At 42.6% G+C, this 144179-nt stretch overlaps 2 protein-coding genes and 1 long non-coding RNA gene across 11 annotated transcripts in view; 2 read left to right on the top strand and 1 right to left on the bottom strand.

Annotated features, from left to right (window-relative positions):
* Nucleotides 1–58035: 58035 nt before the first annotated feature.
* Nucleotides 58036–120970, top strand: CPSF6 (cleavage and polyadenylation specific factor 6). 7 transcript variants are annotated; one of them, XM_077833016.1, is made up of 12 exons: nt 58036–58175; nt 78977–79186; nt 85589–85692; nt 87033–87178; nt 88796–88969; nt 96926–97430; nt 98695–98787; nt 99808–99923; nt 100290–100443; nt 106493–106687; nt 106832–106849; nt 115640–120970. In XM_077833016.1, exons 1-10 carry the CDS (start codon nt 58116–58118, stop codon nt 106680–106682), a joined length of 1752 nt encoding a protein of 583 aa, XP_077689142.1. In that variant the 5' UTR covers nt 58036–58115; the 3' UTR covers nt 106683–106687; nt 106832–106849; nt 115640–120970. The 7 variants fall into 7 exon arrangements, with proteins under 7 accessions (XP_077689142.1, XP_077689151.1, XP_077689131.1 ...); XM_077833025.1 differs by having other exon boundaries at nt 106496–106687; nt 106832–120970; XM_077833005.1 differs by lacking the exon at nt 106832–106849.
* LOC144274336 (uncharacterized) lies at nt 63143–124629 on the bottom strand. 2 transcript variants are annotated; one of them, XR_013347862.1, is made up of 3 exons: nt 124537–124629; nt 68874–71299; nt 63143–67736 (listed from the first exon to the last, which is right to left on the bottom strand). It is a non-coding gene; the product is annotated as an uncharacterized LOC144274336 (long non-coding RNA). The 2 variants fall into 2 exon arrangements; XR_013347861.1 differs by having other exon boundaries at nt 71209–71299.
* A 12769-nt stretch (nt 124630–137398) lies between these two features.
* Nucleotides 137399–144179, top strand: part of LOC144274318 (lysozyme C, tracheal isozyme-like) — a 13796-nt gene continuing 7015 nt past the window's right edge. The window contains exons 1-5 of one of the 2 annotated variants that reach the window (XM_077833081.1): nt 137399–137508; nt 140960–141065; nt 141519–141622; nt 142580–142744; nt 143822–144179. The exon at nt 143822–144179 is cut by the window's right edge and continues 2890 nt beyond it. In XM_077833081.1, the coding sequence (XP_077689207.1) occupies nt 140998–141065; nt 141519–141622; nt 142580–142744; nt 143822–143928 (444 nt within the window). In that variant the 5' untranslated portion in view covers nt 137399–137508; nt 140960–140997 and the 3' untranslated portion in view covers nt 143929–144179. The remainder of the gene's footprint in view (nt 137509–140959; nt 141066–141518; nt 141623–142579; nt 142745–143821) is intronic. The other variant, XM_077833071.1, reaches the window with a different exon arrangement.

The following is a 144179-nucleotide window of genomic DNA, read 5'->3' as shown; positions in this document are numbered from 1 at the left end:
CTGCAGAATCTATAGCGTTACTGAAAGCACTCATTAATTGTTACTGTGGAGGGCAACAGAACTCGGGTTCAGTGACAAACACAGTGTAATAATTATAAATGCACAGCAAGCACCATGAAATTAATAGGTTCATTAACAGACAGTGTTATATTTATAAATGTATACAAATGTATACCAAAACTTCAGGGTCATGTAGAGTGCTGTCCACCACACCACATTACTGTGGCTGCCTGTTAAAGTGCTCTTTCTAATAGCCCTTGTGTTCAGCAGTCCAAAATAGGCAGACAGTCACTCCATCTCCGCCAGTACTGGGTTTACAATGGTGCCACGGCGCCGGGCCTACATTCAGAAGGGGCCCTGGCACCCAGACCATGGCCCCGCCCCTTCGCTCCATCCTGAGTCCCTGCTGCGCTTGGCTGCTTGCTCGTCTCTGCCTCTCCGCTCTTGCCCCCTGCTTGCTCCTCTCCGCTGCCTCTCTCCCCATGTGAGCGGTGGTTGGGGTTTCAAGAGGATGAGGCCAAGCAGGGGCCCACAAAAGATTAATCCAGCCCTGACCTCCACCCCAGTGGAAACATTTGCCTCGCAGATATTATTCAGGATAAAACAGGCTGCTATAACCATTGGGATAGTTTTTTCACTGAGATCCAGTCTTGTCAGTAAACAATGCCATTATCTGTTCAGTTTACCAAAAGCACATTCTTCTGCCATTCTACACTGGTAGCTGAATATTTCCTTGGTACTGTCAAAGTGACTGGTGTCCGGTTTCACGAGCCCAGGGAGCTGGGTCCCCCTAGACCACTATTTGCATTTCAACATTGTCGTTGGTAATCTGCTGGTCAGGAAATAATGTCTCTGCTTGTAGTTTTCTGAATAGTCCTGTGTTCTTAAATATGTGAGCATCATGCACCTTCTCTGACCAGCCAACACTGATGTCAGTGAAGCAACACTGATGCAGTGATCCACCAATGCTTGCAATACCTAGAAAAGTAGCCAGAGATGTACTTTGTGGCAAGGTGGGCTGGTGTCAAAATACGGATATGTGTGCGGTCTTTTGCCCCACCGCACTTTGAGAACCCCATTGCTGCAAATCTATCAGCTATGTTCTGCACATTACTAAGCTTTATGTCACGCATAGCAGGAGATGATTAATGGCCTTACACAGCTGCATGACCATGGTCCCCTCTGTAGATTTTTCCAACTCCAAAATGACTCCACTGACCGGTAGCAATCAGGCATTGTGCGATAGCGCAATTGTCACATGCTTCTCAGGTGTCAGTGCAGCTCTCATTCTGGTGTACTTGCGCTGGAGTATTGGGATGATTTCAGCACACAGATCCAGGACTGTGGCTTTTCACATCCGAAAGTTCTGCAGCCACTGCTCATCATTCCAAATCTGCATTTTGATGAGATCCTACCAGTCAGTGCTTGTTTCCCAGGCCAAGAAGTGGCACTCCACCACCTGCAGCTGCTCTATTAATGGCACTGACAACTTTGAATTGGTTTTGCTATGTCTCACAGTAATTTGTCTTCCATGAAATCATCATGTCTCCTGCTGCTCTGGTTCGTCCTATGGCTCTGCAAATACTGAAGGATCATTCATCCTGTGTTTGCAATGCTCAGGACAAGAGTCCAGAGCTGTGTGGGCATCATGATTCTCTCAGCTGTGGTGGATAGCAAGAAGTGCCATGTGGTTTTGTGGGATTTTTAAAAAAGGTGCAGAAATTATGGGCTATGGATGACATTATAGAATGGAGAAAGTTGCCTCATGGGAACTTGATCCCTTGCTCTCAGTCACACCTGTGTGACTCATTTCTGCCCCACCATGCATTGCCAAAGTCTCCTAAGACAGTGAACTAGACAATGGCAAATTGCACACTGGTTTCACAACCTCAGGGGTTCCCCTGGGAAAGGCAGATCAGCACTGCATGTTCCTAACGCTGTTGCAAGCATTGCAAAGCATTTTGGGGAGGGTCAAAGGTGTGAGTGGAGAGTGGAAGATTCTTTTGCAGGATACAAGAGGCCAAAAGGGGAAAGAGAAAGAGAGCAGAGAATGGGTTAACTCAGCACTGCAGCTAGCAAGCTCAGTCCAATGATAAGATGCTGGCCCCAGTCCAAGGTCATGGCACTAGATGAGAAGTTTATCTCTCACCCAGCCACAGCCAGCCATGAGAAAACCAGGGCTGCAGAGATGGAAAACACAGGTGAGATGACGAGGGGGGAGCAGAGCTTTGCGTCCCTGGAGCCGTTGTGTTTTGGGAAGGCGAAGAAGACCACAGAAAGCTGGTTTGGACTGGCACAAAGAGCACCAGGAACAGAGGTCATGGAATGGAACACCCTCAAAGGAACCCAGGACTTAAAACCCTCCTGAGAGCTGGAATAATTTGGAGATCACAGCGGACCCTGGACGACCTGTGCACACAGGACAGAACTCCCGTCCACCCTTCTCCCTCTTCTTCTTACGTTACACCCAGGCCTGGCCAGCCTCGGGTAGAGCATGTGTGAGTATGAAAGTGGGTTAGGGATTGGGGCACTAACGCTTTCTTCCTTCTTCTGAGTGACATGGGGAAAACCTCCCCTCCAAGCACTCCCCACTGTTATTTTATTATTTTATCAATAAAGCTTTAAAACTCAGTTGCTTGATGTGCTCCATCATCTTCCCCCCCAAAAATGATCCTGTGGCCTCAGCCTGATCACCTGATGCCTCAGGCAGATTGGTAACAGAAATCTGTTACACTGGGATATTTACCCATGGTGCACTGCACTGTGCATTGACACAAGCACTCCTGGTGAATATGTGCAGTGGCAACCCAAGGAGCAAATCATGCATATGCATGAGCGATATACTAATTGCAGTGGATTTATGCTGACTTAACTTGCATCGACCAAAATTTGTAGTGTATACATGATCTTAGTTTCTCCCAGTTTGTCTAATCCACACTTCCCAACTAGACTTTTTCCAGACACACTTCCTCCCCACTCCTGGTCAGAACAATTTCTATTGGACTCCTCCACCCTCTGCATCATTATTGGTAGTAGGCTGAGTGTTTTGAAACACTGGGATAGGCATTGTTATAGTGTGTAACACAGTGCTATGTATATCAGAAGTAAACCAGAAATTTGTAGTAGTGACATTACAAATGAGGCCTTCATATATAAATTTTATTGTGTTTAGTTAGAACTGTAAGATCGCGATTCCTACAGAGGACAGCTCACTTATTTACCCGATCAGTAGTGAGGTGGCACCAGTGTTGTTAGATGTTTAACTGCGTGTGTGTTCTCCCTGTGTGCTGCCCCAGCTCTGCGCAGACAGCCAGCACAGCAGACTTTGCGCAAACCACCCAATGACCACAAGATTCATTAAGGTACGAAGGCACCAGGCCAGGTTTATTGTCGACAAAGCACAGTAATAACACCTGGCAGACTCTATGAGGCTACTAAGACATGTATGCCCGTGACAATGGACGCAGCTCAGTGAATGGCAGGACTTTCCATTCCCCCCTCGGCTGGACCAAGACACTTTCTCAGAGATACCTCTTTATACCCTGATACAAACAAGTTATGTACTGCCCTGCTAACATAGTTAGTTACTGCACCTTGATGTGGCTAGTTATCACCCATCTCCTTGTACATGTTGGTTCAATCAAAATATCCTTATTCATCACACTGTTATTCTGACCTTATCTTTTAGAAGGGGATCAGTGTGTTCCTGTTATCCGTGGGGAATGTTTCTGGTACCGTCCTTGATATCAGGATGTTCTGGTACCACCCTCTGGAATGCATTGGCGCGAGCGCTCTGTGCCTAGCACGTCTTCGGAATGTGTGTTTCTGCAATACCTGCCTTGTGCTTGCCAGATTCTGTGACCTTGCAAGCCGACAGAGCCTGACCTTTGCTCAGAGCCTGGCTTTTGCTACCCTTGCTTTGTATCAGCAAAGCACTTGCCCACTATTTTCGTTCAGGCCTTAAGCCTCACACTAGGCCTCTAATACCAGGCCTTATGTTTCAGGCTCTCTTTCTGCTACACTTCTCTGGACTGGCTCCTAGCCTAAGCTTGTCTCCTCAGGTTCCTTATCTAATCTAATATCTACCCTGCCTCCTCCAGCTCCTTGTCCCACTCTCTTTGCCAAGTCCCATTTCTCCCCTCCCGCACCTGTACCTCAACAACTTGTGAGATCTGAGTCCGCTCTTCCTTTCACCCTCTTACTCCCAGTCTCCTTGTCCAGTCAGTCCCAGTGGCCATCTCCCCCTGCTTCTCACCCAATCTGAATTTTTCCCTTCCAACCATCTGACTCCCTGTTCCTGCCCATTTCCTTCAATGGTTCCCAGTTCCAGTCTCCCCTCCATTCAATTTAGATATCCATTTACACAAGTGGTTTGAAACTTCCATATTTGTTGCTGCTATAACATGATTAAGTGATACAAGTCATGGGAACATTTCTTTTAGAGCTTAACTTCTGAGGCTGTTTATTCACAAGCAATTTAGATATAGACCACACTGATTGTTTCTTTAACATCTTAAATCAGCAGTCATCTGTGGCCTCAAGGTAAGAAAAAGAAATATTTGCCAAAATTAAGCTTAAAATAATTCTTTATGTGAAGATCTCATAAGGATCTTACGGTTGATCCTCTGAGATTTTTCTTTCTTTGTCTTCACTTTTCAAAAATGTACAAGAATAAAATTCCTCAGTGGAACTACTGGTAGCTTCTCTTTTCAACTCCTTTCCTGCTGGAGAAAAATATCACCCTGGCTGAGTCATTAGTCAACACAGAGCACCAAAAGTAAAGCAGCACAACAAAACACTAAGTTCTACCCATCTGGAACATATCAGAGATTCAGTCAGAGGGAGGAGCATGGGTTAGAAAGTGTTTGACCTAAGTCAGGCTTCACCACCCAAAATTTAGAGGGCAAATCAGGCCTTCCATGACAGGAGTGTTTGAGGGACATTCTTATGATTAGGAGGCATGATCTACAAATTTGTGCAAATATTACTTTAACCCAGTAATGGCATAGCCAAAATCCTCAGTGGAAATGATTCCTCTTTGGGTAAGAAATTATCCACACCTGGAAATAGGAAGTGGTTTGTACATGGGACATCTGCTAGCCAGAATATACAGTAGGAGCATATGCTGGTTTTTCATTGTTAATAATGCATCCTTTTTCTTTTTTCTGGTCAGATAACATGGTTCCAGTTTGCTCTGTATTGTGCATTTATTGAGCACTCCTATGATTACTGTGCAAAAGATCTCAGCTATCTAAGTCTAGATAGAGCCTACTCTTAAAATGTCTTCATTTAAAAATAACTGATACTCTTTCTACTTGTGCTGACAACAAAACTTAAAGAATGAGCAATTTGTTACTCAATATGTAAATATTTTGTGGTACTAATAAAAATATTAAGAAATGCTCAATTGTTTTGCATTTATGCAATTGTTTTTCATTTATGCAATTTTCATTTATGCAATTGTTTTTCATTAATGCAATTTTCATTTATGCAATTTTCATTTACGCAACTGTTTTTCATTTATGCAATTTTCATTTATGCAATTGTTTTTCATTTATGCAAACAGGCTCTCAAGTTTAAAATTTTAAAAATAAAGAATTGCAATTATGTTGACTACTGTGTAATGTTGAACAATGAAGGGTTTTTTTCTTAATTTTTCTTCAAACTTAAATTTACAAAAAATAACTTGGATATCTTATTATTTTGCCAGTTAGAAAAATCATCTCATCATAAAATTTTCCACCATAATTCAACCCTCCAGCTCTGCCTTATGTGTGAGGGTGATGTCAATACACAAGTGGTACGTGCAGGGTGAGCTGTACCTCTGCCCTCTCTGTGTTCATCTGTGGGAATCCATTCCAAGTGACAGATGCAGTACCTGCACTTCTGTCAAGGTGGACTCCTGTGGCTCACCCCATTTTTAGACTGGGCTCCAGATTGCAGCCCCCCGTTTACCCACCATGTTTCCCTAGCAGGCTCAACTGGGTTTGGTGCTTACCAGAGATTTTCCTTTGAGAGCTGTGAGTGGTATGAAATACAGGACAACTTCTTCAAAACAGGTATGTTTTATTTATCCACAGGAATGTAGCGATCAGAGAGAAAGGGGTCGAAACAATTTAAGGCCTACGCCTGTATTGTCTTAACTGAAGCTTAGTACTTCCCTCAAGATAGAAGCCCATCTTATCTCAGGTACCCCGGCTTCTCAGAAGTGGGTTACAGTCTCCTCCTTTGCAAACCCTGCCTCCTCAGTTCCTTTCAGCTTCAGGATAGAGGCCTTTTAATCCATCCCAAACGCTGTTTCATTTTTCCCACTTAGTAGCCCCAGTGGGGCTGGAAATCCATCCAGTTTGTCAATCCGAGCAAGATGGGGCAATGGGGGGGGGAGGGAAGAACTGTATTGTTTAAATACCAGTGATTGGTTATCTGGAACCACTGACTTTGGGCTTGTATACATGGTGGGGAAATGCACCCTAAGGGGGGTGTGATTTCTAAAGCACACAAATGTGTTGTGCACTAACTGGCCTTTGTAGACCCTGCTGGTGTGAACTAAAAGTTCTACTATAGTGTGCATTAATGCAGCACTGTTTTAAAGCACGACGTTAAAGCACAGTAAGGAATTTTTAATGCACACCAGCAGGGTCTACATGGACCAGCTAGTGCACACCATGTTAGTGTTCTTTAGAAATCACACCCGCATAAGGTGCATTACCCCAATGTAGACAAGCCCTTTAATGCCTTCAGACATGCAATCCCACCTAAGACTGAACTTTTCCTTATATTTTAACAAGAAACACCACGTCCAGCAAACAGATGGAGGGACACATAAGAGCCACAAAAAATATTACAGATATTTCCCAAGTTCTTAACAATCAGTATGTTACTTAGTAATTGAGAAGTCTACCATGTATATTACTTACACCACATAACAGTAACTCTGAGATCTTTACTCAATAAGTTACACGTGTGTCAGTTTTAGTTGGAACAAGTAAAATACTATCTAAATAATAAAAAATCTAATATTAAAAGTCACAATACTGGCTTGAGAAAGGAAAAGAGCATTATTATTAATGCTGTTCAGGGCTGAACTTAATGGGAAATCCAACACTGAAACTTTGTTCTTTTGAATCTGTGTTCTGGTGGTAGCCTGTGTACGTGTGGGTCTGTTCAGGTCAATGGGAGTACTGCTTACGTGTCCAAAGCCAAAATAGGATGGTGTATGTCTTTGCATAGATATAATCACTCTAGTACCGTACACATAATACAAGATGACAGCCCAAAATTAAAAAGTATCCACCAAATGCTAGAATAATGCAGCAGTTCAATTAGTTATGAAAAGAGAAAGTGTTTAAGCACATACTGAAAATTCCATAGAGAAGAGTTCCATAGGATTTTAAAATAAAAGATGGCTTAACCCCATACCATACCAGAAACCAGCAACAACTCTGATACCATATGGAGCCACAGAGTGTTCTTATTCCATTAATAAATTTGGGTTATTTTAATCTCCAGGCTTCCATTGTCTAAGCATATTTCTGTCATGCCCTGGCTGGCTCACTAGCATTTGAAGAACTTACTGTAGCTAGATCAGTGGATCTCAAACTTTTGTACTGGTGACCCCTTTCACATAGCAAGCCTCTGAGTGCGACCCCCCCCCTTATAAATTAAAAACATTTTTTTATACATTTAACACCACTATAAATGCTGGAGGCAAAGCGGGGTTTGGGATGGACGCTGACGGCTCGCGACCCCCCAGCCCAGGGTAATGACCTCATGACCCCCTGAGAGGTCCCGACCCTCAGTTCTAGAACCCCTGAGCTAGATGGTTTTCTATCAGTGATGTGAAAATTTTTATCTGCACTTTAATAGTAAACCGATTCTTGAGGCAGATTATCTTTGTCTATGTCTCTCCATCCTGATAGTCTAAACACTATAATTTCTGTTGGGTTCTCCTACTCTCGCTCATTATGGACATGATGAAAAGCCCATTGAAGTCAATGGGAAAACTTTCATCAGGTCTTAATATTTATCCTGGAAGATGATCACTTGGAAAAACATCTGATATTAACCCCCAACTAAAATTAGCAAGATTCAGGCTTGTCCTGGTCTCTGCAGTATTAGTAAATATTGCAGCTCTTGGAGACAAATACAGTATTCAGATCCATTGAATAATTTCTGGATGTAGCCCAAATTCCTTAACCACCATAAGCAAGTACCTCCAATCAGTTCTGTCAAATGCTTTCTATATATCCAAGGAGACCACTAGCTCCATGCTGGCAATGGAGGGTGCAGTGAACCACAGTAATTCAGAATTTTCTTAAGCTTCATAATCAACATGCTATATGAGAGTGGTAGCACTTCGTTTCTAAATGAGGCTTTGAGCACCTTGAATAATAGCAATGCAAGTTGGGAGGCCAGCAATGTGTGTAAAACTCTGACCAGAAACCATTTGCTTCTCTTTTATTTAGTTATGGCATATATCTGTTCTATTCAAATGAAACATTTCAATCCATGAAATGAAAATCTTGAGGTTTTGTAATTATTTATATAAATGTTCACAAGGGCTGAACTACACATAAATTTCTTTGATTTGGTTTTATGAGTGGGTCAGAAAAATATTAATGAGCAGTGCTGACAACCTGATACAGAATTTCTCATCACAGGGTAGTTTTTGTTGTAGAAGACTTTTTATGGGTTGTTAGGTTGGCTTCACTTTTATATGTTTTGTGACTACAGGAATCCATGTTGGTTTCAAGGTGGAGTTTTTATGCCCACATAAGTTGTAAATTAATTTCCCCCACTCTTTTATTTCTTTTGGCGTTGTAAACAACTTCCAGTTAGAACTGGTTTTCCTAAGGGGTTTTTTAGAAGGGGCTTCCTGCCTTTTTTAAGGGGTTTCCTGGGCAAGTGTATAAAAGACTGCCCTGAACACGGCCTCGGGGCTGTCCACCTGGGTGGCAGCCAGGGACGGTCATGGGTCATGGGTCCTACCTGCAGGCATCTATCCACCATAGTGATAGGAGGGCTAGGAATTTTCCTTCAACAGCTTCCTCACCTGCAAGAAAGGGAAAAAGAGAAGATACGTCATCTGCCATTGTTCTCCTGGATACATCATCTGCTGTAGCCAGTGGTCCCGAAGGAGCATCAAGCGACTCCTTGGAGATCCTCTCCAAAGGCTTACCATTAGCCAGAGGATTGAGGTCCCAAGAAACTGCCATCGCTTCAATCCATGGAGAAGGGTTTTTTTTTAATATCTATCTGTTTATAGGGTTGAGTTTGGGGGTAATCACTGTATTGTGTCATTTTGCTGTTTATTCCCCTTCTTATCTGTCCCACCCTTTGTTATAAACCCTTCAATACACTTTATTTGATTTTATCTTTATTGCTTGACTCCTCATTATTTAGGGTGGGAGGGTCCTCTCTGCAGGAGAAAGGGGTCCTACCGGATGATAGCTGCTGAGCAGGGAGGCCAAACCTAGGGAGACAGGAAGCATAAGGGTCTCTTGTTTTAACACACACACTCCTCCTTTGCCTTTCAGTCCTTTCCCCCTCTAACAGGCTGGACCCAATTATACTGGTAGCTGTAATTAGATATTTCTATTTTAGGCTGAGTTTTAAGAATTGAGAAATGTTAGGCAACCAGTTTTTATGCAGAGTGTTCCGGCATTACTGTGAGAGGAGTGTTTGCAAAGTAGGTTATTAAGAAAATACAACCATAAATAGGAAGTAGTTAACATCACAGGGCTGGTCTACACACAATCTGAGCAACTATTTTAACAAAATTGGTTACCTTTAAAAAGTAAATGTGACTGGAACGTGAGATAGGCATACTCAAAGTGTGTGTAGACCAGCCCACAATAGGGATCTCAGCACTTGAATGACCACAGTTATCACCGCTCCTCCACGAAAGATCTGCTCCCCACAGGAACTTCTTAATCTCCTTCATGCTCATGTATCTTCCTCCAGGCATCTGAACTGGCTTACTATTAATGCCATAGAATCTTCAGGACCCAACGTTCCATCTGACAGCTTGCCTTTCCAGCTCTCTTTAAAAACCTTCAGATGCTGTTTAACCAGCAGGGAAAGGCAGAAAATATTATTCACATTCCCCCTCTTTTCTTCCCTTTCTATCTGTTCCTTCTTTTATTTAGTTATTTAATTTCTATCCTTGTTTTTCACTCTGGCTGCTAATGTAAGGGATACGAGAGTGGGGAAGATTTTCCTTAACTTTCAACAGGAGCCCATTGTAGGCACTTCCTCAGGGCAGGGACTACAGTAAAACAACCAAGTTTCATATTAAATTATGGTATGTCAACACTTTTCATTTAATGTTTTAAATATTAATAATGACTAATTATGAAGTTTTTTCCAATACAGATTTAGTAGTGGCAAATATGTGTGTGGCAATACGATTTATGATGCTGAACTGGCTAGATAGGAGTGCAAACGTTTTAAAAACTGATAACATTCAGAATTAAATTGTCCTGTCATCTATAATTTTGCTTCCACAGTTTTCCATCATTTTGATACAACAAAGTGTGATCTAACGTCAGGGGTGAAAGTAAGTCTAGGGACTTACCGGCACGGGGCTGGGCTAGAGCCGGCTCTGCCAGGGCGGAGCCTCAGGCGGAAGGGGCGGGGCTGGGGAGGGTCAGAGCTCTGGCAGCGGTTTAAAGGGCCCGGGGCGGTAGCGGAGGCAGGAACCCTGGGCCCTTTAAATCGTCCCCAGAGCCCCACTGCCGCTTCTCCAGGGCTCCAGCAGCAGGGCTCTGGGGACGGGGCTCTGGCTGCCACTACTGCCTCGGGCCCTTTAAATCGTCCCCGGAGCCTACCGGAGCCCTGGGGAAACGGCGGTGGGGCTCTGTGGATGATTTAAAGGGCCCGGGGCTCGGCTGCCACTACCACCCTGGGCCCTTTAAATTGCCGCCCCCAGCCCCGCCGCCGCTCCCCAGGTCTCTGGCAGCAATTTAAAGGGCTGGGGGCTCCAGCCGCTGCTGGGAGCCATAGGCCCTTTAAATTGCGCCTGGGGAAGCTGATCCACTCCGGTACAGTGCACCGGCTCTTGCCAGTACGCCATACTGGGGCATACTGGCTTACTTTCACCTCTGTCTAACGTCCTTCACAAACATAGCTTTGCAGCAGAAATCTAGATCTTTGGTTTAAATGTTAGAAGAGAAAGAAGGAACTCATGATTACGTTCCATCAGCCACATTTCAGCCTCTTCCTGTTCTGGGCTCAACCTATGACCTTTGCATTTGGGGTCAGTCATTTGGCTAAGAAATAGAAAAGATCCATTGCTCTCTTGAATGTTTTTTTATTTTGTCTTTGGTGGCATTAGTTTTTTGTTAAGAAGTTCAGAACAGCATTCCACTGAGACTGTGACAGTAACGCACTTTGGTCAGTCTGGTACCTATCAGATTTCTCTTTCAATTTATTATATTAGTTTAGTGCATTATTGTAAAGCCCCCTTGTTGTGTAAAATACAATCTACGTTTTGCCCAAATTCCTCCTCGTGCTCACTGCAAATTTCAATATATAATTACTGCAGATGTAGAGGACCACTATTCTGTATAAACACAAGCTAATTATCTTTACTTTTAAGACCGTTCACTGCCTAGCTTTGCCTTGCCTATCCTCTCTTATATACTATTACTGACCCGGGCCTTGCCAATAATGCCAGCTCATTGCCCACTAGTCTAGTTTTCCCTTAGGAATCTTTATGCTTTTTCTCATGCTGTCCCTATGCGTGTGAGTTTTTCCTTTAACTTTTTTTTCTTTCTTCACGTGTAGTATCTAGTGTGAACCTGAGAAATTAAATCTTTCTGGAGCAGAATAGCCAGGACAGAGTGTTTCATCCATTTCTTTAAACTGCTCATTTTGTGCTACATTGAGGGGGGATGATATTAGTATAAAAGAATGTTTCAACTTTCTTATCAAGTTCAAATCTTTCTTTCACTGTTTAATGATATAATTAATTACTAATCTTTTCTATTTTTCTTATATAGAGGACAAACAGTTCCTGAATGAAGCTGAAATTGAAAAACTGCTGAAAGGCCTAGAATAGGGACTTGAATTATCGTTGTGGCTATTTTTTTATGATGATCAGAACATCAATAATGTCTCATTTGCAGGGTCAACAGACTTAGTGTTCTGCTTTTCCGTTTCAGTACACAATTTCATTCAGTTGAGTTGCACTTTGAAGAATTCAAAGACAATGATTTTCTGCACAGTTGAGATGAGCACAAGTCCTCCCTATCTTGCTACTTAACAAATGTTTACATTTTATTTAGAAAAAATGGTTTTATTACATCAGTCAATTCACTTACTCGTTCCCTACCACTTCCTTCCACCCTACCCACGTTGAATCAGATAAATTATTACATTGATATTTGGTAATCACTGATCACCCATTTGCAACATTGACCAGTAGCTTTCACATTTTTACAGGTATGATGAAAAACAACCCTCGTGAATTCAAAATTGTGAAGACGGAAAAAGAAGACAAGCTAGGCAGCTTTACATAGAACCACACTGGGCTTGTCTTCACTAGACTTTACCAATTAACTTGAGGTACCTTTCACATTTATAAAAGCTAATATGGACATCCCCCATGCATTTCATGCAGGCCAGAAACATTTGTTTCTTACCCTAGACTGACTCTAGGGAAAATCTGATGGCCTGCCCACCTTCCAGAAGTATCTAGATTCTAGCAAGTCAAGCCACTCTAGCACATCACAACTCAATGCATTCCCTTCTCTTTGGTATCCATTGCCAGCTGGTTTTTATCTACTAGCCACACCTCTCTCCAATAACTAACAGTAGACTTTGTCATGCTTCTGTAATCTGTTTATTGTCACCTAATTTGTCTAAGAGGCATTATAAGAGCTTTGTTCACTTCCCTTTTAACTTTTTAGGATAATTAGTTTTAATTCACAGACTGAAAATGGAGTCTAATGCTTCAGTATAAAAAACTTTCAAATGCAGAAAGTATTTCAGAGTGACACAGATTTTTTTAAAAAATAGATAAAAGCTGGAAATACTAGAAAAAACCTGGGTGGGGAATCCCCCATTGGGCTGGGCTTTCAAGAGGAATAAAACATTCACAATGGGCTTTTCACATTCCTAGTTGATTGGTTTAATAGACCACATTGGATTTTCCATTTTTTTTAATAATGGGTGTTAAACCAAAATTTAAAACCTAATTTTAAAAAAGTTATATAATTTTATAGCCTACAGTGTATGCAGATAAGTTTTGTGTCTTTATTCTCATCTCCAAGGCATACTTTTTCCCAACCCTTTGGGTGCAATTCATTTTTTATTTCACACACAAAAGCAATTTTGTTAATAAAACACAAAGGCGAACACATAATAGTACAGTTATGTAAATAAAAGGACACATGGGCAATTAGGGTATGTGAAGCGGTTTTGAAATAGTTGTAAAGATATTTGTAAAACAGTTCAATCTTTTTACTCAGTAACAGTCACAGTATCTGCTTAGTATGTTAATGCTTGATCACACCTTAAAACTTTAAATGTTTGGCAGTGGATTGAAATAGAACCTTTATTGCTTGAGGCTGCTGATACAAAATAAATATTTTTGCAATGTTAATCAACTGGAATGTTCACAGCATACACTATCAATGGGCAATTTTTGGCCAAAAATAATAAGGCTTTATTTATTTATTTGCAGTGTTCCAGTGGAAAAAAACTTCACCTAAAAATATTTGATTGAAAATGTTTCTTTTAAAGAATACTTTTTTAAAAAGTGTCATGTAGCATTATTGTGATTAAAATAAAAAGTGTTGCTGATGAACTCTTATATTGGTGATTTTTTAAAATTAAAATAAAGGATTACATGTAAACCATTCATACTTTAGTATCTTTGTTTCCATAACTTGGAAGAAAGGATGAAGAAGCACAGAATTTTGATTTGGCTCGGTTGCTCTTTGACTTGAGGCCAGTTCTGATTACCATAGTGATGGAGAGCAGCAGTGGGAAGAAAGGAATCGGGATCTATTATTAAAAGTGGGGAATGACAAATCATGGGAAAGTACACAAAGAACGAAAGCTTTAAGAGAGGACAAAACTTACTTGGGAAAATAATGAAATGAAAAGCAGAAGAAGAGGAGGAAGAGAGGATCAACTAAGAAGATAAATGTCTGAAATAATTAGATAAGAAGAAAACTTACCCTGAAGATGTCCACTGATGATACTTAACTCAAATTTTCTGATTGTGGTTGGTGCATATCCTCCATCAGCACATCACAAATTAAATGTTTCCATGAATTTGCCCTTTTTTAAAATGCTTGCATCAAGTCCTGGGATTATATGTACAAAACTGGTTAATAAAGATAATATGAAACTGGAGACAGTACAATAGAAATTAACTAGTAATTCAAGGGTCCTTGGGTCTGATTCAACAAGTTATTTAGGTATTTAGCAAGGTGATGAGCATCTTCAAGTCTTATTCAAGAAAATAGGAGCTAAGGATGCTCAACAATGCACAGGATCAGGCCCTACAATTCGTGGATAAAACACATGAATAGTCCCATTGACTTAGACGAGAGTACACACGAGCTTAAAGTTACACAAGAAACTTGTTGAATTGGGGCCTTAGTAATTCAGTAGGGAAACTATGGGCCCAGGGCCAGCTCCAGGCACCAGCTTTCCAAGCAGGTGCTTGGGGCGGCATTTAGAATGGGGCGGCAGTCCGTGTCCCGCAGTGGCAATTCGGCGGCAGCTCCACCACTCTTGCGGTGGCAGCAATTCGGCGGTGACTGCTTGGGGCGGCAAAATTGGTAGAGCCACCCCTGTATGGGCCAAAGTCAGTCCTGGCATAACTAGGCACAAATGCCTTTTACTTACATAGGAGTTACCCACCTATGTATATGAAGCCCGATTTAATGCTAAATATATGTTCTTTGAAGATTGGATGTGGGATTCACTAAAACAGCATTACAAAGAGTGTAGAAAAGAAATATACTATTCCATAGTAAATACAAGAATAGAAGGGATCATGAACTTAAGAAATCAAAGTAGATTTTTATTTACATAGAGGAAATATTAATATTAGAGATGGGCCTGCACCAAAATCCAAGACCAGGACACACCAAATGTTATGGAGAAGGAGTTCTCAGAATCCAAGATCAGATCTGAATCTGAATTTCCTGTCTCATTCCCATCACTATGAAAGGACAAACCTAAACACCTGAATTTTGGTGGGGCTCAAAATATGAATCTTGTTCTCACCTTGAGGTAACTCAGTGCACAGACTAAACTATTGAGGGCAGCATTAGATGCACCCACATACATTGATTTTAAAAATAGGAAGAATATGCTGATCTCATCTGGAATACTGTGTGAAATTCAAAAGGAGAGGCATGGCATAAAGAACTTTTTAACTAACATTTTCCAGCACAAAACATTCCCTCCCCTACAGAATAGATATTGCCAGTTGTTTCTTGTCAGGACAGGCTTTGAACTGAACCAACAAGGAAACTGAATTACTTCACCGTTTTAAGTGTGAGATTGCTTTGGGGCAAAGAGTGGAATTTACATCAGTTCTATCACATCTTTTCTCTTTTGCTTGCATATGTAACCAAACACTGAAACCCAATTTTTTGCATAGTTTGTTTTAAGGAATGTTTTATCAGCGTTTCACATTTGTTCTGCTTAATGTTTGTGAAGAAATTAGATGCCAAATTAAAAAACAAAGTATCATATTGATCTGTTGTAGTAGCCTGTAGGCAAATGCTAAGTGCCCAAATGCATCTGAGGCCACGTCGACACTACAAACTTTGGCTGACAAAAGTTACATCAGCTTAAAGCTGCTGCAGTTAATATATCACTCATACGCATGCATCCTTGGCTTTTTGTGTCAGTGATGCGCGTACTCACCAGAACTGCTTGAGTCAATGCACAGTGTGGTGCACCATAGGTAGGTATCCCCATGTGCAAATCGAAACCATCCAGAGTTCTATCTTTTGGGATGTTTTGGCAATGTGTGGGGGCAGAAATGAGTCACACGGGGTGACTGGGAGCAAGGGGTCAAGTTTCTAAAACAAATTTTGAAAGAGAAATGTGTTAAAGAGACATAGAGGTAAACGGTAACTAGGAAAAAATACAACATGGTTTTACAAAAGGTAGATTGTGCCAGACCAACCTGAGCTCTTTCTTTGAGAAGGTAACTGATTTTTTAGACAAAGCAAATTCACGAGATCTAATCTAAGGATTTCAGTGAGGCATTTGATACAGTTCCACATGGGAAATTATTAGTCAAATTGGGGAAGATGGGGATTAATCTGAGACTTGAAAGGTAGATAAGGAACTGGTTAAAGGGGAGACTACAATGAGTCATACTGAAATGTGAACTGTCAAGCTGGAGGGAGGTTACTGGAGGAGTTCCTCAGGGCTCAATCTTGGGACCAACCTTATTTAACATGTCAATTAGTGACCTTGTCAGAAAAAGTGGGAGTATGCTAATAAAATTTGGAGATGACACAAAGTTGGGAGGTATTGCCAATACGGAGGAAGACCGGAAAATCATACAAGAAGATCTGGACGACGTTGAAAACTGGAGTAATAGAAATGGCATGAAATTTAATAGTGCAAAATCATGCACTTAGGGACTAACGACAAGAACTTTTGTTATAAACTGGGGACTTAATCAGAGGAGAAGCAACTGAGCAGAAAAAAGACCTGGGTCAACTGGTTGATCAGAGGATGACTATGAGCCACCAATGTGATACGGTTGTGAAAAGGCTAATGCAGTCCTATGATGCATCAGGAGAAGTATTTCCAGTAGAGACAGGGAAGTTTTAGTACCATTACACAAGATATTAGAGAGATCTCATCTGGAATACTGTGTGAAATTCTGATCTCCCATGTTTAAGCAAGATGAATTCAAATTGGAACAGAGAAGGGCTACTAGCATGATCAAATAATGGAAAACCTACCTTATAAGAGGAGACTCAAAGAGCTTGGCTTGTTAAGTCTAACCAAAGGAAGGCTGAGGGGAGATATGGTTGCTCTCTATAAATACATCCTAGAGATAAATACAATGGAGGATGAAGAGTTATTTAAGTTAAGCACCAATGTTGACACTAGAACAAACGGCTATAAACTGGCTATCAACAAGTTTCGGCTTGAAATTAGACAAAGGTTTCTGACCATCAGAGGAGTGAAAGTCTGGAACAGCCTTCCAGTGGGACAAAAACCCTAACTGGTTTCAAGATTGAGCTTGATAAGTTTATGGAGGGGAAGGTATGATGAGACTGCCTACAATTGTATATAGCTGATCTGCGACTGATAGTAGCAAATATCCCCCATGGGTGGTCATGGACACTAGATGGGGTGGGCTCTAAGTTACAACTGAGAATTCTTTCCCATGTGCCTGGCTGCTGGGTCTTGCCAAAATGCTCAGAGTCCAACTGACCTCCATATTTGGGGTTGGGAAGGAATTTTCCCAGGTCAAACTGGCCTGGGTTGTTTGGTTTTTTTCCCCCTTTTTCTGCTGCATGGGGCAGGGTCACGTACAGGTTTAAACTAGTGTAGATGGTGCATTCTCTGTAACTCAAAGTCTTTAAATCATGATTTGAGGACTTCAGTATCTCAGTCAGAGGTTATGGGTCTATTACAGGAGTAGGTGGATGATGTTGTGTGGCTTGCAATGTGCAGGAGGTCAAACTAGGTAAAGGCCTGTGCTACACTGAGGTGGGACATTTGACCAGCTGACTAAGAAAGAACAGGGACTCTGCCCTATTTAGATCTAAAGAATGCCTTTGTTCTCTGGTGAGTCCTTTGCATCCCTCCAGGGGGAATTCCTAGCCATACACTCATCAGCAATAACATAACCCTTCATAAATTATATATAAATGCTTCCTTAATTTACAGGATTAATAAATATTTTAATAGTGATTAATCAATACTTATACTGTTAGAATCCAGCCAATCAATTGGTTGTTTGTATTCTACTGATGTGCTTACAACCATCTGTACCACAGTACTCATGTCTATAACATGCTTATTATCATCTAATAATATATTAACTCTTGTGATACAGGCGGGCCAGGGAGCTGTGGGACAGTGCTAGAGGGGAAATATATAAGCTCAAGGCTAATTAAGGTGTGGTTCCCTGTAGACTAGGGAAGGTGGCTGCAGGTTAATTGGAGCACCTGCAGTCAATTAAGGCCCTGTTAGGAACCTAATAAAACCCAGTGCTTCAGGCAGACAAAGGAGAAGGAGGAGGAAGGAGAGAGGACTGGAGCTTGGAGGTGTGCTGTGAGACTTGGAAAATCAGAGAACTGAAGTAAGGGGGACCCTGTCCCAGTAGGGGAGGGAGACTCCCCTCTCCAGCATTTAAGGACTGCAGGTACCCCACCCAAGGGGGAAGAGGGTAAGAACCTGAAGGGGTTGAGAGGGGCTGGGGCTCAGAGTGAGGAGCAAACCCAGACCCCTCCCCTGCTTCCCTCCTTTACCACCTTCCTGGGCCACTAGCGGGGCCATAGATGCCCCAAGAACAGGGGCAATGGGTGGCATCTTAGCTCCCTGCCAAGAAAAGTGCAGGACTCACCAGACTAACATCAGCCATCTTGTCACATGCTGTATAAACTATGTGACCTTTAATATAAGTACTACTGAAATAAAAGAATTATAATAAGAAAAGGAGTACTTGTGGCACCTTAGAGACTAACAAATTTATTACAGCTACAGCTCACTTCATCACGAAAGCTTATGCTCTAATAAAATTGTTAGTCTCTAAGGTGCCACAAGTACTCCTTTTCTTTTTACTGATACAGACTAACACGGCTGCTACTCTGAAACCTAGAATTATAATAGTGACGTTAATATCTAAAATTTCCTGTGAACTCTAATATTGCGTGGCTCATTCACATAGTCGTATTCAGAAAACTACAAGCATGCAACATTCTTCCCCACACCACACACAGTGAATACATTTTTTATATATAAAGCTCATTTCCAGCTCTTCCAGGAATGCAGCTCCCTTTAAATTAGGACTTTCCTTTCAGCAATATGGAAGTGAAAGCTATTAAAAAAGAAAAATGGTTAAAGTCGTCAGAAAACTAGATGTGTAATGAACATAGCCTTGGGCAGTCTTATTAAGTTCCAGCAACATTTAGGACTGCCCAAGTTTATTTGATCTACTTCTTAACCCAAAATGGGTATTTTTGTACTCTTGCTTGATATTACACAGCCATTACTATATATATGTGAGTTCTTTCAACAAAAAGTTCTTATGTAAGAGCTAAGTAGTATTGTTTGTTTCTTGTTAGAAAATTCCATCCCTTTTCTTCACCATGACTTTCTTTTAATTTCCAAAAGCAGAAGAAGATAAAAATGTTCTCCCCACCTTTTGCTTGTGATCTCTCCCTTTGTGTCTGATCATCCTGGAACTGACTAGTCATAGCTCTGAAGAGTACATGGTATCCTTTATGACGATAGATTTTTAGTAGAAAAAAAATCTGAAAGTGGGGATGAGGCTGAACAATTTTGGGTATTTTCTTCCTTTTGGAAATCTGAGAGTAGGATGCATAAAGTAGTAGAGACTTCCAGAGCTCTTGGACTCTGAGGTGGATGTCAACATGGATAGATAATGAGACCCCGGCAGGGTGCTTAATTTTATTTATTTATTTGGAAGTTGAAAAAGGTGGGGTTTGTTCTGGTTTAGATTATAACGTGACCTAGGTTGGATTACAAAGGATTATATCAATGTCACTTGTTGAGGTGACAACTATATGTTCCATTGATTTGAACGATATCCACTAGTGGCTACTGTTTTTTCCTTTTTAATGAAATACAGATAAAATATAACATCAAACAAGATAACACTACCAATCGGACATGTCTCAGATGGAGGTCAGGATAAACTACCCGAACTGTTCTGCCAGATGAGGAGATTATTTTGCCTCTTTTGGGACATCCGTCAATAGTCACTCTCTGAACCTTGGTTTTCTGTTCATACATATCCACTTGTTTTTTTTCAGAGCAGTTCCTTCTGCAGTTGCCTGCTCAATCACTGAGGTGAGTTTGACACCCAGAGGGTTTGATTTCTAGTCCTAATGCTTTTCTCTCTGAGGGCATATGTTGGTTCTGTTTACCCAGGAGCACTGTCAGTGGCATTCTGGAGGTCCTCAAGAAACAAAGTCAGTGTCCTCCTTGGTTTTGGTTTCTGTTCCTCTTTTAGGTCTGCCTTTAATGGTGGTTATGATGTATGATGATAGCCAACCTCTTTGTTTGGAATTAAAGCAGATGGAGTTACGTCAGGAATGACCTTGACCCTGTATAATCACTAGCCCAACATATGTGGTTAGATATGGAAATGAAGCAGTGTGGTAATAAGCAGCTTGATGAAGAAGAAAAAATAAGTATACTAAATCTATGAGAAGTGATGCACTCAGATATTAAAAATGGTATTCCCTGAGGCCCCCAGGGGCACTGTGTGGTATGGAGGAGCAGATCCCTTGAGCTCCAGAGCCATTTGCTGATAGCCACTTCCATCCTAAGCTGCCTCTTGATTCCTGCACCCTCCCCAAACAAAGAATCAGGTACCACAAAACCTTTTACATGCCATTAAGTAGCTATTTGACCACTGCAGGCTCTCCAAGCGGCTGAAAGATGAGAACAGGCACCTCCCAAGCTCCTGAATGATACGGCTGACATCGAGGGAACTGAGTCTATGATGGCCCTGCTGAAAAGAGTTGCTGCAAACACTTTAGAAATCAAGACCATAATGGCCACTGTGCATTCCACTCTTATGTCAATTGATTCCTCTCTGCAATCACCAACAGGATGGCTGAAGCAAGATATAAGTAATGGAGGATCAGGTACAAGGCTCTCTGCCTAGGTGCAGAGAAGACTTAAAGACATCTTCTGTAAAATCTAAATGGGCGGACCTCAAGGGGAGGTCTTGTCATCATAATCTGAGAATTGAAGGGGTACCTGAAGGAGCAGAGCAAGGCAAAATCCTATAATTTGTCCCCCAGCTCCTTAGAAGGGCTTAGACTACCAGATGGTTTTGAGAACGAGGAGTACTTGTGGCACCTTAGAGACTAACAAATTTATTTGAGCATAAGCTTTCGTGGGCTAAAACTCATTTCATTGGATGCATGCAGTGGAAAATACAGTAGGAAGATAGATAGATAGATAGATAGAACATGAAAAAATGGGTGTTGCCATACACACTATAATGAGAGTGATCAATTAAGGGGAGTTTTGAGTTTCTGCTAGAAAAAGCACATAAGTCCATGGCTCAAGCCCCAAATGCCAAACCTCATGCATTGATTGTCAAGTTTCTGAGTCATTCTTAAGAGCAGAAATAATGCAGCTAACTCATGATTTAAAATGCTGTTGGGGGAACGCTATGTAATGAGAATTTTTCGGTGTTTAGCAAAAGTTGTGGTAGAAGAGAGAGCCTTTAGTAGGGATAGAGAACTTGCCAAGCAACCAGGGCTCAAATATTTCATTATGTTTCCAGCTTGGTTCCATGTCCAGATCGGTGAGGATGTGCATCCATTCCAAAAGCCGCAAGAAGCAGAAAGTCTTTTTAACTAGCCTGCAGAAAACTTTATTATTAATGATGTTTATTACAGACAGTAGAGTCTAAAGGGCCAGCCAAGAACGGGGCCCCAGTGTGCTAGACACTTTACAAACAGAGTAGTAGACTATCCCTGCCCTGAAGAGTTTATAATCTAAATAGACAAGACATCACAGGAGTAGAAATACAAGCAGAGTGAACAATATGATGAAATCATGCCATTAGTGCCAGGATTTTATTTATCTATTGGGGTGGGTTTAGGTAGGAGGGGATAACCTACATGGAAAGAAAAGGGAAGGGGGGTGAAGGGGAGGGCAGAAGAGGGGCAAGTGTGTAGTGAAGCTGAAGTCAAGAGACTGGAAAGGAGGGAGAAGGGTTGGCCATTTGCTACAATCAGCACAGGACCGAGAAAGTACAGTAAAAACTACAGAGAGTTCTCTGAATGTTTGAGTATTTGTTCTGCATTGTCAAATTCACTTCCCTTGAGATCAGTTGTTATGTCTGCCCTACTTGCAGATATGAAACTATCCAGTGACTGTGATAACTTTCTTTTCTGGGTTCTCTTCTGCTCCTAGTATAGCCTTTATTAGCTTTTGTGACATGTAATTCAGTTCTCTTCAGTGGCTGATTGTGAGGTGCCCCACTAGAGCAGTTAAGGGTAGGGTGAACACAAAATGAATATTCTGCCTAAGCTTCTCTATGTTCTAAGGCTAGGTGGCTGACCTCTATATATTCCTCCATACTGGAGCCTTCCCAGGTAGTCCTGGTCAACAGCCACAACTATTATTTGAAAGCAAACAAAACAAAACACACACCTCCCGATGGGCCAGGGAAGGATTTAAGTTCCCAGACCTACAAAATTACTGTTGTGCTTTTATCACAGCGCAGTTGTCAAACTGTTTCCAGCATGCTACTACCTCCCCATCTGGGTGAAAGTTGAATGTGTACTAAACACCCGATTCCCCCTGTGGGTTTTGTCTGTGTTTGGACAGTGCCTACCACAGTGGGCTCTGCTTGGCTCTTCTTGTTCTTCAATTGAGAACAAGAAGGTGCTTACAGTGGTGGCCGCACAAAGGGTGTGGACAGTCCTAGCTAAGAGGTACCAGCTTCATCCTCTCCTTCCTGCAGAGGTGCCTACGTGGGGCAACCCGGACTTCCACATTGGGAACAAACCTATAATTTTGAAGAATTTGCTGAGCAAGGGCAGCACACGGGTCTCCTAATTAGTCAGTGGTGAGAGCTTTGTCCCTTTTATGCTACAGCAGTGCTCCAACCTGCCCCCCTCAGCAGCATGGCATTACCTACAACTAAGACATTTACTAACATATCAGTTTGTCCCAGACTTACTAGGACGGTCAGAGGCCTCAAACTACTGGGAACTTTATAAATGCTTCATAAACTCCCCTGTCCACTATGTATGCTTATTAATAAAGAAAAACTCTGTTAGACTAGAGTACTTTGTGAAAGCCTGGGAAGGGGATTTATCACAGCCCTTGAAAGTATTCCCATGGCAGAGCATATTACACAATGTTACAAACGCTTCTGTTGCTCTCCGGCTATGCTACATACAACAAGAGATTTTATTCAAAATATATTGGATGCCATAAAGGTTGCACAAGATGAAGGCCTTTTCCTCGGTTTGCCGGTATTGTACTACAGACAATGGGACCCCTGCATATGCTATGGAACTGTCTAATGATCAGGCAGCTGTGAAAAAGAGAGAGATGACAGTTAAAATTGCACTTGATGTCAGCAGCCAAACCTCTGCTGAAAATTGTATCCTAGGATACTTACCTGGTAAACTGGGTTTAACTCCTCCACAAAGACTTTGGTTCTTGAGGGCTGCAACGATCACCAAGTCCGTTTTACAAAGATGAAGGAATAGGCTTATGCCCAGAGAAGCGCAGTGGCATTCAGACCTGTCTGAACCAGCAGCCAATGAAAGAATAGCTTCTCACTCTAGAGATCAGTTATATGACGTTTGGATACTGTTTCTAGGTACTGTATGTTTGGAGAAAAAAAAACACAACACCTTGAGACTGTTAGAAGAATGCCAGACCTCCATTTCACTTAACCCCCTCCCTGTCTAGTCCCTTCCTTATGTATTCCCTTCCTCCTCTTTTGTTATTGTAACCCCTGTCAAAGGGCATGCCTGTCCTGTAGCACCATCTGCTGGCCAAGGATCGCTCTGTTGAGGCCTACCTCTGTTTCCCCTTCACCCAGGGCCCCTCCAGAAGTTCACCCAGGCCAGATATTCAAAATATTGCCCCTTCTGGGGTCCAGTTTATTTAGCCCTGCACAAAGTCTTGAAAAAAAACCAACTCAAATTTCCAAAGTCTTCATCCCAGTTTCAGATGGACCCAGCTTCTCACCTGACGGTCAGAGTTCTAACACTAGGTTTCAGAGTAGCAGCCGTGTTAGTCTGTATCTGCAAAAAGAAAAGGAGTACTTGTGGCACCTTAGAGACTAACCAATTTATTTGAGCATAAGCTTTCGTGAGCTACAGCTCACTTCATCAGATGCATCCGATGAAGTGAGCTGTAGCTCACGAAAGCTTATGCTCAAATAAATTTGTTAGTTCTAACACTAGTGACTCTTCTGCTCCAGTTCCAATCTGGACCCAGCCCTTCCTCACTGAGGGTCTGTCTTCCTGCTCTCCCAACACTTCTTGCCCGGAATTTGGCCTTCTCCACAGGCCTTCTCTGCTGGTGCCTTCCCCCTGCTGACTCAGTGCCCCATAGGAGCCTTCCTAGACCCTGCAGTGTTTGTAGGCATCTGCCAACCAGCTGCACCTGTCTCCCCCTTCATAAGACCCAGGTACCTTCCCTTAAGCCCTAGTGGGCAGCGGGTGATCAGTCAGGTGCACTGAACCTCACTCCCTCTTAAAGGGGCCAGTCACCCTGTTGACACTCACACACTGATGTGCTATGTTTATGTAGTATCATATTGTCTTGTATTTATGCAGCTTTGATGAGTTGTAAAATTGCATAATTCTGTTGTAGATCCCATGAAGTGTACAATAATCAGGCATATATAAAAGCTGTAAGTCATCTTCTTTTGTACTTCTTATGGACTATTTCTTTATAAAAATCAGTACAAAATTAATTACACAGAAAATGCCTATACCTAGCTGCACTCATGGTTTTAATATGCTAATAAGAAGTTTGGGGCTAGGAATTAAGTAATAAATTAAAATCCAATTTGTGTTCCAAATCACTTAGAAACAAACCTGTACCGCACCTGTGTTTCACCTATATAGCTCTCCTGTACAGGGATGGGATTTAATATTGGGATAGGGTTGATGCATCCTGTGACTTTTCTGTCGTCATCTCAGTCACTATATGGTCATAATGTGATTAGCAATGAAAGTCCCAAAAATTGTTATAGCAGCTGCCTTTCAAAAAAAAGCTTGTAGTGGAAAAAGAAATAATCAGGGATACACGATTTTGACCATCTCATCCGCATGTACTCTACTGCACTTAACTCAATTTCTGTCTGGAGGCACACACAATATCCTCAGGGTCTTTCCATAGACTGTCAATTACGTTGCTTTCATTACGTTTTTTACAGGGCTGCCAGCAAAAATTACCCTGAAAGTCACCTGACTCTCAGTCTTGCTCTAATCTATGCCTCCTCTTGGTATGTGCTCTTTGGTTGCTGAATCACAGAGTGGGATATTGTAAATCCTGATATCACTGAAGAGAAGGCCAACCCTTTCCACCAGAATGCAGCCAACTGAGTTGAGAGTTGAGGGTACACAGCACCTTGCAAGATCAAGCTCTTGGAGCAGAAGGACCAGAGTTCTGTTTTGTTATATAACAATGAAGTCCTTTGTGGCCACAGATGTGTTACAGAAGCACATGTGCCATTGTAGATAGATGATGTCATTCTGTGTTTGAAGAGTTCGGAAGGCATGTATTTTGGTTTTGCCTTTCATTTATTTAGTTTATTTGCTGATTATAAAATAAACTATACAATATTTGTACTCAAATTCGGTTTGAAATTTCTGAGTTCTTGAGTTACTACCTGGATGTCTCTAGAACATGGGAACTCTTATTACTCAGTTTCTGTTGGATGTATAGCTAACCATATCCTTTTTTTAGATTAAAATATTTTGTCTGGTTTCAGTATCAGAGCAGATAAGAAGAGGAAAACAATACAATTATATATCGTATAATCAGAAAATAAACAAAACTATTAGGTGAACTACACAAATAATAGACAGGTTTCAGAGTAGCAGCCGTGTTAGTCTGTATTCGCAAAAAGAAAAGGAGTACTTGTGGCACCTTAGAGACTAACCAATTTATTTGAGCATGAACTTTCGTGAGCATCCGACGAAGTGAGCTGTAGCTCACGAAAGCTTATGCTCAAATGAATTTGTTAGTCTCTAAGGTGCCACAAGTCCTCCTTTTCTTTTTACAAATAATAGAAGTACTGGTTTCTTTTGTTTGTTATTTTGTGAATTATAGCACTTAAAATTGGACTATAGACAAAACTGGAACAATTAGCCACATTCCCACTAAGCAGAAAAAATATAAGTGAAAGTGTCCTCAGATTTTATCTTTTCCAGATTCTGCTCTGAAGGGAAACTTGAAAATATTAAGGCTGTATCTCATTCTTTCGTAGAAAGAGGTAGATATATTAATTTTTGTACATTACTAAAGTGAATTGTTAGCAACTCCATGGGTCAACAAAGAATTCAAGACTTTTTTCTTTGCATTGTATTGGCCATCTGAATTTGTGATATCATTCTGTTATATGATTGATTAAATGTTACCATGGTTGCGGGATGGGAGGGTGAGAATGATAAAAATAATATCACATAAATGATTAACCATTTGGAGTTTACACTGTGAGGAAAGGAAGTTTTATACTTGTCTTCTTAAGGGCCTTATACTGATTTAATTGCACACCCCAAGCTTGAAATGAAATTAATGAAAGTTGCAATGTGCAAAGAATGGAGGATGACTGTCCTAAAAAAATAAGCTTTATATTGCAATCAAGGGTTTGTCTACACAGCTATAGGCTAAGATGTGAATTTAAACTGAGATAGGTTTCAGAGTAGCAGCCGTGTTAGTCTGTATCAGCAAAAGGAAAAGGAGTACTTGTGGCACCTTAGAGACTAACAAATTTATTTGAGTATAAGCTTCATCATCCAATGAAGTGAGCTGTAGCTCACGAAAGCTTATGCTCAAATAAATTTGTTAGTCTCTAAGGTGCCACAAGTACTCCTTTTCTTTAAACTGAGATAGTTTATACCATTATAACTCCATCTTGACACTCTTAGTACATGATCGTTGGTTTATCTTATGTTACTTCGGAGCTGTTTAAACTACCCCTCCCTCAATCACTCTGAATAAAAGTGCCTATGGGGAGTTATACTGGTATAACTATATAAATTTAAATATACCAGTATAATTGGTAAACCTACCCCTTGTAGACTAGCCCTGGGAGATGTTGGTCAACAGGTTAATAAAATAAAAGATGGATTTGAACTTAAGTTTTCCTGGGTCTTTACTCAGGGTTAATACTTTTATAAGTCACTCTGTGCTTCTCTAGATTTAATTGATACAGAATTACAAAAGCCTTGAATGTAGAGCTGTTATTTTGACTTAAACTGTTTATAATCTACCAATAAATTTACCTAGTGAGGTGTGTTAATTGTATGAATTTTGCTGAGTAGAAAAATATATGTATATTTAGTACAGATATTTATTAAAGGTTGGAGTTTCATGTTCCATTCAAACTGAGAAAATTACATTATTTCCCACAGGTACAACTTTTTAGTTTCTGCAGGAAAAAAAAAAGGGCTATATTAAACTTTTGGCTTCTGTTTTCAGCAGCTGCTGCTATAATTGCCCCCAGTTTCCCAGGCTTACATTTTTCCAGGTGCTGAAACACTGCCATGGCTATGCCAAAATGTTTTCAATCATGCACGTGATTTTAGAGGCTGTGCTGAGGACCCTTTCAACATTCATCGCTCACTGTATTAATTAATTTAATTCTGAATACGTGACCAAAAAGGAAATATGTGGAGGAATTAGGTGCTGAGTGAATACACTAGTGAGAGAATGGGGTTTAGGGAGCTGTGTCTTCCCCCACCCTCCACAGCATCTGGGCAGGATTTCAAATTAATGTTCTATTCATCACTGGGGAGGGGGACTGGCTACCAGGATGGTCCGCACACCACAGCCTCAAGGCAATGCAGTCTGCTTAGGAGGTGTACGGTCACCTGAAGTGTGTGCTGATACCTGCAGCACGTGATAGGAAAGGCAGCACACTGCTCCATTGGGACATGATCCAATGCGCATTGAAATCAGTGGGATTTCTTTCCATTGACTTCAATGAGTTTTGGCTCAGAACCTACAAAGGAGCAGCAGTGTGCAACTCACAGCATTGGTGCAGTTTCATGCTTGACCTGTACCAGCAAGCTAGCTCTTGGACATAACATCTAGTTGGCATCATTTTGCTCCCCACCTGCAACACTTCTCCTATTCATGAGAGTAAACTTTTATCTAAATCCTAATGGCTATTAACGGCATAATAGAAGGTGTCATGAGATAAAAACGAATACAGCTTAAAACTTTGGACAGAGCTTTTCACCCCATCTAGAGTATACAGCATACATGTGAACATGCTAAGCATTTCATCCCAAACTCCAAAGCTAATGGAAAGCACATGCTGTGGCTTTGCCAAATTAACATAACAGATAAACCTAGTTTTGTATATGAGTATTTTATTATTCCGTTTTTTTGCTGAGTCTTGGCTTTGACTGTAGACAGAATGATACACAGATTAGTGCAAAGAAGAGTAATGTGTTTAGTTCTGGCCTTGGATAGAAAATCAAATCCTCATGGAATATTCATAAAAGATCTGGAGAAAGGGGTAAACAAGTGTGGTGGCAAAGTTTGCAGATGATACTAAACTGCTCAAGATAGTTAAGACCAAAGCAGACTGTGAAGAACTTCAGAAAGATCTCACAAAACTAAGTGATTGGGCAACAAAATGGCAAATGAAATGTGATGTGGATAGATGTAAAGTAATGCATATTGGAAAAAATAACCCCAACTATACATACAATATGATGGGGGCTAATTTAGCTACAACTAATCAGGAAAGAGATCTTGGAGTCATCGTGGATAGTTCTCTGAAGACGTCCACACAGTGTGCAGCGGCAGTCAAAAAAGCAAACGGGATGTTAGTAATCATTAAAAAAAGGATAGAGAATAAGATGGAGAATATCTTATTGCCCTTATATAAATCCATGGTACGCCCTCATCTTGAATACTGCGTACAGATGTGGTCTCCTCATCTCAAAAAAGATATACTGGTATTAGAAAAGGTTCAGAGAAGGGCAACTAAAATGATTAGGGGTTTGGAACGGGTCCCATATGAGGAGAGATTAAAGAGGCTAGGACTTTTCAGCTTGGAAAAGAGGAGACTAAGGGGGGATATGATAGAGGTATATAAAATCACCCTGATATCTGCTGGGAGAGCAATATAGCAGTGCACATACAATTTCCAGGAAGTTTTTGGAAAGGGTAGGGGACAATTTCCTGGTGCAAGTGCTGGAGGAACCAACTAGGGGCAGAGCTCTTCTTGACCTGCTGCTCACAAACCGGGAAGAATTAGTAGGGGAAGCTAAAGTAGATGGGAACCTGGGAGGCAGTGACCATGAGATGGTCGAGTTCAGGATCCTGACACAGGGAAGAAAGGAGAGCAGCAGAATACGGACCTGGACTTCAGAAAAGCAGACTTTGACTCCCTCTGGGAACTGATGGGCAGGATCCCCTGGGAGAATAACATGAGGGGGAAAGGAGTCCAGGAGAGCTGGCTGTATTTTAAAGAATCCTTATTGAGGTTACAGGGACAAACCATCCCGATGTGTAGAAAGAATAATAAATATGGCAGGCAACCAGCTTGGCTTAACAGTGAAATCCTTGCTGATCTTGAACACAAAAAAGAAGCTTACAAGAAGTGGAAGATTGGACAAATGACCAGGGAAGAGTATAAAAATATTGCTCGGGGATGCAGGAGTGAAATCAGGAAGGTCAAATCACACCTGGAGTTGCAGCTAGCAAGAGATGTTAAAAGTAACAAGAAGGGTTTCTTCAGGTATGTTAGCAACAAGAAGAAAGTCAAGGAATGCGTGGGCCCCCCCTTACTGAATGAGGGAGGCAACCTAGTGACAGAGGATATGGAAAAAGCTAATGTACTCAATGCTTTTTTTGCCTCTGTCTTCACAAACAAGGTCAGCTCCCAGACGGCTGCACTGGGCAGCACAGCATGGGGAGGAGGTGACCAGCCCTCTGTGGAGAAAGAAGTGGTTCGGGACTATTTAGAAAAGCTGGACGAGCACAAGTCCATGGGGCCGGATGCGCTGCATCAGAGAGTGCTAAAGGAGTTGGAGGATGTGATTGCAGAGCCATTGGTCATTCTCTTTGAAAACTCATGGCGATCCGGGGAAGTCCCGGACGACTGGAAAAAGACTAATGTAGTGCCCATCTTTAAAAAAGGGAAGGAAGAGGATCCTGGGAACTACAGGCCAGTCAGCCTCACCTCAGTCCCTGGAAAAATCATGGAGCAGGTCCTCAAGGAATCAATTCTGAAGCACTTAGAGGAGAGGAAAGTGATCAGGAACAGTCAGCATGGATTCACCAAGGGAAAGTCATGCCTGACTAATCTAATTGCCTTCTATGATGAGATAACTGGCTCTGTGGATGAGGGGAAAGCGGTGGACGTGTTGTTCCTTGACTTTAGCAAAGCTTTTGACACGGTCTCCCACAGTATTCTTGCCAGCAAGTTAAAGAAGTATGGGCTGGATGAATGGACTATAAGGTGGATAGAAAGTTGGCTAGATTGTCGGGCTCAACAGGTAGTGATCAATGGCTCCATGTCTAGTTGGCAGCCGGTATCAAGTGGAGTGCACCAAGGGTCGGTCCTTGGGCCGGTTTTGTTCAATATCTTCATAAATGATCTGAAGGATGGTGTGGATTGCACCCTCAGCAAGTTTGCAGATTACACTAAACTGGAAGGAGAGGTAGATACGCTGGAGGGTAGGGATAGGATACAGAGGGAGCTAGACAAATTAGAGGATTGGGCCAAAAGAAATCTGATGAGGTTCAACAAGGACAAGTGCAGAGTCCTGCACTTAGGTCGGAAGAATCCAATGCACCGCTATAGACTAGAGACCGAATGGCTCGGCAGCAGTTCTGTAGAAAAGGACCTGGGGGTTACAGTGGACGAGAAGCTGGATATGAGTCAACAGTGTGCCCTTGTTTGCCAAGAAGGCCAAAGGGTCATTGCCAGCAGATCGAGAGACGTGATTGTTCCCCTCTATTCGACATTGGTGAGGCCTCATCTGGAGTACTGTGTCCAGTTTTGGGCCCCACACTACAAGAAGGATGTGGAAAAATTGGAAAGAGCCAGCGGAGGGCAACAAAAATGATTCGGGGACTGGAACAAATGACTTATGAGGAGAGGCTGAGGAAACTGGGATTGTTTAGTCTGCGGAAGAGAAGAATGAGGAGGGATTTGATAGCTGCTTTCAACTACCTGAAAGGGGATTCCAAAGAGGATGGATCTAGACTGTTCTCAGTGGTAGCTGATGACAGAACAAGGAGTAATGGTCTCAAGTTGCAGTGGGGGAGGTTTAGGTTGGATATTAGGAAAAACTTTTCCACTAGGAGGGTGGTGAAACACTGGAATGCGTTACCTAGGGAGGTGGTGGAATTTCCTTCCTTAGATATTTTTAAGGTCAGGCTTGAAAAAGCCCTGGCTGCGATGATTTAGTTGGGGATTGGTCCTGCTTTGAGCAGGGGGTTGGACGAGATGACCTGCTGAGGTCCCTTCCAACCCTGATATTCTATGATTCTATGACTATAAAAATCATGAGTGGTGTGGAGAAAGTGAATAAGGAAAAGATATTTACTTGTTCCCATAATATAAGAACTAGGGGCCACCAAATGAAATTAATGGGCAGCAGGTTTAACACAAATAAAAGGAAGTTCTTCTTCACATAGTGCACAGTCAACCTGTGGAACTCCTTGCCTGAGGAGGTTGTGAAGGCTAGGACTATAACAGGATTCAAAAGAGAACTAGATAAATTCATGGAGGTTAAGTCCATTAATGGCTATTAGCCAGGATGGGTAAGGAATGGTGTCCCTAGCCTCTGTTTGTCAGAGGGTGGAGATGGATGGCAGGAGAGAGATCACTTGATCATTACCTGTTAGGTTCACTCCCTCTGGGGTACCTGGCATTGGCCAATGTGGTAGACAGGATACTGGGCTGGATGGACCTTTGGTCTGACCCAGTATGGCCGTTCTTATGTTCTTATGGAATGCAAGTCCTTTTTGTTAGGACAAATAGTATGTTTTATTCTGCTGCTGCTCTTTGGGACTCAACTCTGTGATTGCTTTTTATATCTAGCTTTTAATGTGTTAATATGGGGAGGCTAAATCCAGAAATACTTGCTCACACAAAACTCTCACTGAAATCAATGGGAGTTTTGACAGAATAAGGAATGAGTAAAGACGTCAGGATTTGGTTCATAAGGCTCAAGGTGAGAGCCTCACTCTTATCTCTGGCCTCTTGATGCTGTTTAAAAGGGCAAAAGCAGCATAAAAGGGCCCTGAAAGCTCCATAATTAAAAGGATTCCTCTGGTGTACACATTGTGAAAGACAGATGCAAAGCTGCCTTCTGATGACCCCTTTGCAAGCCTCAGCAGAGGGCACTTTGGGGGTGGGGCTGGAGGTGGGTGCAGCGGGGGGGTGTTAAGAATGGGGCTGCAGCGGTTCTGGGAATTGCTGCCCAGGGAGACTGCAGTAACTTAGACAGGTCCCCAGGGCTCCCTAAGTTATGCAGCACAGAATCTCACCCTATGAATTGTAAAACAAGTAAAGTCCAACTGTGAAAGATGCTGGTTGACAAATCCTAGAGATATATGGGCCAGATTCTCACTTACACCTTTACACTGTCAGTATAAAGGAGCCAAAGCACTAGTATAAAGCAACATTACTGTAACTGAGAATTCAGGTCACAGGACTTCAGACTACAGCATAACAATAAGAGCTGTCTCACATTGCCCCTAATGTAAAGCCCCAGCTACTGGAGTCATGAGATTATGTGACACTCTCAGCTTTCATTTAAAATAAAGTAAGTTTCTGGCCCTCATGGTTATAGAAAAAAGCCTGAAAATGTGAATCCTAAGGACTCAAAATCCAGAAGGCAAATAAATCTCATGATTTGTCAGGTCTGATTCAAGATTTTTGAAAGCTTGACGTTGGCAATACTTCTCAACCCTGACCTAGAGGTGAGTGTGTTGTTCAGTCTTTATGTTCTCCTTGATCTGTCTGTTGAGGATACCAATTAGTGTCAATAATGGTGATAGTTTTGTAATTGGGACACCTCTCCAATAAGAATTAGAATGAGACCCTCAACTCATTTAATGTACTATAAGTAAGAATACATTTTAGTCATGGGTATTTTTAGTAAAAGTCATGGACAGGTCACGGGCAGTAAACAAAAATTCATGGCCTGTGACCTGTCCATGACTTGTACTATATACCCCTGACTAAATCTGAGGGCAGAGGTGGCCCAGGGGTGCTGCAGGTGCTGGGCAGGGGAGGCCTGGGGGCACCATGGGTGATGAGGGGTGGGCAGCCCGGGACCCCTGCTGCTGCTACGGGGGAGTGGGGGTTGACGGGGCTGGCAGGCTTCCTACCTGGCTCCACACCTCCCTGGAAGTGGTGACATCCCACTCCCTCTGCTCATAGGTGGAGGCGTGGCTAGGCAGCATGCCTCCACCTTGAGCACCGCCTCCGCAGCTCCCATTGGCTGGGAACCGGGGTGATGCCTGCAGACAGAGGCAACGCACAAAGCCCCCGGCCATGCCTCCACCTAGGAGCTGAGGGATGTCGCCACTTCGGGGGAACCCCCCCGAGGTAAGTGCCGCCCAGAACCCTCACTCCCTCCCATGCCCCAACCCCCAGCCTTGAGCCCTACACCCAAACTGCTGCTGCTGCTTGGGGGAAGGGGGACAGTGGCACAAGACTGCCCCAGCAGCGGCCAGTGTGGCTGGCCCGGGGCTGCCTGCTCAAGCAACCCCCGGGCCAGCCGAAGGGCCGCTGTAGAAGTCACAGAGGTCCCAGAAAGTCACAGAATCTGTGACCTCCGTGACAAACTCGCAGCCTTAACTATAGGTCGTAATATAGCCATCTGATGATATGGGTTTCAGTCTGCCTTTGATTTTAGTCAGCTAGATATTGGGTAAAAGACGTTGTAGTTTATCATCAATCCTGTGATACATATTAGCTATTGGAACTCCATACAATGTGCTTTATGCTTTTTAACTGAAGTGTTTGTGATAATTTTAACTATTTTTTTAAATAGATTTGTAACTGTCTCAGACCTTAGAAAATGGACACAATACACAGATTTTTACAAAATACAATAGAAGAGATAAATGTGGTGGTTGGTGTCTGTTTTCCCCTACATGCACAGGGGATTTATGGTAGTTGCTGTGTATAACATTACTAAAAGTTCCTTCTGCACTGAGAAGTGTATGGACACCTTTGATTGTACAGGTACAGTATATAGTTGCCTACTCTTTATTTACACTAAATAATCACAGTTATGGAAGTATAAAAGTTATAGAAAAGTGAGTTAGAAATGAGAGAGAGACAGAAATGAGAATACACAGAAGATATATAAGCACATGTATGGCACGAATAAGCAGAAGAAAGAATGTTAGGTGTTCGGCTGTGTGTGTGTGTGTTCTCCCTGTGTCCTGCCCCAGCTTTGCGCAGACAGCCACACAGCAGACCTCGAGTGCACCACCTCATGACCACAAGATTCGTTAAGGTACGAAGGCACCAGGCCAGGTTTATTGTTGACAAAGCACAGTAATAGCACCTGGCAGACTTTACGAGGATACTAAAATGTGTATGCCCATGACAATGGACGGATCTCAGTGAATGGCGGGACTTTCCATTCCCCCCTCGGCTGGACCAAGATACTCCCTCTGAGTTACATCTTTATACCCTGATACAAACAAATTAGTACTGCCTCTGACATAGTTAGTTACTACCCCCTGACATGGCTAGTTATCACCCATCACCTTGTACATGTTGGTTCAATCAAAACATTTCTATTACGTACTGTCATCCTGACCTTATCTTTTAGGAGGGGTCAGTGTGTTCCTGTTATTCTAGGGGAATGCTTTTGTACCATCCTTGATATCAGGATGTTCTGGTACCACTTGATATCAGGATGTGTTTGCATGAATAATCTGTGCCTAGCACTTCTTAGGAATGTGTATTTCTGCAATATCAGCCCTGTTTTTGCCAGATTCTGTGAGCAAGTTCTGCCTCATACCAGGTCTCTGACACAAGCGCTTATGTCTCAGGCTCTCTTCCTATTACATTCCCCTGCTTTTTGTCTTTTTATGGGGAGGATATTTACCTGTCGAGGAAAAGCATAATGCATGGACTGAAGGTGGCCCAGTGGGCTAAACACTGTTATGTGGCCACCTTACTTTCCCATCCACACATTCTGCCCCATATGTCCCTTACTCTGCACATACCCTCATACGACTGATGGACAGATTTTATTTTCCAATTGTTTTTAGTCCCTTATAGTGGACCTGGGAATGTTAGGCCTAGGATCATGACAGAGGCGTAGTGTGTAGAGTTGTGCTTTGATAACCTATGGGTGACATGAGGAGGCCTTTATACTTAGTTGGTGGTTGGTGAGATGGGCTTTGGTCAGGATTATAATATACATATGTGTATATGTTTGTACCTTAAACATTTCTTACAGGACACACTTGGTTCAACACACCTCACAGAGTATCCAAGTATACAGATGTCCAACAGCCCTTACAAACTGTATAAGTACAAACATTTGCTTTTAAAACATTAATAAGCATTTGATTATTCCTTATAATGATTACTCATTACTATGGCAGTGTGGATAGCTAGTTCCATGCCCAAAGTAGGTGCAGTTGTTCCCTGGAGCTTGAGGAGGGAGAACTGGCCCCTTGCAGGAGGAAGAAAGTTAGCACCCTGGACAAAGCAGTGCTGGGCAGGATCAGGGAAGTGAGAGCGAGCTTCTGGCTGGCTGCTAAGACTGGCATGCTGAGGCCCTGAGATAAGGGCAAAGAAGATGCTGGGGCGGCGGGGGAATGGCCCAGGGAAGTAGACTGAGAGGTTGGAGGGGATGCAGCATGTGGCTGCCATCTATAGGTCTCTAGGCCAGGACCTGGGGTAGTGGAAGGGCCTGGGCCCCGCCCTCCCTCACCTTTGAGAAAGTGGCTGGCCCAGTGGACTGCAGTACTGTCCCCTAGAAGTGGGGAGCGCATAGTGTGGGCACAGATGGAAGGTTGGTTCCTGAAGAGGATGCCGTAGTTCTTGGAGCGACATGCGTCCAGGAGCAGAAGTGATGGTGGGTGAGACACCATTGGGAGTCAGTGTACTGACCTGTGGAGCTAATCTGCAAGATGTTCAGCAGGAGGCACTAGCATGGTGAGTCCTACCCCATCACAGAGATACACATATTTTCCGGTGAAATTTGAAAAGGGATGGACAGTTTCTGAAGGGGAGAAATGCAAGAAGGCTGAAAAGCTTATATGCAAATACATGTTTTCATACATTTTCCTAAGAAAACAGTTTGATCTGAAAAATCCAAATTTTCAAGGTTAAAATGTGGACATAATCTGGATGTTTGCCAGATGCCTAATCCTGTAAACATTGTGAAGGGTCTTTAGTCACACAAAGAGTCCCAATGACTTCTGAACTAATCACAGAATTAAGTATTTGCTGCATCAAGCTTTAATACACAATTCAAATGGTTTGGTTCATTTTGCTTAAATGATAGTGCCATCTAGTGTAATACCAGCATAAAACAATCCAGCAGTGTTACCAAATCCATTCTCCTCGATCTCATGTTCCAGCTAAGGACCTTTCTGCATTACACGTACAATTAAATCCAGCCAAGCATTTAGTTTCAGACAAAGCGTACTGAGTCATGTGTAGGTAGCCTGGACAATGCCTGTCATGCAGTCCAAAGAACGACAAAGATTAGTCAATAAGAGGAATCTTTTAAAAAATGTGAATGCAGTGGCCATGAAAAGCATCATATTGGCAGCCTGTGATGGGGTGCACGAGACCCACACTGGTGAACTACGGGTTAATGAGCAGCTCTGGGTCCAGAAGGCCCTGCCGAGTCACCCCTGCTGGGCATGCTCACATTGGAGGCTGAGCTCAAAAGGGAGCAGCTCAGTTCAGAGAAGGTGGACAGCGTAGTGGAGCAGTTGTGTGCTGCAAGCTTCTGCAGAGAAACTGCCAGGGCTCCACACGGCTGGGACCAGGTCCCACTGCCCAGCTGCTACAGGTCTGAGGGCCAGGACTGATAGGCTGTGACTGATAGAGGAAAATCCTCCAGAGCATGAACTCCAGGGGGAATCCAAATGCAGTCCAGTGGCGCCAGTGGAGGATCTGAAACCAGGTAGGAAATGGCCCAGGGAGCCGGCATGGGGGCAGCCACCAATCTGGCCGCACAGTTAAAATATTACTCACATGGCCCAGGGTCAGAACCCAGTGGAACAGGGGGGGCCTGGGTTCCCCTACCCCTGGTCATTGTCTCCTGCCATTGGGTGGTCTTGCCAGGTTCAGACTTCAGTTCCCTGACAGAGCCTTAAATTAAAACAATGAGGAGTCCGGTGGCACCTGAAAGACTAACAGATTTACTTGGGCATAAGCTTTTCTGGGTAAAAAACCCACTTCTTCATCTGTTAGTCTTTAAGGTGCCACCGGACTCCTTGTTGTTTTTGTGGATATAGACTAACACGGCTACCCCTCTGAGCCTTAAATTAAGGTGCCTCATCTATCTAGGGGACAGCCACCGCTCATGTAATCCTTGACCTCTTTGCTCACAGTTGCCAGCTGTGAGGCAGACATCCATCTGCTAGAAAACTGACCGAAATCACCAACTCTAGTAACATAGGTGACCAAACAGACATCAGATGGTAACAATTTATAGCCCTTGCCAATCTAGCCTTGATTAGAACTGTAGATCTGGAGGTGAAGGGCTCTGGAACCCATTACTTATCCCCTGAGTCACAGATTTCCTTAGTTATAAATAAAAACTGAACAAAATGATATAATAATGTATAGTAAAGACCATACTATCAATATAACATTTCTACTTAAATAAAATCTCCTCAGGGATAGTTCTGCACTCATCTGTTTTGAGTAGCTAGACAGTGCCAATATTATAATTTTGAACAGAGCATCAGAGGGGTAGCCATGTTAGTCTGTATCCACAAAAACAACGTGGAGTCTGGTGGCACCTTAAAGACTATCAGATTTATTTGGGCATAAGCTTCCATGGGTCAAAAACCCACTTTTTCAGATGCATGGAGTGAAAATAATAGATACAGGCATAGATATGTATTGGCACATGAAGAGAAGGGAGTTACCTTACAAGTGGAGAACCAATGTTGAAGGCCAATTTAGTCAGGGTGGATGTGGTCCACTCCCAATAATTGATGAGGAGGTGTCAATACCAAGAGAGGGAAAATTGCTTTTGTAGTGAGCCAGCCACTCCCAGTCTCTATTCAAGCCCAAATTGATGTTAAGTTTGCAAATGAATTGTAGCTCTGCAGTTTCTCTTTGAAGTCTGTTTTTGAAGTTTTTTTGTTGAAGAATGGCTACTTTTAAATCTGTTATTGAGTGTCCAGGGAGATTGAAGTGTTCTCCTACTGGCTTTTGTGTATTACCATTCCTGATGTCTGATTTGTGACCATTTATCCTTTTACAGAGAGACTGTCTGGTTTGGCCAATGTACATGGCAGAGGGCATTGCTGGCACATGATGGCATATATAACATTAGTAGATGTGCAGGTGAATGAGCCTCTGATGGTATGGCTGGTGTGGCTGGGTCCTATGATGGTATCGCTAGAGTAGATATGGGGACAGAGAAGGCAACAGGGTTTGTTACAGGGATTGGTTCCTAGGTTAGTGTTTCTGTGGTGTGGTGTGTAGTTGATGGTGAGTATCTGCTTCAGGTTGGGGGGCTGTCTGTAAGCAAGGATTGACCTGCCTCCCAAGGCCAGTGAGAGTGGGGGATTGTTTTCCAGGATACGTTGTAGATCATTGATGATGTGCTGGAGAAGTTTTAGCTGGGGGCTGTACGTGATGGCCAGTGGTGTTCTGTTATTTTCCTTTTTGAGGCCTGTCTTCTGTAGGTGTAGTAGTAGGTGACTTCTGAGTACCTGTCTTGCTCTGTCAATCTCTTTCCTCACTTCTCCAGGATCCCTGCCTGGCTCCTACACATAGGAGTAGCCAGAGGGCTCTGCACACTGCCCCGGCCCAAATGCCGGCTCTGCAGCTCCCATTGGCTGGGAACCACAGCCAATGGGAGCTACGGGGGCGGCACCTGTGGACGGGGCAGTGCGCAGAGCTGTCTGGCCATGCCTCCACATAGGAGCCAGAGAGGGGACATTCTGTTGCTTCCGGGAGCTGCTTGACGTAAGTGCCACCTGGAGCCTGCATCCCTGACCCCCTCCTGTGCCCCAACCACCTGCCCCAGCCCTGATCCCCCTCCTGCACTCCGAACCCATCAACCCCAGCCTGGAACCTCCTCCTGCACCCTAAATCCCTCATCCCCAGCCCCACATCAGAGCCCGCACCCCAGCCGGAGCTCTCCTGCTACTATGAATCAACCTCGCATTTCCTCTCATCTTCCTATGTAATCTCTAGTATCTACTCTTTCTCTTCCTCATCTAACGCTTCTGCTGCCAACTCTGCTTGGCCATCGTGAACCGAGCAGCATAGTTTCCGCCGCCAACTCTGCTCTCCCACTCTTGCTGCGCTACCGACCTTCTCCATGTTGTCTGTCCTGAGCTCCCGCCTCTGTGAAAGCTACAGAAGACAACCATTCCCTACTGTTTTTCAGCTATCGTGAACAGAGCAGCACTTCTTCCGCTGCCACTCTGCTCTCCTACGTTTTGCGCCCTTTTTCCAGGATTACCCATGCAGGCACCATAGCCATGAAGCCCGCTCAGATCTCCGCTGCAGTTTTGACCATTGTAAATACCTTGCGCATTATCCAGCAGTATGTGCAGTACCTGCAAAACCGGGGGAGAAAGCAATGACAACACGATTACGATAGTGATGAGGATATGGACACAGACGCTCCTAGAAGCACAGCATGTAGCGATTGGGAGATCATGGTGGTGTTGGGCCAGGTTCATGCTGTGGAACGCTGATTCTGGGCCCGGGAAACAAGCACAGACTGGTGGGACCGCATAGCGCTGCAGGTATGGGACGTTTCACCAACATCAATGTGGGATGGCCGGGAAAGGTGCATGACGCTGGCATCTTCAGGAACTCTGGTCTGTTTGAACAGCTGCAGGAAGGGAGTTACTTCCCAGACCAGAAAATTACTGTTGGGGATGTTGAAATGCCTATAGTTATCCTTGGGGACCCAGCCCACCCCTTAATGCCATGGCTCATGAAGCCGTACACAGGCAGCCTGGACAGTAGTAAGGAGCAGTTCAACTATAGGCTGAGCAAGTGCAGAATGCTAGTAGAATGTGCTTTTGGACATTTGAAAGCGCGCTGGTGGGTGGAGGAGGAGGGAAGGACAAGTCCAGAAACCTAATCAAAATTTAGGATATGCCAGCTTTCTGCTGCTTGTGCAATCCTCTGGGGTTGACTGTGTGGGTCCCCGTAGCCTTCCCCTCCCTCCCCCCAGTGTTCTTGGGCGTCTGGGTGAGGAGGTTATGGAACTTGGGGAGGAGGGAGGGTGGTTATACAGGGGCTGCAGCAGCAGTCTGTGGTCTTGCTGCCTTTCCCACATTAGATCCACCATACAGCGGAGCATGTCAGTTTGCTCCTCCATGAGCTTGACCATAGCATCCTGCCTGCTCTCATCGCGCACTTCCCACCTTTCTTCGTATTCATGTAACGCTTTAAGCGACTCCGCAATTGTTTGCCTCCATGCATTCAGCTGGGACCTATCAGTGCGGGAGGACTGCATGAGCTCGGCAAACATGTTGTCCTGAGTTCGTTTTTTCCACCTTCTAATCTGGACCAGCCTTTGGGACGGAGTAGATAGGGGCTGCATTGAAACATTTGCACCTGCTGTGGGAGGAGAAAAAGGGAAGGTAGTATTTTAAAAGATACATTTTAGAGAACAAAGGGGACACTCTTTCTCAGTGAAACAGGCAATTCATAGTACACAGCACATGTTCTTTCTGTACAAGGTCGCATTTTTCCTCTCATACTGAAGTGCCTGTCACTTTGGTGTGAGTAAGCCATCACACACGGCCAGGCAACAGAATTCAGCTTGCAGGCAGCCACAGTAAGCCCTAGGGGCACGTGGGATTCTGCTTCTTCCACATTCATTTCAATGCTTTCAAACTTCTGGGCCCCCTTTCCCATAGCAAGCAATGCCTGGTGGGTTTGCCATATAAAAGGAGGGCCTGCGGGCTCTCTGGGATGATCGCTTCACACAACACTCTCCCCCTCCCCGCACCCACCGCGTGGCTCTGATGAGGCTCTGAGCAGGGATGAGCCCTTTAAACTAAACGTGAACAGCCCAGCATGGCTGGGTTTCCCCCCCACCACATGGCTCCGATCAACCTCTCACTCACCAGAAGTGCCTTCTCCAGGGTCATGGTCCGGGAGCATGCCTTGGGAGTGGGGGTAGGCTATGGGCTCCAGCGTTAAGAATAGTTCCTGGCTAGGGGAGAAAACGGATTTCCCACTTGCCGCCTGTGCACTGTCCTTCTCCTCTTCTTCGTCCTCCAAAAACTCATCCTCCTCGCTCTGTCCTACTCCCCCCTTGCAGGTGTCCATGGACAGTGGTGGGGTGATGGTGGTGTCACTCCCCATAATTGCATGCAGCTCACAATAGAAGCGGCATGTATGGGGCTGTGACCCAGAGCGCCCGTTCACCTCCCTGGCTTTTTGGTACACTTGCCTGAGCTCCTTGATTTTTGTATGACACTGCTCTGTGTCCCTGGAGTAGCCTCTTTCCGTCATGGCTCTGGAGACTTTAGCGTACGTATTTGCGTTTCTTTCTTTGGAACGGAGTTCTGCCGTAACAGATTTGTCTCCCCAACATGCAATGAGATCCAGTACCTCCTGTTCAGACCATGCTGGAGCTCGTCTGCGAATCTGGGACTGCGTGGTCTCTTGTGATGGTGGACTCTGCATAGTCACCTGTGATGGTGTACTGTGCTGATGGTCACCTGTGCTGATGGTGACCCAACAGGAAATTCAAAAGTTCCCAGGGCTTTTACTGCCTACCTGGCTAGTGCATCAGAGTTGAGAGTGTTGTCCATTGCGGTCACAAGGGAGCATTCTGGGATAGCTCCCGGAGGCCAATAACGTCGAATTGCGTCCACAGTACCTGTAACCTGGAACTGCGATCTCAATTTTAGTGCTACTCCACTTGCCGAGGTGGAGTTCAGAAACTGGATTAAAGAGCCCTTTAAATCGAAAAAACGCGTTTGGTCACGTGGACGGAATCAGTTTTATTTCGAAGTAACTCGGCTAATTCCGAAATAACCGCGTACTGTAGACCAGGTCTTTGACTGATTTCTCTGATCACTTTGCTGTCCACATTTGCACTGCAAAGATACTGGTGGTTTATAGCTGGTTAATTATCTCTTCCCCACTCTTCTCACTAAATTGTAACTTTCTCTTTTTACTCTCGTATTGTAAATGAGTCCTCTGTTCATTTTACTGAGCAGTAAAATAAAGCTTAAAGAACCCCAAAGTTGTATAGGTCACTGTGAGGTCAATGAATAGACTATGAGATGAGACCATTGTGTCTCAGACTGGGAAGACTTCTTAAGAATTTCACATCACATCAGTCAGTTCAGTATGATGTTGGCTATCTTATTACATGATAAAAATTCTAGTATTAGAAGCCACTCTTCTCTTATAGCACTTTGTTCAGTTCTTATACATTGCACGTCTGAATAAAGCTGGATTTTTTTTTTTTTGCTAAGTATAGCAGCAGAACTTCTAAAATACATTTAGTCTGATACTGCATTGCTTGCACTCTCATTTAAATGAATGGCAATTTAAGATCCCTACAGGAGGATTATAATTAGGGCCCTACTAAATTCACGGTCCATTTTGGTCAATTTCATGGTCATAGGATTTTTAAAATCATAAATTTCATGATTTCAGCTATTTAAATCTGAAATTTCACGGTGTTGTAATTGTGGGGGTCCTGACCCAATTGGGTGGGGTCACAAGGGTTTTGGAGGGGTGTTTGTGGCACTGCTACCCTTACTTCTGTGCTGCTGTTGGTGACAGTGCTACCTTCAGAGCTGGGCAGCTGGAGAGCAGCAGCTGCTGGCCGGGAGCCCAGCTCTGAAGGCAGAGCCGCCACCAGCAGCAGCACAGAAGTAAGGATGGCCTGGTACGGTATTGCCACCCTTACCTCAGCACTGCTACTGATGAGGCGCTACCTTCAGAGCTGGGCTGCCAGAGAGTGGCAACTGTTGGCCGGGTGCCCAGAAGTAAGGGCAGCACAGAAGTAAGGGTGGCAATACCATGATTCCCCTAAAATAACCTTGTGACCACCCTGCAACTCTCTTTTGGGTCAGGACCCCCAATTTGAGAAACACTGGCCTCCCCTGTGAAATCTGTATAGTATAGAGTAAAAGCACACAAAAGACCAGATTTCATGGTCCATAACTCGTTTTTCATGGCTGTGAATTTGGTAGGGCCCTAATTATAATGTTGTTATGGAATAAATTGATCTTTGTGTGAGTGCAACTCCAATGAGTTACACAGAACTGAATTTGGCCTAAAGCATTTAGAAGAGGGACCTGTGGGTAAATGAAACTATCCTGTGGTAGTATTCAGTAATAATGTTGAGGCATATATTTCCAAGTAAGGACCTAACCTGGACCTCTTACCCATGTAAATAGTCCTACTGAGATCAATAAGTAAGGTCTGTAGGATCAGGCCGCAACGCTTAGAGATCCTTATGCTTAGAGTTTGAGGCAGAAAATATAATTTAATATATGTGCCAACAGATAGTGATGTTGATGTTCCTGCAGGGAGGGAATCTCTTGAAAGAGTTTTGCATGATCATTCTTCATTAGTTTCCATAGAAACATCCAGTGTAGATGTTTTCTTTGTGGTTGGCAAAACTGACATTTTCTGAAGGTGTTTTCCTGGTTTCTCTCATCTTTCTCATGTGCTCCTTTTTCCTTTATGTCTGGATCTTTTCTTCACTGCAAAATGACTGGCCAAGATACAAAAAAATCCTTAGTTTTGTCTTTTAATATATAGTATTACACTGCATTGCAGAGAAGGGAAGAAAGTAAGGTTACAATGGTATCCAGTACGTTGTGGTAACTCACTGTGAGAGAATTGTTTAAAGATAGTTATGTTCTGTCCTCCACAAAGTCAGAAGTACGCAGTTCTGGTTTTAGGTCTTTCATTATTATTGTACATCTGTTTAATTTATGTTCTTCTGCAATTTTCCATTACAAAATGTCAAAGAAACAAAATGATAACCTCACCTAAATAAGACATATATATATATATAGGTGTTAAAGAATTATTTTTCAACAAAATCTGTCCATTGCCCATGAAATATATTTGCTTTGTTCTGTATGATATAAAATGGCCACCACAGTCCTGATAAAATAATTTATTCCAATTTAAAAAAAAAACAACCCAGGATTACAATTGTGGATAGCTTTTCTGTCTTTTGGCTAAAATAAAGTTAAGGTTCAGATGAATATCTGATATATCCTCTATGTGTGACTTGTTGTACCATAAAAGAGAAGTAAATTTGATCTAGTAGGCCATTTCTGTCCCTTTTATCCTATATTTGCTCATTCTACTGTATCATGACTGTGTTGTATGTGGAATTAGCATGTGCTGTATATGATTTATATATACTTGGAACAGGCAGGTTCATGTTTACATCTCTGAATTGTTAAATTGTAGGATATTTTTTCATTATTTTCATTCATCCAGGAGTTCTTCCAAATACCTTCCAAGTGTCCCTTGGAATTTCTGCCATTTTAGCTTTAGTCTTGGCACCCTCAGCTTCAGACCATACTTCAGGCCAAAGAAGGATGGACACTGTTCTCTCCAGTACCAACTATCATCAGACTAGCGTGAGCAATAGAACAAGACCCAAAAAATTTCAAAAGTGTCCACTAATATGAGGTATCTGCATTTCTGGATGAGCATCTTGACCCTAATTTTCATAGGTCCAAAGCTCAAATGGCTCCCATTGTCTTCATCTGATGTTGTGGATATTCAACATTTCAGCAAATCAGGTCCTGGATGTCTCATGCTGGGCACCCAACATTAGTATACACTTTTGAAAATGATGGGTTAAAACTTCTCCTATTGTTTAAAATTTACCTACTTTATAAGGATGTTGTGACGATACATGAATGTATCATTCTAAAGTATGTAATCTCAGATTAAAAGTACTATAGATGTTCAAAGTAATAATGATTAATTAATTTCATGAATTGTCCATATTGCAAAACGAACTAGGACTGAAACTGATTCAGAATTAACCTAAGACCAGAAAGTAGCTACTAGCTATGTCTCAGTGCTAATTAGTCCTAAAATAACCAACTATCCCCTGATAAGAAAGTAAAACACCTGTCTTCCAATTAATAATTAAAAACACGAGTATAGAACATGAGTTCCATTTGGACAAATGAAGGTGGTTCTGAAGCATTCCAAGAGAATAGCCTTCAACAAAAAGAATTCATTATATAGCATATATCTTAATGAAAAACAAGATGGAGAGAGCAAGCTCATTATATAGGTTCTAAATTTATACACCATTTAGGGTTGGCCAAGACACTCACTTTTGCTGTCTTCAAAGAGAAACCCTCATACCGCAGCAAACTTAATAACTGAGGGTCCAATTGTGACCCACGGTGCCTGCCTAGGCAATGGACTAAGGGAGAGGGCAGTAAGATTTTTCCCTGTCATTGGGTGGGCCACCTGCATTCTGAGTCATAGTGCAGTGAGAGGTAGACATCAAAGGTGGCATGTGGGCCATGAAAGATAAATGGGGCACTGAGCGAGAGCTCAGGAGATTTTGGTTCTACTGCTGGTTCTGCTACTGACCTATTGCATGACCTTGGGAAGTCTCTGTGCCTGTGTTTCCTTTCCCACCCTTTGCCAGTCTTGTCTATGTAGATTAAAATCTCATTGTGGTAGGAACTATATGTCACTATGTGCATATACAGTGTGTAGCACAATAATGGTTCCAGCCTATAGGTACTCCCATAATACATAATATTATAGAGGGAGACAAGTGGGTGGCCATGGGAAGGAATGGATGGAGCCTTGACTCTGCCTTCCCCACATGCCAGTGAATTCAGCTGTACCAGGTAAAGGGCTGCGATAGTGAACCTCCCCCGGGAGCAAAAGAGAATCAGAAATCAAATTGTGACTCTCTGAATTCCAATGCTTATTACAAATGTTAATGTCTGAGCAAGAGCTTTTCCTTCCCAATCTCAGTTTTTAATTCTGCTTATCCATTGTGATGTAATTAGAGATGTGCCTAACCAAAATCCCATATAGCCAAACATTTCTGATATTTGGAGTTTCAAAATCGAGGTCTGAATGGGACTTATCTGTTATAAGTGACCATATGGGGGATGGCTCAGGTTACTAGAAGTAGGAAATGAAGTCTTTCACCTATAGGGGGCTAGTGCCAGTTAGACTAAGGTTAATAATGACCAAAAGTTACTAATACATCTGATGAGCAAGCACCTCAACCAGGTTATGAAGAGAAAGCAGAAAGCCTTCAAGGAATGGGAGATAGGATGGATCTAGGGCCAGCCTTAGACCAAATGGCACCCCAGGCGACGAGCGTCTTTGGCACCCTCCCCCTCCATTTGTTAAACTTTTGAATACCTTCTTTTTTTGCATTTGTAGCCTATTTCATTACTTTGATGCACGATTTGCATGCATGATTTATCCATGTCATATAAGACAATAAATTTGCATGATCTATATAAGCAAATAAAAATTTGTTTCCTTTAAGCTTATAGAAACTTTTTAATTTTTAGAATAACTGAAAAGTACTAACATCAAGAAATTGAACTGTGAACCAACATTGGGTGGACCAGTATTAAATAGTGTTACAGTCGCTGACAGCCTCAGAATGTTAACCCTGGTCCTTTAGTTCAAAAGGTGCTTTTCTTGCCTCTGTCCTCGCGAACTGAAGCACAGCGTCAGAGATCCAAAGACTGGCCAATGGCATTTTCAAGCGATAAAATAGCTAGAGATGTCAGTCTCTCGTTGGCTATCGTAGATTGAAGATATGTTTTAATGAGCCTGAGCTTCGAAAAGCTGCACTCACCATTCGTGATTGTGACCGGCAGCAGAATCCTCAAAGCTATCCACACATTAGGAAAAGTGTCCAAATGGAACAGAATCTATAGTCTAGAGAGTGGAAATGTTATTGTGGCAAATGCAAATAGTGAGGAGGGTTTCCTGGCCGGTACAATAATGAAAATGTCACACTTTTAGCATCAGAGGATCCTGAATGGATCCACAGTGAGATAGGAGTCCATCCACTTGATAGCAAGGAGGAGCCCTGAAACCCAGCCCTAATGAGGGCTGATTCAGTTACCCTCATTGAAATCAAGTAGTACCTTTAAAAATATTTGAGTAGAAGAGTGGGAAAATAAATAAGCATGAATGGGAAAGGCATTCTGTTCCCTTCAGGATTTTTCTGGCTGATAGCTGCCATAATAGCCATTGGAAGGCCCTGAAAGGGGTCATTGAAGAGGAAAGGAGGGAGATCTCCTTTCCTTTGGCCTGGGAAATAATAAGGTCTGGTTAATGAGGCTCTCAGAACCCCTGGTGATGTGTTGTTATATTCAAGATGAGGATTATATTCAGATTTGCTCCATTTCTAGCAGAACAGACTGGTGATTCAACCCACAAATCAATGGATCCCCGTGGATCTGTGAGAGGAAAGGAACTTTCATATAGAGGTCCCTGGCTTATACTCTGTGGCCAGCCTTCCTGCTTCTCCAAGGAGTTGTGCTACCAGGGGATCCTCTGACTGTTGCTGTACTTGAACCTCCTCGATGGGGTTGAGAGGATATTCCACAGTGGGCAGAAGAGGAATCCATGCAAGCTACTGCTTAGTTTTCAGCCGTCATTTGCTCTCACAGGGCAAACAAGTTTGGAGGAGGGAATATGCCATGTGGAACAGAACACCCCTTGCCCACCTTCTCCCTACCTGTGGAAATGGATTCCTTTGGAGAGTCTTCTATGGGGCTGAGGAGAATGGGAGAACACGTGGGGGAGCCACTTTTCTGCCCTTCCCTGACTAGATCCACAGGTTTCAGCTCCACTCCAAATATAGTGTGCACAGGGGCTCTGAATTTTTATCAGGTTCAGTGAAATATTTAACTTTTAAAACTTTCCTGACTAAAAATTGATGTCAAGTGATTGCTGATTAGCAACTAGGAACACCCAAGTTCTAGTCCAAAGGCAGGCCACTAACTGACTTTGTTGCCTTGGGAAAATCAGTTTATCTCTCTGGGCCTCAGTTTCCAACTCTAGAAAACATGACCTTAATACTTACCTGCACTACAGCGGTGTATGAGGATTAATTAGTCAATATGTGTGCAGCATTATCAATTTATGAAGAGCGACATGAGCATTAAGTATTATTTGTAATAAACCAGTTTCTGAGCTTCATATTAATTTCTTTAAAAATGGATGTAGTAACAAAAGATGGTTGCAAAAAATTGGTATATTTGGTTGTATCACACACATGCTATTAATGAGGCACATGATCTCATTGGTGTGTGCTGTGGAATAAAGACATCTGCAGTAAATTATTTGAAAAAGAGGCAGCAATCCCCCTGTTGGGGTAACAAATGCCTATAGGGCATGGTCTTATCTGGGGAAACAATGTAGGAAGACGTGCTCATGAGTCCCACGCTATTAAAAAAAGGGGCATGATAAGAAACAAGTGTGGAGGAGTCTGTCACAAGGAGACATATGTTGTATGATCCTCCAGGAAAATCATGAGAACAGTAGAACTAACTTTACAAGTTTTGTGTGTGAAAGAAGCATAGCGGAAGAGGGAAAAGGCCTACTCAGTCACACCAGTGTGCAACACACATCATCAAAATAGAGGGAGCCAAGGAGAAGCTGCTGAGGAGGTCAAGTTAAGATGGTCCACAGAGTTTCAGTGGTATGAGTCTTTATGTGCATATAAAAATGGTGCTGTTGGATACAGTTATGTGGGCTTGCCTAGCCTTACAGAAAAGGCTGTAAGTATATATTTTTAAAAAGTTACCATAGGGAAAATTACTCCAGCCAGGACAGATTACGCATTTTAGAGCTCACTATTCAAAGAGTTAAATTTAAGTGTAAGAGAGAAATAAAAATTATGAAATGCACAGACCGGTCAAAAAACTAAAATAACATACTTTGAAAGAATAAAATTACAGAGAATATATGTGCATTGCAGAAACTACAAAGAAGTACTAACAACAAACACCACCACCAGAAGTATGTGTTGGGAGGTGAGTGTGAAAGACTGTGTGTGTGTGTGAGAGAGAGAGAGATTGTGTGTGCTTGGGAAGTCTCTAAGAGACTGTGCGCTGTCTCTTTAAGGTAAAGCACTCACTCACCCAGCGTTCAGATTCAGACCCTCTCCTGCTCCGAGTCCTCCAGAGCTGGGCTATCCCATCTCCTTTGCTGGAGTACAGGGGCGGGGGGACACCCTGACATCAGCACTCCCCTCTCTGCAGGAGGGTTCCAGGAGCAGCAGGGACTCCAAGGCAGAGGGCAGAAGCAATGTGAAGCAGTGGTGAGGGAGGGGCACCTGAATACATGCTGTGGCTGGACGTGGGCGGCTCTGTTAATCAACTGCAGGGCACTACAAAACATTCCTGGGCAGCTGCCCCAGCGCGCAGCTTAGAGGGAACACAGCATAACATTTGTTGTTTTTCATAAAGCCCCAGCTCCTGGATACTTGCTGTTAACTCTCAGCTTTTTTTTTTTTTAAGCTTTTTTTAAGTTTTTCATTCTCATGATTGCAGAGAAAGTCTTGAAAATGTGAATCTAGTATTGTCAGTCACAAACATCTAAGAATTGTGAGTTTGGCCCTCCAGATTATGAAATTGTCTTAAAAATCATGCGATTTTTTAAATGTAATAATAAATTTTAAACAAATAAATAATAAATTGTGTGTTCTTTTTATTTGCCTTCTGTTTTTTGAGCTTTATGCTTTTCTTTGTAATCACAAGGGCTAGAAACTTGTTTTTTAATTGAAGTTGAGTCTTGCATAATCACACTTGTCTCCAGGAACATAGGGCTTTAACTAAGCAAGACTGATAATAAAATCATGAGAGCTGGCAATACCGGGAATCCTAATGCCTCAAAAACCAGAAGACAGAAGTACAAAGGCCCAGATCCTCTAAGGTATTTAGGCACCTAGTTCCTTCTGAAATCATTGGATTTAGGCACCTAAGTGCCTGTGAGGATCTGGGCCAAAATGTATTTTTTTTTAAATCTTATGTTATTTAACACAAACTCATGATTTTTTTGTATCTGATGTACGCTATGTTAGAATGGGAAAAAGTACTGAGAAGGGCAGCAAAAATGATGAGGGGTATGGAACAGTTTCCATACAAGGAGACATTAAAAAGACTGGGACTATTTAGCTTAGAAAAGAGACCACTAAGGTGATGGTATGGAGAACAGGGAAGTGTTATTTAGCCCTTCACATAAGAACTAGGGGTCACCCTATGAAATTAATAAGCATCAGATTTTAAACAAACATAAGGAAGTACTTCACACAATGTGGAACTCATTGCTGGAGATCTTGTGAAGGCCAAAAGTGTAACTGGGTTCAAAAAAGAATTAGTTAAATTCCTAGAGGATAGGTCCATCAATGGCTTAGCCAGGATAGTCGGCGAGGCAAATCCCATGCTCCAGGTGTCCCTGAATTTCCAACTGCCAGAAGCTGGGACTGGATGACTGGCGACGGGATGCATCTCTCAAAATTGCCCTGTTCTTTGCATTCCTTTGAAGCACCTGGATCATTGGTCTGATGCATGATGGCCATGCTTACGATTTTAGAATGCTGATCATGGGCAATTTTATTCCGTCACATGGAGGTTCTTGTACCAGGCCTCATCACCATAGTATCTGAGCACCATCCAGTAACACACTAAGCAATGACAGGTTTCAGGATAGCAGCCGTGTTAGTTTGTATTCGCAAAAAGAAAAGAGTACTTGTGGCACCTTAGAGACTAACAAATTTATTTGAGCATAAGCTTTCGTGAGCTACAGCTCACTTCATCGGATGCATTCAGTGGAAAATACAGTGAGGAGATTTATATATGTTGCCGGCACCCAGTGCCGAGAGGCTGAACAACAGCTTGAGTGGTTCGTTACCCGGTGTGCTGCACCCAATAATCACAACGGGGTGGAGAAGCAGAAAAGTTTATTTGAAGCTTCAAAAAGGTACAGGGAGATTTGAATCTCAAATCCTGTACAACAAAGCAGGAAGTTACACAGGCTTTTATACATCCTTTTTCCCAGCATACTTATCCAATAGCACGCTGCCCCAAGTATCCATATAGCCAGCCAATCCAGTTCCCAGCTAGTTCCCTGATTCTCTGTATCATTTGTTAAACTATACATAAAGCTGCTTTATTCAGCATTGTTCTTCCATATCTCCCCTGTTTGGCCTTGCTTAGTTTCAGGCAGTCTGACTCTGCAACATACTGTTGCAGATTCTCAGCATAACTGCTGTGTGTGCCTCCAGGCGGGGGGGCCAAGGACACTTGGGCCTAGCACGCAGAGCTGCTGCGAGTGCCTCCAGGCAGGAGGGGGGCCAAGGACACTGGGGCCTAGCGCGAGGGGGCTTCATCGACACTCGTGGTCTTCCATCCCCTCGAGTTACCCAGTGGCCATGCCCCAGTGTTCCCAACAACTCCCCCCTTTGAGAACACTCAACAGCCTTGGCTCTGAGTTTTCTCACTTGGGCTACTTATTTCTTTACAATATGACTTTGCATAAGCACTTTGTGATAGCCCTGAAGAGAATGACTTATTAACTTTTGCAAAAGGGCCCTGACACATGATACTGCACAGCATAATACCAGTAATACAAGCAATACAGGAAAGAGAATTTTCAATAGCAGGCTAAATAAACCACCAAGCCAAGACGACAAACCCCAGCCTGAAAACAAGGTTTGCAACCAATCGTTCTCTGGGGCAGTATAGGCAACCCGTGATCCGGCTCGGGCATGGGCCTCAGCCTGTACCACCTTTTCATAGATCTCATAACTGCTATCATTTACATATACACAACATCGGGGCCCGATGAGGGCACAAACCCCTCCTTGGGATGCCAAGAGATAGTCCAAAGCCAGCCTGTTTTGGAGGGAAAAGGTCCTGAGCTGCTGTACCTCTTTATTTAATGTTTTTACTGCTGACCCTAAATCACTAACCGAGTCCTCTAACTCTAAGGCCACTTTCTCAAGTACCATCTGCAGCCTTATAGTATAGCGGCCTATGCATGCCAGGGCTGGCCCGGTAAACAGTGGCGCTATTCCCAGTACAGAGCACCCTACCAGCTTCTCGGTTGTGAGGGGATTCTTCATATTGCCCTCCAATGCCTTAGTCAGTCGCCGCAGGGTTTTTTTCTCGTGACTCAACAGAGGTGTCTCGGGCATTTTTAATCTTTCCTTTGGGCAGTGTGGCAGTTATGGAAAGATGAGGAACTCCATGAGCTATATAACAGCTACCTGTCCAGTTGGCTGGCAGTACCTTGTAAGCCTTTCGGCCACATACAAAATAGTGACCCTGTAGGGCCCAGTAAGGACTATTTCTTAAGGGGATTTCTGGGATATTTAAGGCTGCTTTTCCAAACAGTTCATATGCCCCTAGGGGGGCATCCCATCCTCCTGATTGGGTACAAGTGGGGGCATTTCTAATTGTGCCATTCAAATTACACTCGCCATAGGGACCACTACAAACCCACCATTGGCTTGCTACATTGGAGATATTAACTGGACGGCAAGTTACATTTCCAAACCCCTTTTTTGTGGTAAGATTATTTGTAAGTGTTTCCCTAAAAGGGGAGGAACCATTACACCCACACTGTTGGCCTCCCCTGTTGGTTTTTATCCAATACCCGTCAGCCCACTGTGTAATAACACAGGAGCTCTTTCCCACAGGACGCCCATAGTGATCAGTTTGGTTTCGGGTAAAACATAACACTCCCTCAGCGAGTACTGCAACTGAATACTCCTGGTCCTGATAGGTGGCTTGCTGTAAAGAGGTCTTGTTCCAGAACGGTGAGTCCGTTCTTTCCTGCTCTTTGGTGGTGGCTAATTCTGCTAGGGTCAAGGGCAGCATATCAAGGGGCATTCCCGTTTTGGGGGATAGTGGAGTTGGAGCACACACCCAGCAATCAGTCTGGTTCGTTAAATTAGCAACATGGTGCGCAAGCGAAACAAAGGAGTTATGCTCCCGATATGCACAGTTTGGAAATACCAATACAGAGAATAACAATGTTACCCAATTAATTATCACCAGAGTCTTCCCAACCCAGGGTCTTTAGTACCTGGGTGGGCCCATTTTAGCATTAAGGTGCCCGCTATTTGTGTCTTTTAAACAGTAGCTTTAGCCCGAGATCGTCACTAGATGAGGAGTCAGCAGGTTGGACGGTCCACTGTCCTGCTGACGAGGGGGCGGTTACTGCCTTCAGACGAGAGTGATGGATCCAGTTCTTGTGTCCCTCGATCTTTGCCGCTGTATGGGAGACCAGCAGGACGGTATAGGGTCCTTTCCACCTTTCCTGGAGAGGCTCGTCTTTCCAGGTGCGAACAAGCACAGAGTCACCGGGCTGTAAGGAGTGGACGGGAGAGTCCAAGGGGAGAGGCTGGGAATCCTTGGTATACCTGTGAAGAGACAAGAGAACAGCAGACAGGGAACACATATACTGTGACAACAAAACCATTACCCAACTCCCATTCCCCTGACAGAACCGGAGTGCCATTCATAGGCCATGCCCTTCCAAACATAATTTCAAAGGGACTGAGCCCTAATCTACCCTTTGGGAGAACGCGGATACGGAGTAGGACGAGGGGCAAAGCATCAGGCCATCGCAGTGAGGCTTCTTGGCACACTTTTGAGAGATGCCGTTTAAGGGTCTGATTGGTACGCTCCACTACACCACTGGCTTGCGGTCTCCAGGGCGTATGGAGTTTCCAGGGGATCTGTAAGGCATGTGAGATGCTTTGAATGATTTTTGACATGAAGTGTGTCCCGTTGTCAGATTCCATCCACAGGGGGAGTCCAAAGCGAGGAATGATCTCCTTAACAAACTTGAGGGCCACTGTCCTGGCAGTGCAGTTACGGCATGGGAAGGCTTCCGGCCATCCGCTGAACCGATCCACTATAACAAGGAGATATTTGAACCCTTGGGTCCGGGGAAACTCAGTAAAGTCTATTTGCCACACTTGTCCGGGGCCCGGAGTGGGTTCTAGGGCAGCTGGTGGCACAGGATGTCCCGGTCGGGGGTTATTCTTTTGGCAGACTAAGCAGTCCGCTTGTACCTGGGCAGCCAGGGGTCGGAGTCCAGAAGTGATAAAGTATTTTCCCATTAGTTGGATAAGTGCTTCCCTGCCAGCATGAGTGGTTTGATGTAGTTTCTGCAGCACTGGCCGGATTAGGCCCTTTGGTAAGAGGACCTTCCCTTCTGAGGAATGGAGCCATCCCTCCTTTTCCCGGAGATTGAGTTTGTCAGTTAGCTGTCTCTCCTCCCCAGAGTACTGAGGAGTTGGAAGTTCCCCTACTGATGGGATAAGGGCATGCATATGGGCATTCTCAGCCTGAGGGGATGGCAGGGTGGCAGCATGCTTAGCCTCTCTATCTGCTCGGGCGTTACCTCTGGCCACATCTTGATCCTCCCTTTGATGGGCTTTACAGTGTACCACTGCCACTTCTGAGGGGAGTTGTACAGCTTCTAGGAGCCGGAGGATTTGGGGCCCGTACTTGACTGGGGAGCCTTGGGCTGTCAGCATTCCCCTTTGCTTCCATAGGCCAGCATGAGCATGCAGCACACCAAAAGCATACTTTGAATCAGTAAAAATGTTGACCCGCTTTCCTTTTGACAGTTCAAGTGCACGGGTCAGGGCTATTAGTTCGGCAAGCTGGGCAGAGGTCCCAGCAGGCAAACCTTCAGCTTCCACAGTGTCATGGAGGGTCACAACAGCATAACCCGCCCTCCTTTGCCCATCTATTACAGTACTGCTACCATCAGTGTACCACTCATAATCTGCATTTGGGAGGGGTACATCCTTTAAATCCGGACGGCTGGAGTACTGGGCATCTATGATCTCTAAACAGTCATGTTTCTGTTCCTCTGTTTCTGGCAAGAGGGTGGCTGGGTTAAGGGAGGGGCAAGGCTGTAAGGTGACTTCAGAGTTCTCTAACAGCTTAGCCTGGTACCGAGCAATCCGAGCCTGGGTGAGCCAAAGCCCTCCCTTTGCATCCAATAAGGCTCGGACCATATGGGGAGTATAGATTTGCATAACCCCTCCCAATGTTAGCTTCTCAGCTTCCTCAAGCAATAGGGCAGTAGCTGCGACCGCCCGTAAACATGCCGGCCAACCCTTTGCAACCTGATCCAATTGCTTAGAAAAATAAGCCACAGGACGCTTCCATGCTCCTAACAGCTGTGTAAGCACTCCTAGGGCCACCCCCCTTCGTTCATGTACATACAACTGAAACGGCTTAGAGAGATCCGGCAGGCCCAGAGCCGGGGCTTCCATCAATTTTCTTTTCAGGATTTTAAATGCCCTGTCAGCCTCTGGGGTCCAATAGAAGGGGTCATGATCTGCTCCTTTTACACAGTCGTACAGGGGTTTAGCCCACAGTCCAAACTCTGGGATCCATATCCTGCAAAAGCCTGCCATACCCAGAAATGCCCTGAGCCGCTTACGGTTACTTGGGGTAGGAACTTGACAGATAGATTCCTTTCTTTTTTTTCCACTTGAACGCTGACGCTCCCCTTGCCTTAGCTGTAACCTGATCCCTCTCCACCTCAGACAACAGGGTTCTCAGGAGGATATTACAGTCGTCTCAATCGGCTTGTGACTACTGAGGCACCCCTCAAAGACTGAAATAAACCTGCTTGCGTTCGTTGAGAATTCCCCAGCCTGTGTTTTAAAAGCTGCTAAGTCTATTGAATTGAATGGCACATGGGTGTAAACTTGCATAGTGGTAGCCTGACGTCCGTCTGCCCCTGGGCAAGCCACAACAGTCTCGGTAAGCAAAGGATAGAGTCCCACCGAGGGGGCAATCTCTGTAACCCGAGGCATCCTACCCTTATACGGTGGGAGTGTGGGGGCCGAAGGGGACACCGGCTCTGCCATTACAGTGGGGGTGGGGGTCTGGGGACTAACATTAGCTGCTACCGAACCAGTCGGAGTCAGATTACAGCGCTGTAAAATATCTGGTCGAGTACATAAAGTCAGAAACAAATGCGCATACATATGTTCATTCCATTTCCTTGTTCTCTGACAGAACAGGAGTAACTGAAGGATCGTGTTGTAATTAATTGACCCTCCTGGTGGCCACCACTCCTGGTCCTCTAGTTGATATTGAGGCCAGTCAACTGTACAGAATCGTTTTAATTGGCTCTTAGTCATCGGATCCGCACCAAATACCTTCCAGTTTGCTAGAATGCACTCTAGGGGCGTACACCGTGCCCTAACCTCTGAGCTCTGTCCCTGTCCCATACCTACAGGGTAACTCTGGGCGTCCCCAGGTTCCAACAGAGCATATAATCCGGATTTCAAAAGGTTCCTACCTTATCCAAGGGACCGGTTCTTCACCGTGGTCTGCAGCTGCTCCTCCCCCACGTCTAAGGGACCGGTTCTTCACCGCCGTCCACAACAGCTTCTCCACTATATGAGTGCGTTGCACCGTTGTGCCCTCCGGGGTCGATCAAATCACGTCTCCTCCGAGGCCCCCGATGAACTCACCGGTGCGCGCTGGGCGTCGGTTCTCGCCGCAATCCTTGACCTCCAGGAGGGGTCCGGGCAAGGCTAAATTGCAGCCTCGTCGCCCACCCAGGGACGCCAAAAGCTGTTGCCGGCACCCAGTGCCGAGAGGCTGAACAACAGCTTGAGTGGTTCGTTACCCGGTGTGCTGCACCCAATAATCACAACGGGGTGGAGAAGCAGAAAAGTTTATTTGAAGCTTCAAAAAGGTACAGGGAGATTTGAATCTCAAATCCTGTACAACAAAGCAGGAAGTTACACAGGCTTTTATACATCCTTTTTCCCAGCATACTTATCCAATAGCACGCTGCCCCAAGTATCCATATAGCCAGCCAATCCAGTTCCCAGCTAGTTCCCTGATTCTCTGTATCATTTGTTAAACTATACATAAAGCTGCTTTATTCAGCATTGTTCTTCCATATCTCCCCTGTTTGGCCTTGCTTAGTTTCAGGCAGTCTGACTCTGCAACATACTGTTGCAGATTCTCAGCATAACTGCTGTGTGTGCCTCCAGGCGGGGGGGGCCAAGGACACTTGGGCCTAGCACGCAGAGCTGCTGCGAGTGCCTCCAGGCAGGAGGGGGGCCAAGGACACTGGGGCCTAGCGCGAGGGGGCTTCATCGACACTCGTGGTCTTCCATCCCCTCGAGTTACCCAGTGGCCATGCCCCAGTGTTCCCAACATATACATAGAGAAGATGAAACAATGGGAGTTATCAATGAGACTAAAAGAAAAGGAGTCCTTGTGGCACCTTAGAGACTAACCAATTTATTTGAGCATGAGCTTTCGTGAGCTTTCAATGAGACTAATGTCTATCGCATTTGGTTCATTTGCTCTCTCATCTGCTTGCATACTCCCCCCCCCCCCGCCCATTTGTTTGACTGTAAGCACCATTAGCTTATGCTCAAATAAATTTGTTAGTCTCTAAGGTGCCACAAGTCCTCCTTTTCTTTTTGCGAATCCACATGGGCCCACCCTAATGCCCAGGGCTCCTTGCAGACACTGGGTCCTGCCTGCGCCCAACTAGTTCCAGGATTAGGACCTGAGATTCAAAGCCCTTTGGGGCAGGATCTGCCCCTGACTTGCAGTCTGGGAAGCCCCTCACCCCAAAGGGGCGCCAGGCTGGGGCCTGCGAGCACTGCAGTATGACGCTGAATTCTGGTTACAATGGTGGGTCCCCAATCCCGCCCCCAAGAGTGGGGGAGCCTGGTCAGAGAGCAAACCTCCAACCCGCGTCGGGAGAGGCTGCAAGGACCGCGGGTATCGCTGAGAGAAACTCCCCAGCCGGCCTGCGTGACACCCCCTCCCCCCTAGCCTAGGGCGGGCTCAGGCGCATCCTGTGGGGACAGCAGCAATAGCGGCTGCAGTAACCGGAAGTTCCTCGTCTCCTTCCGGAAGTGACGTTGGCTCCCCCTCCCCGGCGGCAGCTCTAGACCCGGGCGCGGCGGGCGGTGGAGGCGGCGACGGCGGCCCGAGGAGCGGGCGGGATCATGGCGGACGGTGTGGACCACATAGACATCTACGCCGATGTAGGCGAGGAGTTTAACCAGGTACGCGCGGGCGGGACCGATCCCTGCGCCGCCTGCAGGGCCGCGCGACGGGGAGGAGGAGGCGGCGCAGCCTCCGCCGCCATTGTTGGTGTAGGCGCCCGGCCGTGGGTTTCCCGCGGAACGCTAGGCCGCTAGCGCAGGCCGCATGCGCGGGGCCCGGCAGCAGGGGGCCGGGTCGGGGGGAGGGGAGGTCGCGCCGCTAGCTCCGAAGGGGGTAACGGGCCTCAGCTCGGAGAGCGAGAGCGGCCTGCACCGGGCATCTGCCACCGGCAGCCAGCCGACTCGCTCCCTCATGGCGCCGCCCCTCTCCGCCTTATGGGGGCGTGCGCAGGGGAGAGACCGTAACGCGCCCGGCAGCAACTCTCCCCCCCTATCTCCGTCTCCTCCGGGAGACCGTAACGCGCCCGGCAGCAACCCACACACCCTATTTCCGCCTGCCCCGAGAGACAGTAACACGCCCACCAGCAACCCCCACCCCCCATTTCCGCCTGCCCCGAGAGACCGTAAGGTGCCTGGCAGCAACCTCCGCCTCCCCCGAGAGATCGTAACCGGCAGCAACCCCCCCCCCCACGCCCCATCTCCTCCTCCCCCGAGAGATCGTAACATGCTGGGCAGCAACCCTTATCTCCGCCTCCCCCGAGAGACCGTAAGGCGCCGGGCAGCAACCCCCACCCCCCCATCTCCGCCTCCCCCGAGAGACTGTAACGCACCCACTAGCAACCCCACAACTCTGAGGGACTGTAATGCACCAGCAACAATGCTTCATCTCCTCCCCCCCCCCCCGACTGTAGCACACACACAGCAACTGTTCCATATTCCTAAAGAGAGAAAGAGACTGTATTATACACCCAGCAACAAATCCCCTCCCTCATCTCTATATCCCCCCCGAGACACTAACCCACACACAGCAACCGGAGTTGTGGGGCTCGGGCTTTGGCCCCCCTGCCTGGGGTGGTGGGGCTTGGGTGGCTCAGACTTCATCCCCCGCCCCCCCCGTGTGTTTAGTGTAGTTTTGTTTTGTTGTCAGAAGGGGGTCATGGTGCAATGAAGTTTGAGAACCCCTGCTCTAGAGCAGTACCCAACTCCTTTATCCCCATGGAAAGAGAGCAACTGTAACACAGATACAGAGCAAATGTCTGCTCTTATCCCCATAGAGAGAGGTTCTAACACACACATAAACACAGCAATACCTTCTGTATCGAGAGAGAGAGAGAGCAACTGCAACTAACACACACACACATACGCACCCTCCCCTGGCCTCTGGATATCCCCAGAAAGAGCAGTTTTAACACAAGCATAACAGACAGAGAGCAATGCCCCCATATTCCTGTAGAGCAGGGATTCCCAAACTTGGTTCTTGGCTTGTTCGGGGTAAGCCCCTGGCGGGCCACGAGACGCTTTGTTTACCTGAGCGTCTGCAGGTACGGCTGCTGGAAGCCCCCAGTGGCCGCGGTTTGCTGTTCCCGGCCAATGGGAGCTGTGGGAGCGGCCCCGGACCAGGCAACTGTTACCCGCAGCTCCCATTGACCGGGAACGGCGAACCGCAGCCGCTGGGGGCTGCGAGCGGCCGTAACTGCAGATGCTCGGGTAAACAAAGTGTCTTGCGGCCGCCAGGGGCTTACCCTGAACAAGCCGCAAACCAAGTTTGGGAACCCCTGCGAGTGTAGAGTGTTATAAAACACAGAGCACCAGCCCTCTGGGTTATTGAGAGAGGAACTGTAACACATACATGTAGTAACAATCCCTGTAGAGAGAGCAACTGTAACACACAGCACAATACCCCCCATCTCAATAAAGAGAGAGGCTGTAACAGACAGGAACACCCCGACCAACTCATAACCTGAGAGAGACTGTAATATCCACTTAGCAACAACTCCCATCTCCATATCCCCAGAGAGAGGGAGGAAGGGATGGACGGATGGACGGACGGACACAAACACACAGTAACAACTCATCCCCAGAGAGACTGTAACACATAGCACGATCTCTGCCATCTCCATGTTGGAAACCTCCTTATCCCTTGGAAGTCTGTAAAACACACGATTCCCACCAGCACCAAAGAGGGGATAGAGATACTGTAGCATATGCATGAAAATCCTTAATCTACAGATGGATAAAGAAACCATAAAGCAAGCACAATTTCTTGCCTTATCCAAGGCCTCATAGTAGGAGAGACTAAAATGTGGCAAATTTATCATCCAGAGAGAAGGAAACTAAAATATGCACTGCATTTTCTTGCACACTGCAAAAATTAATAAATAAATATTAGGAGAGAGACTTGAACTGAGCAAAATTTGTCCAGTGAGTCTCCAGAAGGTGAGAGTTGGACCAGTCCTGAGACATGTAGGGTTGTTAAAATATATACTCCTTTTGCCTCCTAATGATAGAGCTTTGTGGAAACACATCTACTTTTTTCCTGTTTTACAGCCAGTTGATTTTTAGTTATTTACTCTTTCTCCTTTTTCATTCATCTCAAAAAGTCTACTTGCCCTTACCAAAATTAATGTCCTGTTCTTATCAGGTTTGCTGTAACCTAGTTACCATCTGTGTTTACGTCAAATGGGCTCTGGCATTGTCCTAGGTCATCATACCCCAGATTGCATTGTTTCTGCCCCAGAGCGTGAGAAATTAAATAAAGCGGCCACCCTCCTGCAGGCACTTCCAGTCCTGCAGAGCTACTAATGCTCCGCAGTTGGCATTTGAGCACATCTTTTTTAGCAGGGGGAGGTTGATGTGTGTCAGAGAGGGAAATAAATAAAATGGGGGATGATGGGATGAGAGGGAGATAGGTGGTTGTGTTTGGGAAAAAGTTCTGTTTTATTTGGGTGGTGGATAGAAAAGGAACAGAAGAGTGATTATCACAAATGTTTATTTAAACATTTAGACATTTGCGATTTTTTTAAATTAATCAGTTAATCATTTTGGTGAGACTGCATGTTACATAGTGACATACCATAAAGTAAGCAGGCAATGGAGAGGACTGGTTTGTTCTCTTAGGCCTTGTCTACATGGAAAAGTTGCACAGATATAACATAAGGTGTGAATTTAAACTGATATAATGCAATTGGTGCAAACTTTTGTAGAAACACTCCAATTCCAGCATAAGAGTGCTTTCTTTGGTGTAGTTTAAGTTGGTTGGGAACTGGTTTAAACTAAGCTGAAATACTCCTACGCCAAAAAAAGTGTCCACGCAGTATTTGCACTTAGTTAACTAAGTCAATTTAATGAAACCAGTGCAAGTGTGTGTGTAGAGAAGCCCTCAAAATGGGAACACTGTGGCTACAAATATGGTGCAGATACCTACTTCCTTTTTGAAGCCATTGTTGCAAACATGGCTGCCAAAGAGAAGATGACTGAGAATATGCTGTCTCTTGCGATATGGCATTGTGATCCGGGGCTACCCAGTGCTGGGCATTCTCTAAAATCATTTTGGTTGTCAGGACAATGGCACCGAAGAATATTTGTTCAAGCTTCTTGTTTAGATATCAGTTTGCCATACCACTTTTGTTAGACTTTGTCTATAGTAGAAAGAGTTTGCCAGTATAGCCATATGGGTATAGCTATATCAGCAAACCTTCCTAGTGAAGATACAGCTCATACCAGCAAGAGTTCTTTTGCTGAGACTGCTTAGTCCAGTTCCCCAAACAAAATAAGCTATAACAGCAAAAGGACTTTTTTGTTGGTATAACTGCTTCTACAGTAGGCCTTTTGCCAGCATAGTTGAAATGTGGGACTCCCTCCCGCCCACCACTGATGTAGCTATGCTAACAAAACTTTTAAGGGTAGGCTAGGCATTAGTTTTGACTGTCATCTTTCTTTCTCTGGCAGATTATTTTACAGCAAGGAAGAAAAAAAGCTATTTTCCCAGTGGTTTTACCCTTGGTGATGGTGTTTCCAAATGTCTCTAGAAAAGCACTTGAAGTTTGTGACGTATATAACATTTCAGTGAAGAACTTCATAGAAAGCAGTCAAAACTTATCGAGCAGTTTCCACTGTGTGCCTCTGATCCCAATAAAGTGGCAAATGTCTAGAATCCCGTTTGATTTTATTCTGTTTTTTCTGGATAGTACATATCCTCTCCTGTTAGGAAAAGGTTACATACTTAATTACGTCCTACCTTTCTTTCTTAGCATCTAATTGAGTCAACAGTGCAGAATAAATGGACACAAATCAGATGTCAAGAATTATAACATTCATAAACCAGTCGGAGAACACTTCAATCTCTCTGGTCACGCAATCACAGACATGAAGGTCGCTATCTTAAAACAAAAAAACTTCAAATCCAGACTCCAGCGAGAAACTGCTGAATTGGAATTCATTTGCAAATTGGATACTATTAATTTAGGCTTAAATAGAGACTGGGAGTGGTTAAGTCATTATGCAAGGTAGTCTATTTCCTCTTGTTTTTTCCTACCCCCCCCCCCCCCCATGTTCTGGTTTAACTTGGATTTAAACTTGGAGAGTGGCCAGTTTGGATGAGCTATTACCAGCAGGAGAGTGAGTTTTTGTGTGTATGGGGGTGGGTTTTTGGAGGGGGGTGAGGGAGTGAGAGAACCTGGATTTGTGCAGGAAATGGCCTAACTTCATTATCATGCACATTGTGTAAAGAGTTGTCACTTTGGATGGGCTATCACCAGCAGGAGAGTGAATTTGTGTGGGGGGGTGGAGGGTGAGAAAACCTGGATTTGTGCTGGAAATGGCTTTTAGATAAGCTAATACCAGCAGGACAGTGGGGTGGGAGGAGGTATTGTTTCATATTCTCTGTGTATATATAAAGTCTGCTGCAGTTTCCACGGTATGCATCTGATGAAGTGAGCTGTAGCTCACGAAAGCTCATGCTCAAATAAATTCGTTAGTCTCTAAGGTGCCACAAGTCCTCCTTTTCTTTTTGCGAATACAGACTAACACGGCTGTTACTCTGAAACCAGTGCAGAAATAGACACTAGCTATAAACAAATCCTGCCAAATGAAAAGTATTAAAAAAACAAAACAACCTTCTCTGTAAAGACTGTGGTGTTTTTTTTTTTAATGTGGTAGTAATGCTGAAAATTTCTGCTGTGACTAATTAGATGTGGCTCTCAGGCTTCTGGCAAGTTGCCACGTGGCCCAGGTTGTCTGCTTTTCTCTTTGCTTCAAATATGCACACAAGCCATTGCTGTGCAATGGCTCATGTGCTTAGTAAATTTCAGAGATGTAGTGGGGTTCAGGTTGCTAACTCAAAGCTGACAAAGAAGGTCCCACCCACAGTGCACAACTCCTATAGCCAATTGATGATCCTGTTAAAGATCTGGTAAGCAGATGAAATTGAGATAATAAGGAGGTTCTCCCCAACAAAGTTTAGTTAACTTGTCTTATATTGACTACTTAGTATAAACACACTCCAGAACACTATGCCTTTCAATCGTTGTCTTTGTGTAATTTTCTCTAATCCCCATTTTTTTGGGCTTTGTTCATCTCATTACAACTTTTTAATTCATTCTTGTTCGCATTTTTTGACCTTGTCACAATGCTCATTTCACTTCCTCAGACTTTGCTTATTTTTATTACTTTTCAGACTGCTTTTCTTATAAGGTGGGCAGTGGTAGTAGAACAGTAATACTTTAAAATGGAAAGCTGCCAAGGAAAATACTGATCACCATCTTATTCACTTTTCCATTTCAGTTCTTCCAGATGTGAGGTACTTCTGATTATCCTTCTTACTTCTACTACAATAGTGCCTAGGTTGTCCTAATTGGGATTGTGACCTCATTGTGCTAGGTGCAGTAGAAATTTGTATGAGATGGTCTTTGACCCAAAAATTGTACAAGATCAGGGTGATGACTGGAAAATCCATTGCAGCCTCAAAGTTGTTAGCATTAGTCAGTTCTCCTCTGTAGCAAGCATTTTACACAGGAGCCAACTGCAAAGGGAACAGCTTGCTGTTATATAAAGTGCTATGCTGCTGCTGCCGTTGGTTTACATCACCCCGATGCTACAGGAGCCACTAGTTTAGGATGGGGAGCCGAGAAATCCTGAAAGGGTTTGCAAATCCATTCAGTAAAGGGCAACTCAACTTGGATATAAGTAATTTCATTACATACCTCTCATTTGTATCAGAGACATTCCAAAACAGGTCTTTTAAGACTTCTGTTATGGTGAGCCACTATCACTTTCCCTTGTCCTCAGCTTCAGGATTCCATACTGCTCCTCCCAATGCTGGTTGTCAAGTCTCCTCTTCTACCCTAGGCTGCTTCCATTCTACATATACACTACAGTACAACTGCCAAAATCCTTGTCCAGATTGAGAGAGACCTATCTTGAAGAGTTTTCTGTGGTGCAATGTGTTGGGCTATTTGGGAGTGAGAGTACCTATAAAACAGGGGACAACTGTGGTTGAGAGACAATCGGGCACTAAAAATCTAATCAGAGTTGCATATTTACTAAATAAAAGATATTTTACAATGCCAACTAACATATCTGGTAAACTTTGCTGTTGGTGTGAACATTGTTTAAGATTTTATTGCTAAGCTATGACTATGGTGGGCACATAGTAGTTCCTTTATGCTCTCAGTAGGTTAAATTCATTGTTGTTCTTATTCAGCTGACATTTTTCCAAAAGCTGAATTATGAAATTAAAGCAGGAAGTTGAGCTTCATCTTTAGGAGAGGAAGTTATGGTCCTTCCTATTGTAGAGATGAGATTTCCAGGTAAGTTGGAGAGCGTGAGATTGTCTTTGTGTTCTTTAGTGCCTCAAATTGGAGGAACTGCTAAGGGGAAAGGAAAGGGGAGAAAACCTCAGTAGTCTGTGTTCTCATTTTCTCTTTGACCTTGATTCTGCAGTGTCTGGGTTGGTGGATGCAGCAGGTCACTATCACAGTTTTTTCTACAGCAGAGCCTGGTGGCATATGTACCTTGTTTGCATTTTGTGTCTGAAAATATACTGATGACTCTAGTCTTCTAGAGAAGTAATTAGAAGATAAACTTGAAAACAAGAAATAGTTTTGAGACACACAGTTGAATAATAAAAGTAATTAGACAGGGTAGCCAACTTATGCTAACCATACAAGAGACTCCTATAGTGTTATGAAGTAGGTGTTGAGCCAGCTGGTATTTACATAGTCCCAGGCCCCTTGCAGTTATGTAGTCCATGGGAACATGAACTTTTTTAAAAGAAAAAACACCCTACTCTCTTCTGAAATCGGCTGTCTATCACGTGACAGCACACCATAGCTTTGCCTAACAACTTGCTGCAACTTTTTGGACTTCCTCCAGAGAGTACAGTGGAAACTGAAATAGAGAAAAAGAATGTGGTAAATTCTGTACACTTTTTAAGGATTTAGATTGGTTTACAGGTAAAGATGTTTGCTTTAATATTAAGATAAGGCTGTGTAAATCAAATATGGCTTATTGGAAAATAATTTCTTTGAATTTGGAGGGCAGTTCACCATGTTATTAAGGTTTTGCCCTTGCTTGTAAGGTCTTGGGCACAGACTGCCTGTTACTGAGTGTATGTATAGCACCTATCACAATGGGGCCTAAGTCCCTGTTGGGCCATCTAGAGTAGATGCTACCATAATACAAACAATAAGATGATGATCACATAAGCTCTTAGCTACATGTGGATTTTTCTTAGTTATTCCACTTGTACATTGTTTTTGGCCACTTTCTCAATTTTGTAATGTAATATTCTCCATTGTATACTGTGAGCTGAAACAGTTGGATGTGTGATGTAAACTGCAAGAACCTACAAGTTGTGCAGGATCCACAAAATCTTGTCCACCATCTTGGATGGTTCTCCTTGAGGAGGGAGTCATCGACTACTGTCTTTTAGTAGCATCAGTAGTTTTCTTTTGTTAAAGCTTGCTTGAGTGTAGGTACGCTAGTACGTGAAGCTGTTTCAGAAGCTTTAACATCTGAGGATTCATTCCCTCCCCTGAAAAAAGGTTGATGACACTGTATTGGTTGTACAGGACTATACAGATCTTTCTATTTGTGATCTTTTAGGACCTGCAAATCTTTTCAACAACACTGTGTGTGCATCAATAGTTTGTATACACAGCAGGATGAGTTAGAAGAAACAAAAACAATAGTGGAAACTTAAATATTTGCCTCTGTTCTCTCTCCCCCCCCCCCCCCCCCAAAAAAAAAAACCAAACAAACAAACTGCAGCACATTTTTTTATGGGGGGGTGTCACTTATTTGTGTGAATGATTTTTCTATTTCTATTATGCATTTTTCTGTTAACTTGGTGTATGACTATGGGTAACAAATGTGCACAAAAATAGTAAATCCCATAGCTCTTCATACAACCTACAGTAATTGGCCAGTGGTAATTCAAAAAAATCTGTAAAGACTGTCATCCAGCCGGCTCTTCCATGTGGATCCATAACAAAGTCCTTGTAATTCTGGATGGGCATAGGGGTCTGTCTGCATAAAGTAACTTGCAGCCTTGAGTCCTAAAATGAGACACATTGAGCAAGGGCATGTGAAATGGCAGGTTTAGAAAATATTAAATGAAATAATGTCTTGCTTGTTGTCCTGCATGGAGGCTAAACCACTCTGCCACGTCTACACAGGAGAACAGATTTTTCTTTGCCTGTCCAGCTCATTCTTGTTTTTGCCCTTATTTCTTCCTTCTCTGTTCAGTCAAGTGAATGTGGTGGTAAAGTCCTACTCTGGAAAATAAGTGGGGAGAGAAAAAGCTGTTTTGTTTGGAAAAAATGGAGAGGGGATGGTATGTTAAAAATGGTAAAGCAGGAAAAATTCCTAGATTTTGTCAAGCATTTCTTAGATTATTTTATTTAATATCTAAAATGTCCCAGTTATTATGTGAAATTAACATATAATTGAGTTGAAGGGAGAAGGATGGAATTTCATATCTCTGTTGCTACTGGTTTGGTGGGCTGAAATGTTTTCCACAAAACTGATTTAAGGGGGCAACATTGTGTTGATTTGTTGACTATTGGGGCAAGAAAATGTTAAAATTTTAATTTGACATTTTAGATTTTTGATGAGGAAAGGAAAAATGTGATATAGAGTTGCAGCATCTATATAACACTTTGTATTACATGCATAATTTGGCAGTTTTCGTGGTATTGGGTTACAATAACATGGGGATGCTCTAAAAATGAAAAGCAATTGATTGGCTTTATCATCCTGTCTGTCATGAAATACAGCAATCATGCCTTAGAGATGTGTTAGGGGTGAATGGGAATGCACTGAGACTACTCTAATTAATTTCAGTTCCAAGACCAAAGTGCTTAGGTGAACAACAGCTGTCACCTCTAGGACCATCTCTTCTGGAGTTCCAGGAGACTTAATTCTTCTTTCACCCTGTTTAACATGCAAAGTTCTTCTTTGAGTGATTGCACAGGTGTGTGTGGTCCCAGTGTACTGGAGCCCCGAGTTTTCTGCAGCAGTACCCATAGGGATGGCACATCTTCATGGCCCCTCCTGAAGCTGTATAAGTTGTTGCTGCCCCAACCCCCTCAGTTCCTTCTTGCTCCCAGTGGTCTGAGCTCCTGGGATAGTTTGCTGCACGATTCTTCTTCTGTGTAGTCAGTGAGTTTAGCTCTACCTTTTCTGTAAATAGAGAGACAAGGTGAGTGACATAATATTGAACCATCTTCTGTTTGTGAGAGAGACAAGCTTTAGTGGTTACTATCCAATAGTTGTTTCTTTTCTTTTGTTTTATTTTATTTGTTATTTTAGTAATTAGTCTTTGATTCTAGGGACTGGTGGCATGCAGTGCTCACTGGGCCTTTAGCACTGCCTGTTGTGTGGGTTGTCTGTCCTGATGGAGACCTCCACATGGGTTGTCTTTCGTGTCTCAGCAAGAGACACATTAAGAAAAGCAGTATCTGGCATTATTTCAAGAAAAGAATGCAGATTTCCAGAGATCTGCAACTCAGATTACTCATGGAGCAGGCGATGAGTGCTTTCTCAGCCTCCGAGCCCTCGACCACACACCCTGCCACCTGCCTGCAGTTTGCTACTGAGGCTGCAGTGATCTCTGGATTCAGATTTCTTTCCATGAAGAAAGAGGGTTGGTCTTGCTCTCCAGAGCTTCCCTGAAAGGAGATATGTAAGACAGGCTGGAGCTACTTGAAGTTGAAAAAAGACTCTTCTTCTTCAAAGGACATGGAACATAACTGGGACTGTTCAGGTACTCAAGGTAGGGTTGGCCATTGACCTGCCTCCCTGCATAGTACTGGGGAGAAGATGTTGGTGCTGTACCATCAACTCCACTCCTGTTCATGGAACAGCCATTGAGTCTAATACCAGTGGATTATGTTTTGGTGCCAACATTATTGATACCAATGACCCCACAAGCTTATGAGGCAGCAAACAGTTAGAAAAGGTAGGTAACCGTTTTTTCGAAGTCCTCCAGCACTTTGCCATCCCCTTCTAGGCACAGTTTGTCTAGAAAATGTTTTAGTCTGCCCCCAAAAGGAGAGCGCCAGTACCAGGAGTGGGATTGGTTATACAGCAAAGAAAGCATTGTGGACCGGTACCTACTGGCTTCCCATGCCTTATGCTTTCCTGCATTGGCATTTTTGGAACATGTATCCCTATCCCCCAGGTCTCAATCACTGGCCCAGTTGAAAGGAACATTGCCATACCATAAGCAAAGCAGCTTCCAGAGCCACTTTGGTTGAAAGCTGGACACTGAGCAGCTAGTGCTGCAGGAGGAATCAATGCAGGAAGAATGGGTTTTACCTCAGGAGGATCTATCAGCTCCTGTTGGCCTGTCTTCCTTCTCACTTGATGATTCAATGATTCTGGACTCCTCTTCTCTCGTTCCAGAAGATTTTAAGTCTTACATCACCAAGTCCCTTTTGAGGATTCCTTTAGTCATGCAAGTTGATCTAGTACAATTGAACACTCACAGGCTTTTGGACTTCCATGAGATGACTCCTTTGGGGAGGGATGCCCTCCCATTTAATGACGATCTTCTAGAACTGGAAAATGCTTTATGGTACATGCTAGCCTCCTTAGCTCCTACAGCTAAGTGTACAAATAAACATCATATACCAACAAGTTGGTTCAAGTGCTTTTATTCCCATCCAGCCCTAAATTCTCTTATAATTATGGCTGCCAATGAGAGAGCATGTCGGGAGATTTAAATCAGCTCCCAAAGAAAAAGAGCCCAAGAGATTTGATTAGTTTGAGAGTGAAATGTACTATACCTCTTCTCTCCAGATGCGTATAGCGAACTAACAGGCACTGTTAGCTGAATATGACTTTGTAAATAGGAGTTAATGTCCAGGTTTACTGGCAAACTACCAAAGGATGCAAGGGAGGACAAGACCTCACCCAGCCTGCTCCTGACATCATGGGCCCTTGTTCTAGGGCAGTGATTCCCAAACTGGGGTTCGCAAAATGTTACAGGGGATTCTTGGGTGGGAAAATTCCCTAATGGTGGATAGAGATGTCCCTAGGAACCCCGGACACCTTGGGGCCAGCAGCCCGGAGCTCCTAGACTTCCAAGAGCTAAGCAGATCAAAACAAGCATATCTATCACACTAAGGAGATTTAAACTTCAAGACTCCTTATAAAAAAAATGGAAAGGGAGGTGGATATTTTTTGCTGTTTTTAAAATTAAATAGGCAGCTACTATTGTTTTTAAAATTATGATTAAGAACAAGTTTAAGCTTTGTTGTAACATGAGTTGTTTGCCTGGACTGCTCAAGACCTGAATGCTTGTGTAGGAGGAACTATTTGGGTTGGCTTCTTAAATACCTTCATGCTGTTTCACATCTGATACTCCTTGATGAAACATAGGAGCCTTGTCTTACAACAGGCTTATTCAAACTGATACAAGCTACGAAATTGAGATCTTGGAAGAGTGTTGCCGTTTTCATAATGTAATAAAAATACTGTAATGATTAATAATAATAAATAGTGTGTAATAAGAGCAGTGATCTTGGAAATATAAAATTTATGTTTGTGACATGCTTATTTATACTCGGGTAAAGGAGAAAATATTTTTAAGAGGGGATTTGCGAGACTTGACATTTTAGTGAAAGGGGTTCACAGGTTGTTAAAGTTTGGGAACCACTGTTCTAGGGTGATGCCTTCTGCAATAACAATGAGACTCCCCTGGTTACATAGCCTTGGACATCCAACAAACTATAGAGAACCTTCTGTTTGATTTGGTGTTGCCTGAAAACAAGAACTGACAATGAAACTACTTTCATTTAAAGACTCTTGTGCTACCCTTTTTGTCAGTATAGACCCTCAACAGTAATATTGCTGTCAATTTTTATATGCAGTCTTGATATCCACCAAGGCAACATGATTTTTTGAGAGGGAAGCACAAACATCAGAGACAGAGGTCCTTCAACTTCACTTTGAGTCAGCCAGCTTATCCTCAGTCAGCTGTGTGGAAGCAGCCCATTTGAGGACAGATGCAATTGTCAGCGATCTTCCTCTCATCTCCTCACCCCCTCATTTAGGGAAAGATTGTCCCATTTTCTCAGTGCTGGGAAGCCATAATGAGCCAACTGGATCCTAAACACTACAAAATTGGGATATTCTATCTATTTCCTCTCCATCCACCTACCCTTTTCAGGGACTCATCTCACAAGTTACTGCTTCTTCAAAAAATGCAGGTTTTAGAGTGGTAGCCGTGTTAGTCTGTATCAACAAAAGTACTCCTCATTTTTTCAAAAAGTTCACACTCTGTTCACTTTAAGGGCCATACAAGAAGTTCCCCATCAACACTGGGGAAAGAAATTTTACTTATGATACTTTCTGATCCTCAAGTTGAAGAAAAGTTTGAGACCCATATTGTACTTTTGAAATCTCAAAAAGTTCATCGTGTACATGGTTTCCCTGGCATCAATCCTAGATCACAGTTACTGGTTTGCTTTCCTTGTTCTTCCATGCGATGATAGTGCCAAGTAATGGGAAGTTTCTGGGATCTGTAGTAGCAGGCCAACACTATCAATACACAGTACTTCCGTTTGGCCTGTCAGTGCCACATATGTGCACCAAGTTCATTGTAGTGGTGGTGGACTACTTGAGAACAGGAATGCACGTTTTCCCTTACCTAGGCAACTGTTAGTGTGAGGGAGATCTGAGCATCAGGTTCTCCACCACATTGTTTATCGTTTTGTCTCTTTGACTATGTGGGACTCAGCCTGGAAAAAAAGGAAAATCCAGATTAATCCTAACATAGAAAATAGAATTCATCTGAGCCCTTCTCAGTTCTATAGCTCACACCTCTCCTCCACAACGACAGTCAGCCCATTCAACTCAAGCAACTTCATTAGCTTTTCTATGGGATGTCCCATGCTAGACATTTGTAGGGCTGCTACTTGGTCCTCTGTGCATACCTTCATTCCTTATGCCATCATGACTGCTTCAAGATCTAAAGCAAATTTTGGGAAAACAGTATTGCAGTTCCTATTTAAATAGACTCTGCGCCGCACCTCCTAATGGTACTGCTGAGAGTCATCTGAGTGGAACACACGTGCATTCACTCAAAGAAGGAAAAAATGGTTACTTACCCATCTTGTAACCACTCTGCACCGGAATCCCGAGTCACCATATTCTGGTGCAAAGGAACTCTAGGGGATTGGGGCACCATTTCCCTTATATAGCCTTGAGAGGAGCCATGAAGATGTGCAGAGAGTGTGTCTCCTTGACAGGTACAGCTACAGAAAACTCTCTGGCTCTGACATATTGGGTGCACTCTCCTCTGTGGAATATGTATGTGCAACCACATCTCAAAGAACATCAGTTACAATATAGTGGAGTCACATCTTATGCAGGGATTAGGTTCTAAAGTCAGTGCATAAGGCAACAATGGCGTATAGTCAAAATGACCCTTGAAAATCTCTTAATTGCCCATAAAGTACAGTATACTGTACATGGTTTTGTGTATACGACCCAGTACAGTAATATGTATACAGTAATGTACAGTATAAATAAGTACATATGCAAAATATAATTTTACAGTACTGTATTTTTAATTACAGGGGTAATTACAGGGGGTCGTCAGGGCTTGATGTCAATCCAGGAGACGGCGGTGACGGAGAGCTTGGGTAACGGAGCGAGAGTAGTAGACGAAGTGGTTGGCTCTGGTTCAGCTCGAGAAGTTGATTGCGTAGGCTCATCTGCTGCTGGTCGTTTTTCCTTGAAAAACGTGGTGATCGGCAACTGTTGCTGTTGTCTCTTGAGCTGCTCAAACCTTTCTTGATACAGTCTCAAATAGTCCGTAATACTACATGTGATTTTGAGGCTTCATTCCACGGAGGGATGATATTCAGAAATTAAATCATTCAAGTGTTTCGCTGCCTGGAATACTTCAGCAAGTTTATAAAGATTCCAACTTGCTGGCTCTTCCTGTTCGTTGTCGTCGTCTTCTTCGTCTTCTGTAGGCGATTTTATCAGTTCCTCTAACTTTCGTTAGTCCATGTTTCTCTATGGCTCTCAATTAATTATTCAATTTCTTCCTCAAGGATGTCTACGAAGCCATCACCACCCACTTGCCTGGCCACCTGAACAATGCATTTCACTTCTTTGTCACTGGTTGGGAAACCCTTAAAATCATTCACACATTCTTTCCATAGGTTTCGCCAACATGCATTGACTATTTGAGGCTTGATTGTATACGCTGCCTGTTTAATATAAGTGATGCAATTGGCAATGTTGAAGGACTTCCAGCACTCCATCCCATTAAGATTGGGATCAGCATCTATAGCGCTACGTATCCATGAGAATGTAAGCCTCATGTACGTGGCCTTGAAACAGCGAATCACGCCTTGGTCGAGAGGTTGGAGGATGGAGATGGTATTGGTGGGGGAGAAAGACGTCTTCAGTATCGTTATGCGCAAAGTGGAGTGCCGCAAGGTGACCAGGAGCATTATCTATGATCAGCAACACTTTAAAGTCAAGTCCTTTCTCTTCGAGGTACCACTTGACCTCCGGAATGAAACACTTGTGGAACCAATCCAGAAATAATACTGCCGTCACCCAAGCCTTTTTATTTGATTGCCAGAACACAGGCAGGAGATTTTTTTCTTGCTTTTTAGGGCACGGGGATTTGCAGCCCTGTAGAGCAAGCCTGGATTTATTAAATGTCCAGCTGCATTGCCACAAAACAACACAGTCACACAGTATTTAGCTGCTTTGAAGCCAGGGGCTTGTCTTTCTGACTTTGAAATGTAAGTGCAGTTGGGCATTTTTTTCCAGAAGAGCCCAGTCTCGTCAGCATTAAAAACTTGTTCCGGAAGATAGCGCTTTTCTTCTTTGATTTTCTTTAGTTGTTCAGTGTACGCTTTTGCTGCCTTTTCATTGGCAGATGCAGCTTCACCAGTAGTCTGCATGTTTTTGAGGTTGAAGCAGTTCCTAAAACTGTTAAGCCAACCTTGGCTGGCTTTGAATTCCTTCTCATCAGAAGGCTGTCCCTCTTCTGCTGGAGGTTTGAACAGCGTGTAGAGGCTAAGAGCCTTTTCTTGTAACATGTTGCCATCGATAGGCACACATTTACAGTTCATGTCTTCCAGCCATTAGCGAAGACTAAAAAGGCATTAAACTTAAGTCTTATCATGCACCTGGCTCGTCACCGTAGCAGTTATTGGATGCCACGGTTGACGAATTTCTCTCTCTCGAATCTTGATAGCACAGATGCTAGATTTGTTGCAGCCATATTTACGCACCACATTGGAGACTGACATACCGTCTCTCAGTAAGTCCAACACAGCAAGTTTTTCCTCCAGCGTTGGAACGGATCGCTGTTTCTTCGGTTGAGCACCAGATGAAGTAGTTGGCTTGCGTTTAGGAGCCATGTTATATGAAAAATACGTGTCTTTAAACACTAGAATCACAGTCGGCGCGGCGAGATGCTCACACTGAGAGGCACGTGGAAACTGAGACCGACTGAGGGAACAGCAGATTCATGTCTCCCATCTCATGCTCGCTCCAGGGCATACACTTATTGAGTGGAATGGTGAGCAGAATTGCCCGCACTATTTCCAGGTATCTTGTTTTTCTTTTTCTCTTTTTTTTTTTTTTTTTTGTGCCAAGTGTGTATATTTGAATTTGCGTAAGTTAAATGATGCGACTCACCTGTACAGATAAGTAATCTTTTTTTCCTGGGGAAGATCTTGAGACAACACACAGATTCATATGCCAGTAATACATGGACAACACCATTATGTCAGATACAAAGAGTACCATCCCTTAGCTGTTTTAGGGTATATCTGCATAGCAAAAATTGTGCAAAGACCAGCCTACTAGATCTAGCTTGAATCTAGCTAGCACAGGTAATATAGCAGTGAAGGTAGTGCACTCTGGGCTTCAGTACATGTAGTACAAGCCTGGCATGGATCCTGGGTTTGTACTTGGCTTGTTAGCCCATTCAGAAGCTCATGTTGCTTCATCGCTATTGTTACCCACACTAGCTGGATTTAAGCTAGCTTGGGTAGGCTAGTCCATACACATCACTAGCTCAGGTATGTTTGTCAGCGTGCAGCTTTTGCTGTGTAGACATACCACTAGTGTCAGCGAAGAGCAGATGACTGATACTAAATGTGGGCAATACAGGGTGATGCTGGTGGAGAGAAGATAATGCTTCAAAGAACTCAGAACCACATTAACACCCTCCCTGGGGTGGGGCCAGCTGGAATCTTCATTGTTACTGGATGCCCAAATAAATATGGCTGCTGGAAAAGAGCTCTTCTGCCTGAAGCTGGCCAGGAGACTGCACCCCATGGTCTCAGTTTTGGACTAGGCCACAATGATCCATGCATTAATGACTTTCTGCATTTATTCTTGCAACACATTGTACGTGATTGTGGAGCACTGATGCATGTTGGTACCTCCTGTTCTCTGCCTGTGACACATAATCTAGTTTCCAGTGGGTTATAATATTTTGGTCTAATTTCAGTTGTGTTTAGTGTGCAGGTGCTGGGTAGCGTACGTGGCATGTTAAGTACAGGAGGTCCCTTCTGGCCTTAAACTCTTGACTCTCCGATTGTACCACATTGTCCAATTAGTTAAAAGTGAAACAGCTTACCTACTTAATAACATAGATTGCTTACAGCGTATCACCCCAATGTTCTGCTCATTTCACCGGCTACCCAGTGAACCGAGTCAAACTTGGGGTTACAGTACTGATCCTCAAAGCCTCTCATGACATTGGCATGAGCTGGTTTAAAAGCTGCTTCTCAGTAATTATAAACTTCCATGTCAGCTGCATTCCTCAGGAACTGTGGAACTACTAAAACATGTGAAGGCTTATAAATGCAGGTGACAGAACTGAAAGCTGCTGGCCTAGAAATGTGAAACTTGTTTCTGCAGGAATTTAAAATGATCTTGAACCCAATTTTCAGAACAAAGTGCAAAATTCACCACTTTGATTTAGCTTTCCTGCAATTTAAAATAGCAATCAGGAGGGAAAGAAACAGACTCTTTGACTTTTAGAATTTGTAAGACCGTTAATACTGTGGTGGTGCATGCAGCCTTCATATATTTACTGACTCAATATGTGGGTGAAGTAAATATTTAAAAACAAAAGTTAAGATACAACAGAATTTTACATAGTCGAAAGGGGTTTATGTGGGGGGGATCTTGTTGTAAAATACAGAACTTCGGGTAGATGGAGATTTGTTTTGCCAAGAGAATTTTGGAGGTTGATTTCACAAGGGAGAATATGGGTGTTTATAACTTGGTATTTTTAGTAGTTGTGCAACTGACTCCTTTACAGAACATCTGGAGTTTCCATAAACCATGAAATCCTGGACGCCCCATCATCTCAGGCATTGGCACCTTGACAGCAGGATTGTCTGGCTACGTAGGCTCCCTCCTCAGGGCCAACCTACCAGCACTCCTAGCTATCTTGGAGACACCACTGACTTCCTGAGGAAACTAGAATCCGTCAGTGATCTTCCTGAAAACACCATCCTGGCCACTGTGGATGTAGAAGCCCTCTACACCAACATTCCACACAAAGATGGACTACAAGCCATCAGGAACAGTATTCCCGATAATGTCATGGCAAACCTGGTGGCTGAACTTTGTGACTTTGTCCTCACCCATAACTATTTCACATTTGGGGACAATGTATACCTTCAAATCAGCGGCACTGCTATGGGTACCCGCATGGCCCCACAGTATGCCAACATTTTTATGGCTGACTTAGAACAATGCTTCCTCAGCTCTTGTCCCCTAATGCCCCTACTCTACTTGCGCTATATTGATGACATCTTCATCATCTGGACCCATGGAAAAGAAGCCCTTGAGGAATTCCACCATGATTTCAACAATTTCCATCCCACCATCAACCTCAGCTTGGACCAGTCCACACAAGAGATCCACTTCCTGGACACTACAGTGCTAATAAGCGATGGTCACACAAACACCACCCCATACCGGAAACCTACGGACTGCTATACTTATGTACATTCCTTTTAGCTTTCATCCAGACCACACCACACGATCCATTGTCTACAGCTAAGCTCTGCAGTTCAACTGCATTTGCTCCAACCCCTCAGACAGAGACAAACACCTACAAGATCTCTATCAAGCGTTCTTACAACTGCAATACCCACCTGCTGAAGTGAAGAAACAGATTGATAGAGCCAGAAGAGTACCCAGAAGTCACCTACTACAGGACAGGCCCAACAAAGAGAATAACAGAACGCCACTAGCCATCACCTTCAGCCTCCAACTGAAACCTCTCCAACGCATCATCAAGGATCTACGACCTATCCTGAAGGACGACCCATCACTCTCACAGATCTTGGGAGACAGGCCAGTCCTTGCTTACAGACAGCCCCGTAACCTGAAGCAAATACTCACCAGCAACCACACAACAAAACCACTAACCCAGGAACCTATCCTTTCAACAAAGCCCGTTGCCAACTGTGTCCACATATCTATTCAGGGGACACAATCATAGGGCCACACTATCAGCCACACAGAGGCTCATTCACCTGCACATCTACCAATGTGATCACATCTACCAATGCCATCATGTGCCAGCAATGCCATGTACATTGGCCAAACCGGACAGTCTTTACGTAAAAACACAAATCAGACGTGAAGAATTATAACATTCAAAAACCAGTCGGAGAACACTTCAATTTCTCTGGTCACTCAATTACAGACCTAAAAGTGGCAATATTACAACAAAAAGACTTCAAAAACAGACTCCAACGAGAGACTGCTGAATTGGAATTAATTTGCAAACTGGACACCATTAAATTAGTCTTGAATAAAGACTGGGAGTGGATATGTCATTACACAAAGTAAAACTATTTCCCCATGTTTGTTTTTCCCCTCTACTGTTCCTTACACGTTCTTGTCAACTGCTGGAAATGGCCCACCTTGATTATTGCTACAAAAGGTTTTTGTTTTTTTTTCCTCCTGTTGGTAATAGCTTGCCTTACCTGATCACTCTCGTTACAATGTGTATGGTAACACCCATTGTTTCATGTTCTCTGTGTATATGAAATCCCCCTACTGTATTTTTCACTGCATGCATCAGATGAAGTGAGCTGTAGCTCACGAAAGCTTATGCTCAAATAAATTTGTGAGTCTCTACGGTGCCACAAGTACTCCTTTTCTTTTTGAGAACATCTGGAAACACTCTCCTCTTATGAAGTGTATGTAACCAGCTTTTCCTGCCCTGTGGTCTGGAATCCTGAAGTGGGGGAAAGCATCATGGGGAGTGGTTTAAGGGGAACGGACGTGTTATGCGAGGGTATGAGGGGAGTTTGTTATGGCAGGGCCCTAAGGCAGTGGTCTAGTCCCTTTTAAAATAATAATAATTGTAGCACAGGTAATGCCAGTGTGTTGTCACTCTGATTTTGCAGGTGAGGGACCAGTAAGTCAGATGCTAACTTCATTTGCCAAGTTGTCCATTTATACGACTGTAAATGGAGATTAAAAAATGTAAATGGCTGCATCAAGAGGAGTCTTCAATTTAGATAAGATACTCTGGGTTAAATCTTTTCATAAATTTATTACTAGAGCTATAGCTAGGAATTTTTTTTAATATATGCTCGCTAATTGCAAAGAAGAGTATATTGCCCATTTTAATGTTAAAATGTCTAAACTTAAAGTTGACTGATAACGCAATTAAAAATGGATTTGGTTTTGCTCCTCTTACTCATTTCCCATTTCAGCTCCTATTGTGATGACACGGTGATACCAGAAAGTGGGATATAGCTGTCTTTGGAAACAGTGTTTCTCTTTTATATTAAGTAGGATCATTAGAGTATGAAGTTCTCCCTTCCTGACCCTGTATTCGAGAATCAGGGATCAAGTTTAAGATCCAATCTCTGAAAAATTTAGCTGCATGTTGTGTTCATTGCCAGGACTCTTGTAAAAGCTCAAACCACTTTCCATACCTGTTCCTTTTAATATAGGAAAATATTTACTTTTTTTTTTGCATAAGACCTGACGTTAACATGCTGCTATTTTGCTTACCAGCATCATAAATGTCAGCAACATTCTCAGAATAAGATTTGTGTTCTCTTGTTTGTCTCTATCAGTAGAACAAAATCATTGTAGGATTAAGCAGTAACTATAGGCTTTTTGTTAGTTTTCTGTCGGTTTGGTGGAATTTTTTTTAAAGTAGAAAGCAGAAGTCGTAACATTCAGATTTATATACATTCGAATGTAGATCAAATTGGGACGTAAACTGTTTCACAAGGGAGGGGATATACTGTTGCACTTCAGGTTCAAATGTGTCTGTCTTACCTCGTGTGATAATTCTCTGGGACATTTTAGAGCAGTATTTGTTTTGAATAAATATTAAAAGTATTTTAGGTAATATGTAATCTACAGCATATTTTTTTGTGTTTTAGGAAGCTGAATATGGTGGACATGATCAGATAGATTTGTATGATGACGTCATCTCTCCATCTGCAAATAATGGCGATGCCCCAGAGGACCGTGATTATATGGACTCTCTCCCACCATCAGTTGGAGATGACGTAGGTAAAGGAGCAGCACCAAATGTTGTCTATACGTATACTGGAAAGAGAATTGCATTGTACATTGGAAATCTTACTTGGGTAAGTGTTGGAATTCAGCTACACACATGCTTTTTTATTATGGGCAATCTTACACTGATCAAATAAACTTATTGTAGTTGACAGAATTTTACTAAAATATTTAACTTTTTGGCACATAATACAAGAAAAATAATTTATAGATTCATAGATACTAAGGTCAGAAGGGACCATTATGATCATTTAGTCCGACCTCCTGCACAACCCAGGCCACAGAATCTCACCCACCCACTCCTGCCAAAAACCTCTCACCTACGTCTGAGCTAATGAAGTCCTCAAATCATGGTTCAAAGACTTCAAGGAGCAGAGGATCCTCCAGCAAGTGACCCATGCCACAGAGGAAGGCGAAAAACAGAAAAATTGGAAGAGGCCCTAGAGGAAAATTCCTTCCCAACCCCAAATATGGCAATCAGCTAAACCCTGAGCATATGGGCAAGATTCACCAGCCAGATACCCAGGAAAGAATTTTCTGTAGTAACTCAGATCCCACCCCATCTAACATCCCAACACAGCCATGAGGCCTATTTACCATGAATATTTAAGGATCAATTAATTACCAAAATCCTGTTATCCCATTGTACCATCTCCTCCATAAACTTATCAAGTTTAATCTTAAAGCCAGATAGCTCTTTTGCCCCCACTGCTTCCCTTGGAAGGCTATTCCAAAACTTCACTCCTCCGATGGTTAGAAACCTTCATCTAATTTCAAGTCTAAACTTCCCAATGACCAGTTTATATCCATTTGTTCTTGTGTCCACATTGGTACTGAGCTTAAATAATTCCTCTCCCTCGCCGGTATTTATCCCTCTGATATATTTATAGAGAGCAATCATATCTCCCCTCAACCTTCTTTTAGTTAGGCTAAACAAGCCAAGCTCCTTGAGTCTCCTTTCATAAGACAAGTTTTCCATTCCTCGGATCATCCTAGTAGCCCTTCTCTGTACCTGTTTCAGTTTGAATTCATCCTTCTTAAACATGGGAGACCGGAACTGCACACAGTATTCCAGGTGAGGTCTCACCAGTGCCTTGTATAATGGTACTAAAACCTCCTTATCGCTACTGGAAATACCTCGCCTGACACATCCCAAGACCACATTAGCTTTTTTCATGGCAATATCACATTGGCGGCTCATAGTCATCCTGGGATCAACCAATACTCCAAGGTCCTTCTCCTCCTCCGTTACTTCTAATTGATGCGTCCCCAGCTTATAACTAAAATTCTTGTTGTTAATCCCTAAATGCATAACCTTACACTTCTCACTATTAAATTTCATCCTATTACTATTACTCTAGTTTACAAGGTCATCCAGATCCTCCTGTATGATATCCCGGTCCTTCTCTAAATTGGCAATACTTCCCAGCTTTGTATCATCCACAAACTTTATTAGCACTCCCACTTTTTGTGCCGAGTTCAGTAATAAAAAGATTAGATAAGATTGATCCCAAAACTGATCCCTGAGGAACTCCACTGGTAACCTCCCTCCAGCCTGACCGTTCACCTTCCAGTAGGACCCGCTGTAGTCTCCCTGTTAACCAATTCCTTATCCACCTTTCAATTTTCACATTGATCCCCATCTTTTCCAATTTAACTAATAATTCCCCATGTGGCACGGTATCAAACGCCTTACTGAAATCGAGATAAATTAGATCCACTGCGTTTCCTTTGTCTAAAATATCTGTTACTTTCTCAAAGAAGGAGATCAGGTTGGTTTGGCACGATCTACCTTTTTGTAAAACCATGTTGTATTTTGTCCCATTTACCATTGACCTCAATGTCCTTAACTATTTTCTCCTTCAAAATTTTTTCCAAGACCTTGCATACTACATATGTCAAACTAACAGGCCTGTAGTTACCTGGATCACATTTTTTTTTCCTTTTCTTAAAAATAGGAACTATGTTAGCAATTCTCCAATCATACGGTACAACCCCTGAGTTTACAGATTCATGAAAAATTCTTGCTAATGGGTTTGCAATTTCATGTGCCAATTCATTTAATATTCTTGGATGAAGATTTGCCTGCTCCACCCCAGCCCCCCTGCGCGCACGCAATTTAGTCCTATTAAGCTGTTCGAGTTTCTCTTCTACCTCAGATATGGAAATATCTACCTCTCATATCCTCATTCCCATTTGTCATGCTACCATTATCCCTAAGATCCTCTTTAGCCTTATTAAAGACTGAGGCAAAGTATTTGTTTAGATATTGGGCCATGCCTAGATTATCCTTGACCTCCACTCCATCCTCAGTGTTTAGCAGTCCCACTTCTTCTTTCTTCGTTTTCTTCTTATATATACGGCTATAGAACCTTTTTACTATTGGTTTTAATTCCCTTTGCAAGGTCCAACTCTACTTGACTTTTAGCCTGTCTGACTTTATCCCTACTTGTTCTGACCTCAATAAGGTAGCTTTCCTTGATGATCCCTCCCATCTTCCACTCCCTGTATGCTTTCTGCTTTTTCTTAATCAGCTCTCTGAGATGCTTGTTCATCCAGCTTGGTCTACAACTCCTGCCTATGATTTTTTTTTCCCCTTTCTTGGGATGCAGAATTCTGATTGCTTCTGCAGCTTTGATTTAAAGTAATCCCAGGCCTTCTCTGCCTTTAGATCCATAAATTCTTCAGTCCAATCCACTTCCCTAACTAATTCCTTAATTTCTGAAAGTCAGCCCTTTTGAAATCAGAAACCCTAGTCGAAGATTTATTTTTGTTAATCCTTCCGTTCAGTTTGAACTGAATTAGCTCATGACCACTTGAACCAAGATTATCCCCTACAGCCATTTCTTCTAGGAGGTCCTCACTACTCACCAAAACCAAATCTAAACTGGCATCCCCTCTAGTCAGTTCAGCAAATACTTGATGAAGGAATCCATCAGCTATCGTATCCAGGAAAATCTGAGCCCTATTATCATTACTAGCTCTTGTCCTCCAGTCTATATCTGGGAAGTTAAAGTCTCCCATGATCACACAATTCCCATTAGCATTTACTTCATTAAAAAGGGCTCTATCCAAATTAGATCCCGGAGGTCTATAGCACACCCCAAGCACTATCCCAGGAGAGACTCTAATAGTTTTCTTCCCAAATGTAATTTTTGCCCAGACGGACTCTGTCTTATCTATTCCATCGCTTCTTATTTCTTTACATTCTACCTCATCATTGATATACAATGCTACTCCACCACCTTTGCCTTTATTTCAGTCTTTCCTAAACAGCACATACCCCTCAATACCTGTAGTCCAGTCATGACTGCTATTCCACCATGTTTCTGTTATCCCTATAATATCTGGTTTCACTTCCTGCACCATTAGCTCTAGTTCCTCCATTTTGTTACCTAGGCTCCTCGCATTGGTGTACAAACATCTTAATTTTTGCTGTTTGGCCTCGCTCACATTCTTTACCCGATTAGGCACAGACATTCTTCTGCCAGTATCACCTATTAGACTGGTATGTATACTACCCTTCCTCCTTATGTCCATTCTCCTACCACGGCTGTATCCTTTCTTACTTCGTTTTCTTCCCTCTCAATGCTAAAATCCAGCGTGGAGATTACCTGGACATCTCCCCCAAATTCCTAGTTTAAAGCTCTCTTGATAAGTTGTGCCATCCTAGAAGTCTATTTCCTTCCCTACTCAGATGAAGTCCATCCCGAGAGAACTGTCCTCTGTCCATGAATGCCTCCTAGTGGCCATACATCCCCAAAGCCCTCCTTATAGCACCACTGCCTGAGCCATCTGTTCAGCATCATAATCTTGTCATACCTTTTGTTGCCCTTCTCTAGGAACAGGCAGAATCCCACTGAAGATCACCTGAGCCTCGATTTCCTTAAGCGTCTTCCCCAGCCTAACATAGTCTCCCTTAATACTTTCCAGCAAGATCTAGCTGTATCATTTGTTCCCACATGAAGGATAATTAGGGGATTCTTTCCTGCTCCCTTTTAGGATCCTTTTAAACCTCAGGTCTACATCGCGTATTTTAGCACCTGGAAGACAGCATACCCTTCTGTTCTCTGGATCAGCTCTTGTTACAGGCCTGTCTATTCTTCTCAGTAACGAGTCCCCGATCACATAGACCTGCCTTTTCCTGGTGACGGTGCTATTCCCTGTTCCCTCTGGCTGCAAGTTCTTTCCATTCCTATTCTCCCTTGTAATCCTCTTCAACCCATCCTGTATCCTTCTGGGGCTCATATTTGGTGTAGTCTCCATTGACTCTTCCCCTTTTGTATAGGACTAGCCTCTCTTCTCTTCTTCAGTGACTACCTGCTGAGCCCCTTTATTTTCCAGCTCTGTAAACCTGTTCTTGAGGTCTGTTTCTCCTTCACTAGCCCGTCTTTTCCTCTTCCTTTTAGTCACATGCTTCCACTGACCACTTTCCTCACCCAGTCCCCCCCATAGAATTCCTCAGTCCTACTTCCATCAGCAAACAGAGAAGCAGGTTTTCTGAGCATTTTAGTGAAAATCTTGGGGGAAGAATATAGTTTTGAGATGTTCATTAAAATGGAGGATATTTACAATATAAACGTTCAGTTGTGTCTTGTAGAATAAATTAAAGGTGAAAGGGGAAGCTTTCTGGGAAAACATGGTAAGTTTGCCACCCTATTAGGGCTTTGGGGAAACTCCGAAGAGAAGTAACAGAATAAATTTATTACTATCCTAGTGCCTTATGCCTATAAACTGATCTATTTTGAATAATCCATTGTTGAAGCTTTTACTTTTAAAAGAGAACTGTAATGTTCTTCGAGGTTTCTTTGAGAATTAATCCTCAAAGACTGTGACTTGCAGTGACTTCCCAGGCAAAACTGTTCCAAGCCTCTGTTTTAAGAGTATTTTCAGGTACTGCAGATCTAGGAACCAAAATACAACCAGGGAAATACATATTGTTGACTTTCAGTATGCTTTTTAAAAATAAAAATGTGTAAAATGCTAAATCAGTAGCTGAACTAATTAGCCTTTACTGTGACAGTTAATCTGAAAACCATTTTCTCACCCCCTTCCATGCAAAATTCTGAGTTCATGGTTGCTTCCTCTGCTAAAACCTATACTAGTACCAAACATGCAGGAAAATGCTTCATACTTTAAGTGTTTGATGTCGTTAAGTGTTGCAGTATCCTGATTTCAGGCACTTTCCAGGTAAGTAAAGTAAAGGAGATACTGATTTATCAGACACTTCATTTAAAAACTTATTTCTAGAGATTGGATTTTCAAAACACAGTGCTTCCATTGAAGTCAATTGCCAATTGGCCAATGCTGAATGTTTTGAAAGTCCATATGTAACTTTTAAATCTGTATCGTTACTACTGACATGGCATCTTAAACAGAACTATCTACAAAATTTTGTGTTTACCTTCTTAAGGATTGTCAAATTTCACTTTAAGTGACATGAGATTCAGCAATGTATACTCAAGCTGGTGTGGGTGGGGGGAATGGTATATAGGGAATTTTAAAACTTGCACACCCAGTTTCCCCTCTCTCCTGAAATTTAGGGGGGTTCTGGAGTTAAAGGTTTTCTTCTTATGCCAGCTCCTTTAGTACCAGTACATACTTATGATCAGGGTGAAAGTGTTTAACTTCAGAAATGGATAATGTTGGACTTAGATGTTTGCTTATAGCACAGTCAGATGTTGATGGATGTCACGTATCCATGGGCCACTGAAGTGGCTGATAAACTCTGCTTTTTTTTACTCTTTTTCTGTTTTTTTCCTCTGCCATCAGTAAGTAAAACAATACTACTAAGAATCTTGCTGTCTAAAGCTTAAAAAAACCAGCAGTTCATGGTTTGGGATTTTAGTAAATTAAATTTCACTTGGGCCAGTTTTGGCACTAGTGTAGAGCGCCGTGGATAAGGGGTACAAGCGTGCTAACACATCTGAAAGTAAAGCACACTATTGAAATGGTCTCGAAATTTGACCTTGTTCAGAGATGTAGGATTTTGGGCTAATAGAAACTGAGTAGTAATCTGTTTTAAATAGGAAAAAATTGCAATCTTTGAGGTATCAAACAAACAAAAGTGACTACTGAAATTGGTCAGATTAAGCGTTGCAGCCTTGAAAGTATGCTTTTGTTTTTCATAAAAACAAAACTTCTTCAAACATAGCTTTCTTTAAGATCGTGCATTATGTAGTAAGGGTAGTAATACATCATGTCAGGTGCTGTTAGTGCCATATGTGTTGTATTACACATCATTTGTCTGTTCATATATTTTAGCAATGATCTTTTTGAGAAGTAACTGTAAAGTATCACTTAAAATACTTGCTACAAACCACCACAGAAAACATCCAGTGAGATGTACTGGATCATTTTCACAATAAAGTAAAAAGCAATAGTACAAACATACAGGATTAGACTGCTGTATTCATAGTGAAAATTGGCATCTTAATGTGCTTTGACATTTGAATATAAAAATATTTTTGCAGTGGACAACAGATGAAGACTTAACTGAAGCAGTGCATTCACTGGGAGTAAATGATATTTTGGAGATAAAATTTTTTGAAAACCGTGCTAATGGCCAGTCAAAGGGGTAAGAATTTGTAATCCACGTTTTCTGCTGTTGGTCATTGATCTGCTACAGTGAGGGTGAGTGGTCCGTGTTTTCCGCAGCTAGCAATGAGATGTTTACTTTTGTTGGACAGCTAACTTCTAGCAAGGGTTTTGTACCCTATTGTTTCACATTGACTACTAATTCAATCGCAGAAATAAGCTATAAAGACAATACTATAGGTTTCACTACTCCCTGAATAGGATTGCGATATTGACATTCCTTATACATTCATTTTCCTAAATTTCAGACGGTTTACTCTTAATTTTTTTAACCCCTCATCAGTGTGAATGCCTTCTTATTCTGCCTTTTGTCAAATCCCTTTTTCAAAACTTGATTTGTTAGCCTTTTATTTCTCCATTTTTATTTTGCATAGCTCTGCCGCACTAGTGCCTCTCAGTCCCTACTAATAACACCTCTCAGAATCCAGTAAATGGTTTTTTGTTTACTATAAATTGTCAATTGTGTGAATTTTGTGATATGGACAAATGGACTATTTCAATTGTGATTTAAACTATATTTGATTTAAGGTCTTCATGAGTGCCAGATTAACCCCCCACCCCACCCCGCGCGGGAGGTGTGTGTGTGTGTGTGTGTGTGTGTATATTGGTTGGTTGGTTGGGCTCTTTTTGTGAGAAATAAACTAACATTCAGAATGCAGTTTTGATTCATTTATAATAGAAAAGAAGAATCAGTTGCCTTATGCCAGTTTTATCAAATACAGCTCAATGGTGGAAGATCACATCCTTCGGTAAAATATGGATTTTTTTTTTAAAAAAAAAAATCCTTTTAAGCTTGACTAAATTTGAATCAGCTTGTTATAGTCTAGTTTAGTTATCTAAAGCCTAAAATAAGTTTCCTTAAGAAATCCTAATTTGTAGAGGAGGAAATATTCATTCTTTACCTTTGAGCTGCTTTGAAAGTCTCTGTGAGAGAGACAACTTTTCTTAATCCATTTAAGTTTATCTCTGCAGTGATTCTTTCCTCAATGAGGCTTTTTAGTCACTAGAAATGTGTTCAAAAATTGGAAATTGAAGTAAAGGGTTATAATTTTGTGGACATGCCAGCTAAACGGGCATTTCAAATTGAATGGTGAGAAAATTGTAATTCTCATGTTCATATTTACATTTTATCATTCTTTTCTCATATCTTTAGAGTTTGCGTTATGATTTTTCAAGTATCTTTAAGACTGAATTAACCAAGTTTGTGGGGAGGTTTTTTGTCAAATGTTCTTTTGCTTGTCCTGTATTTATCCTTTCTCTGGAAGGTCATCAGATTTTTCTGGTGCAAGAAGTTGATGCAGCTTCTCCCCTTCTTTTTAGGTTTGCCCTTGTAGGTGTGGGATCTGAAGCATCCTCCAAAAAGTTGATGGATCTCTTGCCTAAAAGAGAACTGCATGGGCAAAATCCTGTTGTAACTCCATGCAATAAGCAGTTCCTGAGTCAGTTTGAAATGCAGTCAAGGAAAAGTAAGTTTTCTCTTCTTAGTTGCATCGTAACTTTAAAAAACAAAGGTCCATTTCAGGAAAGGTATTGCAGTGGGCATTCAGCCCATGATAATGTGCATGGCTCCAAATAGTTATGAAATGTTTACGGTTAGAGAAACTTGTCAAAAGATGTCTGGGGCTAATACCTTTATGGATCTTTTCCCTATAGTTCTTCGAAAAATACTATGTGCGTGAAAACATTCATACAACCATATTGAACAAAATGAATACATTAACAACTTGGACATTTGAAGACAAAATGGACTAGATTCTGATATCTGACTGAGCTCTGCTTGTTGCAGGACCTGGAATGAGATGGATGTCACTGCTCTGTCCTTCGCACAGCAGTTGGGCCATGGCATAGCTTTGAGCTGTCTGAGGGCTACTATAACTGGCTTCTGAATGCAGTGAACCCAAGGGTCTCTTCCATAGCATGAAATACTTCTTTGTTCTAGCCAAACCCCTTTCCTCAGCTGAACTCCCTATGATGGAAAATGGAAGGGAAGGAAGGTTTGATGTGCGGCTGGCTATGCCAGTCTGATCACACCAGGGGAATTCTTGAATAAGTGAGCTTTGCTGGGGCTTTGTTCTGGTGGACCAATGTAATGCAACCAGAGCAGGGGCCAGGATTTGACCCATTATATCCACTTCACTCCTTTTGAAAGGACGGAAATTATCAAGAAATAAAAACTGCACAATGGCAAACACATTTTTACATGTAACGAAATTATAAAAAATTATCAATGAACTTCTGATGTGAGTAAAAATATTAATGAACTTTTTTGTATTGTACTTTTTATTCAGATTCTATGCTTGGTTCCCTTCTCCACATGCAGGAAGAAAGGGAAAAAGGAACCAAGCATAGAGGCAGAATAAAAACAGGTATGATTCACTCCCTGGTCTTCTGGTCTGGACATGCCTCTCACTGGTGGCTGACAGCTCAAATTCACTTGTGGCTCTGGCCCAGAGAATGGCTTCTGTTTCCTCTTCTCCTTTATTATGTAGCAGCGAGTCCCTAAAAGAGTTAGTTCGGCAGGCGCCTCCATGTTTCCAGGCTTTCTCTCTCTCTCACCCTCACCCCCCCCCCCCTTCCCTTTTTATCTGTTTAATGGAGAGTGTAGATACCTATTGTAGAAGCAGCTAGACATAAGAATAGCACCATGTGATCATCCACTTCTTTGTCTGTGGACCTCTAGTTGTCTGCAGACCACATTTAGGAATCTTTGGTTTAGTGGCCTGAGCATGGGACAGATGGTTAAGAGATTGAAATACAGTTGCCAACTCCTTCTACTGATTTGCTGAAAGAATTTGGACTAGTCACTTAACTTCTCCATGACTCTGTTTCCCTAGCCCTTAAAATAGGGAGAAGGATGCTTTATAAAGCACTTTGAGAACGGTGCATGACAAGTTCTATATAAATACGAAGGGTTAGTACTCAGCATTGCTGCAGTAACTATTGAAGAGCACACAGCAATGCTACCCCCTCACCTCAAAAAAACCAAAACAAAAATGAACTCGCTCTGTCACGAATTGGGGGGGGAAAACCCCCCAAATCTTAATGTTATGGAATGATGATATACTTTTGCTTCCCCATTGCAGCTACACAATCAGGCCAGATGTCTGGAGAAGGTAAAGCCGGTCCTCCAGGAGGTGGCTCACGTGCAGCGTTTCCACCAAATAACAGAGGACGAGGCCGTTTTCCAGGTGGCATACCAGGTGGGGACAGATTTCCTGGACCTGCAGGACCAGGAGGACCACCACCTCCTTTCCCAGGTAAAGACACTAAAACTGGTGTTTAATTTCCGAGCTCACCACTTTAGTTTTTAATATAGCCAAATATTAATATAGCACACTTTCTAATTTGTTTTGGGAATTACGGAGACCCAGGGAATTGGACTTGTTTACAATATGTCTTTACTATGTCACCGGAATGTAGGATTCTATGGGAGCTCTGTGTCAGTGTTCAGCATAAGGAAATCCAACTTCTCTGGAGCCTGAAAACGCCCCTTTGATATCAGAAGTGGGAGCATGAGTATAAACAAACTTGATAACAATATTATAACAAAAATCATTAAAGTGATAATTTTGTTTAGTATCACAATGTATATTTTAAAACAATAGTTACACTGGCTCACCACTCTGAGCATGCTTGTCTTCGCTGATACGTTGAGTTCAAGATGTCCGGTTAGCCTAGTTTGAGTGAGAGCAATAATTGCAAAACAACACTCAAGCAGCAGAGTGATTGTATTAGCAGCACAGTGTAGCTGTGGTGTTCTTCGAGTGCTTGCTCATGTGCTTTCCATGTTAGGTGTGTGCACACTGCATGCACCATTGCCAGAGATTTTACCCTCAGTGGTATCCTTTAGGGCTGGCTCTAGTGCCCTCTGTAGCTGCACGCTTATATGCCAGTATAAGGGGCACTGCTGCCACGCACCCTCTGTCCCTTCTTACCACTTGTGACGGTTGCTGGAACGACTCCTCTTGCACCAGCAAGGCCGCCTTCCCTGTGATTTTTGGACTCTAACTTCTTTCTTAGTTATGATAATTCAGTGTGTGTATATATAGTTTTTGTAATTAGTGTTAGTGTACATAGCCTAAATAGATAGTTCCTGTCATCGATGGCCTTCTTTGCCCCAGGGGCTGGGCATGCCCCAGGCTTCAAGCCTTGTGCCTCCTGTGGCTAACCTATGCCTGTGAGTGACCTGTACTCCAGCTGCTTGAAGTGCTTGGGGGAGACTCATGTGAAAGACAGTTGCCAGATTTGTCAGGACTACTCTGCGCTAAAAAAGACAGAGACATTAGGCTATCCTCATGGAAGCCACTTTCAGACTAACCTCAGAGCAGAGTTGCTCCACTTCGGCGCTATGCACTTTGGCGTTGGTGCAAAACCCTCCCCCGAGCTCTTCCCAGGGGCATTCATCATCTCCAGTTCTGAGGAAGAAGGACTAAAAGCAACTCTCCGACAGAGGGCACTCGCCAGTGCAGAACAAATACAAGCAGGGAGAAGGTAGCACAGTGAGATCTGTGCTGGGCCACTCTTCCACTCCTGGGCCCGTGGTGGCACTGTCAACTCTGCCTAGAGTGTTGAGTCCAGTGCAGGACCTGACACCCAGAAGCCACCGTAGTACCAGTGATCTGACTGTTCCATTGTCCCAGGAGGGGTTCCAAGTGGCTAGGGACTTACTTTCGCTCCCAGTCCCTCGAACTCTAGGGGGATACCTATCAGCTCTGGTGACCAGAAGCAGGAGAGAACAAGGAGCATCAGGCTTCTGCCCAGCACCTTCTAGGGGTAAACTGTCCCTAATCCCGTCATCCCAATTACTTTCGGTCCACTGCTGGTCCCCAGAATTCTGGCACCGCGTGGAGGCAGAAGCGAGTACTGCTCCACCAGGGTCTCTGAGAGAAGACTCCTCTTCTGAGTCTAAAGAGGAGCCGTACGTCCAACCTAAAGCCAGTCACCGGTACCTAGCCTATGTGCCACCGGACTTTGGTGCTGGTCCCCCTGTTCGCACCTGGCCAGCAGGTCACTGGCCTATGCAATGGCCTTACTGGAACCCCTGGGGGTTTCCGTTGGTACCAGCTCCTCCCTCCCATTGCTCTTCGGTGGTTTCTGAGAGACGGGCTGCTGCTCCTTCCCACTTGGCACCGGACTCCGACTTTGGTACCGACATTCAGGAAATGGCTCCAGATGTAGTTGAGGAAGAGGAAGGAGCCCATCCTCCAGTGCAAGCCGCCGCCTCCTCCCCAGACAAGGTTGTCATGGGACCCCGTAGCCTGCTTCCGCATGATGATTTCAGGACCCATCAGGACCTTCTGAAGTGGGTAGCTGCAAACCTGGGTCTTGAAACTGAGCAGCTCAAAGAGACATCACACAACCTTATTGGTATCCTGGCTGCAGCAGCTCCCTTAAAGGTGGCCTTACCCATCAATGAATTGGTGATGGGACTGGTCAAGGTCCTGTTGCAAACTCCTTCTCTGCCCCCCACCTCAGAGGACAAAGTATTATGTGCCAGTGAGGGGGGTTCAGATACTTGTGTTTGCACTAGACTCCTGGTCCCTGGTGGTGTCTGCAGCAAATGAGAGGGACAGACAAGGCCATTCAAGTGCAACCCCCAAACAAAAAGATGCTAAGAGACTGAACCTTTTGGGAAGAGAGATTTATTTGACGGGTAAACTTTAACTACATATCTCCAATCAGCAAGCTTTGCTGGGGAGATACATTTATAATCTATGGGACTCCTTGGCTAAATTTAAGGAATCCGTGCCCCAAGATTCAAGGCAGGAGTTCACTGCTCTCATGGAGGAGGTTAGGAACATGGCCAGGACCTCTCTCCAGGTGGCTCTGGATGCTGCCGACTCTGCAGCCAGGACAATGGCCTCTGCTTGTCACTATCAGACATGGTTCTTGACTCCAGTCCTCCAAGCTTCCTCATGAGTCTATTCAAGACCTCCCATTCAAAAGCTTCTCTTTTCTGGGAGTTGTCTGACACGAGACTTCATCGCCTGAAAGACTCAAGGGCCACCCTGTGATCCTTAGGCCTTTGCTTTCTGTCAGCTTCCAAGGAGCACTTCAGGCCCCAGCAGCCACGTCAGTTCTCAGTGCCTCCAAGACAAGAGCCCTTTCAAAGAAAAGGGAGAGGTGAAAAACTCCAGTCCACCTTCAGCCTCTCACTTGGGTTTTCAGAGGTACTCCGGAGGGCCCAACCAAGCCTTTTAAAGGTGTGCCCGAGGGCGCTGTATCAGTCACCATTTCAGATCTGCTTCCCCTTTATTGTTTTTGGACCTCTGTCCCTCTTCAGCCTAGCATGGTCATACATAACATTGGACTCCTGGGTGCTGAGTACATGAGCAATTCCTCATCTAGGAGGTACAGTCCATCCTGCGAATGGGGGTTGTGAAGGAGGTTTCACAAGACTTGAGAGGGAAGGGGTTTTACTCCTGGTATTTCCTAATGCCAAAGGCCAAAGGGGACTTCTGGCCCATCTTGGACCTGCATCGCCTCAACAGATATCTCAAGAAACTGAGATTCTGCATGGTTTCCCTGGCCTCCATCATTCTCTCCCTGGATCCATATGGTTGGTACGTTGCCCTTGACTTAAAAGAAATGTGAAAGTATATGTTCATCTTCCATGTTCACAGAAGATTTATTAGGTTTATAGTGGGTCAACACCATTAATAATTGCCCTCCGGGTTTTCAAGAAGTGTATGGCGGTAGTAGCAGCCTTGTTCAGATGGCGAGGCCTCCAGGTCTACCCGAACCTCAACAACTGGCTAATCAAGGTTGCAGGCTCACTTACAGAACAGCATCAGTTTGGCCCGAGCCACCGAGCCTGCTGATAAATGAGCAGAGGTCAACTTTTGTCCTGGTTCCGAGAATAGAATTTATTGAGGCAGTTCTCGACTCAACCCAAGCCAGGGCCTTCCTGCCCAAACCTGATTCCAGACCATATCAGACCTGATACCCAGTGTCATGGTCCACCCAATCATGACTGCTCAGGCTTGCCTCAAGCTATTGGGACGCATGGCTGCATATACTTACTTGGTCCAGCACGCAAGGCTGCGCCTCAGATCCCTTCATATGTGGCTAGCATCAGTATGCTCCCCGAGCAGACACCACTTGGACTCAGTGCTCACGGTCCCTCTCGTGGTCCTCGCCTCCCTGGACTGGTGGAAATGGGTAATGTTGGGGGTGCCCTTTGTTACTCCTCAATAGTCGGTAGCTTTAGTCTTGGATGTGTCAGACCTAGGGTAGAGAGCCCACCACAACAACCTGAGAACTCAGGGCCTCTGGTCCCAAGAAGAACTCTCCCTGCATATAAACATCAGGGCGGTATGCTTAGCATGCCAAGTATTCCTTCCACAGATCTCAGATGAGCTGCTGCAAGTCCTGACAGATAGTACCGCAGCCACGTTCTGTATCAGTAAACAGGGAGGGGCCTGATCTTCGGCCCTGTGTCAGGAGGCCATCTGTTTGTGGGACTTCTGCACAAAGCACTCTATTAATCTCTAGGTGTCACATCTCCCTGGAGCCTGGAATGTACTGGCGGATCCCTTCAGCAGATCCTTTTTCTCTCACAAGTGATCCCTTCACCTAGAGATCATCAGGTTAATCTTCCAAAGATGGGAGCTCCCTAGGTGGACCTGTTCACTACCAGGTAGAACAGGAAGTGCCATCAGTTTTGTTCCCTGCCCAGGCACAGCCCCAGGATACCTCTCCGACATTTTCATAGAATCATAGAATGTCAGGGTTGGAAGGGACCTCAGGACGTCATCCAGTCCAACCCCCTGCTCAAAGCAGGACCGATCCCCAATTAAATCATCCCAGCCAGGGCTTTGTCCAGCCTGACCTTAAAAACTTTTAAGGAAGGAGATTCCACCACCTCCCTACGTAACGCATTCCAGTGTTTCACCACCCTCCTAGTGAAAAAGTTTTTCCTAATATCCAACTTAAATCTCCCCCACTGCAACTTGAGACCATTACTCCTTGTTCTGTCATCCGCTACCACTGAGAATAGTCTAGATCCATCCTCTTTGGAACCACCTTTCAGGTAGTTGAAAGCAGCTATCAAATCTCCCCTCATTCTTCTCTTCTGTAGACTAAACAATCCTAGTTCCCTCAGCCTCTCCTCATAAGTCATGTGTTCCAGTCCCCTAATAATTTTTGTTGCCCTCTGCTGGACTCTCTCCAATTTTTCCACATCCTTCTTGTAGTGTGGGGCCCAAAACTGGACACAGTACTCCAGATGAGGCCTCACCAATGTCGAATAGAGGGGAATGATCACGTCCCTCGATCTGCTGGCTATGCCCCTACTTATACATCCCAAAATGCCATTGGCCTTCTTGGCTACTAGGCCACACTGTTGACTCATATCCAGCTTCTCGTCCACTGTAACCCCTAGGTTCTTTTCTGCAGAACTGCTGCCTAGCCATTTGGTCCCTAGTCTGTAGCGGTGCCTGGGATTCTTCCTTCCTAAGTGCAGGACTCTGCACTTGTCCTTGTTGAACCTCATCTGATTTCTTTCGGCCCAGTCCTCCAATTTGTCTAGGTCCCTCTGTATCCTATCCCTCCCCTCCATCGTATCTACCCCTCCTCCCAGTTTAGTGTCGTCTGCAAACTTGCTGAGGGTGCAATCCACACCATCCTCCAGATCATTAATGAAGATATTGAACAAAACCGGCCCCAGGACCGACCCTTGGGGCACTCCACTTGATACTGGCTGCCAACTAGACATGGAGCCATTGATCACTACCCGTTGAGCCCGACAATCTAGCCAATTTTCTACCCACCTTATAGTCCATTCATCCAGCCCATACTTCTTTAACTTGCTGGCAAGAATACTGTGGGAGACCGTGTCAAAAGCTTTGCTAAAGTCAAGGAACAACACGTCCACTGCTTTCCCTTCATCCACAGAACCAGTTATCTCGTCATAGAAGGCAATTAGATTAGTCAGGCATGACTTTCCCTTGGTGAATCCATGCTGACTGTTCCTGATCACTTTCCTCTCCTCTAAGTGCTTCAGAATTGATTCCTTGAGGACCTGCTCCTTGATTTTTCCAGGGACTGAGGTGAGGCTGACTGGCCTGTAGTTTCCAGGATCCTCCTTCTTCCCTTTTTTTAAAGATGGGCACTACATTAGTCTTTTTCCAGTCGTCCGGGACTTCCCCGGATCGCCATGAGTTTTCAAAGAGAATGACCAATGGCTCTGCAATCACATCCACCAACTCCTTTAGCACTCTCAGATGCAGCGCGTCCGGCCCCATGGACTTGTGCACGTCCAGCTTTTCTAAATAATCCCGAACCACTTCTTTCTCCACAGAGGGCTGGTCACCTCCTCCCCATGCTGTGCTGCCCAGTGCAGTAGTCTGGGAGCTGACCTTGTTCTTGAAGACAAAGGCAAAAAAGCACTCAGTACATTAGCTTTTTCCATATCCTGTGGCCAGATCTACTTTATGCCTTTCCTCCGATCCCCATGGTTCACAAGGTCCTCCTAAAAATCAAACGGGACAAAGTGAGTATTATTCTGATAGTCTGGTGTGGTCACATCAGCACTGGTTTGGCGTGCTCCTGGATCTGTCGGTAGCAACTCCACTCTCACTCCCACTCCATCTGGACCTAATTTCAGAAAACCACGGATGGTTGCTTCATCCATACCTCACCTGCCTGCACCGAACTGCATGAATGCTGCATGGCTGAACCCAGAAGAACAGGCTTGCTTGGAACAGGTCCGGCAGATCTTGCTGGATAGTAGAAAGCCTTTCACCAGGGCTACCAACCTGGCCAAATGGATGCGCGTCTCCATTTGGTCTTCTCAGTGTGTGCTCTCTCCATCTCGATCTTCCCTCCAATCTGTCTTGGACTGTTTGTTCCACATAAAGGAGCAGGACCTGGCCCTCGCATCTATCAGGGTGAACTTAGCAGCCATCTCAGCCTTCCACCCTCCAGTGAACAGCAGGTCATCGTTCTCTCACAAAATGACAGTACTGTTTATCCAGGGGCTGGAGGGGCTCTATCCTCAGCCCTGAACCACCCCCCTCCATCCCCCTGGGACTTAAACCTGGTTCTGTCAAGACTCAGGCCCCCCCCCCCCCCCCCGTTTTGCTCTTTTAGCATCATGCCCCCTGCTACTTCTCTCTTGGAAGGTCGCCTTCCTGATGGCAATCACCTTGGCGAGAGGGATCTCTGAAATCAAGGCCTTTTACATTGGAACTGCCTTATGCGGTGTTCTTTAAGGACAAGGTCCAACTGCGCTCCCATCCAACCTTCCTACCAAAGGTAGCGTCTCAATTCCATAACAACCAAGCCATTTTCCTACCGGTCATCTTCCCGAAACTTCACAAGAACTCTGGGGAATGGCGGCTTCACTTGTTGGATATTAGATGTGTCCTCACTTTTTATGATGAGGGGACTAAACCCTTCTACAAGTCCACACAACTCTATTGCAATAGCAGAAAGAATGAGAGAGCTTCCTGTGTCAGCTCAGAGGATCTCATCCTGTATAACCACCTGTATTTGGGCTTGCTCTGGCCACCTTAACCGCTCACTCCACAAGAGCCCAGGCTTTGTAAGTAGCATTTCTCGTGCAGGTCCCAATCCAGGACATCTGCAGAGATGCAACCTGCTTGTCGATGCATACCTTTGTATCCCACTACACCATCACCCAACGGGCCTGAGATGATGATAGTTTCGGAACAGCAGTGTTGCAGTCAGTATGTCCGTGAACTCCGAGCCCACCTCCTTGGGTACTGTTTGTGAGTCATCTAACATGAAATGGACATGAGCGAGCACTAAAAAAAAAATGGTTACTAACCTTTCGTAACTGTTGTTCAGGATGTGTTGCTCATGTCCATTCCATGATCCACCCCCTTATCCCTCTGTTGGAGTTAACCTGCAAGACGGAACTCAGAGGGATGTGCTTGGTGGCACCCCTGATACCGACACACAAGCTCGTGACTTTTGAGGGCGTTTGAACGAGCCCACCGGATACCACTGAGGGAAAAATCTCCAGCAATGGTGTATGCGGCACATGCACACCTAACATGGAGTGGACATGAGCAACACATCTCGCAGTCAAGTACTTGTTTGAACTTTATCAAATGATGATTTGCTTTTTCCAAAGTTGGGAATGCATAATGTCTCATGCACATCAAAATTGTTCAGTGAGACTTGCAAAAATTTAGTTAAAATGATCTAATTATGGAAATAACTTTATTTTACCATTTTTCTTTCAGCTGGACAAACTCCACCACGTCCACCACTAGGTCCTCCAGGTCCCCCCGGACCACCAGGTCCTCCACCTCCTGGTCAAGTTCTTCCTCCTCCATTAGCTGGGCCTCCTAATCGTGGTGACCGTCCACCACCACCAGTTCTGTTTCCTGGACAACCCTTTGGTCAGCCTCCACTGGGTCCACTTCCTCCTGGTCCTCCACCTCCAGTTCCAGGCTATGGCCCCCCCCCAGGTCCACCACCACCACAGCAGGGTCCACCTCCGCCTCCCGGTCCTTTTCCCCCTCGTCCACCTGGTCCACTTGGGCCTCCCCTGACACTTGCTCCTCCTCCACATCTTCCTGGGCCACCTCCAGGTGCTCCCCCACCTGCTCCACACGTGAATCCAGCTTTCTTCCCCCCACCAGCCAATAGTGGCATACCTACTTCAGACAGTCGTGGTCCACCACCAACAGATCCATATGGCCGACCTCCACCTTATGACAGGGGTGACTATGGTCCACCTGGCAGGTGAGTGCTTTTAGTGTAGTGTACTTCGTAGCACATTTATTCCGTGTAGGAGACATCAGATTCTTTTTGGCTTTTAAGTAGCTTCTTTTCCACTTTCTTCACTAAAACATCTGTCAGTGTTTTTCTAGGTGTGGAAGCATCCTCAGATGCAGTGTCCATCTCGTCCTCTCTTTCCCCTCTTAAACTCAGACCTCTGTCTACCTTCACTTTTTGTAATTTTGGTGTCATTATTGACCTTCTCCAACATTTTCTATTTCTATCTGGCATTACCTCTGCAGTGGTTTATTTATGCTTTTGCCGCAGCTCTGCCTCTAGAAATCTTCACCTTCATCTTCTTTTACTCTATTTGGCAACTGTCTTCTCATGGCCTTTCCAAGTCCCACCCAGCTCTGCAGACTCCATGCTATGCAAAATGCTGCTGTCCTTTTTCTTAACATTTATATAGTGCAGTATTTGTAAGAACAGTATAGTACAAAGAACCATAACTGTATCGCCCTCATCTTCATGCAATGCCACTGGCCCCCATTCTTGTCAGGATCAGTATCCTTGTCACAAAAATCTTCCATGGATTTTCTCTGCCTCTTTACCTTTTTCTCTCCCACCTCCATCTGTTTATCTAGTACCAATCTTGCTATAGGTGGTGCAAATCCTTCTTTTCAACTCCTGCTATCTGGAATAGCCTTCATGATTCTCAAATCTTATCTGAAATATCTCTTCTCCTTTGCCAATACCCCTTAGTTTCTTTATACCTCCACTGTTGTTTGTTTATTCATTGTACTTGTGTTAAACTCTGTAAAGCATTTGGGGACAGTATGTAAAAAAGGCACCGTACAAAATGAAGTTTTATTGTATTTACATGTAGATCTTATGAGTTATATTGGTCGTGCTTCCAGTGTGAGGAAGACATGTGTATTCTGTCCTTTTAATATTTTTTTTTTCTGTTTCTGTTTGGACATTGGTTCTGGTTCTTCCCATTATGGAATTCAAAAGTAAAAATCAATTATTTATAAATGTAATGTTCATATAGAAATTGTATGGAAATTTAGAGCATTTGATATAATTACCTTTATATATAATCATAATAAACACCAGGTCTTTTCTGGTATCCAAGATTGAGGTTGTCCACAGTTTGTAGAAGGACGGGGGAGGAAAAGGGTGGGAGAACAGGACAGAACCACTGCACTTGCTGTCCAATATTTTCATTATAATAATTTCAAAATTACAATCCATAACTATTTAAATTGTCATTAATTATATATCATAGGCGTTTCACTGGAAATAACATGTCCATAAGAGAACAATTACATATTCCATTGTATTGGAGGCATACGAAAAATAATACTCAAAACGCAGGGAGGTATGAATTTTTAGACATTTCCTCTTATGCTAAACTGGCTATAGGATCTTGTTCCACTTCTTGCTCTTAAGAGGATAGCATTGCTTATCATTCTGCATTTTCTTTCTACCAGAATAACTAACACTATTTTAGTAATATTATCCAGCAGTGAGCCAGTTTAACAGTCTCATTAACATCATCCTACAGATACTCTGTATAACAGAGACTGGCTGATAGAACACTGCAGAATTGGATGGGAAATTTTTTATCCCCATTTTGTATAGGTTAATTTCCATTTCTATGGAAACCAAATACACGTGATCAATAAAATATTATTTACAGCATTCAGCGAGAATACTAGAATTCCCTTTTACTACCCTAAGTGTAAGCTTGACGCTTTCTCCTTAAAATTTCTTGTTAAATTGGAGCACCCTTGAACTTGATCAGAAAAATATTGGAAATTAAAGCAGAAATAAAAACTTTGAAATGTTATTCAGGAGGTGGAGCATTAATAGTGCTAGACCATATTTACTTCATCTGCTGCATAACTTAAAGTCCTGATGTGATAGATAGAGCAGGGGACTGGGAGCCAGGAATTTATAAGTTCTAATCCCATTTTTGATATAAATTCCATCTCTGACTGTGGGCAAATCACCGGAGTCCCCTGCCTCAGTTTCCCCATCTATACAATAGGGATAATACCTGCTGGTGTTATAGGGATGTTGTGAAGATTAGTTAAAATTTTGTAAAGCATTTTGAAGATGGAAAGCACAATATAACTGCTTCTAAATCTTCAGTATAAAAGGATGATCAAAGATAATTTAAGCACATTTACACAGCAGATGTTTTAATGGTATTGTACTTTTTTTGCCTGCAAGTTTTGTACCACAAAACTTTTTTTAAAACAAACAAACAAAAAAACCTGCTTTCTGTCCTGTTTGTCACTTTGCTTAAAGTTGCAGACTTGAGTTGTTGATAACTGCAATGCTATCTTCACAAGCTTTGGGTTACTTTTTTAAACTTTAGTTTTATTAATTGCAGAGAAATGGATGCTGCAAGAACACCTTTAAGTGAAGCAGAGTTTGAAGAAATCATGAATAGAAATAGGGCCATCTCAAGCAGTGCCATTTCAAGAGCTGTGTCAGATGCCAGTGCTGGTCAGTAAATCTTTAGTGTCCCTCCTGTTCCATCCCACTAAAAGCAATTTTATATAATTTCCCCAGGGAAATCTTGGAGATGTGAAGCCGCTACTTTTTCTTTCTTTCTTTTTTAAAAACATCAGAGTGCCGTCCTGATTGTAGATATTTCTTGTGACTGACTTGAACTGTGCTCAAATTAGATTTATATGGACACTTGCTGGGTACAAATATATACCATGTTTTTAATAGCTGGTCCACAGAAGTGGCTTCAATAGCTGTTGCAGAGAAGACCAGCTGTCAAAGGATAATAGTTTTACAGAGAGATTTTTATTACATTTTAATCTCTTTAATCCACTAACATCAAATTTACTTTCTTCTTTTCAGGGGACTATGGAAGTGCTATAGAGACCTTAGTAACTGCTATTTCCTTAATTAAACAATCCAAAGTATCTGCTGATGATCGTTGTAAAGTACTTATTAGCTCTCTGCAGGATTGCCTTCATGGAATTGAGTCCAAGTCTTATGGTTCTGGATCAAGGTAAAGCTTTCCTGTTTCATTCACTAGCTGCACTCTAAATAAACAAGACCTATAAAGGATAGGAGAAAGGTATTTTATCCTCATTTTGCAGATGGGGAACTGAGGCACAGAGTAATTAAGTGACTTGCGTAAAGTCACACAGGAAGTCTGTGGGAGAGCTAGAAATTGGTCCTAGATCTCCTGAAACCCAGTCAATTGTCCTAAACACAAGGCCATCTTTCCTCCCCAAACTGACCTCTGCAGCCTCATTTTAAATCTAATTTTAATTAGAATTATATTTCTTTACATGCTGCAATAATAGCATGTAAACATCAAAACAAAATTAATTACAAACTTGTGAGCAGATTGATATATCATGACTATGAATGTAGTTATTAAAATTACTCTTATTCTAAATTATACAAAATCCGTTTTCATTTTTATGATAGTTATCTGTATTCTTGTCTAGATAATTATGAATTTTTAATGCCAAGAAAATTGGATAATGTTCTTCTGTTATTATAATTGTGTTGAGGCTACTAAGAGAAGACATGAGGGAGAGAGGCAGTCAACTGCAGCGGCACAGGAGCCAGTAAACAGAACTGTAAACAGAGGCCTTTGAGTGGGAGTTTGTAAGGGGAGTTTGTGGGGAAGACTAAGAGAGCCAGGCAAAGGAACAGACAGGCTAGTGAAGGAAGTGTGTGGTGGTCTGGCAGTGTTTTGGTGCTCGTTGAGGGTTTGTTTTACTGTGCGTGGTGGTGTTTTGGTTTGGCTTGTTTCCCCCAGACTAACAGGACTTAGGTGAGATGGCTATGACAGATACAGAGGCAGCAGTGGTAGTGACCCAAGCAGTGGAGGACACAATGAAGATGACTTGATGTAGAAGCTGCGGCATGTACTTGATCCTGGAGGGGGTACCTGAAAAGAATTTCGTCTGCATGAAGTGCCGCCTGATAGAGCTGATGGAAGAGAAGATCAGAGGATTGGAGAGGCAGGAGGAAACTCTGGTTGAGTTTAGAAGGGGGTTCGAGCGGATGATGGAGCAAAGACATGAGGCGGCTGAAGGGAAAAGCTCAGACTTGCCGATGGAAGCAGGACCAAAGAACTGTGAGTGGAGACTGCTGGGTGAGGAAAGTGGACAGTGGAACCATGTGACTAAGAGAACCAGGCAGAGGAAAAGACAGGCTAGTGAAGGAGAAACCGAGCTCAGGAACAGGTTTGTGGAGTTGGAAAATGAAGAAGGGGCACAGCAGGTGGTCACTGAATGTGAGAGGGCAAGGAAGAAGAGAAGAGCAACTAGTCCTATAGGAAGAGGGCAATAGTCAATGGAGATAACATCAAATATGAACCCCTGGAGGATACGGGATGGGTTGCAGAAGATTGCAAGGGACAATAGGAATCGAGAGGACTTGCAGCCGGAGGGAACAGGGGATAGATTGGAGAATCTCACCATCGCCAGGAAAAGGCAGGTCTACGTGATTGGGGACTCGTTACTGAGAAGACTAGACAGGCCTGTAACAAGAGCTGATCCAGAGAACAGAAGAGTGTGCTGTCTGCTGGGTGCTAAGATACGGGATGTGGACCTGGGGCTGAAGAGGATCCTAACGGGAGCGGGAAAGAATCCACTGATTGTCCTTCTTGTGGGAACAAATGATACGGCTAGATTCTCGCGGGATCGTATCAAGGGAGACTATGCCAGGCTGGGAAAGACACTTAAGGAAATCGAGGCTCAGGTGATATTCAATGGGATTCTGCCTGTTCCTAGAGAAGGGCAACAAAGATGTGACAAGATTATGATGCTCAACAGATGGCTCAGGAAGTGGTGCTATAAGGAGGGCTTTGGGATGTATGGCCACTAGGAGGCATTTATGGATAGAGGACTGTTCTCTCGGGATGGACTTCACCTGAGTAAGGAGGGAAATAGACTTCTAGGATGGAGGATGGCACAACTTATCAAGAGAGCTTTAAACTAGGAATTTGGGGGAGATGGTTGGGAGATGTCCAGGTAATCGCCACGCTGGATTTTAACATTGAGAGGGAAGAAAACGAAGTAAGAAAGGATACAGCCGTGGTAGGAGAATGGACATAAGGAGGAAGGGTAGTATACATACCAGTCTAATAGGTGATACTGGCAGAAGAATGTCTGTGCCTAATCGGGTAAAGAATGTGAGCGAGGCCAAACAGCAAAAATTAAGATGTTTGTACACCAATGCGAGGAGCCTAGGTAACAAAATGGAGGAACTAGAGCTAATGGTGCAGGAAGTGAAACCAGATATTATAGGGATAACAGAAACATGGTGGAATAGCAGTCATGACTGGACTACAGGTATTGAGGGGTATGTGCTGTTTAGGAAAGACCGAAATAAAGGCAAAGGTGGTGGAGTAGCATTGTATATCAATGATGAGGTAGAATGTAAAGAAATAAGAAGTGATGGAATGGATAAGACAGAGTCCGTCTGGGCAAAAATTACATTTGGGAAGAAAACTATTAGAGTCTCCCCTGGGATAGTGCTTGGGGTGTGCTATAGACCTCCGGGATCTAATTTGGATAGAGCCCTTTTTAATGAAGTAAATGCTAATGGGAATTGTGTGATCATGGGAGACTTTAGCTTCCCAGATATAGACTGGAGGACAAGTGCTAGTAATAATAATAGGGCTCAGATTTTCCTGGGTGCGATAGCTGTTGGATTCCTTCACCAAGTAGTTGCTGAACCAACAAGGCGGGATGCCATTTTAGATTTGGTTTTGGTGAGTAGTGAGGACCTCCTAGAAGAAATGGTTGTAGGAGAGAACCTTGGTTGGAGCGATCATGAGCTAATTCAGTTCAAACTAAATAGAAGGATAAACAAAAATAGATCTGTGACGAGGGTTTTTGATTTCAAAAGAGCTAACTTTTTTAAAAAATTAAGAAAATTAGTTAGGGAAGTGGATTGGACTGAAGAACTTGTGGATCTAAAGGTGGAGGAGGCCTGGAATTACTTCAGGTCAAAGTTGCAGAAACTATCAGAAGCCTGCATCCCAAGAAAGGGGAAAAAATTCATAGGCAGGAGTTGTAGACCAAGTTGGATGAGCAAGCATCTCAGAGAGATGATTAAGAAAAAGTAGAAAGCCTACAATGAGCAGAAGATGGGAGGGATCAGCAAGGAAAGCTGCCTAATTGAGGTCAGAAGTGAGAGAGGCCAAAATCCATGTAGAGTTGGATCTTGCAAAGGGAACTAAAACAAATAGTAAAAGGTTCTATAGCCATATAAATAAGAAGAAAACAAAGAAAGAAGTGGGACCGCTAAACACTGAGAATGGAGTGGAGGTTAAGGATAATCTAGGCATGGCCCAATATCTAAACAAATACTTTTCCTCCATCTTTAGTTAGGAGCTTAGGGATAATGAAGGACAACAAATGGGAAGGAGGCTATGGAGGTAGATATTACCACATCCGAGTTAGAAGCCAAACTTGAACAGCTTAATGGGACTAACTTGGGGCGGGGGAGAGGGCAGATAATCATCATCCAAGAATATTGAAGGAACTGGCACATAAAATTGCAAGCCCATTAGCAAAAATTTTTAATGAATCTTAAACTCAGGGGTTGTACCATACGATTGGAGAATTGCTAACATAGTTCCTATTTTTAAGAAAGCGGGGGAAAAAAAAGTGATCCGGGTAACTACAGGCCTGTTAGTTTGACATATGTAGTGTGCAAGTTCTTGGAAAAAAAATATGAAGGAGAAAGTTAAGGACATTGAGGTCAATGGTAAATGGGACAAAATACAACATGGTTTTACAAAAGGTAGATCGTGCCAAACCAACCTGATCTCCTTCTTTGAGAAAGTAACAGATTTTTTAGACAAAGGAAACGCAGTGGATCTAATTTACCTCGATTTCAGTAAGGCATTCGATACGGTTCCACATGCAGAATTATTACGGAAATTGGAAAAGATGGGGATCAGTATGAAAATTGAAAGGTGGATAAGGAACTGGTTAAAGGAGAGACTACAATGGGTCACACTGAAAGGTGAACTGTCAGGTTGGAAGGAGGTTACTAGTGGAGTTCCTTAGGGATCGGTTTTGGGACCAATCTTATTTAATCTTTTTATTACTGACCTTGGCACAAAAAGAGGGAATGTGCTAATAAAGTTTGTGGATGACACAAAGCTGGGAGGTATTGCTAGTACAGAGAAGGACTGGGATATCATACAGGAAGATCTGGATGACCTTGTAAACTGGAGTAATAGGGATAGGATGGAATTTAATAGTGAAAAGAGCAAGGTCATGCATTTAGGGATTAATAACAAGAATTTTTGTTGTAAACTGGGGGCGCATCACTTGGAAGTAACAGAGGAGGAGATGGACCTTGGAGTATTAGTTGATCCCAGGATGACTATGAGCCGCCAATGTGATACTGCTGTGAAAAAAGCTAATGCAGTCTTGGGATGCATCAGGAGAGGTATTTCCAGTAGAGATAAGGAGGTGTTAGTACTGTTATACAAGGCACTGGTGAGATCTCACCTGGAATACTGTGTGCAGTTCTGGTCTCCCATGTTTAAGAAAGATGAATTCAAACTGAAACAGGTACAGAGAAGGACTACTAGGATGATCCGAGGAATGGAAAAACCTGTCTTATGAAAGGAGACTCAAAGAGCTTGGCTTGTTTAGCCTAACCAAGAGAAGGCTGAGCGGAGATACGATTGCTTTCTATAAATATATCAGAGGGATAAATACCAGGGAGGGAGAAGAATTATTTAAGCTCAGTACCAATGTGGACACAAGAACAAATGGATATAAACTGGCCGTCAGGAAGTTTAGACTTGAAATTAGATGAAGGTTTCTAACCATCAGAGGAGTAAAGTTCTGGAACAGCCTTCCAAGGGAAGCAGTGGGGGCAAAGACACCTCTGGCTTGAAGACTAAGCTTGATAAATTCATGGAAGGGACAATACAATGGGATAGCCTAACTTTGGCAATTAATTGATCTTCAACTATTAGCGGTAGAGATGCCCAATGGCCTGTGCTGGGATGTTAGATGGGGTGGGATCTGAGTTACTACAGAGAATTCTTTCCTGGGTGTCTGGCTGGTTAGTCTTGCCCATATGCTCAGGGTTTAACTGATCGCTATATTTGGGGTCAGGAAGGAATTTTTCCTCCGGGGCAGACTGGCAGAGGCCCTGGGGTTTTTCGCCTTTCTCTGCAGCGTGGGGCATAGGTCACTTGTTGGAGGATTCTCTGCACCATGGTCTTTAAACCATGATTTGAGGACTTCAGTAGCTCAGATATAGGTTAGGGGTTTGTTACAGGAGTGGGTGGGTGAGATTCTGGGGCCTGCGTTGTGCACGGGGTCGGACTGGACAATCGTAATGGTTCCTTCTGACCTTAAAGTCTATGATTCTATGATTGAAGTCCATCAGGCTTCACTCAATACTAACCGGAGATATTCATATTTCTTCTAGAATTAACTCCATATGGAGTTTGGACAGATATTCAGTTTGTAGTCAGTCCAGATACAGTACTAATAGTGTAATTTACTGATATTCATAGTCAAATTCAATACCACTGTCCCCACAAACTTTCAATACCTAAAATGGCTGCCACAGTTGCAGCAGCCATTTTAGGTTGGATGCATTCCCATGAGCAGCTGTCTTGTCATCGTCTCCTCAGTTTTCTCTACCTCTTCCTTTCTCCTTTCAGTCCCCAGTACTAGCGTATCTTCTCAAATGGTAAGACCAGGAAATAGATAATATTGTGCTGGGTCTGCTGCTGGAATCCTCAAAAGTGAAGAAGAAATGGGTTAATTTGGAAGAGTGGGAGCAGGGTACATATTCAGTATTCTCTGAATACCAAGTCTGCATGATTAAGTATTTGGTGGCTGCTTGAAATAAAAAAACAGATTCACCCCCTCTGTGCAGTATACGCACATGCATCTCTGTATCAAAACAAACATGTCTTTTTGTTTTGTTTTGTTCTCAACATTCTTGTTTGAGCATTTTCATTTTATTAAACAGGCAGAGCTTAACACATCTTAATTTTCTGGTGTTGTGTGTGTATTTTGAGTAAAAATTAATAAAGTAATTTCTTTTAGAAGACGTGAACGGTCAAGAGAGAGGGACCACAGCAGGTCAAGAGAAAAAAGCAGGCGTCACAAGTCCCGGAGCAGAGATCGCCATGATGACTATTACCGGGAAAGAAGCCGTGAACGAGAGAGACATCGTGATCGTGACAGAGATCGTGATCGAGAACGTGACAGAGAACGAGAGTATCGCCATCGTTAGAGAAGGTGGGCATTTCAGTTTTATGTTGTGTAGGGTTGATGGTTACTTGAATTAACAGTAACTACTTTGGCCTTGGGATTATTTATACAGTAAATGTGTACACTTAAGTATGGTCCAGCAGTATGTATTGAATCCTTTCCTTCTTGTAGAATCTGAAGAGAACTTTGGTAAGTAATGACAGGTAACTATCTTGACTTGACGTGGGTTTTTTCTTTTGCTAATTGCATGAATATGTAATTTCTGTGGCGTGGTGTTTATCTTCTCAGTTTTTATGGATGGGAGGATTAAATATGTTACTGAAAAGGCAGTAGTAAATCAGACTAATCAAAAGGAGTATGTTCTTTGCTTATCTAAACTCTGAAGATTAGGATACCCACAACTCTTAATCACATTTTGCAATGTCATTTAAAGATTTTAGAAATGTTTAAAATGCAATTATTTCATTGTAGGCAGTACTTGCATATATAAAATCCGAAGGCCTAAATCCTACAGAATAAGCTAAGTTTTTACACAGGTGAATTTTCTGTTGGTTGCAATGAAGGTTTTGCTCAAGTAAGGACTGAAAGAGGATATAGGGCTTTGTTATAAAATGTGACCTCTTAATATTTCCTGGTCCGTGAACTAAATTCAGGTGGTGTCCCCTTTCAGTTTTCTGTGCTGCAAAATTGGTGATAGAATTTCTGCCTATAATCTAAAGATTGGTGAACAAATGTACAACACTGGGAATGGGTGCTTTTTTTGGTTATTTTACACTCACTAAATGTTTCAGATAAACACAGTCCTTTTTATGGATTAAACTTTATTTAAAAAAAAAAAACAACCCACCACCAACCATGTAATTAGCTGTAGAGTAGCACTTTGGGTAGACACTTGAACTATGGCTAGCCACTGAAAAAATGTCAGTGTAAATAGTCATTGCATATATAACTTAGTTATATACACAGTTTGAGGATCTTGAATTGAAATTGCTTGATTTTGACAATTGAAACCAAAACCTCTCTGTCTCTGTCATTTGGAAGTCGTAATCTTTTCCTATCCTTGCGTATTTAGAACAGTTCTTTAATATACTGTGTTAAAAGTCACACGCAGAAGAAATGTCTCCTGACAATACTTTATTTTTACATTTACCTTACAAATTTGAGAAATGACGTTTTAATGTGGCATTTAGTCATAGAAATTCATTCAAAAGACATTAGTATAGTTGGAGCAAAACTATTTTGAGAATCATGAAAATCTTAGTAAGCCTTAAGTAAAAGGTGTTCTATCAGCCACTTAAAGTGAATGTCAGTTTTTCTTGGCATGGCTTGTAGCATTTCTATGCAGTAGGGACAGAAGTCTGACCTTAAAACATCTGATCCCACTTAATATTGGGACAATATGTATTGTCCTTGGTTCATGCATTCCTTAGTAGCTGATCCATATAGTAATGGCCTATGGAAGGGGAATCAAAGATGTAAAAGAGGCTGAAAAGAGGCAGCTGAAGTGAAGTTGGCAGTCATATACCTTAATTGTTTAAGTGACAGTGGCCAGTGTTTTACTTCATACTGTGTGCTATTTTAGTACAAACATTCCTGGAATTGTAGAAAAATTATTCACCGTGCTTCCTAAGCATAAAATGTCAGAACAAAAAGTTTCAAATTTACATGATTGAATGTGGTTTCTTTCATTAAAGTGGATTTTCCATAGTTACCACGAATTTGTTTTTAAATGTACAGTAGAACCTCAGAGTTATGAACACCTTGGGAATGGAGGTTGTTCGTAACTCTGAACAAAACATTGTAGTGGTTCTTCCAGTAATTTACAACTGAACATTGAGTTAATACAGTTTTGAAACTTTACTATGCAGAAAAAAAAGCCGCTTTCCCTTTATTTTTTTTAGTAGTTTTCGTTTAACACAATATTGTACTGTATTTGCTGCTGCTTCTTTTTTTTTTTTTTTTTTTTTTTTTTTGTGGCCTCTGCTGCTGTCTCTGGTACTTCTGTTTCCAAATAAAGTGTGAGGTTAACTGGTCAGTTTGTAACTCTCGTGTTCCTAACTTTGAGGTTCTGCTGTATTTAAGTACTACATGTAGATAGTATTGTATAGGAGGTAACCCAGTTGAGCTGAATGATGGTTGCTTTTCCAAGGCTTTCACTTCTTCAGGAGAAGATGAATAAATGTCATTAAATACTGTTAATTTGAAGTTCCATAAATTAAAATTAAGGTGGGAAGTTACTTTGGATGCACTTGATTATTGAAGCTTTATATTTTCATGTATTCAGACGAGGTGTCTGTATCGTGGAACTTCTATACGAAGTATAGATATATTTTCTCCCACAAAGTGTCTGAGGAAACATGGTTGCATTTAGTATTTACCATAACACTGTTTTGTTTTATTTATTTATATGCTCACACATTTTAAGCATGCTGTGTGAGATTATCTGAATTATTGTTTTATTCAACTCAGTACACGTGGGATTTTTACATATGCAACCTCCCTTTAAATTTGTGTGTTGTGCACCAGGACTTCCATTAGGATTAAGAGGAGTTGAGTAGATAAATTCCCCTTAATGAAGAGGAAAATAGACTGCAATAACTTTATTTAAAGGACAGATTTAGTGAATACATGCAAATGAGAAGTTGGTATTTTAAAAGATAACTTGTAAACAGTTTGTCTTGTTATTGTCCTATTAAAGAAGGCCAGGCCAATAAACTTTTTATAGTTTTTATACAGTACTTAATTTCAGTAATATTCTGGTGTGTGTTTCATTTTCACCAGGATATATGTTTTCATACTTCTTGGGGGGGGGGGTTACATTAGATTTGTTTATGAACAGTAACCAAAGGTTTCCAGTCACTTCTAAAATAATAGAAATACTGAGAGGAACATTTTTTCACCCTTTATGCCAGTGTTTTACCAGATAATGCGAGTTTCTGTGCCTAAAAGATATGAATGACAGTGGTTTTCCTCTCTTTATTCCCATGTAAATTTAGTAGTGCTGTGATACCCTACTTGCATATTTTAACAAAAATGTTAAACATGCTCATCTTAGAAGGGTTTTAAAAGTTCATTGTAAAGTTTTGTATGCTGTGAAACATTAATCAGTTTTTTATTACTCATTTTGTCATTTGTATCTACTTGCATTCATATAGCTGGATTAAATTTGAATAATTTAATAAATGTTTTATAAAATTTTATTGAAAAAAACCTCAAATGTACCATATCAAATTTTCACACTTCTGTTTGTACATTTAGTGATCAAAAACTAAGTTGTCGAGTTGACTTATACGCTTTCAGTTGGGCAGTTGGTCCTTATGTGCATTGCCAGTGTAATCTTGGCAAATAGTTATTTAATTTGAATGTTTTCCTGAAGTCTGTAACTTTTGCTAGAGTAGTGGTATAATTATTAATGTAAAAGTGCAGAACGGTGGTTGATTTTAAAAAAAAAAAAAGTACAACTTTCTGATGTAAAGTAATATTCTAGAAAATCAAGAACCTATGTGTTGTTAATCAGAGGAATCCGATTTAGAGGAGGAGTAACACCAAAATGAACATGTACAAACAGAAAAGTAATGTAACTTCATCAACATTAGCCCCTGATTTTTAGAAAGGTTTTAGTTTAACTGGTGGTTCAATTATGTATTTCAGCTATTACTGTCCCATCTTAATCTCACTGTCTGGATTTTAATAACTTCTGAATGTTACACATTATTTCATTTTATGTTTTTGTTATTGGGACAGCTGTTTTCTAATTGTATAATTTTTTTTGCACAATTAAACTGAATTTGGAATGAACTGCAAAGAGAAAAGTACACGAACATTGTAATATTCAATATGTATGTAGACTTTGTGCTCCATTTTTCATAACTTATTTCTCTTCCTGTTCTCATACCACTGTAAGCAAAATCCTTAAGCCTTCTAGTGTACTTCTGGAGTATACAGTTCAAAAATAAAGTATTTGTGTCCATCTGTGGTAAAATAATCTTGAGCAGGGGTTCTCAAACTACATCGTACCACGGCCCCCTTCTGACAACAAAAGTTACTGCATGACCCAGGAGGGGGACCAAAGCCTGAGTCTACCGCCACAGGCAGGGAGGCTAACGCCCAAAGGTTTTAGCCCTAGGCGGGGGCCTGTAACGTGAGCCCCATCACCCAGGGCTGAAGCCCTTGGGCTTTGGCTTTGTCCCTGGGTGATGGGGCTTGGGCTTCGGTCTTGGGCCCCAGCGAGTCTAATGCCAGCCCTGGCGACCCATTAAAAAGGGGTTGCGACCCACTTTGGGGTCCTGACCCACGGTTTGAGAACCGCTGATCTTGAGTATTAGTGTCGCTTATATTAAAAAAAAAAAAAAAATCACAAACTTGTCCTTTCTGTGTTTGTAGAAGAATATTGTACTTGATAATACATTGTTAAAGGTAGATTCCTGTTTTCCATGGAAAATAAAGTTGAATGCTCATAAGACTGACAACCACTTCACTTGTTAAATGTCAGATAAATGAGCCTGTTTTTGAGAACTTGCAATTAATGGAAATATGTTTTATTTTGCATATTGATTGTTCTTTAATTAAAGCTAATAACTATTAGCATATCTCAAACAATACAGTAGTACTGTTCAATGCCTAACTGTACTAAGCTTTTTGGCATTGTTTCAGTGATAGTTAATCTTGGAGATATTGCTACCATTTTTCTCAGATACACCTAGACTCTTATTTTAAAAAATATTGTACTTGGGGAAACATGATGTTAATTTGGAAACTGAAAAAGATGGCAACAGCTATAGAATGTGCAATATTATGTCTTTCTCTTTTTTTGTTATTCTATGAACATCAATAGGCCCTTTTTTGTGGAGCTAGCATTTCTCATAAGAGGTATCATACTTTTTGTACGTTTGGTTGAATTCATGAAACTCATTCTGGAGGACAGAGTGTAAAAGAGCAGCTGTACCTCAGTGGTATGCTCTGCCTTTTTTGCTGTATAAAATTTATTTTGTATTTGCGACTGCCTCTATCGTTTAAAAGTTTACAGTGCCTTTGCAGAATTTCTGCACTTTCATCATCTCCTTCGGGGGATGCTCTGATAAAATCCATGTTCAATTTTTTTTTTAAAAAAGCAAAACTAAAATCTTGCCTTCTAACTGTTTTCAAATGTATAATTTTGTATACTGTTTCTTAATCCTATTGGTATCTGATATCTTTTTTTGTCTGCACACATTACTGTAATTTTCCTGCCAATCTTATGTTGACTACTAATGGGCCTGGGATTCATTATATTTCCATCTTCCCTACACCTTGCATTCTCTCTTTTTCACTCAGTTGTACAGTCAATATCTATGACTGAAATTTGCATTGTGAAGCAGTTCCACAAGAAATGTATCTTTAAGGTGGCTGCTTTACATTTGAAAACTGTGAAAGGGTTGGCTGGATTCAGTATTGTTCAATGAATGAATAAATTGGGTTAGGTTTTTTCCTTTTGCTTACTGTGGTTTGAGAACTAAATTGTTTGTTTAAAAAATCCAACATATATTTCCCTTTTTATGTTTCTCTGTGGTAGTTTGCTCTGCCTTTCTGTGTCTCCCTCATACCTGAATGTGAAAGATACTTGCCTAACAGCTTTTTAATTTGTAAACTAAAACCTAGTTTCTTCTTTCCAAAGAGAGAAATTGCATTTTATTTTTTAATGAAACCTTATGAAATTTTTCTGTATTCTGTAAAAGGGTATATCTTTCAATATATTGATGTCATATTTTTAGTAGTCTGTTTTATTGTAGGTAAAACACTGCAACATTAAAAATCTAATTTGTTAGGCAAATTTGTTAGAAAATGCAAATCTCTCTGCTGAACACATTCATAAACTAAGTTACCAGTTACTTTCAAAGAACAGACAAGCTGGGATAGTAGAAAAGGTTTATAGTGACATGAAACTGGAGTTTGGGAATATATTTTCCTTTCATAATAGTTATTTTGTAGGGTGGGGATGGTTTTGGTGTTAACCTTAAAGTATACATTAAGGTTGAGCAAAGGTGTAAGGTAAGTACAGTAGTAATAGGTGAAGAAGCATATGTAAAAGGGTAGTGAAAGAATAATAGCATTTACACTAATGATAAACAGAACTGAATTCATAGAATTTCTTCTGGCTTAAATACAGAAGAGCAAATGAATTTAGAGTCATGGTTGAAACTGTTCTCTGCTCACCCTGTCGCATGTAAGTGTTACTGGAAAATATAACCTCACTTTTGGGAGGTATTTAATATTATGGACACTGGGTTGAGTTGGGGAATGAATTTCAGCCTTGAAACTGAATTTTTGTAAGATTTGACCTTTGTGTAATTACTTTTTTTTGTTTGTGTATAAAATAAGATAAAAGGAGAATTTTATTGCAGTACATGAACACGTTAGGAACTATTCGTATGTGGAATAAATCTGTATTTTACACACACAGCCCTCCCCCGCCCCAAATGTGAATATACTGTGATAGACTGTAATTGTTCCTTGAAATGGATAATTTGTTTAGGGTATTGCATTTATTTAAAGGGCATATGCACATAAAACCTTTTAAATATAATGATAGAAGTTCTCAGACTTTCGTTTCATAGCTGTTAAAATACTTATGTGGACATGCAGAAGTTTTTAAAAATATATGTATATATTTCAAGCTGCTACTGCAAGCTCCACAAAAAAAAAATAAAAAAAAAAATAAAAAAGGACCTGTTGATCCACGTTAAAAAAATGTGTATTAGAAAATGAAGATATCTTATTCTGTATATGAAAACCAAAAAAAGCCCCACACTGGCAATTTAAATATATATATATAATACCTTAAGAGGTGAGCAAAGTTCTTGAGATTAAGATATTTAAAATGTTAGGGAAAAAAATCAGTTTTTATTAACAGGAACACTGGAAAGCTCTTTACGGTATGGAAATAAGCAGTTCTTAGACAAGGAAAGAAGTGGTATTGCCAAAAGGTGTCGACAAAAAAGAAATTTCAATATGTAACCTTTTGCATTTTACCCTATTTATAAGCTGTTTTGTACTTCATTATTCTACTAAGTAGAACGTTGAAATGTTAATGCATACAGATTTATTTCCTACTGTAGGAAGTATTAAATCTAAGTTTGCTAATTAGCCAGAATATGTTGACAGTTGGTTGTTTTTTTTTTGAACGAGAATTTATAACTGTTTTGGGAATTTTAGTGTTTTATGTTTCGTAATTTGTAATTTAGCTTCAGTATAATCTTGACAGTCTCTTAAAATCTGCATAGAGCCCTAAATAAAAAAGTGGTGATCCGGTACAGGTTCTTCAAAAGTACCTGTGATTCTTTATGAACTCTAGAAAATCTAGCAAACTCTCCCATTGGGCTCAAACTTTTTATGCTAGTATTGTAAATCAAATTTATGCTTTTGGATCTGTTAACTGTCACTGTAGCAGTGCTGTGAAAGATCCACTATTCCTACATAGCATTGTACTGCAAGAGCAGCAAATTCTGACATGCAGTCTCACAGCTGTCATTTATTTATTTGCTCCTCTGAAACATTGAGATCCCTTGTTTGCATTAATAACTTGGCTTTCAATTGCAAATGTTTGTTTTGCATGCACGTGACACTTTAGTACTACTTTTGCTATTGAAAAATCAAGTTTTAAAAGCAGCTGTGGGGATCTGGTCTCTTTTGGAGGAGAGAATCCCCAAAGGAAGTCACTAGTCAATACATTTGTCACTTGATAGCAAAGTTCATGGATTTGAAAAGGTCTTCCAGGCACTAGTTCAAATTTCAGTGATTCTGCTATATGCAGACTGTAGCGTATAGATAATAACTTGTTTTTGTTTTTGTTTTTAAAAATTAAACACTACCAGTCATTGTGGGGGAAGGAAGGACAACTAATTAATTATTATCCATCCAACACAAGTTTGTCTCCTAATTATCTTGAACCATTTTAGTAGTACAAGAATCCTTATGACAGCTGTGCATTGGTGTGTGTTCATGAAATTGCTTCTCTAAATGTCTGGTTTTTTTAAATGACCGATTAATGTGTTGGGTTCTTTTAAGCAACTTGATTTAAATTCTCATGAAGTTGTTGAATGTGGAAATTGTGACCTACTGATAACGTACAGTTATCTAGTTGTTTTGTAATGGAATTTTAAATGAAGCATCAGTGAATGGAATTATACCATCCAAGTATTATGTGAACGCTACAATTATATTTAAATGGTTGTTCTGGTTCCTTTATTAGATAAATTGATTGCTGAAATAATTTAATCTAACTAGGACATAGGGTGTTTTGTTTTTTGTTTTGTTTTTTGTGTGGGGAAACCTGAATTCTCATCTGTATTGTATTTTTTTTTTAAACAAAGTGGGTTTTTGTAATTTTGTGACAGTACTTTTTAAAAAAAAAAAAAATCCGGAGCCCCTATTAATTTTAGTTTCCAAATTTTGTAACATTGGCATCAAGCTGATAAATTGCAGAAAATATTGTGCACTGTTAAATATATTACTAATCTGTAAAACACCCACTTCATTAAACATTTAGTGTAGTATTTAATTGTGAAAGAGCTAGTTTAGAATTGCTGTAAATGGGTGGGTAAAAATGTAAAGAACAAATCTGGTTTTGGCAGCATCATCCAAGTACTTACTGACTCTTGCAGTATGAATACTTCAGGATATGTTCTATATAAATGTTTCCATCATTCACCGAAACAGTAGCTATTTGTTTCTTGTGGTTTGGTATTTTAGTTAAATTGCATTTTTTTCAACTTTCTTGTACAACTATTAATATTTATTAAAAATAGATGTTCTAGAACAATTACTGTACACTTTGAGAATTCTCAGCCAAACAAGTAGCTACTGCTTCAATATCTTTTATTTGTGTTAGATTACATTATGGTGAAGTAGGTGCACGACTTGTGTATGTATAGTTAAGCCAACATTTTTCTGTGTATTATGGGGACTAGCAAAATCTACATCACAAATTTTGACACATTACAGCTGAAGGAAGAGGAACACCTTGCAAAGACAAGAAACATTCTTCATGGAAAGATGCTTATCCAGCGGTTTGCTTCTTGTGATTGAACTGAGCCTGTAAGGATTCATGGATAAAATGAACAGGAATAGATCTGAATAAAGCAAATCTGCATACATGGTAACCAGTAGCTATTTTACTTTTTTATGTTGCTTAACTGTTTTATTTGAGGGAAACCTGTGTGATTTAAAACTTCTAGCTTTTGCAACTTTATTACTGGTTATATACATTTGGCAATTATAATGTGCAAGCAATTGGAAAAAAGTCAAGTAAATCCTTGTTTTTATAGTAGTTTGTTCTTGTTAAAAATGTTCATATGATAATGTCTGTATACAGCACCACTTTGATTACAGTAGATGTAGTGTTGTAATAAACTCTTTAATGGGGCTGATGTGTAAAGCTGTTCAAGTTATTTGATGTTTACACCTCAGGGAAAGTCTTGTGTTCAGCAATATTTAAAGATAATGATTCTATGAAAACATTTATACTGTCTTTAAAAAGCATTGCAATAGAGTTTTTGCATATGCATCAACCTGATCTTGCGTTCAGTGACTTAAAAATACTAATGCCACTCTTTCACACTTGATTTTGATATACAAATAGGTGATTACACAAAGGCTTTAATAATTTGCTTTTCTAGCAGTTTTTACATAGATGGCCTGTGAATTTGCTGAAAGGCATGTAAAATTGTAAAAACTGCAGTTTGATTGACATAGTCTGTCATTGTTTTGGGGAGAGGAAATCCTAGGTTGATGATTGTAGTAAACTGAAAACTGTCTCCTACAACATGCAGCTGACTAAGATGCTACAGTTTACATTAGTTTCATTTAAACTGTTAATGTTGGGAAAATGCTGGCCTTTTTGAAATACAGCTGCAGTTGTTTACGGTTTTGTGTTTGTGTTTGTTTAGGTTTTTCCAAGGCCATAGGCAATCTGTACATAGCTGTATATTAGAAAAATGTGACCGATGAAACCAGTCATGATGTTTCCATTTTTTCAGATAATATGGATTCCAGTGGGCTTGGTATTTTCTTAACACTGGGGTTTATCCACATATCTGTGTAAAGGGGGGAAGGTACGCTTGTACATCCCATGTGCACTAGTGGGGAATGCTTTACTGCCTTAACAAAAAGTGAAATAGATTTAGTCATGAGGTTTTGCAAACTTGTCTAAAAACAATTTATTGGAAGTTGGAATTCGAACATTTTAATATCAGAGCTTGAACTAAAGAATTAAAGCAAATTTCAAATGACTAGAATTTGTTCTAAATTTTATGAAGGATATAAATTAGAACAATAGGAAGTGTGTATAACACTGAGCAAATTTACAGTTTGCTTTTCCAGACTGGTGTGGATGTTCATTCTTTAAAATACACTTTGAGTCCCTTTAATAGATTAGTCTGAGAAGTTTTCCACTTCTTCTTATACAGATAGCTTGCAGGGCATGTTTTAATGTTTTAAGCTAAGTTTCAAAACCTCAGTGGCTTCAAAAGGTAATCTTTAAAACAAATCATTGGTTTGTTTTATAACTTAATTTTATGTTAAGTATTAAGATCCTGTTCAGGAAAACACATGCTTACGTGCTTTATTGAACTGGGGCCTCTATCCTGTGCGACTGCAAAAGCTTTACATAACGCTGAGACTCTTAATTTAATTTTTGTCATCTACCATCACCCTAGATTTGCTGCAGCTAGGCTGATACTATTGGACTTGCCCACATGCCTCTGCACGTTTTTATTGCTTAAATTCTGTACCTCAGGTTCTCATGCATGGGATTATTGGTGTTTGTCCAACTACTTGCTTTTGAATTTCAGATGTTTGACCCTGTTTAAAAATGAAAACTGACTTTTAAAACGTTGTATAGTGAACATTGTATCAAACAAGTCACATGACTTTTCCCTGTTTTTGTGAATAGATGGTGGTTTTAACTAGTTTTGATGTAACTTCTTAGCTTTCTTGACAAACATTGTTTACTGTTACTTGTAATACATTTAAGGAAAGAAATAACCTGCATATACCTATTACATGGGAAATAGCTAATACCGAAGGGGCAGCAGGTAAGTAATGTATCCACATGGCTAGAAAGCTTAAACCCAGAAAAGAAGTATTTTTTAATTTCATGACTAAAATTAAAAAAAAATTAAGCAGGAACGAAGATTTGCTCAATTTAGTTATTTGAAACTGATGAATGATACTGTTACTCTTTCCACATTAGGTATCATTTCTTTCCGTTTCTCATCCTTCTGTAGAGACATCCATTGATAGCAATGGAGACACCAAAATATCCAATATAAGAGTTAAACTTTTAATAGAAATCTGTCTGGCTTGTTGGTAAGGTCCTAATAGATGAGGCCCCTAATTTCTATCTAGTCTCAATATGTATATAGTTTGAGTGGTTAGATAGTGCTCTGATGTGTCTTGTGATTAGATGGATTATCTTTTCATTGTGGGTTTACTTTTGTAAAATCTGTTTTGGTTTAAAGTGAAAAGATCATGTGTATATAAAAATAATCCAAAAACCCTTACAGACACCAAAAAGGAATATGTCCCCTTTTACGTTTCATGTGTGTAATTAGATCTGCAATGGAATTTGTATCATGCGTCAGTTTATTAAGCAGTACTGAAAATGTTCTGTGCTCTCTCAGGAGTTGTCAGTTTGTTAGTTTACCAGCAGGTGATGTTGCACCTGAATGATGCGTTGATTGCTATTGAAGCATTCTTTGGTATCCAATTGTATTTAATCTGCTTCTGTTTGTGAAAGGACAAAATAGTCTGTTAGGAAGTACTTCCTATTTTGTATGTGGGCATTCATAAGCAGCGTTTTAAATTAACATCATATGGCTCTTGTCCAAAGGATTAAACAATTACCTGAAATAATGGATTTTTTTTTTTAAAGCAACAAAAATAAGATTATAGTCAGGTTAGCTAAGAAAGTTAGTCTGCTTTCGAAAAAGGTGTTTTTACAGACCGAAAAACAGTGGAATATATTGGGGAAATATGCACCTTTTGTTCTCATTCCCTTTCTGTTCTTTAATGTGCCAACAACCTAAATTCAGATTGTATTACACAAGACAGGCATTTGTCAATTTTTTTTTTAAATTATATATAATTCGGCTCTCAAATGGCTATTGCATTTGTATGTGTAAGACAAAAGATACATTATTAAATTTAGGCTTTAACTTGATTATGAGTGGATATTCTGATTTAGTTTCTTTGTTGAGCGTATTGAGGTTTGTAGGTTTTTTTAATGCTGTATTTTTTTTCAATCTGATTATGCTTAGTTGCATACCCAAGTCCTTGTAAATGTTTTCCCTAGCTGCATGTGGTTAATTTAAATGTGTATATTTGTCATTTGTGTTTCTAGTAAAAATACATGGCATTCTTTTTAGAAATACCTTATTTCTTTTTTCCTTTCCTTACTCATACTTCTGTCAATGTACAATGTACTGACTTTTTTTAATGCTAATTTTATTTGTGGAATCTTAGGCCCCTTGCATAAATTTTTTATCACTGTTTTATGTAAACTAGGTTATGGCCTTAAAACCCTGGCTTTATGCTAGTTAAGGTACACTGTGTCATAGAGCATTATATAAAAAAATGTATGTTTAATATTTCATTTACACTTGAAAGACTTAAGACCCTAAATTCCTTTGCACTGAAATTCAGAAATAAAAACTTCATATTCTCATAGAAGAAAAATAGTGATCAGAATATACAGATTTTCCTGTAGCAGGCAGCATTCCTTATAATACGTGTCTCTTGACTTTGGAAAGAAACAGCATTAATTTTTAGGATGATCAAAATTATTCAGGTAGTAGGTGATATTATATGTCTTTTAGTGTAGTAAAATGATTTTAGCATACAAGGCAAGATTGAATGTGCATTATTCAGAACCTTTAATCTCCTACAATTTAGGGGGTTGTTTTTTACAGTGGGATAACTCCTGGTGAAAAGTTCCATATTAAAGATGCTATAATGTTTACAATATTGATAAAATGCTCTTTTTTTAAAAAAATAGGGATGGTCTAAAGGGTCATCTTAGATCCAGATCATTTTAGGCTCTGCTTAGAGGCTGAACGAAAGCTAAGTTTGTTTTTTTATGGAAATATCCATGGTCATATGTTCTCTCAGGATTTTTCCTGTGTTGGATCAGACATGATAAAGGGCCCCTCTAGGTTTTGAACCTTTTGAGGCCAGTTGAGATCTGGAGGTTTGAGTCCTTTCCTTACCCCGAGTTATTAAGTGTGGATATTTGTGTTCTGGTGTAGATCCAACTATGTTTTAAAGTTTTTCTACCCATCTTCTGAAACATAACTAGTTTTGTTACAGGTGCTAACCTGAAGGTAGTCAAATTTATAGTTTATCTCATTGAAATAAGGAGAAATTTAATTTGAAATTTCCCAACCAAACATGATGGTAAAATAGAATAATCTTAAATGTATAGAATTCATCATTAATAGAATTGTAATATAACCAATTAATAGAGCTTGTTGACACCACAGCCCCTTGTTTAGTGTATTTTGTGTAAAGAAGATTTTGAACTGTTCATGTTGTTGCCACATGTTATGTTATTAAATATATACATTCCCATGACATCCTATAAAGCTGAGAAAATAAGGGGTATGCATTCTGAATACAAGTGATGTCAAATTCAGTTTGCTTACTATTATTGATGTCTTGAAAAAAAAGAGGTAGTGTTTGAAAGGAGAATAAATTCCTTTTTGGGAAATTTACAAAGGGTAACTAGCACTGATGACTCCTTCAGCCTTATATGGTCTTCCTGTACTGTTGTTCTCCCTGATCTCCATTCTACACAAAGGTGCAATTGTTCAAGACATAATTTTAAAGTGTGACCTTGGAAATTTTTGTATTAATAGAAATGCAGAATTATTACATTGCAAATTGTAAACTGATCTAGTATCTGTATGAATGCCTGACTCAAAAAGGGTTTTTATGAATAGTAACAGCTTCCTAATACCAGCAGGCCAAAGAGTGTCATAAGGTATTGAGTTTCTGGAGTCCTAGATTTCTCAGCAAGGTAAGGTGCATTTCTGAATACATTTTCAATTAAGGCACCTAGGATTCTAAATTAACTTTAAGACTCATTCCTTTTTCATGTTATGCTTAGAATTTTGCATTAATTTTCATTTTTCACTGGTTTTCTTTAATTACCTTTCTTCCAGCCTTTAGAAGACTATTTAGCAATTTGCTGTCCAACCTTTTTGTTGGTCTTAAACTGCAATGCTAGTTTACCTTGTAATGAAGAAATAAAATTCAATTTTATTTAAAAAAAAAAAACCCTTTGTCATTTTTATTTCATCTAACATTCTTACAGCATTCCGCATGTCAGATTCTATCCAGCTGAGAGATTCAGACAAATATAAACAGTAATATTGTGTGTGGAAATTGACGAAATTCTTGTCTAGAAATATTTTTATTCCTTGGCCAACAGTTGCCCTTTTAATTTTGTCATCTTATTTTTAAAATAGCAAACACTTTTCTGCTCAACTTTGGAAGAATTAAAGTGAGAGAAACATTTATTAGCTTAAGTAGGACAATTTGATATTGGTAATTTCTAATACTGGAAAGCACCCATTTTCTCACCATTTAAAAAACCTGTGGTTCACTGCGTTTCAGACGATGAAGAAAGGAGAACTTCAAAGCAAGCTCTGCAAATCTTTGTCAGTGTGTTCATTTTCTTCCTTAAATTAGCGTACATTATTCAAAAGCAGAAATTGTGTGTGCCCTATACTGTAGTTTGGAGCAAAAATCTCTGCTACCTGGCATACTCGAAACAAACTAAACCCTATCCTTTGTAATGCTGAGGATCTGTTCACCAGTTTGTCAACCCAGGAAAGATTGAAAGGGGAAGAATTGCTGTTCCCTGTGTATAGTTTTTGCTGTTGGACAGTAAAGCTGTTATTAAAATTGAGATTGAGTCTATTGCTTGCAGTGGTTGCTCTGAAAGTGTTGTTTGACATGGTTCAATTAATATAGCACTGTCCTAAAGTTGCACTTTGCAGCATTGCCAACTTTCATGATTTTATGTTTAGTCTCATGATACCTGGTATTTTTTCTTAAAACCCCATCTCCTGCAGTCATATGTGAGAATCTCAGCTTTCGTTTAGAAAAAACAAAAATTCCAGCTCTCATGGTTGCAGAGAAAAGGTTAAAAATGTGACCTGAATGTACCCCAAAGGCTCAGAAGGCAAATAAAATGAGCTCCAAGGTTTTTTTTTTTTGTTTCGTTCTGATTGAATGCCTGAGGTTGGCAATACTGTGATGCCATGTACAGGAAAGAAACATTCAGAAACACATGAGTTACTTAACTTTATTCATGCTTACAGCTCCACATAGGTCATAATGAAATGAATGAACATAACCCTTCTGACTGCAGAGGTCCAACTATAATGGGTCATCTGGTCGCAAAAGCCAAATTGAAACATTCAAGCTAGCTCTGCTAGGAGTAGGCTTGTGCTACTTCTGTCTGATTTATATAAGAGAATCCAATAGGAGGCAAGCAGTTCAAGGAGGATGTTTCTCCTCCTAAGCTGCATCTAGAGAAACAATTAGTTTAAACCAGAAGTATCAAACATAAGGCCCAGAAGATCTTTTCCTCCCGTCTGCAGCTCCCTCCTCCTCTAAGGCATCCATCCTGCAGGTGCTACACTTCAAAAGGGCCAGAGCCTGGGAGGAGCAAGATTGCACCTGACTGGTCACAGTCAACTGAGCTCTCACCATATCTCAAACAGGAGATTCCTTCCCCACTTGTTGCCACTGTTGAGCCATGCAGCACCAGGCCCAGAAGAGCAATTGCCTCTCACTGCTGCTCTAAGCAGCTCAGCCTTAGGGAAGAGAGCTGCTTCCAGTGCTGTGTGAGGGAGGGTCTCTTCACCCCACATTTCCTATCCTCCTGCCCAACAGTTAATTCTCTCCCATTTAAACCAATCCTGTCCCCCAACCCTGCCATCAGTTCTGCCCCTGGTCCCAGCCTTGTCTCTGCAGCTTCTGGGGTTCTTCCCTCTTTGGTCTATTTTTGGAGTGGGTAAGGGGGCTGCAGCAGGTCTCTCCCCCTTCTCAGACCAGTGTTGCAGAGAGGGAGGGGGAAGCAGGGAAAGAATACATCCCTCCCATTGCTCACAAGAGCAGAGGAGGAGGAAGTGGAGCAGCTGCCCTGAGTTGCTGGGCTCTTTTTGCTCCCTCCTGCCATGAGCTTGATGTGAGCTCCTGTGGAGATGGAGAGCAGCGCTACCTCTGCAGCTGTCCTGATTTGGCTACTCTTTCCTAGGTAGAAGGCAAGTGGGGAAAGCAGCCAATGAGAGGGGGTTTTCCCTGAGGCAGTACTAAAAATGTGTGCCTCCGCAATGTGGCTGGCCGAGAAATTTTATTTCCTGGGTCTGTGAAGAAGAGCTGTATGGGGCTCAAAAGCTTGTCTGTCTCTCACCAATAGAAGTTGGTCCAATAAAAGATGCTACCTCACCCAATTTATTTCTCTAATCTATGGAATCCAACCAAAAGGGTAAATGGCCCTCACCACAGAATAAGTTTGACACCCCTGGTTTAAACCATGCATATTTAACCATCAGCATTGTCATGCATAGAGTACTGTGGAATGAAGTTCACACAGCAACATTGTGAGCATGAATTGCTGTATGATCACATTTGCAATCAGGAATTGCTAGTATTGATTAACAACAAAGGATGAACTGGACAAAGATTCCAAATAATACTTTAAACAGGGAAGGGAGGAGCCCTGTAGTTTCCTTGGGTCTTTTTTCAATGGTGCGCAGATAGGGCTTTAAGGTTTGGCATGGGACAGAAGGCAGCTGTTGCATGGCTGCTGTAAGATTAAAACTTCAGGCTTGACCCCTCACATAACTAATGTAGTTCAGAATCTGTTAATTTCACAGTTAAAAGCAGAATAATATCGTCAGCAGCTCTGGATTGACACCCACTTGGCTTCTGTAACTAAAATGCAGATATTTCTCTGATGCTGCCACACGGTGGAATTACTCAGACTATGAGGTCAGATAGGACCATCTTGATCATTTAGTCTGACTTTCTGCACGTTGCAGGCCACAGAACCTCACCCACCCACTCATGTAATAGACCCCTAACCTCTGATTGAGTTACTGAAGTCCTCAAACCATGATTTAAAGACTTCAAGTTACAGAGAATCCACCATTTACACTAGTTTAAATCTGCAAGTGACCTATCCCCATGCTGCTGAGGAAGGCAAAAAAAACCCAAAACAAACCCAGGGTCCCTATTAAACTGACCTGGGGCAAAATTCCTTCCCGACCCCAGATATAACAATCATTTGGACCCTGGGCATGTGGGCAAGACTCACCAGGTAGACACCTGGGAAAGAATTCTCTAGTAACTCAGAGCCTTCTCCATCTAGTGTTCCATCACCAGCCATTGGAGATACTGCTGCTTGCAGTTGCAGATCGGCTATATACCATAGTAGACAGTCTCATCATACCATCTGCTTCATAAATTTATCAAGCTTAGTCTTGAAGCCAGTTAGGTTTTTGCCCCCACTGCTCCCCTTAAAAAGCTGTTCCAGAGGGAATTGAGGGCCTTTCAGGCAAAAGCAGAATTGAGAGAGAAAGCTTCTTGTTTTCTGATTAATTAAAGCTTTGCTGGACATGAAGAAATTTAACTTTTACATTTCTGTGCTGAATCTCAGAGTTGGAATTATTACTAGGATATCACTGTACCAATTTAACCATACATTCCTTTATTTAATCTAAAGGCTGAATGGTATACAGTTGTGCTAAACATGTCTAAAAGCTTAATTAATAAACAGTTACTATATCCATAAAGTAACAAACATTGATAAGTATTTGATCGCTACTTACAAGAGGATTAGACCCAGGGGTGCTCAAACCCATGTTGGCTGGCTCCAGCTCGGTGAAGCAGGCACTAGTAATGAACTCTTTCAGAGTGTACACTTCTATACCTTTTAACAAAAAAGCATTGTCATTACCAATAGCTAAGAATCAGTTTGGGGAAGTTTAAGGCTGGACTTTTTTCTTCGGCCTGGAGTAGACAAGATTTACAACTAGGCTCCCTTTCTGCAAGGCTTTTTCCTCTTATCTTCCAAGTCCAGTTTTTACAATTAAGCCACATTCTACAACAGGGGTGGGCAAGCCCACATCTGGGTATGGAAATTGTGTGGCAGGCCATGAATGCTCAAGAAATTGGGGGTTGGGGTTCAGGAGGGGGTGAGGGCTCTGGCTTGGGTTGTAGGCTCTGGGGTGGGGTTGGGGTGCAGGAAGGTGCTCTGGGCTGGGACCTAGGGGTTTGAGGGTAGGAGGGGGGGGATTAGGGCTGGGGCAGGGGATAGGGGTACATGAGGGGGGTCAGGGCTGCAGGCTCCAGGCAGCGCTTACCTTAAGCAGCTCCCAGAAGCAGCGGCATGTTCCTCCTCCAGCTCCTATGCAGTGGCTCTGCGTACTGTCCTGTCTGCAGGCGCCGCCCCTGCGGCTCCCATTGGCCACGGTTCCAGGCTGATGGGAGCTGCGGGAGTGGCACTTGGGGCAGGGGCAGGATGCAGAGCCCCCTGGTTGCTCCTACGCATAGGAGCCAGAAGGGGGACATGCCATTGCTTCTGGGAGCCACATGGCGCCACGGCATGTACAGAGCGGGGCAAGACCCCACTCCTGAGCTGGAGTGCTGGAGCAGGGCAAGCCCTGGACCCTGCTTCCCAGCGGGAGCTTGAGGGCTGGATTAGAACATATGAAGGGCCGGATGCAGCCTCCCCGGGCCGCAGTTTGCCCACCCCTGTTCTACAAGGCCTTCCCACAACTGCTAACAGAATGTTCACTTCACACAAACGGCAAGGTGTATTTTTTTTTTAACCCAAGTTGTTTAACCCTTTATGTACCTATCTAAGCCTTTATTCACTTTTCTAGAAAAAAAGGGGACTCGGTGCAGAAAAGGAGGGCTTCAAGAGGGATGATGGGACCCTACTTCCTTTGAAAGTGAGAAAACTCCCTTACCCTGCTTTAGTAGTTCTCTTAGCAGCAATGGCTGTCAGAAGCTGGCTACTTTTGAAGACAGGATGCTGGAATAGATGAACCATTTACCAATATAGCAATTTATATGCTCTTGTGGAGATGACCTGTCACTCTGTTTTCTAACACAAATATAGAGTAGTGGCCCCCCGCAAAACCTCTGGCAGCCTGTTTGCAGAGGCAAAATCATCTCTCCTCCTCCTGATGACCTCTGTCAGCTTCAGTGAAACCACTTTGAACTCCCTCTTCCGGAGCAGCTCTCCTCCTGCCTCACTTGTCACTGGAAGAGCAGTGCAGGGAAGTCAGAGGGAGCTTCAAAACCCACTAAATAGAAGCAGGCCCTAGATTTTATCAGAAGTTCCCTTACCTGCACCCTCTGATGCATGTGAGGCTTAATTTTTTTCTAGGTGGTGTCCCTCAGGCTCCCAGCTGTTCCGTGGAGGTGGGGAGGAGGGGGAAAGAGTACTTGTGTTCCTCTGTCCACCTTCCCACAGAGCCTCTCAGGGCTGTTGCTATCAGAAGGGAACACGTGGTGTTTGAAGCAGTATTGCAGTTTGGCCTTATCCACCCCACAGGACGCAGGGAAACTGTGCAGAGGGCCAAGGCCTCAGCCTGCAAAAGGGAAGAAAAAAGTGGAAAATTAATCAAGGACCCCCAAATTGGATTGATCTCTGTTTGAAATAATTTAAAAGGATGAGTGCATGGACACTCATCAAGAGCCCTGCTCTGACAAAATGAATCCAGCCGTTTCTAGAGCGCACAACTCATGTGGGGTCTGTACAAAGCTGACAGTTCAATTTGTTTCTTGCAGGGTAAATGAAGATGTGGTTTCTGGCAGACCACTGGAAATGTTTTAATCAAGATTAAATGTTTGGTTTGTTTTTTTTAAAGAGATGCTTTAGCACAAGAACAATTATTGGGCTTGATGCAGGACTTATATAAGAAAGTCCAATGGCCTGTGTTATGCAAGAAGGCACACTGGACTATCACAATGGTCCCCTTTTGGCCTTTCATAGATTTTTTTTTTTTTTTTAAATCAGCTTGGCTTTGCAAATACCTTTCTCTTAATAGTCTATCCAAACTTTGGTATTAATAAAGTAGGTGGGTCTTACATTTTCTAAGGCATGATAAATTGTTTACTTTATTTCTCACACATATTTTGGCTACATAGAAGTTACCTGAAAACATAGCTAGGGAATTGTTTTTTTTTTTAATATATATTTATTTATTTAAGAAATCGTGTTCTGTGCTGTACAAGAATCAGCTACTGGGACAGTCTGCCAAGGAGTAGTAACAGTGTAGGAAACAGACACAGAACAATAAGCACTGGGGGAAGATAATTTTGTCAGACACTTGGACAGCTTGGAGGGATGGTTTCGGTGATAAAGGTATCAGAATGGCAACAGAGGGTTGGTAAGAGTGCCTGAGGTGGGAGATCAGGTTGGGAACAAGTTTTAACTGTCGGGATGGAAAGGAAAGGTCAGATGTCCAAAATGGGGAGAAGTATCATGATTTAATGACAGCCTGGAGAGGTAGTGAGGAGTTGTCAGAGAAGGTACAGACTGTAAACCTGAGAGATGAGGAGGATGGTTGAAGGAGGAAGAGTGGAGGGCTGAGGAGGAAAGAATAGAGTTCTCTTTCAATCAGGTTGAGTTGGAGCAGATACTGAGCCATAAAAATTCCCCCTACCACCTCCTTATACACAGCCTGGTGTGTGCCCGATTAGAAAAACAGCTCCATTAAGCAGGTGTTAATCCGGGTGCGTTTATATTGGTGCAGCAAAGGTTGAGCAGACCCAGACCTCCAGAATCTGTCCAAAGACATTTTTCCCAATATACTTACAGAAACTTTCTGCTGCTGTTGGAGTAAAGCTAAAGAGTAGTTGCAGACGGTTTCCAAATGTAGTTCTTCCCTTCACCCATTGATGGGAACTTGCTGCCATTTTATTTGCTGGTTCTGTTCATCACTGCTGAATAAGTCACAGGAAAACACTACATTCCTTACTGCTTCCCTTCAGACTGCATTCATTGCACGTCTTGCACTTCTGCATCTGTTCAAAGGGACACTCCAGTTGGGGAAACTTGGAAGAGAGAAGCTCCCCATCAGGAGGGTTTGTCTACTTTACAGAGAGTGACCTATTGTGAATGATGGATGTTAACAGTGGGTGTAGCTGAACCTATGCTGAGGACTATTCAGCAGCAACTGTACACAAGGTCAAACCACGTGAAGCACCAGTTCCAAAAACTTTGTTCAGCAGTAGTTCTGCCACGCTAAGCACCAGGTCACTTCTGTAACAAAGATAATCCCCTAATAATATTCAGAACAAAAAAATGCAGTCCAAATATTCCCCTACTTTCTGACTATTTTAAAATAACAGCCTCCTGCTGCCATCTAGTGGCTAAAATAATTTGCTTTTAAAGAACAATAAATAGCTCTGCACCACAATGATACTTGCTTTTATAGAATTAAGATCACTGAGTTGCAGAGGGGGAGCATTGAACTTGTGCCCACTTTTCCTCTCATGCACTCCCCTTATTTTTCTTGGGGGTTTTATTACATAGAAAGGAGACCTATATGATTTTTCTTTAAACCTGCATTTTTGCAATTAAATTCAAGTCTTTTCTGCTTTAAAAGCCATTATATTGATGAGACGAGTGAAAATGTGGCTTCAGAAGAGACAAAATTGAGCACCAAGAGGGAAGGGATTTTTAATTGGACTTTTTGAAATTGTTAACACCTGTCAGACTTTAGTCAGTGTTTTGGAGAAATGTTGTCATTGTTACACGTTTGACACCCATCTGTAAAGTCCCAAGAGCTACTCCAGCAAAAACCAGGCTTGGACCTGTTCTATACTTAAAAATTAGGTTGACATAGCTACCATGCTCAGAGGTGTGAGAAATTGACTGCCCTGAGCGCTGTAGTTAAGCCGACTTAGATACCGCTAGGTCGACAAAAGAATTCTTCCATTGACCTAGCTACTGTGACTTGGGGATGTGGATTACCACAGCAATGGAACAATCCCATTTCTCATTGTAGGAAGCACCTACTCTAAGGCTCTACAGTGGCATAGCTGCAGTGCTCTAACTGTAACTACTGCTGTAATGCCCGCAGTGGAGGCGTGGCCTTGGTACTCCTGATCTATCCCAGTTTTAAGAAGTCAACCTGACCGTCACCTCCTCTTCTCTCTCCTTCCCACTCACCTTCGAAAACCCAAAACAAGAGTAAAACCTTTTCATGCCTTTATAAAGCATACAAAGTTCTTATTTCTTAGCCTACCTTGTAAAAAGCAGCTGTCACCTTTTGAGCACTAGGTTCATTCAGGTTTATCTGCATAATGTTTCAGAGTATGTTTATAGTATCTTTCATGCTGAAATGATGTGCAAACTAGATACAAACAAGCATCACTTTGCCCCTGAATTATGCTTTCCAAGATACAGAACTGCATAGACAGCAGGAAATGAAGTTTTTGGCTAAGGCTACTGTGGTAAACACTTTTACAGAAGATGACATGGGATCGGTAGACGTGTGTAGAGGAGACAGTTTGAAAGAGTTGGCCCTCTAGGGATACATACTTGTGGTTTCAGAGAGTCTATATGTTTCAAACCTGATGCTTAGAACACTGAGGCATCCCCTTTTTTGGTTTACCATCTGCTCACTAGTGACAGAAACAGAACTAGCCACCATCACCTTTTACAAATTTCAGATTGTGCTTCACTGAAATGTGTGGCTTTACCTGGATGTGTTACAGCTCTTCACCCTGCAGAAAGGGGGATAAAACAGGGACCATTTATGGGTCAAGCTGTACAAGTCTCAGACTCCCACCTCAAAAGGCTAATTGGTGCCTGTACGTGATTAAAACTGCAGTCTCACCTTTGTGAATCGGTCTTCCTGGAATCTTTACAACACAGGAGTTGACAGCTACCTCTACAGTACATGCTTTTGAAACGAATGGGTAACAGAAAAGGGTGATCAAGACAAAACAGCCAACTTAGAATAAACTTTTGGAAATAACATGTGAACTAATGTTTTTAAAAGTGCTTGGAAGTGCTTATTCTTGCATGAAAGAATGTCTTATTACTGGCATTAAAATAAATGGAATCTCCCATCTACACCAATTTTCTCTATGAACAAAGTTCTGTCTTCTCCTTCTGGAGCTGGAAGCATTGCTTCCATGGATTGGCAGTAATTGTACTGTATTTTGGAGACCAGAGAAAATCATATTGTGTACGACTGATCCCCAATATGAGCCCCTACTTTTTAACTACTGGCCCCATTTAATGAAGTTACTTGAAAAACTAATTATGCTTTTTATTCCAAATGAATCTGGAAATAAAACTTAGTTACAGCCAGGTTGTTGTTTTAATTCAGCATTTATGGTCATAATATTAACAAGTTTGGCTTAGTATTTGTGAGCAGCTCTGATACCTCATTGAAGAGCCAGGCAAGGCTTAGGTAAAATCGCTTTATTTAAAGAGAGACCATTGGCATGGCACCAAAACAAAAAGCCCTCCCATCCCTAAGTAGTAATCTGCTGAAGTGTATCACAGCCTATCAGAAAAGCTGGCAGCCTGAAGTTCAGTACCGGAGCCATACTTGTGGTATCTCTAACTGTGCATAAGCCTTGCTTTGAGAGGGCTCTGCACCTGTTCCGATTGGTTCTCTTTCTGCGGCCCTGATCCTGCAGTGAGCTATGCTGGGGTCTACCCACATGGAGCTCATCATGCAAGACCAACACCTGGGAAATTATTCATAATCCCCCCCCCCACAAATGAATTAAAATCTTCCTCCTTTATTTAAGAAAAACCAACTCCAATTACCTCTCATTAAGCAAGTACACTTAAGTTAATGTAAAAATAATTCTGAAACCCACTGTCTTCAGTTTTCCTATTTATAAGCGAAGATACAACAAAATGATAGGCCAACTCCTGAACATCAGAACCCAACAAGTGTAGGGTTAGGGTTGATATTGCCTTCTTAGGTGTAGAACTTTTCAGCCTCTGTCTGCATCTCTTTTACAGGGAGCTCCTAAACACAAGGAGGACTGCCAGAGCAAGAAACTATTGTTCTAGCTCTTAAGGGTAATGCTATGACACAAACAAACATTCAGTCAAACAACACGATGCAGTAGTTTAATAATCAATCTGTAGTTCACCATCCCTCTCTGGATTGTATCATCCTAGTGCATGACTGACCTCTTAATATTTACTTTTCCCTAGAAATAAGTCTTTCATATTCAAAATTCCCTTTAAGAGTACAGAGCTTTAAAATTATCCCTCTTTCGCCACTGCAGTCCCTGTCTCAGGGTAGGAGTTGTGTGTTTCATGATTACCCTGGGTCACAGCAAACAAAGAGCGTACTGGACAACAAATGAACAGAGCCACCCACACGTTCCTACTTGTACACCAAACAGACTAGCCTTGTCCAGGAGAATTGCCCATTGTGATGCCCAGTATCAGTAACTGAGTAGCTGAATTGCTGCTGAACACGGTTTAACTGCACTGTATAACAGAGACCTGTGTGCTTCCTGTTCCATGTATCTCTACTGCTCTCCCCTGGGAGTCATTGGGCATATTATTTACACTATGCCTTTAAATCAAACACAAAATACCAAGCCACTTGCCAGTTTGTACCTGTGACAAAGTTCCTCCTCTGCATTGGTGGGTCCTGCGCTTTTTGGCAGATTTGCTCACCTCAGATGTTCACGGCAGCCCTCAGTTTGGCCGCTTCTGCTACAGGCTCAAACCTGCTGTTCACTCAGCTAACCTCATCACCAGCCAGTATGGGGGAAATGGAGAACAATCTCCACAGTCTCTGTTGTCCAACCTAGTGGGTCGGGGACAGGCCAGATCCCTTTCCAAACTAGACCTTCCCTTCTGGTGTTGCTCACAGACCTGGTCAACCGCTCTTGTGTCGATCAGGAGTTGGGGGCATGGGGAGAACCCTGGCCCGCCCTCTACACCGGGTTCCAGCCCAGGGCCCTGTGGATAGCAGCTGTCTACATCTTCTGTATCAGCTGCGTGACAGCTATAACTCCAACTCCCTGGGCTACTTCCCCCTGGCCTCCCCCCAGCACCTTCTTTATCCTCACCGCAGGATCTTCCTCCTGAGGCCTGATCATGCTTGTAATCCTCAGTCCTCCAGCAGCATACCTTCTTATTCCTTGCATTATGCCCCACCTAACTGATGGGAGGTCCTTTTTAAACCAGGTGTCCTACTTAGTCTGCCTGCCATAATTGATTCTAGCAGGTGCCTGATTGCTCTAGTGCAGCCCCTGCTCTGGTCACTCAGGGATCAGAAAACTATTCATCCGGTGGCCAGTATATTTGCCTTCTACCAGACTCCTGACCCCACTGGTCTGGGTCTGTCACAGTACCTCATATTTGCTTTATACACAGAAAGGCCTACTGGATCATTAAAATCAAGCCTGGGGGGCTGAGGGCCTTGGTTTTTTACAAGTAAATGTAGATGGATGATTTCACTCAGACTATTTGCAGATCTTAGAGTTTTTTCTAAATCAGCTGCTAGGGGCTGGAGAGTGCCTAACTGCTGGACAAGGGTGGGAGATCATGTGCAGCAGCCCAGAAGGGGCTCAAGTCCATTGGCCTGTTTTCTCCTGCCCTTCCCCCTGCCTGCTGATAAACTAATCTGCCCAGCTGCAGCAAGAGTATGCTAATCCTGCCTGTGGAGTGGGGCATATATTCCCCCTCCATGCCAGGGAGGCCAATAGGATTGCCAACTTTGGTTGGATGAATTCCTGGAGGTTTCATCACGATTTTGTCTTGAATTCAAGTTTAATCTTTAATTCCTGGAGACTCTAGGACAATCCTGGAGGGCTGGCAACCCGAGAGGCCCAAGCACCACCTGCTATTCTCCCTGATGCAGTGCTGCTCTGTCCCACCTCCCACCATGGAGCTGTGCGTATGAGTCACAGTCTGGTCCGTAGCGGTTACAGAATCACATCCTGCTGCAACGTGCACCGGCCAGCAGCACTTTTCAGTCTCATTGTGCAGAAGTTCCGTTAATTAAGGCCTTGTTTCTCTACAGAGTCCTTTTTTTCCTCTCTCTTTTCATCAGCCCAATGCTAGTATCTCCATCAGTTCCTGACACTTATTGCTGAGCGGTCTGTCACTTTTCATGTGATCTTGCCATTTTTAATCTCAGTCCGCACGGAACAAGGTGTGGTTCAAATACTACATTTCAGTAGCTTTTACGAGGAGCTTTCACGCTGGAGGTAGCATTCAAACCTACCAATACATCCATTTCATGCATTGTATCTCTTAATTATCAACGTTTTTTGAGTAGTTTAAAAAAAAAAAATTGAGTCTCTCTCTCTCACCAATCTTCTCCCGATGCCCTCATCCCACAGCAATGCGATAATATGGCTGTGACCTGGCTTTTCTGTCTAAGGTAGCGTGCTGATGGTAGAAGGGAAGGAACGTGATCACTTTACTGTGGGGCCAAAGGAGAAGCTGAGCTTCCCTGAATTGCATAGAACCAAAGAATCTCAGGGTTGGAAGAGACCTCAGGAGGTCATCTAGTCCAACCCCCTGCTCAAAGCAGGACCAATCCCCAACTAAATCATCCCAGCCAGGGCATTTTCAAGCCGGGCCTTAAAAACCTCTAAGGAAGGAGATTCCACCACCTCCCTAGGTAACCCATTCCAGTGCTTCACCACCCTCCTAGTGAAATAGTGTTTCCTAATATCCAACCTAGACCTCCCTCACTGCAACTTGAGACCATTGCTCCTTGTTCTGTCATCTGCCACCACTGAATTTAATACTTATTTTGCAAAGGTTTGGAGAAATGACTGTTCCGTGCACTGAAGCATGCGTGAACCCCCCTTCGCTCACAGCTGAGCATGAGGAACTAGAAGGAAAAGTGGTGCACTTTTTAACCAAAGTCTTAAATAGCCAGGCCATGCACAGGCAATTGTGGGGAGAAATTCTCCCCTCTCTGCTACTCAGTGGCAGTTACTGCAGCTCAATGGCTGGAAGAGCCTCCCCACCTTTATATTCTCCTTGTCCCTGTTGTGGGGAGGATCCTGTGATGCACGTCAGTGGATGCTGTGGTCCTATCCCTGCAGAGCAGGGCTTTGCGCTGGGCATGAAGTGCACCTCTCAAATCCTCTTCCTTCCCATGCAGTTGAACTGCATCAGTTCTGCTGCCAGAGGATCCCTCCATTGCCAGAGAAGCTGGGATTGTCCCGGAGTCTGCAAAACAGGGTCTATGGACAAACCTGCTGTAATGCACCACGTTGACCCCGTGGTTCAAGGATAGTCTGTGGATCCGGGGTGGCTGAGGAATTTACCTACCACTCAGCTTATGCAACAGATTTCATCTGCTACTGTGGTTATTCTGAAATTGCACATGCACATTAAGCCATTCTACTGAATGCTGCTGCAGTTCCCCCTGGGGCTGACCGGCCTCCACAAAGCTGACCAAACTGGGTTAGCTCCCATAGCTTAATGGTGTGACAGCTGGTTCATGTGGCCATTGTGAGATGAATTGATCTTTCTCACATCCTTCTTTCAGTCAATAAATGAGATCACCCGGTAGCTGAGTGGCAACATTTTTGGCACGAAGCAACAGGGAAGTGGGGTGAGCATGATGTGATTTAGACTAGGCAAGCCAGAGCAAAGAGCAGTAACTTCACAGTAAATGCTCTGCGCGGCAGACTCCGGTATCAGTGAAAATAATAGGGGGGAATGGAACCACAGCTGCAGCAGCATGTTGGTGTGATGCTGCTGCTCCTGTTGGGCCATCAGAGCAATAGCCTTACTTGCACTAATGCAGCTTTTGTCCTGGAGCATGGCGTAGTGTCCACCTGTAGTCTTTTCACGGGTACTAATGTTTGGCTGCCACTCCTCATCGGTGTGCGCCGGTCTATCATGATCGCCATGGGGGAGGGAGGAGCTTGTTTATGTGTAGATGAATTAACGTGTCAGAAGAATCCTTCTTTCCCAGTCTGAAAGAAAGCAGCATCTTTTACGTGCACCACCAGCCCCACTTTCTGGTTCGGAGAGCCTCCCAGATGCTTGGTCTTCCTATTATGTTTGGTAAATTACACCTATGTCTGTGGGCAGCCACATTCTGAGGTTTGGATGTGGAATGGCCACGCTGGAAGGGAGCCAATCCTGAGGAATTTATCCTGTAGCCCTCTAGGCCAAGCCTTCTGGCTATGGTCCTTTGGTGATAGTGCTCAGACAGAGGCACATTCTTCTTTTGGGAATGCAGAATTGTCCTTGCTGCTCTTCACTTTCTTCATGTTATGAGGACTGTTTCTCATGCCACATCCGATCAAGAGAGACCTTTTCAGGAGGTCGTCTCTCTCTCCCCTCTCCCCCCCCAGGGGACACCGTGATCAGTGTGAGTCACCAATAGTAGTAGAAGAAGTATGAAAATTCTACAGAGCAGTAGCCTCAGGGCCATACGGAGAGTGACTATGCCTATAATATGAGGCTTCTTTAGACTCTCAACTGCTGGGGAGGAAAAAGCTGCTCCCAGGCCATGAAATTACAATCTAGAATCTCAAAACATGGGAGACTAATAGGCTCTAATTATTTTCTGACTATTTCAGAGAGAGAGAGAAATGAAATGCACTCTCCTTCCAGAGAAATGTGAATTGAAATGGCTCTGATCAAAGGGTAGCTGAAGAAATACCATCTAACTATTGCCAAACAATCCACTTAAGGAAAAGAAAAAGTGCCTTGAAATGTTTGTTGCTAGCAAACACTTCAAGAAATTCACATGCTCAACTTTGACATTAACACGTTTCATGTATACAGAAGCTTCAGTTTAGCTTGAAAAAAAGATGTTTCGGGTATTATTAATTTTTGAGTTCAATATTTGGTACAACTCTACAGAAAACTCAAGGTGACAGATGGAGATTAGCCTGTTTTCTCAGGGGTCATTTATGCTTTTTTGTCTGCTTGGCTATAACCATATTTATTATTTCTAATCCACACCTTGCTGCAGAACCATGCGTCAAAATCCTGACCTTTCAGAAAACAACCAAGAAAAACAACCAAAAAAAACCTAACAACCACCCCCTTTCCAGCTTTCACGGCAGTAAAAATACCTTAAAAGTATGCACAGTGGGAATCAATTCAGTGGTACCTTCCAGAATCTGCACACAACCAGAAACAGTAGCTCAGAGGGGTGTGAACAGCTCCATTGTTCTTAATATTACGTTAATTCTGAAGCCTTAAGATGACATTTGAAGCATTAACATTGTAAATTATTTTAATGAGGATCATTTTAATAGAAACCTCCAGCCTATTTCTTTACCCCACATTTCCAACGTGTTACTGCCCAAGCTGCAAAAAGCACCCAGCTGCCCATCCCTCCAGTTTTCTCCTGCCCGAAGCTCCTGTTTCCCTCTTGATAACTTCTACAATGCAGTTGTGATGAGCAGGAGGGGATCTGCAGGGGCTTGTGGGAGCCCTTTGTTAAAAGCAGGTGGCTTTGCAGGTCCAGGAGGGAGAATTTTGGCTTTTGTTTAAAATAAAAAGTGAGTCTTTAGGCCTTCTAATTGCACAAATAACCTGGAGACTATAAATTGATGTACAGTAATTGCTAGGGTAGAAAGGAATAAACAGCTTGGTTCATCTCTAAAGATCCTCTCCTGTCCCCCATACACACACTTTACTGATGTAAAATGAATAAATAAAGTATAAGTGGGTGGATGGATGGGGTGTACCTGAATAGTCATCTTACTAATTCTTCCCAAAATCCTTACATCATCCCTGCTGGTGTGCTCATAATGAAGATAACTCAGTGACCCGGGAGGGCATTTATTTCACTGGTCCTCCAGAATGATACAGCTGCTTGTTAAAATGTTTAGCCCCCTTTGAAGCTAGGAGCCAGCCAGCTGATTGATGATGCTCACTCAGGAAGCTTCTGCACCTAAAGTTGGGTGACATTTTTCAGCCAAAACTTTTTTCAGGGAAAAATGCGGATTCAGTGACACCAAAGTGTTTTGCGAATTCGTGTGGATTTCACCAAATTGTTCATTTTGAATAAAAACAAACAAAAAATCGAAAAGACTCTTAAATGTTTCATTTTTGTTTCAAAAATTCCTTTAATTTTAGCTAAAAAATTCAAGAACATTTTAAAAGAGTTAAAATCAAAACAAAACATTTTGTTTGGTCAGAAATGAATTTTGTTTTACTTTTTCATTTGCTGGAAATTTTCATTTTCTGTCTGACCCAAAACCAACTTTTTTTCCATTTTTCAAAATTGGCAACAAACCAAAAAATCCATTCTTTATCCTGTGCTAGCCACACCCAAATGCCTGGTGTGAGCGCTGTTCAGGGGAATTCCCCCCCTGCATCCTCTAGCATTTTGCTAAGTCCTCGCATCCCACAATCCTTGCTGGCCACTGTGCTAGGGTGGGAGGTAAACTGGTACACCAGGGTAGTGCAGCTGCACAGCATGGGCATCTAGAAACCCTCCCCTCTCCCCCTAACGCCTGAATAGGAAGAGCTGGTATGGGAAGGGCTTGGAGCCCTACTCCCCTCCATCACCACACAAAGAACATCCACTCTCTAATCTGACTCCCATCACAGGCAGGAGATACCCCCTTCCTGACCCCAAACAGCCACCGGAGACCCACTCCCACACCTCCCCCTCATGTCAGAGAAGAGCCACCCACTTTAAGAAACAAAGGGGACTCAATTCCCAACCAACCATCAACACAGAAGGGACAACTCCCAGGCTGCAGGACATCACCCCTACCTACCAGAATTGCTGCCATCAGAGGCCACAGGACAACCACCTGCCATCATTGCTACTTCTGTCAGGAAGAGCTGCCAGGTAGGGGAATCACCTCAAGGAGCCTTCTATGAGATGGCGGGTTGGGGAAAACGTAGTGAGTCAAGAGGTGATGGGCCAGGAAAAGGGTGGTGGTGGCGTTTTCTGTCGTTGAGGATTATTTGTTGGGGGAAAGGGTGTAGAAATGAAGTTTTATGTTTGGGGGCATGGGGAGGGTAAGGGGGAGTATTTTACTCTGGGAATGGCACACTTTTGAGGGAGCCCACTGTTAAAAATGGCAGCACAGCCCTGCTTCTGAAGACTTAAGAAGAGTTAGCAAGAATGGTTTAAACTCCAGTCAGATTCCAGTGGGGTGATTCCATTCTGGCTGTCTACGTTCAGCGAGAACTTGCAACGAACACAGAATTCTTCACTGTCGTGCTGCTGTACAGTGTTTAAAGGTTGCATTCAACAGTGGATGCAATGTTCTCTGATTACAGTTTTGTAACTAGTCTGGTGCTTTGGCTTTTTGGAGAAAAACACAATATAAATGACTATCACATACAAAGACTCAAAGGTCAGACTATAAATACCCCCCAAATCAACATTTAAAATGACAGGGTTGGGGTATTATCTTCACTAAATTGCCATGGTTGACATGTTTCATACTTCATGAAGTTAGGAATTTCTGAACAACATTGTTTAGGGCTCTCCTGGCTGGCCATACATTGTATGGAAAAGAACTCTCCAACTTCAGGCCAGATCATCAGCAGATGTAAATTGGTGTAGCACCATTGAAGTCACAGATTTGTTCCAGCTCAGCATCTGGCCCTTGGTCTTCAGTGTTTCAGCCAGCCTGGGAAAGGAATAGCACTGCATAGCAATGCTGTGCAGAACATGTGCTTAGCCCCCACTGCGAGGGACTTAAGGAAAGGGGATGCATCTTGAACCAGTAATCCCTTTGGTTGCACTGGTGTTGATGGCCTCTGGGGAGAGCCCCATAGCTATCAATGGGAGTTAAGCACTTAAATACCATACAGGATCTGGGCCTAGGGCTCCCAAGTCGTTAGAATAGTAGGTAGAAGAAAAAATGTGAAAGGAAAGATCTTGTTGGTCCAAAAATGGCTTGAAGGATCCTGTCCTCTCCCCATCCAGGAATAACCTGTGATTTATACTGAAGACAAAGAGTACTTGTGGCACCTTAGAGACTAAGGTGCCACAAGTACTCCTTGTCTTTTTGCGGATTCAGACTAACACGGCTACTTCTCTGAAACCTGTCATACTGAAGACAGTATTGGATCTGATATTACACTGGCACAAATGGGACTACAGACCTATATTTTTACACCCAGCTTGACAAACTTCACAGTGCTCTGTTAAAATCAAACTGTTGACAGATGAATGAGGAAATGAAACAATGTATGTTTTTCTTTCTTACTGTAAAAGGAGTTAGAAATACTGATTTAGGATTTCCAAATAGGGCTTTCTTCATAGTGTTGTTCTCTTCCCTGCCCATATTTGCACAATTCTCCTGATTAAGATGAAAAACAATACAGTAGTGTTCTGGGGTGGGTTTTGTTTTCCTATCATGTATAAATTTAGTAAGGTACAAATCTAGGCCTGGAGGCTAAGAATGGAGCATTTTAGCTGTGTTTGTTATGTGGAAACTGTAGCACATATAATCCATCTATGGCATTTAAATGGCTCTCATCATCGAAGTATGTGAGCACTGCATGCCACCCCCACAAGGTAGGGAAGGAAAGCACACAGAGACCAAACGACAGAGGAAATCTGTGGCAGAATGGGGAATTGAACCCCGTCTCCCCAAGCCAATGCCCCAACCACTGGGCCATCCTTGCTTTCATAATAATAAAGAACAAACCCTAAGTGAAGGAGTCTCTAGTCCATTTGAATATAGTTTTTAGCTTTAGATGTTGGGATGTTACAACATCTGATCAGAGTTCAGAATCCCCTCATTTGAAAGGATTATTCTAGGGAAAAATATGTTCAGGTGAAGTTAATGCTGACGGTACATTTCAGCAACTCCAGTGCAATAAATCCCTACAAGCACCTTATCACTAGCCAAAAGAAATAGATAAACTCGTGAAATTCAGGGAAATTCATACACTGGGAAGTGTGGAAAATCATAGTTGAGGTGCCCAAACTAGATTCAACTCTGGCTAGCACACGATGTACTCAGTCACCTAAATGTGATCTCCAAATTTTTTTTACTTCAGAGTGACAAATATATATACACCCTCCCCCGAATAATATTTGTTTCTGAACTTCTGCGTTTAAGATGTCCAATTCATTTCAGGTTTTTTTTAATAAAGTCTTCCCTCTCGGGCCTATTTTATCAGTTTCGAAGCTGACATTCCTGGGGTGGGGCACACTAGCTGGAGTGTCCCAAATCAGGCTTGTGATGGAAATAGAGTGACAACATTAACTATAGCATGGCTACTGGCGTTCTACAGTGTTACAGAAACAGAAATCTCAGGGGCTGAGTCTGTAGTATGTATACAGACAAAATTCCCATTCATGCATGTTTTTTTTAAATTTACAGATCAGAGTCTCCAAAGTACTAGAGGGATTTTAGATGTGCTGTGCAGGCCCTGTTGGTATCAGTGTAAAGAGTGTTAGCGCCCTAATTTAGCACACATCCCTGTAATAAAGGTGGTCTCCCACCACTGGAAAAAATTATATATTATAAACTGTTCCTTTAGGGTATAGAAAGCCAGTCATTAGTGAGACTTATTATTGTAAGTCACAAAATAGCTCTTGATCAGAATAGTAATACCTAACAATTATACAGAGCATGTCATCTGTAGTTCACAAAAGAGGTAAGTATAAATATGCCCTTTCTGTGTATGGGGAAACTGAGGCGGGGTGAAGTAACTTGCCTGCAGCCCAGTGGCAGAGTTTGAATTAGACTGTAGATCTCCTGGATCTCAGCCCAGTCCTCTGTCCACTAGACCACACTGCAGATCGAAATATATAGCAGAATTTGCAAATGCCACAGTAAATGATGAGATAATCTTTTAACCCAGCTATCAAAGTATTTGTAGTTTGTCATGCAAAGCTGCTGAAACAAAACATTTTGAAGGTAACAGGATTTTTAGAAACATGCAGATTATATTGGCTCTTGCCTGTTCGTTCTTCCATGAACTCCATACGCTAATCCTGAATTACAAAAGCCAGTCAGAGTTAACCAACAGGAACTGGTCTCTGATCATTAACTCTTTATAAGCCATTGTAACAGCCATCAAATGGTAACCACGTTTGGCCTGTAGGTCCTGAGTCAGAATTGTAGCAGGGATCTAGCAATAAAACACCAGGTGAGTGAGCTAGCCCGTTCCCCATAGCTAAGCGATTTTAACTTCTGGGCAGTGAGCCCAAGAGTATTGAAAAACGTCCAGGCTGCTCATGGCCTGTTTCCACATCGCTCAGGAAATGGAGAGTTCAAGTGTGGCGGAGAGGAGATTACAGTCTCACCAGCATCTCTCTTTCCTTTTAGTCTCAGTGGCAGGAGCCTGGGTTTGCTACGCTGCCAGCATGAAGGTTTTACTAATCCTGGGGCTTTTCCTCCTGCCCCTGGCTGCTCATGGGAAGATCTGCAAAAGGTGCGAGCTGGCAAGAGCAATGAAAAGGCTTGGGCTGGATGGGTACCAGGGCTACAGCCTGGGACACAGTCAGTCTGCTGCCTTGGAGGAGATGTCCATGTGGTTCAGAGGGTGGGCAGGTGATTTACCCATTGAATTGATCCTAGACATTAGAGATGGAAAACCCTCCTAGGTTATCTAGTCTGTCCTTCTCAGCACAGGCTGGTTCCCTGCAGTGTATCGCCTACAGCTGTGCTCAGTCTTGTTTAAAATGTCCCAAGCAATGGGAATACCACTTCCTCCCTGAAACCCTCCCACAGTTTAACAGATTGCACTGTCAGGAACCTTTTCTGCCACCAGTCTGAGAGACCCTTCCCCCCATTCCGTTGCATTATTCCTAGTTATAGCCTTTGTACAATCCCACGTTTGATGTCTGCACCCTTCTCACGCTCTGCTCTTTGATCCTCACTGCAGCAGAGCAGGGAAACAGGACTTGGGATGCAGACCACAGCACAAGGCCAGGGTGGGAGGATCACCAGCAGCATCTCAAAACCCCAATTCAAACGGGAGAGAGAAGGGTGAGGGCCTTTCTTAATTTCGCATCATCCTTGCTAATCAATGATTATTCAACCAGTTTGTTTTTAAGGTTTGTTTACCTGTGTTCTGAGCCACGATCCAGAGAGTTAAACACACATGATGTTTATGCATCCCTGAATATCTCAAATCAAAGAATCCTTCTTTCTAACCTGACTAATTCAGATCCACTTACTGTAAATGAGGAAAGAATAAGGGTGCTTTGGTTAAAGTTTACCATCATTGCTAATATTTATGCAGTACCACCCATGGAAACAAAGGTGAGGGCACTAGTGTAGATAAAACTTCAGCAGGTGCTGTGGTTTAGACCTATTTTCAGCAGGACTGGCCAACACAGTATTAATATGCTAATGGCCACTTGGAGCCCTCTCTGCAGTTGGTCTTTCACCATTGATCCTCCCCCTGTTGGAAACAGCAGGAAAGAAATGTTCCAACTCACTTAACTGCATTTTATGAGCGTTAAGGCAAAAGGCAACTTTTATTCATTACATGCAGAGCCATTCCCTGCCAGAGAAAAGTTGACATTTCCCCATGTCTTTCCTTAGTACTATTTGTTGGTTTTGATTTGCATGTTAATAATATTTTCTTTAGAAAGATGTTTCTATCTCTATAGCATTTTACCCCAAATCACTGGTGTTTCCTTCAAAAATATAGGCCCCATGCAGTGTTCAGATGACAATCAAAAGTTTTATATGTAGAATGGTTTTTCTTACTCATCAAATTTAATAAGGATGTGAATCTCATCAGTATAAAAGGAATAACAACTGGCTGTGTGTACTTTGTATAAAATAATCATTTGCATCATCTACAAACCAGTGATATGGGGTGTTCAGATCCATATTTCTGTAAAATATCAAGCTATGAGGAGTTGTTATCGGCGGATAGACTACATCAATCTGTGTGTGGTTATTTATTTATTTTTTTTAACGGAACCTTCACAGGGCTGTGCGCAGCAAGATACGAGAGCAACCTTAACACACGTGCCACGCATTCTAACAAACCTTCCAGAAGCACGGACTATGGGATTTTTCAAATCAACAGCCGCTGGTGGTGTAATGATGGCAAGACTCCAAGAGCCAAGAACGGCTGTGGAATCCAGTGTCATGGTAGGTGCAAAGTAATGTGCTTGACACCGTCACATTGTTCACTCTGTGTGTGTGTGTGTGTGTGTTATCCCTTTCTCCCACCATGGGTCTGTCTCTCTTTTGTATTGGAAGCTCTTCAAAAAAAGGACCATCTGCTCATCTGTGCTTGCACAGTGCCTAACGCCACAGGCCCCATTCTTGGTTGGTCCTTAGATGCCACAGCAATGAAGTTGATTGATTAATAAATAATAATAATAAAAACTAATTTCTGTATCAGTTTTAAGATGACTGATTCAAAAAAATGAAGAGGAAAATGTTTTTTTTTTCTCCCACTGTTTTTACCACTATATTTCTTTTTTAGCCTTACTGGCAGCAGACATTACAGCATGTGTAAACTGTACAAAGAGAATTGTTTGCGCTTCCAATGGCATGAGTGCATGGTGTGTTTAAAACTATTACAAGAGCTAATAATAGTGACATACTTGTATGGGTCTATGTGTAAACTTAGGGGGAGACTACTTAGAGCAATGTACTTCTTGAACATGTGAGGTTCCCAGGTGTTCAAATCCCAGTTCAAACACCAAGGGAACAAATCCATAACTACCAAGAGCCTCAAGATTATGTCTCTGTGACGCAGCAGTGGGGAGAGAACGTACATCATCTTAGCCTCCTCCAGCTGGAGCTAAAAGGGAATGTGTGTTAGTTCTATTTAGCAGGATAGAGCTTATGCCACAAAACAGAGTAAATTTGATTCCATCCAGTAGAGAGCAGTGGTACAAATACACCAATCTTCTGCGGCAGGAATATCAGCTCCTAAGTGGGCCTTTGACAACCATGTGGCAACCTTTTAGGAAGTGTTGGCAGACTCAGGATTGAATAAGGCATGCATAGCTCCAGGACCCAGTGGGGCCATGCAAAGTAGTCAGGTGCTGTGCCAGGATTGGGCCAGTAGCAAATTACTTGTATATTAGCTTGGCTCGCTGCAGAAAAGTTAAAAGTACATAAATTTAAAGTGTTGTTTTTTCTGGAGGGCGAAGGGGCTCTGCACTAATGGATGAACTTGCCATAATCAGTTAACATGATTTTTAACTCACACAGGGTGGTGTGGAAAAAATACTGCAGAGGACGAGATGTCTCCTGGTGGATCAAGGGCTGCAAGCTGTAAAATGTTGGGATTTATACCAGCTTGGTTCCCTTGCAAATAAGCAGCTTTTCACATAGAGCAAAACGTTCCCTCTGCTTGCTTCCCTTTTACAATTAATCATGTTCAAAAGAAAACAAACTCAGGAGAAAGGTTTGCAGGGGAACTGACTAGTGAAATGCAAATATTTTACTCCTTGCTGGTAAGACTGTGGATCTTTCTGTGTAACGAGCTATGGTAACTTATTTTGTGTTATACAAAGTTCAAAAGATGTATGATTATATATATTATATAGACACATCAAGGTAAGTCAGA

This window comes from Eretmochelys imbricata, chromosome 1 (assembly GCF_965152235.1).
Source record: "Eretmochelys imbricata isolate rEreImb1 chromosome 1, rEreImb1.hap1, whole genome shotgun sequence".
NCBI classification, from domain to species: Eukaryota; Metazoa; Chordata; order Testudines; family Cheloniidae; genus Eretmochelys; species Eretmochelys imbricata.
Note: the sequence above shows the minus strand (reverse complement) of the source record. Positions and strands in the feature narration are given on the sequence as shown.

Excerpts from the sequence above, each read along its gene's own strand:
- CPSF6 (XM_077833005.1), top strand. The coding sequence starts at position 58,116 with ATGGCGGACGGTGTGGACCACATAGACATCTACGCCGATGTAGGCGAG. Across the intron at positions 88,970-96,925 it reads ACCACCACCTCCTTTCCCAG|CTGGACAAACTCCACCACGT; the intron begins GTAAAGACACTA and ends TTTTTCTTTCAG. Across the intron at positions 98,788-99,807 it reads AATACTCAAAACGCAGGGAG|AGAAATGGATGCTGCAAGAA; the intron begins GTATGAATTTTT and ends TATTAATTGCAG.